This window comes from Suncus etruscus, chromosome 4 (genome assembly GCF_024139225.1).
Source record: "Suncus etruscus isolate mSunEtr1 chromosome 4, mSunEtr1.pri.cur, whole genome shotgun sequence".
Classification (NCBI taxonomy): Eukaryota; Metazoa; Chordata; class Mammalia; order Eulipotyphla; family Soricidae; genus Suncus; species Suncus etruscus.
In genome coordinates this window covers 10,618,106-10,753,859 of record NC_064851.1, presented here as the reverse complement: position 1 = coordinate 10,753,859, position 135,754 = coordinate 10,618,106, and the positions used below count along the sequence as shown (strand labels likewise).

General features: G+C 48.8%; 2 protein-coding genes across 2 annotated transcripts in view; both read right to left on the bottom strand.

Moving 5' to 3' along the window:
• Positions 1–14,282: 14,282 nt before the first annotated feature.
• Positions 14,283–96,451, bottom strand: TEAD4 (TEA domain transcription factor 4). Its single transcript, XM_049772480.1, is given in 19 exon segments — positions 14,283–14,396; positions 14,478–14,633; positions 18,854–18,885; positions 18,888–18,993; positions 32,043–32,105; positions 32,107–32,217; positions 32,921–33,017; positions 33,019–33,049; positions 35,549–35,604; positions 35,940–35,983; positions 37,487–37,549; positions 37,551–37,616; positions 45,137–45,199; positions 45,855–45,919; positions 60,601–60,888; positions 61,263–61,302; positions 62,760–62,866; positions 92,927–93,003; positions 96,345–96,451. Coding segments are annotated over 19 exon segments (1,686 nt in total).
• A 35,279-nt stretch (positions 96,452–131,730) lies between these two features.
• TULP3 (TUB like protein 3) overlaps positions 131,731–135,754 on the bottom strand; it is a 53,169-nt gene continuing 49,145 nt past the window's right edge. Inside the window, 3 exon segments of the mRNA XM_049772479.1 lie at positions 131,731–132,425; positions 132,948–133,119; positions 135,140–135,238. Of these exon segments, the coding sequence (XP_049628436.1) occupies positions 132,292–132,425; positions 132,948–133,119; positions 135,140–135,238 (405 nt within the window). The 3' untranslated portion in view covers positions 131,731–132,291.

The window sequence follows — 135,754 nt, the reverse complement described above, 5'->3', positions numbered from 1 at the left end:
CTCCTGGCAGGCTCAGGGGAACATATGGAATGCTGGGATTCGAACCACCATCCTTCTACAGCTCTACCTCCATGCTATCTCTCTGGCCCGCTGAATCTTGCCTCTTACAAAGCACAAATCCCAGACTTTAATTTAGAGGGAGAGGTTTTTGTTTTGGGGCCACATCTAGTGGTACTGAGGGGACTGTACCTAGCTCTGTGCTCAGGAGTGACTCTTGGCAGGGCTTAGGAGAACCCTATATGGTGATGGGTATTTCACCATATCAGACAAGCACCTTAACCTTGGTGCTCTCTCCAAGCCCGGACCCTCAGACCTGTAGGGTGTGGCTGCAGGGGACAGTGTGTCTGGACATGAGATCTGGCGTGTGATCTCTCCAGCAGCGTGGACTTGGATTTAATTCACTGCTGCATTCCCAGGAGCAATAGTAGGGCTCAGCAAGAGTTTCAGGGATAGGGCCCGAAGAGAATAGCACAGCAGCGTTTGCCTTGCAAGCAGCCGATCCAGGACCAAAGGTGGTTGGTTCGAATCCCGGTGTCCCATATGGTCCCCCGTGCCTGGCAGGAGCTAGTTCTGAGCAGACAGCCAGGAGTAACTCCTGAGCACCGCCGGGTGTGGCCCAAAAACCAAAAAAAAAAAAAAAAAAAAAAGAGTTTCAGGGATAAATGAGGCCGGATCTGGCTCTGGGGAGTGAAGCCAGTCCTGCCAGAATTTCACAACTAGTCCAAGACTTTTTCTTGTTGTTGTTGTTGTTGTTGTTGTTGCTTTGGTTTGGGGGCCACATCCAAAGGCACTCAGAAATCACTCCTGGGGGGCCGGAGCGATAGCATAGCAGTAGGGCTTTTGCTTTGTGCACAGCCAACCCCAGACAGACTTCAGTTCGATTCTCAGCATCCCATATGGTCCCCCAAGCCTACCAGGAGCAACTTCTGAGTGCAGAGCCAGAAGTAACCCCTGAGTGTTGCAGGGTATGACTCAGAGAAGGAAAGGAAAGAAGAAAGAAAGAAGAAAGAAAGAAAGAAGAAAGAAGAAGAAAGAAAGAAAGAAAGAAAGAAAGAAAGAAAGAAAGAGAAGAAACAAAGAAAGAAAGAAAGAAAGAAATAAGAAAGAAAGAAAGAAAGAAAGAAGATAAAGAAAGAAAGAAAGAGAGAAAAAGAAAGAAAGAAGAGAAAGAAAGAAAGAAAGAGAAGAAACAAAGAAAGAAAGAAAGAAAGAAAGAAGAAAGAAAGAAAGAAAGAAAGAAGAGAAAGAAAGAAAGAGAAGAAAGAAAGAAAGAAGAGAAAGAAAGGAGAGAGAAAGAGAGAAAGAAGAAAGAGAGAAAGAGAGAGAGAAAGAAAGAAAGAAAGAAAGAAAAGAAAGAAAGAAAGAAAGAAAGAAAGAAAGAAAGAAAGAAAGAAAGAAAGAAAGAAAGAAAGAAAGAAAGAAAGAAAGAAAGAAAGAAGAAAAGAAAGAAAGAAAGAAAGAAAGAAAGAAAGAAAGAAAAAGAAAGAAAGGGAGAGAAAGAGAGAAAGAAAGAAAGAAGGAAGAAAAGAAAGAAAGAAAGAAAAAAAGAAAGAAAGAAAGAAAGGGAGAGAGAGAAAGAAAGAAAGAAAGAAAGAAAGAAGAAGAAGAAAGAGAAAGAAGAAAGAAAGAAAGAAAGAAAGAAAGAAAGAGAAAGAAAGAAAGAAAGAAGAGAAAGAGAAGAAAGAAAGAAAGAAAGAGAAGAAAGAGAAAGAAAGAGAAGAAGAAAGGGAGAGAAAGAGAGAAAGAGAAAGAAAGAAATTACTTCTCGCTGACTCTGGGGAACATGGGGATGCTGAGAATCGAACTCAGGTCTGTCCCAGGTTGGCCACATGGAAAGAAAACGCCCTACCATTGTACTATCATTCCGGCCCCCATCTTGTTGTCTTATATGCTTATTTTGTTGGGGGGGGAGGCAAACCCAGCATGCTCAGAGGTTACTTCTGGCTTTGCACTGAGGAATTATTCCTGGAAATACTCAGGGATACCCCATACAGGATGCCGGGGATTGAATCCAGGTCTGCCACCATCAAGGTAAAAACACCTTATCTGCTGTCCTATTGCTCCAACTCCACCAGGGATCAAGTTAATTGGTGAAGACAGTGAGCGGGAAGTCTTGATCAGTTTTTTCTGTGATTCTTCTCCCCCGGAAGAGACATGGTGGCAGGGTTTGACTCTGAAGCATTATTTTCGTTTGTTGAACCATACCTGGCAGTACTTCTGGGCTTTTCCCAGCTCAGAGCATGAAAGACCATGTAATTCAAGGGCTCAAACCTGTGATTCCTGGGTGCAACTCCAGGTGTGCTCCACCTTTGAGCCACACCTGACAGTGCTCAGGATTTACTCCAGGCTTTGTGCTCAGGGATTATTCCTGGCACGGGCTGGGGCCTGGAACACCATTTGGAGTGCAGAGGATCAAATAATTTAGGTTTTATGCCTCCAAAATGTCATATGGCATCTCAGGGAGCTACAGAGGGGTTAAAAGGCCAGAGCACGTTTTGCACACGAAGCCCTAGGTTTGATCCCAGTCACCACCAGGAGTAGCCAATGAGCACTGCTTGGAGATACCCCCCAAAACAAAAAGAGAAACAGCAGTATAATGTCCTCCCCATCTCTGGACCCTCCAAAGGTTGTTTTGTTTACTTTTTGGGCTACATCCTGCAGTGCTCAGGGCTGACTCCTGATAGTGTGCTCAGGGATCATTCTCGGTGAGGTTCAGGTTGTTTTGAAGCTCGAACCTGGGCCAGCCAGGTGAAAGGTTAAGAATCCTACCCACTGTTCTGTTTCCCCAGACCCATCCCCTTTTTTGGTTTCTGCAGAGGACACTGGTCAGAAGTCACACAGCGGGGCCGGAGCGGTACGGCATTTGTCTTGCATGTGACCAACCCAGGATGGACCCGGTTTGATCCCTGACATCCTATATGGTCTCCTGAGCCTGTCAGGAGTGATTTCTGAGTGTAGAATGAGGAGTAAGTCCAGGACATTGGGTGTGGTCCAAAAACAATTAATTAATTAATTAAAAAATAAACCACACGGTGCAGAGGACTCCAAAAAAAAAAAAAACAAAAACAACTGGGGCTGGAGTGGTGGAGCAAGTGGTAGGGTATTTGCCTTGCACCTGCTGATGTAGGACAGACCACGGTTTGATCCCCCAGTGTCCCATATGGTCCCCCAAGCCAGGAGCGATTTCTGAGTGCATAGCCAGGAGTAACCCCTGAGCGTCACCGGGTGTGGCCCAAAAACCAAAAAAATAAAATAAAATAAGGGTCCAAATAATGTCAAGGAATATGTGGAAGCAGAGAGAGCAAAAGGGAAGCCCAAAGGCAGGAATCTTGGGCTCCGTGCTAGAAAGTGAAGCAGTGAGCGGATGGTGTGCTTTGGTGGAATTTCAGGAGAGACAGTGAGTGAGGCTCACTTTCATGTGCGCAGGAGTGGGGCTGAGAGAAGGAGCCAGAGAGATAGCACAGCAGTAGGGCATTTGCCTTGTATGCATCCAACTCAGAACAGAAGGTGGTTCGAATCCCGGCTTCCAATATGGTCCCTGAGCCTGCCAGGACCAATATCTGAGTGCAGAACCAAGAGTAACCACAGAAGTACCATTGTATGTGGCCCAAAAACAAAAACAAGGGGCTGGGCGGTGGCGCTAGAGGTAAGGTGCCTGCCTTGCCTGCGCTAGCCTTGGAAGGACCGCGGTTCGATCCCCCGGCGTCCCATATGGTCCCCCAAGCCAGGAGCGACTTCTGAGCGCATAGCCAGGAGTAACCCCTGAGCATCACCGGGTGTGGCCCAAAAACAAAAAAAAAAAACCAAAATAATAAGATTAAAGGGACCCCAGTGGGGTAAACAGAAGGGAATTCTGGGCTTTCTTGGATTAAAGTCAAGGAGGCAGCATGTTGTCTAAGAGGTCACCGAGCTGGCTGGTTACCTCCACCCCTGACCCAGGCACCTGGAGCCCGTCTCCTTCAAGCCAGTTCTTCTCGGTTCACTGTTGGGGAAAAGAGCTGCCTCTGCATCAGGTGGAAATTTGCGTGTATGCAGGGTCACCTTGTGGACAGAGCTTGCCTTGCACATAGCTGATGTGTGGCCGCTTAAAGGCCCCTGAGCCCTGTCAGGACTGATTCTTAAATACAGAGCACAAAGGGGCACCCTTCCTCCAAAAAATAAAAAATCTCACAATGACACATCCCTGGCCACCAATTGTCTGCAGCCAGGTGGAGAAATCAGATAAATTAAGAAAAGCTTTCTTGTTTGTTTTTTGTTTGCTTTTGAGTCACACTAGGCAGCACTCAGGGGTTACTCCTGGCTCTACACTCAGAAATCGCTCCTGGTAGGTTTGGGGAGCCATATGGGATGCCGGGATTTGAACCACCGTCCTTCCACATGCAAGGCAAATGCCTTATCTCCATGCTATCTCTCCAGCCCAATAAAATATTTCTTTTTTTTTTTTTTTTTTTTTTTTTTGGTTTTTGGGTCACACCCGGCGGTGCTCAGGGGTTACTCCTGGCTGTCTGCTCAGAAATAGCTCCTGGCAGGCACAGGGGACCATTTGGGACACCGGGATTCAAACCAACCACCTTTGGTCCTGGATCGGTGGCTGCTTGCGAGGCAAACGCCGCTGTGCTATCTCTCCGGGCCCAATAAAAGATTTCTTAATTTATCGAACCCTCATCCGTCCTGGGTCAGCCCCATGCAAGGCAAATGCTCTGCCGCTGTGCTACCATTTCAGCCCCTGGGATTACTCCTGGCAGGCTCGGGGGACCGTATGGGATGCCAGGAATTGAACCCAGGTCTGTCCTGGGTCAGCCGTGTGCAAAGCAAACGCCCTACCCCTATGCTATCTCTCCGGCCCCAGCACAGGAACTTTGGATACAAACTTAATCCTCATTTTCCCATACTTCTTTCCCCTGAGCCATCGAGAAATCCCATGACCCATCAGTTTTCAAAGACTAGGTATAAAGTCCAAGCCATCTGTTCTCTGACCCTTCACCTCGACCTCTGCAGTAATTTTCCAGATGTTTCCATTCCTGCCTGCCCTTCTTCACACAACAGTCAGGGAGAGGTTTTTTGGTTTGCTTATTTGTTTTATTAAAATTGGGGAGGGAGAAAGAGATAGCATGGGGGTAGGACGTTTGCCTTGCATGCAGAAGGATGGTGGTTCGAATCCCAGCATCCCATATGGTCCCCTGAGCCTGCCAGGAGCAATTTCTGAGCGCAGAGCCAGGAGGAACCCCTGAGTGCTGCTGGGTGTGACCCAAAAACCAAAAAAAAAATTTTTTTTGTTTTTGTGTTTTGGCTATACCTGGAAGTGCTTAGGAGTTCCTCCTGGCTCTGAGCTCAGGAATCACTCCTGGTGGTGCTCAGGAGATCATATGGGATGCTGGGGATTGAATCAGGGTCTGCCACATGCAAGGCAAGTGTCCTCGCCATTTGACTATTCCTCCAGCCCCTAGTGTGAGTACAGCAGGACCAACATGGTAGGGTCCTAGACATCTTCTCTACTCCTTCTTGTAACGCTTCAAAGTACACCATAGGTGACTTTATTTCTTTCCTTATTTTTTGGTTTTGGGGAACCACACCTGGCTGTGATCAGGGCCTACTCCTGGCTCTAAATTCAGGGTTTACTTCTGGGGGGAGGTGGAAGGGAACCACATGCATTGCCAGGGATTGAACCTGGGTTGACTGTGGGCTATCCAGCACCCTGCTTGCTATGCAATCTCTCCAGCCACGAGAGGGTTTTATTTTTGTACATATTGGTGTTACTGGGAATGGAACCCATGGCTTCACACATGCAAGGCAAATGGTCTACCATGAGCCACATTTCTGACTAAGGAGTTTTTGAGGGGTTGGGAAGACATTAGGGTTATACCCAAAGTGCTCAGGGGCTATTCTAGTCTCTGTACTTGGGGCACTGCTAGGTTAACCTGGTTCCATCCTATTCAGGATACGCCTGTGATGCAGTGGTCGGAAGCACCTTTGGACGGAAGCATCCTTTTTTTTGGGGGGGGAGGTCACACCTAGCAGTGCTCAGGGCTTACTCCTGGCTCTACACTCAGAAATTGCTCCTGGCAGGCTCAGGGGACCAAATGGAATACTGGGATCGAACCACCATCTTTCTGCATGCAAGAGAAATGTCTTACCTCCATGCTATCTCTCCCCCCCCCCCCTTTCTTTGAAGCATCCTTAGACCACCTGCTCTCCACTTCCTAATAAAGACCCTGGGTTTCAGGGAGAAGACTGGCAGTTTTGGTTGTCTACCATTGATCTAGCTGCTTCTTAGAAGTGGAAAGCTTGCATGTGTAAGTTCCTAGACCTATTTTATCCCCCCCTTTTTTTTTGGCTTTTGGGCCACACCCAGTGATGCTCAGGGATTACTCCTGGCTATACGCTCAGAAATCGCTCCTAGTTTGGGGGACCATAGGGGACTCCAGGGAATCGAACCTCGGTCCATCCTAGGTTAGCACATGCAAGGCAAGCACCATAATGCCTGCATCACTGCCACTGCTTAGGCCCTATTTTATCCCCTTAACCACGTGGATTATTTCCTGCGTCTGCATTTGCTTCCAGACCCACGTCCTTCCAATGCCCTGGGATTAGGGCATGAGGCTTCTGCTACAGGGCATAGCATATAGTACCAGGAATTAAACCAGGTTGGTGGCATACCCTGGCCATCAAGGGTTTTTATTTTGCCTGAGAAATGTCTCAAAAAGCAGCACTTCTCTGCATATATGTGTGTGTTTAAGGGTCGCAGCGATGTCCAGAGTATTCCAAGGGGTCTATAAGTGAGAATCACATCAGGCTCCACAAGAGCAGGTAAAGAGAAAGTGGACAGGAAAGGTGGGGGCACAGGGAGGAAATAAGTTTAAAAGGAGACCAGCTGGTAAAAGGTTGAGAAAGTTCTAAAGGACAAAGAAGAGAAGAGAAAGTAACTGGAACTCACAAGTTGGGCACCAGTTGATCACCGGCAACTCAGACGAACCCCAAGTTAGAAAAACCCACAAAGGGCTGGAGTGATAGCACAGCGATATGGCATTTGCCTTGCACACAGACGACCTGGGATGGACCCAAGTTCTTTCCCAGCATTCCCCCATGTTCCCCCAAGGCTGCCAGGAGCAATTTCTGAGTGCAGAGCCAGGAGTAACCCCTGAGCATTGGTGGGTGTGGCCCCCAAAACAAAAATAAATAAATAAAAAAAATCTACAAAGACAGCAGCAAAGGCATTTGTCTCACATACAGCAGGCCTGGGCTTGATCCCCAGCACCCCATAAGGGTCCCGAGACCCCAGCAGGAGCGATCTGAGCACAAAACCAGGAGTAAGCCCTGAGTGTTGCTGCGTGTGGCCCAAAAATCATAATTAAAAAGCAAAAACCACAAAAAAACATGATTTATGCCCCCTGAGATCTGCCAAATAAGGAATGGCACCAATATTTCCAGAAGTGAAATTGTGGTAATGATGGGATGGAGATGAGAGGTTACTCAAATTCAGATCAAATTCTGGAAAGTCTAAATTATGTGTAACCAGGAACATAAATGACTGCCTTTCCTTAGGAGCTCCTGGGCTGGGGGAATCTCCCCAGGGGTCTCAAACCCGAGGCCTGTGGGCCGTTTGCGGCCCTCCGTACAACATTTTGTGCCCTGCCCTAGAGGAATCTTTTTTTGCTTTGTTTTGTTTTAGTTGTGTGGGTCACATACACCCCCCAATATTCAAGGCTTACTACTGACTTTGCACTCAAGGATCCCCTAAACTTTGCCTCCTGCGGCTCGAAGGTAAATTGAGTTTGAGGACCCCTGATTTAGACACAGGAGTCCCCACACAGAAGCCAGGGGACTCAACTTGTTATTGGAATGTGGAGGTGTTCTTTGCTTTCCCCATTTTTCTCCCCTCTCAGTTCCCAGAATGCTGCTGGTCAGAGAAGTTCAGGTAAGAAGTTGGAGGCATCTGAACAGGCCAAGAAGAAAAACAAAAGAGGGCCAGAGAGATAGAACAGCGGTAGGGCATTTGCCTTGCACGTGACCAATCTGGGATGGACCCAGGTTTGATTCTCAGCATACCATATGGTCCCTTGAGCCTGCCAAGAGCGAATACTGAGCACAGAGCTAGAGTAACTCATGAGCGCTGAAAGAAATCATTCTTTAAAAAAAAATTATTGGGGGGCCCGGAGAGATAGCACAGCAGCGTTTGCCTTGCAAACAGCCGATCCAGGACCAAAGGATGGTTGGTTCGACTCCTGGTGTCCCATATGGTCCCGCGTGCCTGCCAGGAGCTGTTTCTGAACAGACAGCCAGGAGTAACCCCTGAGCACCGCCCAGGTGTGGCCCAAAAACTAAAAAAAAAAAAAAAAAAAAAAAAATTATTGGGGCCATGTGGTGGCGCTAGAGGTAAGGTGCCTGCCTTGCCTGCACTAGCCTTGGATGGACCAGTGGTTCGATCCCCCAGTGTCCCATATGGTCCCCCAAGCCAGGAGCGACTTCTGAGCGCATAGCCAGGAGTAACCCCTGAGCGTCACCGGGTGTGGCCCCCCCAAAAAATATTTATTTATTTAGGTATTTGGGCCACATCCAGCTGGTGCTAAGGGGTTATGCTACTCCTGGCTCTGTGCTCCTCTTAGAATCCTGTGAGCACTGCTCAGAGTGATTTTTGAGCATGGAGCCAAAAATAGCTTCTGAGTACCACCAGGTGTGACTCAAGAACATGCCTCACCCCAAATGCATTCTTACACCTTGGAGACAGGTCTGGGGTCAGGAGGACCTGAGCTTGATATCTGGCATCACATGAACTTTTCAGCACTGCCAGGTGAAGGCCCAAAAGTACCCAGAAGGTCCAAGCCACATTACTGGCTGAACCCAACCACTGAACTTTCCAGCCCCAATGCCCAATGGCCCAGTACCGGCAGGATAGACCTCTGAGATCTCTGAGCACTGCTTGTAAATACCCCCTTTCCAAAAAGGGGGAAAAGAAACCTCCTTTCTGTTTCCAGGTTGTTTTGTTTTGAGGCCATACTCAGCAGCACTAAGGGGTTTTTCCTGGTTCTTGCTCTCCTGGCAAGACTCAGGGGACCATATGGAATGCTGGAGATTGAACCTGAATCAGCCACATAAACTCGGCCCCATTTTTTTTTTTTTTTTTTTTTTGGTTTTTGGGCCACACCCTGTGACGCTCAGGGGTTTCTCCTGGCTATGCGCTCAGAAGTTGCTCCTGGCTTCTTGGGGGACCATAGGGACGCCGGGGGGATCGAACCGCGGTCCGTCCTAGGCTAGCGCAGGCGAGGCAGGCACCTTACCCTCCAGCGCCACCGCCCGGCCCCTCGGCCCCATTTTTTGGGGTGGTGAGATGGAGGTTTTGGTCATACTTAGTACTCAGGGCTTATTCATGGCTCTGCACTCAGGCAACTCTTCTGGCAAGGCTCGGGTCACCACATGCAGGCTAGAATTGAACCCAGGGGCTGGAGAGATAGCAGAGAGGATAAGGCATTTGCCTTTTATGCAGAAGGTCATCGGTTCGAATCCCGGCGTCCCGAGCCTGCCAGGAGCAATATCTGAGCATGGAGCCAGGAGTAACCCCTGAGCACTACAGGGTGTGATCCAAAAACCTAAATAAATAAATAAATAAATACATAAACACATAAAATAAATAATAAAATACAATATATAAATAAATAAATAAATAAATAAATAATTGAACCCAGGTTGGCTGTGTTCAAAAACAAGTGTCCAATCCACAGGACTATCTCTCTGCTCCACCCCTTACTTTGGACATATGTTTTTTTGAATTTCCCAAACTGGGGCTGGGGTAACTCCTGGAGAACTTGTTTGTTTTTGGGCCACATTTGTTCTATGCTCAGGAATTACTCCTGGTTGTGGTTGGGGAAACCATATGGGATGCGGGGCATCAATCCCTGGTTGACAATGTGCTAGGGAATTCCCTACCCATCATACCTTATTGATCCAGCTCCAATACTGGACAACCTTGATTCCAGACTTTGCTTAGCTTTTCATTTTGGTGTTGGGGCCCACACCCCAGTGGTGCCCTGTTTGGAGTTGGGGGACGAAGTTTTGTCCCTTACACCCATCACTGTGCCAGGGATTGAACCCAAAGGCTTCTATTTTTTAGTTTTTTGGGTCATACCCGGCAGTGCTCAGGGGACCTGAGCCTTGCTCCTGATAGGCTCGAGGGACCATATGGGATGCTGGGGATCAAATCAGGGTCTGTCTAGGATTGGTCATGTGCAAGGCAAAATGCCCTAACCACTGTGTCTATTGCTCTGGCCCCCAACCCAAGGCTTCTTCATCGCAAAGCACACAAGTGTTCCCAGCTCTCTGAGCTAAGCCACTAGCAATGTCTCCTGTTTCTCCCTGAAGGAGAGGCATGAACTGGGTGGCTTCTCTTGGCATCTCTCATTCCTTGCCTGACTGGCCTATTTTTTTCTGTGTGCTGTGGTCTTGGTGCTCAGGGCTTACTCTGGCTCTGCACTCAGGAATCACTCCTGGTGGTGCTCAGGGGACCATCTGGGATGCCGGGGATTGAACACAATGGGGTTGGCCATGATCCAGCTGCATGCAAAGCAAATGCCCTCCCTGCTGTCCTATCATGGGACACCACCACTGTGGACATTTCTGTCCCAATTAACCACTCACACAATGGACCTTGGTGCATGGTGCAGACTTTACTGAGGAGCTGAGAGACAAAAGGGGTTTTACATAGCAAAAAGATACAAAAAATCAACAACTAAGTGTTGAAGATCCATGGATTTAAGAACACCCTGACCTAAATCATTTCCGACTTTTTCAAAGATGCCCGACCAACCCCCTGATGGTTCTGATGGAAATTAACCAATTGCTACTTCAGGGCCAGTTTCTCACCCAGAGTGGGCCAGTCCCCTTTCTCCCCTTCCAGAACTTCCCTAGGACTTTTTTCTCACCCTCAGGAGCCACAAAAATTATCTTCATAATTTGGATCCCTGCTTGGGACAGCATAATGGGGACAGTCACTGTGTTCTGTTCAGATGCTTGTCACCCACCCTTGTTTGCTTGGAGCGATGATGGAATCCAGCACCCTCTCTTGCTCCCCTCCTGGCCCCTGTGCATTTTGGGGTGGGGTCAGAACAGCTTTGGGGAACCTCAATACTTCACTGCACTTCTCTGCACTCAGCTTATCTCATCTTTGTCCCCTCACACCCGCTATCATCTGTCTCCCTCTGTTCCTGGTTTGAAAAGTGAGCTTGAGAAATTTTTCAGGGGGTTAAGGTAGGGGGCGGGGAGATGGCTCAAAGGGCCTGAGTAGCCTGCTTTGCGTGCTGGTTGCCCCTGGGTTCTGTCCTCCGCACAGATCTGCAGAAAGCTGGATCACCTCTTGTGATAACATTTCGCTGCTCTCAACCACCTCTCATCAGCACCCAGACTTACAGAGATGCATGCCCTATACTCCTGCCTTGTCCCCACTCAGGGAGGAGGGCCAAGTGCCTGGACCAAGTGCAGGTGGTGGTGAGGGGAGCTGCAGGATCACCCCAGGGCAGGCTTTGCTCCTGCAATGTGAGAGACTGCTGTTTCTGTACAAGCCCATGTGTGTTGCATCCCCTTAGGCTCTTGGTTAGGTAGGAAGGATCTTCCTCAGTGCAAGGCTGGCCACCCCTGACGGACTCCATGAGACAGAGGACTGTCCTCCAACCCCCATCTGGGCACTGCCTGTAAAATCTTGACAGGACAACCATGAAGGCATGGGGCAACCTGGCTCATGTTCTATGAATCTCATCTCAGTGCTTGGGCTATGGTTGTTTTGTTTTTCTTTTTGGCTATTCTGGGGACTATCCCCAGCGTATGCTCAGGGTTACTCCTGGCTCTGCACTCAGGAATCACTCCTGGCAGGATCTGGGAACTATAAAGGATGCCCAGAATTGATCCAAGTTCGACCAAGTGCAATCAATGCCTAGTGCCCTCTAACTGCTGTACTATTGCTCCAGAAACACACAGGTGGCACCCTTGCAGCAAACCTGTTCTGGACTCCGATTCTCCCTGGGACAAATCTAGTCCTGCTCCCCTCCAAGCTCCCCTAACCCCTCACCCTGATCTCTGGACACAGCACCCTCTGCCTACTGCACTCAAAAGTCTTTCTTCACCCTCTCCAACTGCACTTCCTCAACATCCTCTCATCCTGCTAACTCGTGTTTCTTCCTGGAAACATGACCCCTGCCCATCCCGGCTGACCTGGTGTCCATCAACAGGGCTGTGACCACATGCAGCTTGCATGAAGCAATATCTGAATGGGGACCTTGTGGGGGTCCAGCATGGTTTCTGGGGAGAGCCTTCTCCCCCCCAAAGCACCTGGAGTCTTCTGCATCCAGAAAAGGGGACTCCGAAGAGTGGAATGGCTGCTCTCCGTGGAAGGAAAGGGGGTGCCAAGACTGACTGGAACATGTGATGAGCTTCTAAGCACTCAGGCAGCTTGCCAGACAGTAGAGGCTGTAGGAGGGGACCCCAAGAGTTGGAGGAGAGGGGGACAGAAGTACCTGCATGTGCCTTCTCATTGGCTGACCAAGATTCCGTCAGATTTCAGGAGCACCCTACCTGCCTCACACCTGCCCCACCTACTTCTGCAAGAGAGTTCTGCTCTTCCATCACACAACACATGGAGCCCAATCCAGCCAGGGACTCAGCTCCACATAGGAGCGAGTGGAAGGAGGGTCTGAGTCAGGCTAGAAGGCCAGCCCTGGAGGATTCCCCTGACATGGGTTTATGCCCAGGGAACTGGGGTGAGGAAAGGGAAGAGACAATGGTGGTGAAGGTGCCTGGGGATGTATAGAAAGCCCTGTCCCGCATATCACACCATCTTCTTCTGATCTCAACACGCCCTCCACAGTTGATGACTCAGGGGGGGAAAGGTGTTGGCCGAGGAGGGATGCATGAGGGCTGCCATCCACACCCCAAGGACACTGGCCAGCCCCTCTCCTCCTGCCCGAGTCATCTCCAATTTGCCCACTCTCTCCCCCAACTTCATCCACTTTGAGGACCAACCAACCAACCTTGGAGTTTCCTGCCTACTCTGAGTTCTGAGATGCAAAGTTCCTTTAGTAATAACAATCATATTCATCACATATATATACACACACATAACATATCGACACGTTTATCTGCTCGGCACTCTGCTGGGCATCCTACATACATGAGGTAGGTAACTATTTATTAGACCCACTTTACATATGGGGAAACTGAGGCACGGTGTGCTGACATGAGCTGAGCCCCACCGCTGCCGCCGCCGCCGCCACCACCACCACCACACAGCTTGTGCGGATGGCTGAGCACCTTGACTGCAATTCCAGCTGTCTCCAGAGTCCATGTATCTCCCCCCCTACTCCCGGGCACTTCTTGAGATTCCTGGAAGGAGCTTCAGGAGCCCTGGGGACCAAGAAGAGGTGGAGCCTCGTAGAGAAGGTGGAGCTTTGTTTCCCTTCAGTACCATTGCTGCTCCTGGGGGTGGGATGGGAGGTGGGTTGTCCCCTAGCAGCATGATTGCCACTTCCTGCCAGTAGGTGGTGTCAGAAAACGACAGCCTGAGTTTGGCTAAACCAGATGTTGCACATCTGGACACCTTCTCTAAGCTAAGGCACTGCTGCTTTCCCATCTTCCAGACGAAGGGAGACCACGAGGGCTCAGAGAGGTGAAGGAATCGGCCCAGGGCCAGGTAGCTCAGTAGAAAGCCACCCGGTCACTCTTTACACTGGTTCCCTCTTGGTCTGAAGTGGGTCTTTCTCCTCCTCCTCCTCCTCCTCCAGGCCCAGAAACAGAGTAGAGAAACAACATCTGGAAAGGGCTGGGGATGGCTCAGAGATCATTGCTCACTACACACCTCTGACTCTTTTCCTGGCCCTGACATTGTCACCTACATCTCCCAGTCTCATCTCCAGCTCCTGGGATCCGGAGAGCCTGCCCACCCACCCCAGAATCCAGCAGGGCCATGCATGCCTATTTGCAGGGAGGGCTGGGTGCAATGCAAGTCCCTTCTTTCCCATCTGCAGAGAAACCATCCCATGGAGTGACATTTGTGGCAGCGTCCCCCCCGGGGCCTGGTCATCAGTCCTGCCCGGAAGGAGGCACCCTGGGGCCAGTTTCAGGCCTGTTTCCCAAACTGCCACCCTCTCCCAGTCTCTCCGAGTTTCAGCCAGCTCCTCTGGTTCCTGGGCAGCTGATGGTCTTCACTCTCTGGCACTTCTAAGGGCTGCCCCTCCCTGGGGCAGGTCCCCCTCCCCATATCTCTGCACACACGTCGCATCCCCCCTCCCTGTTCCCTGAGTCTCTTATTCCTTCACCAGCCGGTAGATGTGATGCTGAGCCCCGTGCTCACTGGCCGACACCTCAAAGACATAAGCGATGCAGAGCAGAGTCTCCTGAGTGTCTCTATTGGTGACCACCTGCGGGGGGGACAGCAAAGATCAGCTCAGGCCCTGCCCCAGCAGCCTGGGGGGGGCCCCTGGTCCCTCCCCACCTCTCACCTGCAAGATGGTGAAGTTCTCCAGTACACTGTTCATCATGTATTTCTCGGGCAAGTGTTTCAGCTTGTGGATGAAGTTTATCATGTACTCGCAGAGCGGGGACCGGTGGATGCGGGTAGGAGTAGTGGGCCGTTCTCATTAGCGGGCGTACTCAGTCTGGTGGCCGAGGGACAAGCAGGGACTTGGGTTCTCTTTTTTTTTTTTTTTTTTTTTTTGGGGGGGGTCACACCCAGTGGTACTCAGGGGCTACTCCTGGCTCTGTGCTCAGAAATTGGTTCCTGGCAGGCATGGGGGAACCATATGGGATGCTGGGATTTGAACCACCATCTGTCCTGGATTGGCTTCGTGCAAGGCGAATGCCCTACCTCTGTGCTATCTCTCCAGCCCTATGGTTTGTTATTTTAGAACACACCTAGCAGTGCTCAGAGATCTTTTTTTTCTGTTTGTTGTTGTTGTTTGTTAAATTTTTTTTATTTATTGGTTTTTGGGCCACACCTGGTGATGCTCAGGGGTTACTCCTGACTCTGTGTCAGAAATAGCTCCTAGAGGGGCCGAGGAGAGTAGCATGGAGGGTAGGCATTTGTCTTTCATGCAGAAGGCCATTGGTTCGAATCCTGGGCTTCCAATAGGGCGCCCCCCCCCCCCCGAGCCTGCCAGGAGTGATTTCCGAGCATAGAGCCAGGAGTAACTCCTGAGCGCTGATGGGTTGTGACCCCCCCCCCCCCACAAAAAAAATAAAAATAGCTACTAGCAGGCTTGGAGGGACCATATATGGGATGCCTGGGATCAAATCTGGGTCTGTCCCGGGTTGGCAGTGTGCAAGGCAAAAGCCCTAAATCTGTGCTATCACTCCAGCCCTCAGGGATCTTTTTTTTTTTTTTTTTTTTTTTTTTTTTTTTTTTTGAAGGGCTTGAGAGGCCATATATGGTGCCTGGGATGAAACTAGGATTGACAAATGTCCTACTTTCTGTGTTGTGTCTCCTGGCCAAGTGGGGCTGATTTGGGCCCAACTAATATCCCAGCTTTCCACTCCCTCTCAGAGAACTCAGGGGGGGGTCGGTCCCTGGCTCCTGAAGACAGGCAGAAGCTCATGTGGGAGGAGTTTACAGAGCAGAGGCAGCCCTAGCGGGATGAGATTGACTGGGCCAGAGTCCTGGGCACATCCAGAAACAGAGCAGAGGGCCCGCAACACCACAGGAACTCTCTCAGTCAGCTTCTGAGTGTAAGAATGAGACTCCACATCCTGCAGTGCTCGGGGCTGAAACCTGGCTCTACACTCAAGAATCAACTCTTGGGGAACTTAGGAGACCATATGGGATGCTGGGAATTAAAACTGGGTCAGCCATGTTGAAGGCAAGCTCCCAACCCACTGTGCTATCTTTTTTTGTTGTTGTTTTTTTTTATTTTTGTTTTTGTTTTTGGGCCACACCCGGCAATGCTCAGAGGTTACTCCTGGCTGTCTGCTCAGAAATAGCTCCTGGCAGGCACGGGGGACCATATGGGACACCGGGATTCGAACCAACCACCTTTGGTCCTGGATCGGCTGCTTACAAGGCAAACACCGCTGTGCTATCTCTCCGGGCCCCCACTGTGCTATCTTATCTGCTTCCTGGGCGAAGTTTTGTGTGTGTGTGTGTGTGTGTGTGTTTGGGGATGGTTTGGGCCATACCTGATTAAGCTCAGGGGTTACTCCTGGTTCTGCACTAGAAAATTACTCCTGGCAGGCTTGGAGGACCATATGGGGTACCAGAGATCAAAAGCTGGCCAGCTGAGTTCAAGGCAACCTCCCTACCTGCTGTGCTATCACTCTGTGCTATCTCTGCTCACTATCTGAGGGTTTTTCTTTTGGGGGGGGGGGCATCTAGTGTTGTTAGGGGTAACTCTTGGCTCAGTCTTTTTGTTTGTTTGTTTGTTTGTTTTTGGACCACACCCCGTGATGCTCAGGGGTTCCTCCTGGCTAGTGCACTTCCAGAAATCACTCCTGGCTTAGGGGACCATATGGGACACCAAGGGATCAAACCGCACTCTGCACCGTAGGTTAGCTTACGTGCAAGGCAAATACCCTACTGCTGCATCACTGCTCCAGCCCCCTCGGCTCATGTCATAAAAGGCTGGATTGTTCCAGGTTGGAGCTGGGGGTGGAGAGGAAGAAATTATATGGTACTGAGGAGTGAACCTTCAGTTCTAGCATGTAAAACATGAACCAGCCCTTTGAGACCTGAACTCCCACAGCTTTCTACTCCCTCCCAGAGAACCCAGGGCTTGGTCCCCTGGCTCCTGAGGAGCTGAGGATTCCAACCTGGACAGTGTCGACCATGGAGGGGAGGGAATGAAGGGTGTGACTAAGCATGGGCCCATAATGATATAAGACATTTAATAATATGCTTGGGGGGAGGTGGGAAGTAGAGAAACCAACCATTCAGGGTTAGGGAGGTGTGAGTGTGCCTGTTTTTTTTTGGCCCACATGGCTTCAATCTGTGGCACCCCAAGGATCCCAAGCATCACCAGACTGAACAATGCCATCTCTTTGGGCATTGTGCTGACTGTTGCCCTGTCACCCAAAATAGCAAGAAGGGGCCCTAGATCTCTTGAACAGTGTTTGGGAGACCCACAAACGCCCCAAAGAAGTCACAGGGGCTAGAACAAGAATTTAGACAATACAGACTTTGAATGTGTGTGTGTGTGTGTGTGGGTGTGTGGTGTGTGTGTGTGTGTGTGTGGTGTGTGTGTGTGTGTGTGTAAAACCTTTGAGGCCATCCCCCAGCAATTGCAAGGTTCCTTTGATCACTGCCAAAAACATAGCTAGAGCATTGAGATTAAATAATTCCTGAGCACTGGTTAGTATGACCCTAAAAAACCAAAACAAAACAAAACACAAAAAATGTCACTCAAAGGCTAGAGTGAAAGTACAGCAGGCTCAAGTACTTGCATAGTATGCGCTAACCTGGGTTTGATCTCTGCTACTTTCATTGGTGCTTTGAACATAGAGCTAGAAGTAGGCCTAGAGCTAAATAAATAAATAAAAGAGGGGCCGGAGCGATAGCAGAGCAGTAGGGCATTTGCCTCAAATGAGGCCAACTCAGGAAAGATCCCAGTTAAATTTCCAGCATCCATAAGGTCCCCTGAATCTTCCAGGGAGCGATTTCTGAGCACCAGAGTCAGAATAACACCTGAGCGCTGCCAGGTGTGACCCAAAAACCAAATAATAAATAAATAAATAAATAAATAAATAAAGATTCTCCAGGCCAGGGTCAGCAGTAGAACATTTCCACAAAAAAAAATAAAAAGCCACCTTATAAATTTTGAATAAAGGACTAAGTCAATAGCACAGAAGGTAAGGCATTTGTCTTATACACTTAACCAACTCAGATTCAATCTCCGGCATCCCATATGGTCTCCTAAACCTGACAGGGGTAATTTCTTTTTTGTTTTTTTTTGGGGCTCACATCTGGCAGTGCTCAGGGGTTATTCCTGGCTACATGCTCAGAAATTGCTCCTGGCATGCTCAAGGGACATATGGGATGCCGGGATTCAAACCAATGACCTTCTGCATGAAAGGCAAACGCCTTACCTCCATGCTATCTCTCTGGCCCAGGGGTAATTTCTGAGTGCAGATCAGGAATAACCTCTTAATGCTGCTGAGAGGAAGGAAGGAAGGAAGGAAGGAAGGAGGGAGGGAGGAGGGAGGGAGGGAGGGAGGGAGGGAGGAAGGAAGGAAGGAAGGAAGGAAGGAAGGAAGGAAGGAAGGAAGGAAGGAAGGAAGGAAGGAAGAAGGAAAGAAGGAAGGAAGGAAGGAAGGAAGAAGGAAGGAGGGAAGGTGAAGGAAGGAAGGAAGGAAGAAGGACTTTAAAAAAGCAGATCCAGAGTGATATAGCCACAGTGGGAAGGGCATTTGCTTTGCCTGCTGTCAATCTGGTTTTCGAACCCCAGCATCCCAAAAGGTCCCCCTGAGCCAGACAGGGGTCAGGAGTAGCCCCTGAGCACACCAGGTGTGGTTAAAAAAATAAAGGAAGGGGGCTAGAGTGATAGTCCATCAGGTAGGGCACTTTGCTTACATGTGGTCAACCTGGTCTATGTCTGAGTAACCAGCATAAAGTCCCCTCAGCCCTCCAGGAATAATCCCTGAGCATAGAGTCACAAGAACCCTTGAGCACAGCTTGGTGTGGCCCTCCAAAACAGACTTAAACAATAATTTTTCGGGGCCAGAGTGGAGAACCTCTGAGGTGGGGGATTGTCTCTTTGGGTTCTGTGTGAGTGGAGGTGTGTTTGAGTAAGCAGAGCTTCAGGCCAGAGAACACGAGTAGGCTAGATGAGGCCAGGGAGGAAGAACAGTGGCCCAGTTCATGGAGTACAGGGCGGCTGGAGGGGGTTCCTACCTCCACTTTCTCCACCACCTGCTTGCCGAAGAGCAGACCTTGGTGGAACACGTGATGATCATGTTTTCGGGACTCTCGTACTGGCTGGACACCCCGTAGAAGGAGTTGCCTTCATCCTCAATGTTGGTGTTGAGATCTGCCTGGAAGGAGCGGCAGGGAAGCCCAGAGGTGGGAGAGTACGGTCAGAGTGGCTGAGTGTTGGGGATTGGTTGATAAGTCCAGAACCCCTGGGGGGCCGGGACCATAGAAGCAATCAGAACTTTTCCAGAAAATACCACAGTGGGGCCAGAACAATAGCACAGCAGGGAGGGCATCCGCCTTGCACACGACCAATTGTGGGCTCAATCCCCAGCATCCTTTATAGTCCCGTGAGCACTGCCAGGAGTGATCCTAAGTTCAGAGTTAGGAGTAAGCCCTGAAGACCATCAGGGGTCCCCCAATTAACATTAATACAAAAAAGAAATACACTGCAATGGAAACCATATCTCCCAAGTCCACCTTTGCTATAAGGGCTCCCCCCTCACGTGGCATTCCCCAAATATGAGACTTGTCACCCCACTCCAAACACTCCTTTAAAAAGGGCTGTGCCGCTTCTTGCCTATCAACAATGACAAGGTGTCACCCCCCATCCCTGCTAGCCCCAGTTTATTCCCTAATGACAGCCTCCCCAGAGGCCACACAGCAGGAAAGGAATGGGCCACAGACACCAGATGCTGAGGTGCAGCTGGACCACCAGGAGATAAAAAAGCAGGATGTGGAGCTGGAGAGATAGCACAGCGGGTAGGGCTTTTTGCCTTGCAGGCGGCCCGACCCAAGAACGACAGTGGTTCTGGCATCCCATATGGTCCCCTGTGCCTGCCAGGAGTGATTTCTGAGCACAGAACCAGGAGTAACCCCTGAGCACTGCTGGGTGTGACCCAAGGACCAAAAGAAAAGCAGGATGTGTCCTGGTCACCACCCAGTGAACTACTAAAAACTCATGGTCACCAAGATGCCCTTCAACAGACGAATGGCTAAAGAAACTGTGGTACATATACACAATGGAATATTATGCAGCTGTCAGGAGAGATGAAGTCATGAAATTTTTCCTATGCATGGATGTACACAGAATCTATTATGCTGAGTGAATAAGTCAGAGAGAGAGAAAAAAACGCAGAATGTCTCACTCATCTATGGGTTTTAAGAAAAATGAAAGACATTCTTGCAATATAATTTTCAGACACAAAAGAGAAAAGAGCTGGAAGTTCAGCTCACCTCAGGAAGCTCACACAAAGAGTGATGAGTTTGTTAGAGAAATAACTACATTTTGAACTGTCTAATAATGAGAATGTATGAGGGAAATGGAAAGCCTGTCTAGAGTACAGGCAGGGGTCGGGTGGGGAGGAGGGAGATTTGGGACCATTGGTGATGGAATGTTGCACTGGTGATGGGTGGTGTTCTTTACATGACTGAAACCCAAACACATTCATGTATGTAATCAAGGTGTTTAAATAAAATTTAAAAAAAAAGAAATATTAAAAAAAAGAATAACCCCTGAGCACTGCTAGGTGTGGCCCAAAAACCAATAAATAAATAAAGTTTAAAATTAAAAAAAATAAAATAAAAATAAAAAAACTCCTGTTCCCCAAACATGAAAACCACAGACCTCCATGTTCAAACCAAGAGCAGAGAAAAAAAATCAAAAGAAGAGCAGGGTCTGAGCAATAGCACAGTGGTAGGACATTTTGCCTTGCACGCTACAACCTGGATTCGATCCCCAGTATCCCATTTGGGTCCCCCCGAGCCTGTCAGGAATGATTCAGAGTGCAGAGCCAGGAGTAACCCCTGAGTGCTGCTGCAATGTGCCCCCCCAAAACAAAAATAAATAAATAATTTAAAAGAGAGCAACTTAAGACTGGGGAGGGCAGAGAGAATATCAACAAAGCCTGAGTGTGGCCTCCAGGCAGGGACCCCTGGGGGTTTAGAGAGACAGTATAGTGGGGAGGGCATTTGCTTTGCACAAAGTCGACCTGGGTTCAGTCTCCAACATTGCATATGGCTCCCTCCGAGCATCACCAAGATCTGATTCTGAGCATTGTAGGGTACATTCCCCAAACCAAAATAATATTATGCAGGTGCAGGCTTCAGAACCAGTAATGCCCAGTAGCTCACTTGGTCCCATAGGCACTGAATTAGGAGTAGACACTGAGCATCTCTGGATGAGACTCAGAAAAAAAACGCAAAACGAAACAGGAACAGAGATGGGAGTAATGCTTATTGGACGCATTGAATTAGTTTTTTCTTAGGATGATGGCCTCTACCCCCCCTCTCAGTTCCATGTCACTGATAGGCTGGACCCAAGAGCAACCCTGTAAAACACAGTATGGGAGTCTCTGCACAAGAGGTAAGGGTCTCCAGAGCCCCAGATAAAGGGCTACAAAAGGAGGAGTCCAAGGGTCAAGAAGTCCTGTTACTGAGTCTTAGGAGATGTTCAAGCCAGAAATGGAAAGAGGGAGAGGAGAGGGGGTGGAGGAGGGAGGGAGGGAGGGAGGGAGGGAAGGAGGGGAGGGAGGGAGAGAGAAGGAGGAGGGGCGGAGAGGGGGAGAGAGAGAGAGAGAGAGAGAGAGAGAGAGAGAGAGAGAGAGAGAGAGAGAGAGAGAGAGAGAGAGAGAGAGAGAGAGATTTCACTCTTAAGGCCTGGAAGAAACAGTGCAGGAGACTTAGAGCTCCTGCCTATGAGGGATAGTCACAAGTTCAAATCCCCATCAACTCAATCAAATTCCCAAGTTCAAATCTAGAAGTCCACTATTGGGGCCTGGCAACTCTGTTGCCTATGATTCCTCAGCCTAGAGTGACTCACTGTAGCCAGAGGGTGTGCAAGTACTCCCCCAAAAACAAGAGGTTTGCATCCCCCATCCACCCACCCAGAACTGCTGCTAAAAAGGGTCAGAGTGTGTGGACAGAACAGCGCCCCTGGTGAACACCATAATCATAACCTGCAATCACCAAAAAGAACCCTATTGCTTGAGCAGAGCAGAACAGTGACCCCCGCCTAGAATGGAAGCTCCCCAACTAATGGAAAACTTCCATGATGTGCACTCCCCAACTTCCAACAAGCACCCGAACCTAAGACTGTGAAGACCACAGTCTGGTCACTGCCCACCCCACAGCAGAACAGAGCCAAGTCTGTACCCCAAGAGTTTACCCTTAGCTTACCCCACAGACCCCTGTAAAACCCTGTAGTTAGGGAGTCCCATTCCCCCAACTGTATCACACCTGAAGCTATTCTCCAGGTGCTTCTTTTGTGCCCCTGCACACACCCCCATTCTCAGGACCCCCCACCCCCACTCTCCTGTCCTCTGGATGCCCCTTGGTCCCCTCCCTCCATTCATAGCTCTGCCTGAGGTTGGGGTGGGCAGCACAGGCTGTGCAGAGCAGGTGTGGGGGATCGAGTGACTGAGAGATGAGCTCCAACAGCCGGTGGCCACCGGGCATAGGAGGTGGAGGGGGCTCCCAGGCACCGGTCACATGCTGATATGTGCCTGGGAGAAATGTCAGGCCTGAAGGAGCACAGCGGGGACCAGGATGGGCAATGGGCCCACTTGGCTCATCTCCAGGCCCTTTGTACCATGTGAATGACCATCAACGCCCCAGTCCCAAGGACGGAGGTGGCCTTTGCTAGTTGGGGGTGTCGACCTCTGTAGCCAGATCCTGCAGGAAGAATCCATCGAGCCTGGCCCCAAAACTCCACCCCTCCTGCTCCCGGATTTGCCACTTCCTGCTGGAAAGAACTCACCTGGCAGCAGTTTAGGGAGCCTGTGAATCATTGCCAAAAAACCCACTAAGGATCTGTGTCTTTGGGGTGGGTGGGAGATGGCAGAGTCCATACTGACTTCCAGGGGCAGGACACTTGCCTTGCACATGGCCGATCAATCCCTGGCACCCCAGCTGGTCCCCAGAGTCCTGCCAAGAGTGATTCTTTTTCTTTTCTTTCTTTCTTCTTCTCTTTTTTCTTTCTCTTTCTTTCTTTCTTTTCTTTCTTTCTTTCTCTTCTTCTCTTTCTTTCTTTCTTTCTTTCTTTCTTTCTTTCTTTCTTTCTTTCTTCTTTCTTTCTTCTTTCTCTCTCTTTCTTTCTTTCTTCTTCTCTCTTTCTTTCTTTCTTCTTTCTTTCTCTTTCTCTTTCTTCTCTCTCTCTTTCTTTCTTTCTTTCTTCTTTCTTTCTTTCTTTCTTTCTTTCTTTCTTTCTTTCTTTACTTTCTTTTCATTCGTTCTTTCTTCTCTTTCTTTCTTTCTTTCTTTCTTTCTTTCTTTCTCTCTCTCTTTCTTTCGTTTTGAGGTCACACCCTGTGGCAATCAGGGGTTACTACTGGCTCTGTGCTCAGAAATTGCCCCTGGCAGGCTTGGGGGACCATATGTGATGCCGGGATTCGAACCACCATCCATCCTGGATACCTGGATCACTGCATGCAAGACAAATGCCCTACCGGTGTGCTATCTCTCTGGCCCCAGCCTAGGAGTGATTCTTGTGCTCAGAGCCAGGAGTAAGCCCTGAGCACCACTGAGTGTAGCCCCAAAACAAAACAAAACAAAACAAAAGCCCTCTGACTACCAGATGGGACAGACACAGGAGCCTGGAGGGCCATGGAATGGGGTTGTTGCTCTCCGCAGCACCTCCTTGTGGCCTCACCCCCAGGGGATGTTGGCAGAAGGAGTGATCCAGCTATGGCTCAGAGAGGGGGGTCAGGGATGTCTAGGGAGTTCTGGAGCTGCCTGTGAGGGTCCTCCTGAAGTGTATCCCAAAGTGCCCCACTAGCAGTCATGCATTTCTCCTCTTGACATTAAGCCAAGATGTGAGTTTCCTGGGGCCTCTCCTCTTGCCCTGCGCCAGGAAAGAGCAGATGACAACACCATGTCCTGGACCTGGCTCTTGCTACACCTGAATTTTACCTCTCCAGACTCAGCCAGACCCATAGGAGTTGAGCACACGGTCCCCCTTCACTTGCCAGGGATGCCCCCTCTCTCCCACATGGCCCTGAAAAACAAACGCTGGGGTCTGGAGAGGGCTCAGGGTTTGGGACACAGACCTTGCTTTTTATGCAAAACCCCGAGTTTAATCACCTGGCACCCTTTACCTCCTCCACATTCTCAAGCCCCACTGACTTGGGCACTAACCTGTCCAGCCTGTGGGGCTAAGTGTTGCCAGGAGCGCTGTTTAGGAGCACCTTCTCCTAAAAGGGAGAAAAACTCAAACTATCCAAATGAAGAAAAAGACCCAGAGTGAGGGAATGCAGTGGCTCCAGGGGCTGATCTGGAGGAGAACCAGACCCTAGGCTCTTGGTTTCTGCAACACCAACAAGTCTCTCTGGGGGACGCCCACGATGGTGCTGTTCGCTGCCCCCAAAACCCCCCACATCTGAACAGAAGTGCATAGAACAGCAAGGCCAAGGAATCACAAAGCCTACTTCCTGCTCACAAGGGGGAACCAAAAGGCCTCCAGAGATCCACACCAATTGCCTTGTCCCCCCCACCCCCAATAAAAGGCATCAAAGACAAGGGCCTAGGCAAGGCAGGCAACATTTCCAGAGCCTCCTCCCCACACCTGCCAGAGTGTATTTCCAGGTAACACCAGCCTTCCCAGTTTCTGTTTATTGTTTTATTGTTGTTGGGTTTGTTTTGGACCACACCCAGCAATGCTCAGAGCTTATTCCCTGGCTCTACACACAAGAATCACTCCTGGAGGCGCCTCAGGGGACCCTATGGGGATGCCTGAGATGGAATCTCGATTGGCTGCATGCAAGGCAAGCATTCTCCCTGCTTCTACTACTGCTCGGCCCTTCCCAGTTTCTGAGACCCAGAAAATCCAGAAACCCAACTGGCCCTTGCTCCATGCTTACTAGGAGGTCACCATCTCTCTCAGCACTGCCCACTTGCTCTCTCAGGGACTTGGGGTCCTTTTTTGACCACCCAGAGCCTTCCACAATGTAAATAAGGCGTGTGGAGGTCCCAGGTGAGGGAGGACATGTAATGGTTCTGTGCCCAGACTCTCAGCCCCTGAATGATTGGGTCTGCTCTGGTTTATCACTCTGTTCCTCAGTTTTCCCCTACAAGGAATGAGGCTCTCTGGTGTGGCTACCTGGGGGGCGGGGAATGTGACACAAAAGGAACACACTAATCATATGTGCACAGGGTGCATACCCCAGCCTGGGCCACTGGAGACAGTACAGCAGATAAAAGCATTTGCCTTGCATGTGGTCAACCTCAGTTTAACTAACTGCCTGACACTACATAGGGTCCCCCAAGGCCCGGGCCCTAAGTACAGACCAGGATTAAACCCCAATGACTGCTGAGTGTGTCCTCCCGCCATTTTCATGGTAAAAATAGGGGGCTTCCAGGAGTGGATAGGAAGGGCAAGAGCATGCAGGAGGCAGGACACACCTCCTCCTTGCCACTCACCAGAAGTGACCCTGAGCACAAAGTGGGGACTCTGAGTACCCCCCCAAATACAAATAAAAAAAAACAAAACAAAACAAAACAAAAAACAGAGCACAGGGTTTAAGCATCATATCCTGCATGACAACCAACCATGGTACCCTGAGCATCGCCAAGCTTGGGTGGTCCATGCCAACTCAGCACCATTCCTCAGGCCTCACATTCAACCACTGACCTGGGCAGTTAAGAATCATCGGGTCGGGCCCGGAGAGATAGTACAGCGGCGTTTGCCTTGCAAGCAGCTGGATCCAGGACCCAAAGGTGGTTGGTTCGAATCCCGGTGTCCCATGTGGTCCCCCGTGCCTGCCAGGAGCTATTTCTGAGCAGACAGCCAGGAGTAACCCCTGAGCACCGCCGGGTGTGACCCAAAAAACAAAAAACAAAAACAAAAAAAAAGAATCATGGGTCCCTTACGCACCATTACTTGGGATATGGGGCACACCCAACGGTCCACAGGCCATTTCTGGGTATTACTTGGGGGGGAACCATTGTAGGCCCAGGGACTGATTTCAGGTCAGCTTCTTAGTATCTTATCCACTGGACTGTCTCCAGTTTCCCAAATCTCGCCAGTCCCACCCCCCCAGATAATCTCTAAAAATATTTTAACTTAATAAAAATGGGAAGCCCCTGTATGTACTAAGCTAGGAAATCTGAAACTCACACAGCCTCAGCCATACCCCTGCTGCCAGGAGAATTTAAAAAGGGGACAAGGGGTGGAGTGATAGCACAGTGGTTGGCAAGTTTGCCTTGCACACTACTGACCCAGGACAGACCTGGGTTCAATCCCCGGCATCTCATTTGAGCCTTCCAGGAGCTATTTCTGAGCACAGAACCAGAAGCAATCACTGAGTACTGCTGAGTATAACCCAAAAACAATCAAACAAACAAACAAATAAATGGAGGGGAAGGGGATGGAGAAATAGCATAACAGGCGGGGCATTTGCCTTGTATGTGGCTGACCCAGAGGAAACTGGTTCAATTCCTGGTACCCCATATGGTCCCCCAGCCTGCCAGGGGCAATTTTTGAGTGTAGAGGCAGGAGTGACCCCTGAGTGCCACTGGATGTGGCCCCAAACCAATCAATCAATAAAGTTTTTTAAAAAAATAATGGAGGGTTGGGCCCCGGAGAGATTAGCACAGCGGTGTTTGCCTTGCAAGCAGCCAATCCAGGACTTAAGGTGGTTGGTTCGAATCCCGGTGTCCCATATGGTCCCCCGTGCCTGCCAGGAGCTATTTCTGAGCAGACAGCCAGGAGTAACCCCTGAGCACCGCCGGGTGTGGCCCAAAAACCAAAAAAAAAAAAAAAAAAGTAGAGTGTCTTTGGGCCCAGAGAGATAGCACAGAGGTGTTTGCCTTGCAAGCAAGCTGATCCAGGACCAAAGGTGGTTGGTTCAAATCCCAGTGTCCCATATGGTCCCCCGTGCCTGCCAGGAGCTATTTCTGAGCAGACAGCCAGGAGTAACCCCTGAGCACCGCCGAGTGTGACTCAAAAACCCCAAAAAATAAAAATAAAAAATAATGGAGGGGAAGAGAAAAAGTAAGTTCATCCAGCTCTCTTTCCAGAGAGCCAGGGAGAGTGATGAGCCTCTTAGCAAATTCTAGAAGACTGGAGGCAGAGGGACAGAAACCCCAAACTACCTTGGGAAGAGTCACAGATACAGCTGAAAACTGGACTGAAATCCAGGCAAGGCTTGGGGCTCAGAGGCAGAACAAGGATTCCCTTGGTGAAGTACTAAACAAAACAAAATCCTGGAATGGGTAGGGCACTTGCCTTGCAGGTGGCTGACCCAAGTTCAAGCCCTGACATCCTAAATGGTTTCCTAAACCCTGCAAGAAGTAATCCCTGAACACAGTCAGGAGTAATCCCTGAGCACCTATGGGTGTGGTCAAAGAAACAAAACAGCCCACCATACACACACACACACACACAGACACACACATACAAAACAGAAACAAAACAGCCCACCACACACACACACACACACACACACACACACACACACACACACACACACACACACAGCAGAATGAAAACAAAACTCAAACTAGGTACCACCCACTCAGATTTCTTTGAGCCCTGGGGGTATTGGGTCTAGTGGCCCCCGGGCAGTGAGGGCAAAAGGGAAGGTCACACCTTTAGGTCATCATCTTCTATCTGCCCAGGCAGAGCAGCTTGGAAGGTCCAGACAGGAGAGACCATGAAACTCATTGAGTGCCTGACCTCCATTCCTAGCTGTATTAGTTATGACTCTTCAGCACTGCCAAAAAAAAAAAAATAAAAAATAAAAAAGAATTAAACAGGAGAGGATCAAGTTCTGGGGGTTGGAGGATGTGAGAAGAGGGAATAAAAGTGGGAAACCTGAGGGTAACCTGTTACTAAATTTAAAGAAATCTTCCCTGGGGAAACTGAGTCACTGTAAGGGGGAAAGAGATCCAGACTCAGTAAGCATAGTAAGATTTATTGTTTTTTTCATGGTAACAGCTGCCTCCCCAGTTCTCATCACTTTATTTATTTATTTATTTGTTTGTTTGTTTGTTTGTTTATTATTATTATTATTTGTTTTGGGTTTTGGGCCACACCCAGCAGTAGCAGTGCTCTGGGACTACTCCTGACTCTGTGCTCAGAAGATTCTCCAGCAGGCTCAGGGGACCATGAGATGCCAGGGATCGAACCCAGGTCTGTCCCAGGTTGTCCTCATGCAAAGCAAATGCCCTACCACTGTGCTATTACTCTGAACCCCAATTCCTATCACTTAAAAAAAAAAAAGGGTCAGGGTCAGAGCAATAGCACAGTGGTAGGGCATTTGCCTTGTATGAGGCAGACCTGGGAGGGACTCAGATTTGATCCCCGACATCCCATATGGTTTCCCAAGCCTGCCAGGAGTAATTTCTGAATGCAGAGCTAGGAATAACCCCTGAGCACCACCAGGTGTGGCGAAAGAAAGGAAAGAAAGGAAAAGAAAGAAAAGAAAGAAAGAAAGAAAGAAAGAAAGGAAGGAAGGAAGGAAGAAGGAAGGAAGGAAGGAGGAAGGAAGGAAGGAAGGAAGGAAGGAAGGAAGGAAGGAAGGAAGGAAGGAAGGAAGGAAGGAAGGAAGGAAAGGAAGGAAGGAAGGAAGGAAGGAAGGAAGGAAGGAAGGAAGGAAGGAAGAAGGAAGGAAGGAAGGAAGGAAGGAAGGAAAGAAAGAAAGAAAGAAAGAAAGAAGAAAGAAAGAAAAAAGAAAGAAAGAAAGAAAGAAAGAAAGAAAGAAAGAAAGAAAGAAAGAAAGAAAGAAAGAAAGAAAGAAAGAAAGAAAGAAAGAAAGAAAGAAAGAAAGAAAGAAAGGTCATATCTGGCTAAGGTTTAGGGACCACCTCTGGTAAAACTTGTGGGCCACATGGGTTCTTGAGGATCAAACTCAGGTTGGTGACATGCAAGGCAAGTACCTTTCCAGTTCCCAGGTGGCAAGTCTTCCCATGGGGCAAAGGGCTCCAGCCACTATTAAAATGCGACCAACAACAAACGGAAAAGAACAAACTGAATGGAAAGAACAAAACTGAACGTCATCCAAGTGCCAAGCTTTGTGTTTCAAAGGAGATGATGAAGAATGCATAAGAATGAGAGATGCTATCTGCAAGTTAGAGTGGAGACAGACCTGGCCGGGGCTTTGGGCCTTCTTTCCAGGAGAGAGGAAAAAGTCCTGGCTATGAGCACAGAATATCTGGACACCACTCAAGTGCCCAATAGCAGAGGAATGAATTATGATGAAGTCTATGGACACAGTGGGTTATTGCTTAGTCTCTGGGAAAGATAAACTTTTTTGTTTGTTTGTTTGTTTTGGGGCCACACTCAGCAGTTCTCAGGGGTTATACCTGGCTCTACGCTTAGATATTGCTCCCAGCAGGCTTGGGGGACCATAAGAGATACTGGGGATCAAATCTGGGTCAGCATCGTGCAAGGCAAATGCCCTGCCCATTGTACTAAGGCTCCAGTCCCGGGAAGATGGAATCTCATTTTTGACTGTGACATGAGGGAACTTGGAGGAGGGTATGATAAGCAGTCAGAAGGTAAGAGATAAAGGTTCTTATGCGGTATAAAGAAGCCAAGCAGGGTCCGGAGGGATTCCCAGCATCCCATGTGGTTCCCCAAGCCTACAAGCAGTGATTTTTGAGAGCAGAGCCAGGAATAACCCCTGAGTGCCACCGAGTGTGGCCCCAAAACAAAACAAACATACAAAATAAACCAAACAAAGGAACAAAGTTCAGTGATAACAAATCAGGAGCCACTGGCTACACCACCGAGGTGTTCAAATAGGGGGACAGAGAATGAACAGGGCGGTCATTGTGCTCACACTCTCCCCCTAAATATTTACTCTCTTGCAAGCCAATCTTACTCAAATTAAAAAAATAAACTCAAAGCTATAAATCTTATAAACTGATAAAACAAACTGAAAATGAGGATGGAGTGATAGCACAGTGGGTAGGGTGCTTGTTACTGCAAATGACCAACCTGATTTGATCCTCGCATCCTATAGGGTCCCCAAGTCCCTGAGTAAGCCCTGAGCACAATCGAGTGTTGTCTCCCCACCCCAATAAAAATAAATTAAACCCCAGCTAACACCATGTACCAAGGTAAAATCCAAATGGATTAAAGACCTTGATATCAGACCTGAAACCATAAGGTATATAAAACAACATGTAGGTTAAACACTCCATGACATTGAGACTAAAGCCATCTTTAAAGAGGAAACTGCACTCTCCAAACAAGTGGAAGCACAGATAAGCAGATGGGACTATATTAAGCTGAGAAGCTTCTGCACCTCAAAGGAAATAGTGCCCAGAATACAAGAGCCACCCACTGAGTGGGAGAAACTATAAACTCAATACCAATCAGATAAGGGGCTAATATCCAAAATATATAAGGCACTGATAGAACTTTACAAGAAAAAAACCATCTAATCCCATCAAAAAATGGGGAGAAAAAATGGACAGACACTTTGACAAAAAAGAAATACAAATGGACAAAAGGCACATGAAAAAATGCTCCACATCACTAATCATCAGGGAGATGCAAATCAAAACAACTATGAGGTACCACCTCACACCCCAGAGATTGGCACACATCACAATGAGAACAAGCAGTGTTGGCGTAGATGTGGAGAGAAAGGAACTCTTATCCACTGCTGGTGGGAATGCCGTCTAGGTCAATCTTTATGGAAAGCGATATGGAGATTCCTCCAAAAACTGGAAATCGAGGTCCCATATGATCTAGCTATACCACTCCTAGAAATATACCCTAGGAACACAAAAATACAATACAAAAACCCCTTCCTTACACCTATATTCATTGCAGCACTATTTACCATAGCAAGACTCTGGAAACAACCAAGATGCCCTTCAACAGACGAATGGCTAAAGAAACTGTGGTACATATACACAATGGAATATTATGCAGCTGTCAGGAGAGATGAAGTCATGAAATTTTCCTATACATGGATGTACACGGAATCTATTATGCTGAGTGAAATAAGTCAGAGAGAGAGAAAAACGCAGAATGGTCTCACTCATCTATGGGTTTTAAGAAAAATGAAAGACATTCTTGCAATAATAATTTTCAGACACAAAAGTGAAAAGAGCTGGAAGTTACAGCTCACCTCAGGAAGCTCACCACAAAGAGTGATGAGTTTAGTTAGAGAAATAACTACATTTTGAACTGTCCTAATAATGAGAATGTATAAAGGAAATGGAAAGCCTGTCTAGAGTACAGGCAGGGATCGGGTAGGGAGGAGGGAGATTTGGGACATTGGTGATGGGAATGTTGCACTGGTGATGGGTGGTATTCTTTACATGACTGAAACCCAAACACAATCATGTATGTAATCAAGGTGTTTAAACAAAATATAAAAAAAAAAAGAAAAAGAAAAGACATTTATACAATAATTCCCAGAGACAAAAGAGAGGAGGGCTGGAAGTTTCAGCTCAGGACATGAAGCTCACCACAAAGAATGATGAGTGCAGTTAGAGAAATAACTACATTGAGAACTATCCTAACAATGTGAATGAATGAGGGAAGTGGAAAGCCTGTGTAGAGTACAGGCTAAATGGGGTGGGGAGGAGGGAGATTTGAGACATTGGAGATGGAAATGTTGCACTGGTGAAGGGGGGTGATCTTTACATGACTGAAACCCAACTACCATAATCTTTGTAATTAAGGTGTTTAAATAAAGATATTAAGATATTAATTAAAAAATAAAAATAAAATCAAATATATAAACAATAAATTAAAAAGACATCCCACCAGCATAGTTTACAAGAATTGATACTATTTTCAAAGGTTCACACAATCCAGAGCAACCTTTAGACTCAAAGCAGCCTGAGGGGCGAGAGAGGTTGTACAAGAGATAAGGTTTTTGCCTTGCATGTAGCCAACCCAATTTAATTCTTGGTACCCACTGCCAGGGATCATTCCTGAGCACAGAGCTAGGAGTAAGCCCTGAGCATGCCAGATATGTCTCCAAACCAAAAAAAAAAAAAACAAAAAAAAAAAAAAAACAAAAAAAACCCAACAAAAAGGACTATAGGAACAGTCACACAGCATTGATCAGCCCTGTTCTCTGCCCGCCTTCACCCCTGCTGGATGGCTTTAGGCCCTCCTCCATCCCACCCTCTCCCAGCCAGTCTCTATGTCCAGCCACTCTCCTTCCTCCTCAAGCACTGGGGCAGCAAGAGTTCTCGAGGGGCTTACCCAGAACTTCACAAGGAAAAAGGCGTTGGCGGGCCCCCGCTCAAAGAGCTCCTTGAGCCCCCCCCTTCTTTTCGGGGAACTTGTCGTAGATCTGACGGATGTCTACGGCTTCGAGGTAGGGATCGCTGTAGCTCGGGCTGGACTGGCTGATGTGTACGAATAGGTGCTTGTTATACTGCAAAGAGAACTTTGGTGACTGAGGGTCTGTGGGGGCAGACAGATGGATGGATGGATGGATGGGTGGGTGGGTGGATGGATGGATGGAGTGGATGGATGGATGGATGATGGATGGATGGATGGATGGATGGATGGATGGATGGATGGATGGATGGGATGGGATGGGTGGGTGGATGGATGGATGGGTGGATGGATGGCTGGATGGCTGGCTGGATGGCTGGCTGGTTGGCTGGCTGGCTGGATGGATGGATGGATGGATGGATGGATGGATGGATGGATGGGTGGGTGGGTGGATGGATGGATGGATGGATGGATGGATGGATGGATGGATGGATGGATGGATGGATGGATGGGCCAGAGCTCAGGTCTCAACTATGTGGCTTAGAGCAAGTCCTAGTTTCCCCAAGTCCTCAGTTTCCCCAGTGACCAACCAGAAAAGTCAAACCCACAGAGCAGGCGTGAAGCCCCCAGGGACTATGCCAGGCACCTGGCTGGGGTTGGGTCAGTGGAAGCTATTGCTGTGCTCTGTGGGGTCTTGTGGGGTCTTTGAGGTCTCACCTGTCCTTTGGTTAACATGGGCAGCACCTAGCCCAAGAAAGTGGTCAGATATCCCTCACACAAGAACACACATTCACACATCTTGTCCACCCATGTTCGCCAGTGCTTCTGGGACCCAAGCTGGAGACTCTGGTGGAACCTACCGCATCTGGGTCCTGCTGCTCCAGGAAGGCGGAAAACTCCAACATCCACAGCTTGGAGCTGGCCACGCTGCGGCCCTGCCATGGAGGTGCTGGGGGGGGACGGGGCGGCTCCTGTTGTCGAGTCAAACCCTGCACATAGGTGGGACACATGGGAATTTAACGGGGCCTGTAGTCCACTGTGAGATCCAAGCTGGATGGTGGGGCTGGGGGGGACTTCAGTCTCCCTAGCACAAACCTTTCTTCCCACAGGGATGCAGGATGCCAGAAGGAGGGGGAGTCTGGTATATCAACCCTCTGGGCCCTGCACGGGGCTGACTCGGGAAGACAGTGGCTGGGATTGGGAGCTAGATGCCCACTGGACAGAAGGTTCTCGTGGTAGGCACCCTGGCCCTAGAAGCTTCTGCCTTCCCTCAAAGAGACACAACTTCAACCTAAAAATGCACCTTTCAGGATTCTGAAAGGTAGTCTACTAGGGAGGGCACTTGTCTTGCATGCGATGGACTTGAATTCAATTCCCAGCATCCCATATGATCCCCTTAGCCCAGAAGGAGTAAGCTAAGTACAGAGCCCTGAGTGCAGAGCCAAGAGTGAGCTCTGAGAACCACTGAGAGTGACCCTAAAACTTAAAAACATGCCTGTCAAAGCAAACAAACAAAAACACCAAAAGGGCTGGAGTGATAGCACAGTGGTTGGGCATCTGCCTTGCATGTGGTTGACCCCAGGATGACCTGGTTTTGATTCCCAGCATCCAATATGATCCCCGAGCCTGTCAGGAGCAACTTCTGAGTGCAAAGTCAAGAGAAACCCCTGAGTACTACTGAGTGTGGCCCAAAAATTGAAATGGAAAAAAAAAATAAAAAGAAAATAGATAGGTGTGTGGAAAGAAGCTGAGGACACCACCGGAAGAAAGGTCACAGTGGTGGTGGAACTCGTGTGGAAATGTGGGTTGCCCAAAACTCTATTAATAGCTGTAAGTCAGGAAGATTTAATGAAAATGTAAAACAATGCCAGCAGTGATTTCTGAGCACAGTGCTAGGAGTAACCCCTGAGTGCCACCAGGTGTGACCCCAAAATCCAAAAACAAAACAAAAAACACAAAATGGGGGAGGGGCAGAGAGATAGCACATCGGTAGGGCATTTGCCTTGCATGTGGCCAACCCAGGACAACCCAGGTTCGGTTCCTGGCATCCCATATGGTCCCCCCAAGTCTGTTAGGAGTGACTTCTGAGTTCAGAGCCAGGAGTAACCTCTGAGCACTGCCAAGTGTGGCCCCCAAATTAAAACAAACAAACAAAAAAAGTAAAACAAGAATGCGACATCAGAGGCCAGAGTGATAGTATAGCATAAAGCACTTGGCTTATACACAGCCAACCCAGGTTCGATCCTCAGCCTTCCATATGGTTCCTGAGTCCCACCAGGAGTGATTCCTGCCTGCAGAGCCATCTGAACATCACTGGGTGTGGCCCTCAAATTCAAAACCAAAGCATAGGAAGCAGAGAGATTATATAGTGGGTAAGACGCTTGCCTTGCACAAGGCCCACCAGATTTAACCTTCAGTTCCACATATGGTCATCAGACAGCAACCAGGAGTAAATCCCATGCACAGGGCCAGGATCAGCCCTGGGGACCACCAGCTATGTCCCCAAAACAAAACAAAAAATAATTAGAAACTTATTATCTGACTCACATTGTCTCTCCAGCCTCCAGGACAGTGCCTGGCCCAGAACAGAGAAGGGCTGCAGGCTGCATAGGAAATAATAGGATAGTACACAGGAAGGAGACATAATACAATGGGTAAGGTGCCTTGCACACAGCCAGTCTGGGTTGATCCCTGGCATCCCACATGGTGAGTCTAAACAGTTTCTTGGTTTAAGGGCCACACCCGGTGACGTTCAGGGGCTACTCCTAGCTATGCGCCCAGAAATCGCTTCTGGCTTGGGGGACCCTATGGGACGCCGGGGGATCGAACCACAGTCCGTCCTAGGCTAGCACAGGCAAGGCATATGCCTTATCACTTGCGCCACCGCTCCAGCCCCGGTCTAAATAGTTTCTGATGTGCTGCACATTGGAGGATTTTAAGGTGCAGAAAGGAAGGAACTGATACTGGGTGGGGAAATGGGATGAGGGATGGGAGTGGGAGAGGAGGACCCATAGAGGTAGAGGCAGAGCTGAGGATCTGAAGGAGGCATGGGGCTGGGGATATAGCATAGCGGTAGGGCATTTGCCTTACCAGTACAGACCTGGGTTCGATTCCCAGCATCCCATATAGTCCCCCCAAGCCTGCCAGAAGCAATATCTGAGCACAGATCCAGGAGTAACCCCTGAGCACCGCTCTGTGTGCCCCCCTCCAAAAAAACATTCCTGTGATGGGCTGGCTGGGGCTCTGCCACCAGTGCTCCCTCCCTCCCCATCTGCCTCTGAAAGCTATGTTCTGAGACACGCCCTGCAAGCCAAGCCCAGCAGGGACTGAAACAGGTGACCCCAGCTGTTCGAGCACGCCTGGGGCAGGGGCTGGGGTGCAGGCAGAAAACTGCAGTGCATGGTGTGAGCACAGCCTGGCTGGCACTTGTGAGGAACTGGAACACCAGGGCAGGACTCAAAGGGGTACCAGCCCCAAGACTCACTCACCTGGCAGGGGCAGCGCAGGCTGGATGGCGTAGGTTTGTGGAGAGAAAGGTTTCACACTGCAGACACGGAAAGAAGACGCTGAGTCCCAGTCACCTGGTCACCTGTGGCTTGGTGGGGAGACCTTATCCCCTCCCCCTCCTCTTGCAGTTTATTGTGGGGGAGACCACCTCCATTCCCACTCCTCCTCATAAGATGGGTCCCCTCTCCCTGAGCTCTGCTGTCCTCTGCAGGAGACAAGTGTTCTGGCTAAGGTCTACACTGCAGACTGAGCTAAAGCTCAAAAACAAGTCATCGTCCAATCCCCTAAGGCCACCCCCAAAGGTTCAGCTCAAGATGGGGACCCTCCACACCCCAATGGGTTCAAAGAGTTCCAGTGGCAGACTGTACTCACTCATGGGATGTTCCAGCGTGGCCCTGCAAAGCTCCCTGCCAAAACTGGGGAGGCAGAAGGAGAATCAGTAAGAGTGTAGCCCCAGGGACCAGGGTTGGGGGCACTCAGTGGTAGGGATGCTATGAGCCAGCCCAGGATACAACCCCTGAGGCCAGAGCAATAGTACAGGTGGGTGGGCACCTGCCCACCACATGCCCAACCTGGGTTGGATCCCCGGCATCCTGTATGGTCCTCCAAGCACCGCCAAGAGGAACGCCTGAGTATAGAGCATCGCTGGATATGGCCCAAAATAGCAAAACCAAAGATACTGCCACTGTCTAGCACTGCACCCCAAGTGCATCTCCAGGAGCCATGGGGCTCCAGGGGCTCCTCAGGAAAGATGCGGGAGACATGAGGGAGGCTCAAGCAGTTTGCCAACCCTCTCATCTCATACCCCTCATGTCCTATGTGGGGATCATCCGAGTGAACCAGCCAACTTTGGAACACTTTGTTATGTTTTACTGCTTGGCTTGGTTTCTTTTTGTTTGTGTTTTGTTTTTTTTTGGGGGGGGGGCCACACCTGGCAGTACTCAGGGGTTACTCTTGGCTCTATGCTCAGAAATTGCTCCTGGCAGGCCAGGGGACAATATGGAATTCTGGGGATGGAACCCAGGTCAGTTCTGGGTCAGCAACATACAATGCAAACGCCCTACTTGCTGTGCTATTGCTCCAGCCTTGCTTTTTGTTTTTTGGGCTACAACTGTTGGCACACAGGGGTTACTCCTGGATCTGCACTCAGGAACCACTCCTGGCAGGTTCAAGATACCATATGGGATGCCAGGGATGGAACCTAGGTTGATTGCATGCAAGGCACATGCCCTTCCCTCTGTGCTATCATTCCCTCCCCCAGTGCTTGGTTTCTTTTTGGAGGGCCCACACCCAGTGGCATTCGGAGAACCAAGCAGTGCAGGGGAGGGGCAGGCGATCAAACTTGGGGTCCCACATAGGAAAGCCTGTGCTGCTGCAGTTATGAAAGCTTCTCAGAGAAACACTTTGAGAGCCGCAGCCAAGCTCCTTTTTTCCCCACCCCTACCACAACTCCCTCTGATCCAGCACACACAGGTGTGGGGGGCACGTGCTGAAGAGTCATGTGACCCTCCAACCAAAAGCACCCCCAAGGAGAACTAGCCTCAGGGACGCACTTTCGGAACCTTTCTCAACAAGTGACCAACCCAGCTCTGGCCAGTCCTTCGACTAAGACATTCCCACATTGCACTGGAAGAGCAAGACTGGGCAGAATGGGGGGTCGGGGTGTGTGTGAAGACTTCTTGAACACACACCACATGGCTGCAAAGCCAGGGGACCCCCACTGTACCTCTGTATGCATAGCAGCCAAGAGGACGGCTCTCCCTGAGACAAGGTTCACTGCCAGAGGGGCCCTGATTCTGTGTGGTCCCTCAGTCCTTGTTCCCTCCTCTCCTCCCCAGACTCTCCTAGTCTGAAAGGATCAAGGCAATGTGCTGGGGGTTCCCCAGAGTGGGAGGAGTAAGGAGGAACACCCTACTTACCCCTGAGACTGCTGGATAGCCTGGGCCCCGGGTCAGGGCCATTTTACTGTGGAAGGCTGAGGAAGGAGATGATTTGAGCGGAGGACATGGTGGACATGCTCTGCAGGGCTTTATCCTTAGCTGCCTGATCCTGGTGGGAGACAGCGGGAAGGAGGGCCTCAGTGTGAGGTCAAGGGAGATAGGGTGCTGGCCAGGGAAGCTTACCCACCCCCCTGACATGTGGCCATACCCCTGGTCCCTCAAGGCCCAGAGAGAGAGAGAGAGAGAGAGAGGAGGAGAGAGAGAGAGAGAGAGAGAGAGCTTGGGTACAGATCCCTGCAGTGTTATTACTTGGCTTTGGGATGCCAAGTTGTCACTGAGTTTCTCAGGTTTATGTTCTCCTCTGTCAGGCCTCCCACCACCACACTGGTCTCTTGTTTTTGCTATTATTATTATTATTATGAATTTACTATGCTTGGGGGCCACACTCAGCAATGCTCAGGGCTGAATCCCAGCTCTGTGTCAGGGAATCACTTCTGGTGGTGTTCAAGGACCCATACTGTGGGGGTACTAGAGGTCAGACCCAGGTTGGCCACATGCAAGGCAAGCAGCAAGCACACACACACCCTCATTGCACTAGCTCTCCAGCTCCTCATCTACTGTCTGAGAACTGAGAGAGCCTTTGCAGACCAGCCCTCAGTTGCCCTCTGGATGACACAATACACCCAAATTCTGGCAATTTTTATTTGTTTTGAGACCAGACCCGGAAATGCTCAGGGCTTACTCCTGGACTCTGTATCCAGGAATTACTCCGAGCAGGCTCAGAGACTACCTGGGGTGTCAGGAATTGAACCCAGGTCAGTTACATGCTAGGTAAATGCCCTTTCCACAATACTCTCACTTCAGCCCCAAACTCTGCTAATTTTACCACAAGCGTTTTTTCCTGCCCACACTGGCGTGGAAGAACTGTGTGCCAATAAAGACACTATGAAACATGAAAAAAAATTAATTACTAAGAACTATTTTGCTTCTAGGGATTATTCTAGGCACCTGTCTTCCAAAGCCTTTCATTTATTCCTAACCTTTTTGGTGGGGAAGTTTTTGATGACCAAAACTACTTCAAGTGTGAAAGCCAAGTGTTATGGCTGATCACATCCCACCCTGGAAAATGGGGCCAGACCAGATTCCAGAAAATCTTATCAATGGAGAAATGGAAACAAACCAACAAGAGGTGGCCCTGATCCATTCGAAGAAGGCAGTTTATGAGTTTATTAGTGGGCAAAGGAATCCAGTTTTCTTTCCTTTTCATGGAAAAATGGTCTGAGCACCAGTGAGTTATGTGGCAGAACCTCCTCGAATCTTCTGTGGCCTTCCTTCCCTTGTCCCAGGCTCAGGTAGCTGATACCTGTTTTTTTGTTTGTTTGTTTTGTTTTTGGGCCATACCAGGTGATGCTCAAGAGTTACTCCTTTCTCTGCATTCAGAAATCAGTTCTGGCAGACTCAGGGGACCATGGGATGCCGGAGATCGAACCAGGGTCTGTCCCGGGTCAGCAGCGTGCAAGGCAAACACCCTACCACCATGTTATTGCTCTGGTCCCCTGTGAGTACCTGTTGGGTTTCTTTTCCAATGGGCAGGAGGGGCTGTCCTTGGTCATAATGTAGGTTCAGAGACAAGAAACGGGCATCTGTGGGGCCACTCCACAGTGACACTTCTGTGGATCGCTTCTGGCACTGTGGCCGCAACACAGGACCCTTCACAGATCAGAAAAAAAAATCCCCATAGCCAACTCCATACACTCCAAAGAATGAACTTCCCCCTGCATGGGTTGGGTTGCATGGTTTGTGTGGGTGTCCTTTAAGCATTCAAGAAAACACCAGTTAAAACCAAATACATGGATATATAGCATCAAGAATCTCTGATGAATGTCTGAACAAAGGTCTTCAGAACTGGAGGAATAATAGTCTAGATTTAAAACCCTCTGCCTTGGGGCCAGAGAAATACTACAGCAGTCAAGGGTTCTTGCCTTGCATGTGGCTGACCCAGATGTAATCCTGGGCACCCCTGAGCTCTGCCAGTAGTGATCCCTGAGCATAGAGCCAAGATTAAGTCTTGAGCACTACTAGATTTAGTCCCAAAACAAAACAAGACACTCTAAAATTTCAAATATTCTACATATAAAAAAGCCTCATAGGGCCAGAGAGATAGCATGGAGGTAAGGCGTTTGCCTTTCACGCAGGAGGTCATTGGTTTGAATCCTGGCGTCCCATGTGGTCCCCCGTGCCTGCCAGGAGCAATTTCTGAGCCTGGAGCCAGGAATAACCCCTGAGCACTACCAGGTGTGACCCAAAAACCACACACATACACACAAAAAAAGCCCCATAGGAGAGGCTGGAGCGGTGGTGCAACTGTAGGGCGTTTACCTTGCACACAGCTAACTTGGGATGAACCGTGGTTCAATCTCCCAGCATCCCATATGGTCCCCCAAGCCAGGAACTGTTTCCTTTTTTTTTGTTTGTTTGTTTTTTTTTGTTTTTGGGTCACATCCAGCAGTGCTCAGGGATTACTCCTGGTTCTACGCTCAGAAATTGCTCCTGGCAGGTTTGGGGGACCATATGAGATGCCGAGATTCAAACCACCATCCTGCTGCATGTAAGGCAAACACCTTACTTCCATGCTATCTCTCCAGCCCCACTATTTGTTTGTTTGTTTGTTTTGCTTTCTTTTTGGGTCACACCTGGCAGCGCTCAGGCGTTACTCCTGGCTCTATGCCAGGAGTGGTTTCTGAATGCACAGCCAGGAGTAACCCCGGAGCATCACCGGGTGTGGCCCAAAAACAAAAAACAAAATGCCCATAGGAAATGTGTCTGACCAAATTAAGACCCAATTATCAAACTGGAACAGAGACTATCACTCACCATCAAAGCTTTACTGGGGATAAAAGATTGGATTCAGTAATAGTTTGAGAAAAACTCCCCATTTTTCTTTAGGAAGAATTTTGTTTTTGTTTTCTTGGGGGGGGGCTACAACTGGCAGCACTCAGGTGTTACTCCTGGCTGCACACAGAAATCACTCTTAGCAGACTGGGATGCCAGGGATCAAATCCGGGTCCATCCTGGGTCGGCAGCATGCAAGGCAAAAGCCCTACTGCTGTGCGATCACTCCAACCCATGAAGAAAAAAACAATTTTATGGTCACAACTAGCCAGGCTCAGGGCTTGTACCTGGCTCTGATTTCAGACATCACTCCTGAGTGGGTATGTGAGGTGCTGGGAATCAAATCCAGGTTAGTCATAGGCAAAGCAAGTGCCTTACCCAATGTACTTTCTCACCCGGGGTCCTAGAAATTCTTCATCCATCCATCCATCTATCTATCTATCTATCTATCTATCTATCTATCTATCTATCTATCTATCTATCTATCTTTCTTTCTTTCTCTTTCTTTCTCTCTCTTTCTTTCTCTCTCTTTTCTTTCTTTCTTTCTCTCTTTTTCTTTCTTTCTTTCTCTCTCTCTTTCTTTCTCTCTCCTTTCTTTCTTTCTTTCTTTCTTTCTTTCTTTCTTTCTTTCTTTCTTTCTTTCTTTCTTTCTTTCTTTCTCTCTTTCCTTCCTTCCTTCCTTCCTTCCTTCCTTCCTTCCTTCCTTCCTTCCTTCCTTCCTTCCTTCCTTCCTTCCTTCCTTCCTTCCTTCCTCCTTCCTTCCTTCCTTCCTACCTTTTTTTTTGTTTTTGGGCCACACCCATTTGACACTCAGGGGTTACTCCTGGCTATGTGCTCAGAAATCGCTCCTGGCTTGGGGGGACCATATGGGACGCCGGGGGATCAAACCTCAGTCTGTCCTACGCTAGCACTTGCAAGGCAGACACCTTACCTCTAGCGCCACCTTCCCAGCCCCAATTCTTCGCCATTCTGATGGACTCTTTCATGGGGATAATGAACTGACCAGAATTTGGTAAGGGTTTGGTAGAAGTGGGTCTGTCTGGAGTGGTGGCAAGTTGAGAGTGGACAGAGGTCCTGGCAATTGACCAGAACTGTCTCCCACCCCACATCATCCTAGGAGAAATATCCCTGGCTTGGGAGCCCTGGTGGTTAAAAACAGGCCCTCTCTAGGCCCTCTTGGGGACAATTGGAGCTTGTATTACATCCGTGATACAAGATGGCACAAGTCATAGTCCCCTACTGTCTCTCAGTATCAGTCTCTGTGAGACTGCCTGCACCCCAACTGACAGGGCCCAGAACGATTTATAAATGGGTTTCAAGTGGGGGAGCATAGGACCAGGGGGAAAGAAGCAGGAGGATCCAGGGCACCCTGCCAGCCTGTCAGGATTGTGGAGCTGCTGGTGTGTGCTTGAGTCCATGGAGGTGGTGGGGGACAGGGACACAAGAGGCCACTGAAAGGTGAGTTCCTCCTCCTTTACACATGACCCTTCAGGGTCTAGGCTTCCTCCACAAACCCAAGAGGGAGCTAACACAGGTGCTGTCCAGAAGAGCAAGTTCTGACACCCCAACCAGCCTGTTCGAAGCCCCTCCCTGTAGAGGACAGGGGCAGGGTGGCAGCTGTGCCCCCCACCAAAAAAAAACCGAGTAGGCTCATGCCATTAACAAAAGCCAGGGGCCAGAGAGATAGCACACTGGTAAGGTATTTGCCTTGCACACGGCTGATCCAGGATGGACCCAATTCGATTCCTGGCATTCCCATATGGTCCCCCAGCCTGCCAGGGGCTATTTCTGCGTGCAGAGCCAGGAGCGACCCCTGAGCGCCACTGAGCTGGCCCAAGAACTAATCAATCAATCAATAAAAATAAAAAAGTTAAAAAAAAAAAAAAGAAAGCCAGTAGGCTCCCTCGACCTCAGCCACTCCCCTTCTTCCTTCCATCCCTCCCTCCCCAGACAAGAGAGGGGAACAAATGCAGGCTTGGGAAGCCCCCATTCTCTGTGGGTGGGGAAGGGCTCAGCAGGAAGTGGAAAGAACAGTCTGGACCAGAGTACAGCTGGAGATGACCTCAAGACGGACTCACTATGCAATGAGGCCATGTTGGGTTTTAGTTTTGTGCCACACCCAGCAGTACTTGGGAGCTACTTCTGGTTCAGTGCTCAGGGTGCTCCTGTCATAGTGCTCAAGGACTGCTTTAGGCTCGGTGCTCAGGGGCTTCTCTAGGATCAGTGTTTATGGTTCACTCCTGGCAGTGCTCAGGGGATCCTGTGGTGTCTGGGATCAAACCCTGGCTTCCTACAATCAAAGCCTATGCTCAGTCAACTGAGTCTTCTTCCCAGTCTCAACTTGGCCACTCTATAGAGGACACTAGACTAAGCTAGACTAGACTAGACTAGACTAGACTGGAGGACATTAGTCTAAGCCCCAGGAGGTCCCTAGAAGTTCCCAGGATCTGAGGGCAGAGATGTGTTAGATCCCAGGAGCTGGAGTGGTGGCTCTAGAGGTAAGGCATCTGCCTTGCAAGCACTAGCCTAGGACAGACCGCTGTTTGATCCCCCGGCATACAATATGGTCCCCCCAAGCTAGGAGCAATTTCTGAGTGCAGAGCCAGGAGTAACCCCCAGTATCAACGGGTGTGACCCAAAAAAAAAGATCCCAAATGGGTAGAAGCCCTGAGGTGGTTGATCTGACTGACCCCCTTGCCTTGCCAGGGCACTTAATTATTTGGGTCCTATGGAAAATCCTCTGGCCATTCTCATCAGGAAAGGGCCAGAATGTAACTAGCTGTGACTCTTCTGTCCTCTGTCTGCTGGCACCACTGAGGTCCATTGAAGACTGCACAGAAGACAAGTCAATGAGTTTCCTTAAAGCAGATGTGGGTCCCCAGAGAAATAAAGGTTCTGTTGTCCTCTGCCTTGCCCCCCATCTACTCAGTCACCTGCAGAGGCACAGGAAGCTGAGCAGAGGGGGGACGAGGGGATGCGGGGGGAGTGTGTGTGGATGTGGAACAGTGGGATTCCAGAACCTGGGTGTGTTCAGGGTACATGTGGTGGCCTGAGGGGGTGAGAGCAACAGCTGTGACCCGGCCCGGCTGTCCCAGAGACAAAGGGGCAGCTGTGTGGGCAGAGGACAGCTGAGTGACAGTGAGAAGGAGGGAGCCAAGCAGGCCAGCAGGTGTAACCCACTCATTCTGTGTTCCCCACTCCCTGGGACCGCTGGGATCTACCGGACCTTAGGAGCATCTATTTTGAAGGCTCTGTTTTTCTTTTATTTTTGGGGGGGGGATCATATCCTGTAGTGCTTGAGGGTCACACCCTATAATGCAGGGGTGCAGGATGAAACCTGGGGTTTCAGCATGAAAAGCATATACTCCAGGGATTGGAAATAGAAACAGTGGAGAGAGCATTTGCCCTGCATGCAGCCAATCATTGAACCAGGGTTCAATCTGTGGTATCTCATATGCCCCCCCTAAGCACCACCAGGAGTAATTTCTGAGTGTAGAGCCAAGAGTAAACCCTGAGCATGGCTGGGTATGGCCCAAAACAAAAGAAAAAAAGAAAAAAAGATTAAAAAAAAAAGCTTGAGAAAAAAACAAAACAAAACCAAAAAAAGCTTGAGCTACAGTCTTCATCCCACAGCTTTCCATGGGATTGCCCAACATTATTTAACCAATTGCCTCCTTTTCCAGGCGGAAGAAATCACTCAGGGCTCCCATGAAAATCTACCTCTTATTTTTGGAAAATAGAAAGTACCCCCAAATTGCACCTGAAACAACCTCTTTCCCCCACCCCCATGTCAACTATTTCAGGGCACCCTCACTTTGAGAAAAGCTGGCCGATGCTTTTAAACTGGGTCTAGGGTGGTTTACTCACCTTTCTCTGGAAAGGAGGAAAGGGGGTCTTAAAAGGGGGTCTCTGGACTGTCCCCTTACCAGCCTGATTCTGACCACAATAGCAACTGTCATGATATCTTGGGGTAATTTTTTTGACTTGGGATAAAAGAAAAAGTAGGAACTTCCACTGTTTTAATAAGAGAAAAGTTTGTAAATGTGAGTTTATTTTGGGGGAATTTGGGGGCTATAGTCAGTGGTGCTCAGGGGCTACTCTTGATTTCTGAGAAGCTCAGGGGACATATGGGATGCTGGGGATTGAACCCAGGTCAGCAGAGTGCAAGGCAAATGCCCTCCCCATTATAACTGTGCTATAGCTCCCAACCCAATGTGGGTGTTTCCTTTTATGCCCTGCAGGTTCAGCAAAAGGGCCCAGTAAGAAGGGCCCTTCTTACTCTATGGTACTGCTTTTCCCAGTGTCCAGCTCTCTAACCCCCAACATGCCTCTTTGTCAAGCACCCTACAGACTTCAAGGATGGAATGAACGGGCCAGAGAGACTCATACTCAGAGGAAAAATCACTGAGAAGGAAGTTCTCAAGAAAATGGGGTCTGATGAGCAATGCCCTGGGTAGCCCTCTGAGCCTCATGAGTGGGGGAGCACAACAGGGACAGCTTGGCAGCTCCCCATCAGGCTACAGAACTTGCCCTACACACACACACACACACACACACACACACACACACACACACACACACACACAGTTAAGCACTTAACTCTTCTCTCAACAGGGAGAAGTAGGTCCTTTCCACATAATTAACCAGAACCTAAACCCCAAGGGAAAAGGTCCCCAGGCTCATAGAAGTCCCCTAAGCCAACCCTGGATTCTACTGCCCTCCTCCATTCTATCCTACCTTCAGCTTGGCTTGGATTTCTCGGGCTTTGCGACGAGCCAGCACCTGGATGTGGCTGGACACCTGTGACATTAAAGAAAGTTCTTGTTTCTTCTGTTGTCCCCAACCCTCACCCCACCTTGATCCTTAAATTCACATCTACAGGTGGAAGGGAGCGGATGGATGGATGGATGGATGGATGGATGGATGGATGGATGGATGGATGGATGATGAATGGATGGATGGATGGGTGGATGGATGGGTGGGTGGATGGGTGGATGGATGGGTGGGTGGATGGGTGGGTGGGTGGGTGGGTGGATGGATGATAGGGAGGCCAATGAATTGGTGGATAGATAGATAACAGGTGAATAGGTTGATGAATGGATGAACAAATAGGTGGATGGGGTGAATGATGAAAGGCAGAAAAGGTCTTCTATAGACCAGCAGACCTTCCTTATCTCATTAATCCAGAGTTCAGCAACACATTCAAGAGCAGCATCAGTATTTAGTTCTCTGTTCTGGGGTCCCGGAGCAGGGAAGGGAAAGGACTGCTAAGCAGACTCAGGGATCCATGCCAGATGAGGGCAGAAGGACCACAAGAAACCCAACAGTCTGTGTGGGCAGAGTCCTTCCACCGAGACTGCGATGACCCAAGAGTCCATCCTCTGTCTGACAGAGAGTGGCATCCACCAGAGGAGATGCCTGTCCTGGGGCCTAAAACCCACCACCCTGGACCCACCTGCTTCCTGGTGCGAGTCTTCCCTGTCCGGAGCTTGATGTAGCGGGCAATCAGCTCGTTCCGACCTGTGGAGACACCATCAGGTTCTGAGTGGGGGAAAGGACAAAAGGCTAAAAAGAAGTGAGGTTCAGGTCAAAGTACACCTGCCTGCCTAGAGTACAACAATAAACACTGAATTTTTGTTGTTTTGTTTTAGAGGCCACACCTGGCATTGCTGAGGGGTTACTCCTGATTATGTGTCCAGGAATTCTGGTGGTGCTCAAAGATCCATAGAGGATACCAGGGATCCAACCTGGAGAGGCTGCATTCAAGACAAATGGCCTAGCCAATGTGCTATCGCTCTAACCCCCAGGTTTGTTTTTGTTTTTGTCGGGCCACATCTGGTAGTGCACAGGACTTTTTCCTGGATCTGTATTCAGGGAACACACCTGGCAGTCATGTGGAACTGGAGATCGGGCCAGGGTCAGACACACGAAAGGCAAACATACTGTCCCTGTCCTAACTATTAGTTTTTTTTTTTGTTTGTTTGTTTTTTTTGGGTCACACCTGGTGGCGTTCAGGGATTATTCCTGGCTCTGCACTCAGAAATTGCTCCTGGCAGGCTCGGGGCACCATATGGGATGCTGGGATTCGAACCACCGCTCGTCTTGGGTCAACTGTGTACAAGGCAAACGGCCTACTGTTGTGCGATGGCTCCAGCCCAGGAGTGATTTCTGAGCACAGAGCCAGCAGTAACCCCTGAGCGCCAGCACTGTCAGGTGTGGCCCCAAAAAAAGATCTACGTAAAAATATAAAGCATATTAAGGTATGTGTCCCCTCAACATGTGAGCACCCACATTATCAAATTTAGTAAATATACTTTTTTTTTGTTTGTTTTAGGGCCACACCCAGCAGTGCTCAGGGGTTAGTCCTGGCTCTATGCTCAGAAATCACTCCTGGCATGCTTGGGGGACCATATAGGATGCTGGGGATCAAACTGGGTCATCCAAGGGCAAAGCGAATACCCTACCACTGTGCTATCGCTCTAGCTCCATAAATTTACTTTTTTTTTTTTTTTTATATATAATCTAAGTGGACTAACTTGATTTTCAGTATAAAAGTAAGGACCAGACTTGCTCTTTGGGCCTATATTTCCCTTTAAAACACATATGCTGCTGCTGTCATGACTTCTCATTGCTTCCTTTTTCTAATCTGGAGAAGCCCGTGTTCTCTTTTGAACATGTACTTTCCTTTCTTTCTTCCCCTGCATTTGGAGGGGGGTTGTTTGAGACACAACTCATGACAATTACAGATTACTCCTGGCTCTATGCTCAGAAGTAACTCCTGGCAGGCTCAGGGGACCGTATGAGATGCCAGGGATTGAACCCAGGTCAGCCATTGTGCAAGGCAAATGCCTCTCTGCAGTGCTACCGCTCTGGGTCCCCCTGGCATATTTCTAGTAAAAATTATAACTTTTTTTTGCTTTTTGGGCCACACCCTGTAATGCTCAGGGGTTACTCCTGGCTATGTGCTCAGAAATTGCTCCTGGCTTGGGAGAACCACATGGAACACTGGGGGATCAAACTGCGGTTTGCCCTACGTTCAGAGCGTGCGAGGAAAATGCCCTACCACTTGCACCACCGCTCCATCCCCATTTCTAGTAAGTTTTTTTGTTTGTTTGTTTGTGTCACACCCAGTGATGCTCAGGGGTTACTCCTGGCTATGTGCTCAGAAATTGATCCTGGCTTGGGGGACCATATGGGATGCTGGGGGATCAAACCACAGTCCATCCTAGGTTAGCACATGTAAGGCAAATGCCCTACCACCTGTGGCCACTGCTCCAGGTCCTCTAGTAAGTTTTGTTCAATAAAAACTATCTTGCACATAGCCAGGAGTAACCCCTGAGCATCACTGGGTGTGATCCAAAACAACAACAACAAAAACAGTATCTTGCTTCATGTTAGGCTAGCAACTAGGGCACCTGCTTACATGTGGCCAAACTGGGTTTAATCCCCTGCATCCCATATGGTACCCCGAGCATTATCAAGAGTAAGCCCTGAGCACTAAGGCAGGAGTTGGTCCTGCACATCACTGAGGAGTTGGCCAAAAATTCTCTTGCTTCAGGGCCAGAACAATAGTAGCAATGAGATACTTGCCTTCCACTAGGCTGACCCAGGTTTACTCCCCTAAACCCTGCCAGGGGTCACTCTTTTTTTTTTTTTTTTTTGGTTTTTGGACCACACCCAGTGGTGCTCAGGGGGTTACTCCTGGCTGTCTGCTCAGAAAGCTCCTGACAGGCACAAGGGACCAGATGGGACATGGGACTCGAACCAACCACCTTTGGTCCTGGATCGGATGCTTGCAAGGCAAACACCATTGTGCTATCTCTCCGTGCCCCAGGGGTCATTCTTGAGGCTTTGCTGAGCACTCCAAAACAAACAATCTTGTTCCCCCACCCCCCCCACCCCACAAATGAAATACACTAAGAAAGGTACAAATTGGGGCTGGAGTGATAGCACAGCAGTAAGGCATTTGCCTTGCACATGGCCGACCTGGATACAATTCCTGGCATCCCATATGGTCCCCCAAGAGCCTGCCAGGACCGATTTCTGAGCACAAAGTAGGAGTAACCCCTAAATGCTATGGGTTTGCCCCCCCCCCAAAAAAAGAAAGAAAGGTACAAATTAAGGAGATATGGAGAGGAGGGGAAGCATGTTCAAAAGGAAATCTTTGGAGACCAGTTCACTGCAAAGAAAACATACAAACACACTTTCAGGGCCTGAGAGATAGTACAAACAGGCAGGAGATTTGCCTTGCACTCAGTCTACTGAGTTCAATTCCCGACATCTCTTTTAATCCTCTGAACCTGCCAGGAATAATTCCTGAGGTAGAGCCAGGAGTAATGCTTGGGCATCACTGGGTCTAACCCCAAAATCCAAACCAGAAAACAAAGCAAAGCAAACAACAGCAGCAAAACCCACTAATAACAGAGACTGGCAATGGAGAAATGATGGTGCTGTAAACAGTGGATATTAAATCAATTAGAGGTATTTATACAAAGAGAAAAAAAATAATTGAAGAAGGGAAGTCGCATCCCCACCATTCCAACAAGATTCTCTCTTGACCTCCCTAGATCCCTGGGACTTCCCAACAGCAAGAGGAAATTGAGTCCTCCCTGGAAGATGGGGGGATTCTTGGAACAGGAATTGATAGGGCCATGTGCCCCTACAGGATGCATAACTCGAGGTTCCACTCTGGCCACTTCCTGACCCCTTACCCCACAGCAGTTCTACCCTTTCTCCCACCTTCTGAGTGAGACCCTCAGCACATCTGTAGGAAGAGAGACATGGGAGGAATGAAATCATTTCCTAATGCCACCTCTGAGTTAGTGGACGACACACACACATACACACACACACATACACACACACACACACACACACACACACACACACACACACCAATGTCCCCATGCCTGCAGGGCCTGCAGGGTCTGCTGAGCTGGGCAATCTGGGTGCTCAGGAAGCCAGTGGTGCAGAAGGAGACGAGATGAGCCACCTGACATGTCCCCAGAGGGCACCGCCAGGACACTGCTGGCCCCCCTGCTGACCTTTCACCACTGCCAAGGTGGAATTACGAGGCCTCCGTCGGGAGGTCTTGTCTGCCAAGAAGACACGTTGGCCCCGGAGAGTGGCCAGCGAGGCCCAGGAAAGGAAAGCAGACGATGGAGACACTGCCCAGGGCCTCCTCTGCACCTAAGGCCACTTCCCAGCCTGTGTGTCTGCTCAGAGCTTTCCAGGGAAAGGTGCTCCACTGGGCCATCTGCAACTGGCAACTATGGGGCACAGAACCCCCATTTCCCATCGAGGACTGCAGCTGAGAAACGCCACATTCATAGGCCAGGGGACTCGTAATGAGTGGAGCCCATGACTACTCTAGCTTAGTATTAAGTCACTGCCCATTTTACACCTGCAGCTGGCATCTGCCTGGCACATCGGTCCAGGGATTGGCACTTAAAACTCAGTGATTTCGGGGCCGGAGAGATAGCATGGAGGTAAGGCATTTGCCTTTCATGCAGAAGGTCAGTGGGTTCGATTCCCGGCATCCCATATGATCCCCCGAGCCTGCCAGGAGAGATTTCTGAGCAGAGAGCCAAGAGTATCTCCTGAGCGCTGCCGGATGTGACTTAAAAACCAAAAAAAATAACCAAAAAAAATCCCCAAAAAACCCCAAAAAAACAAAACCAACTCAGTGATTTCCCAGCTTTCGTGTTAATTCTTTACAGAGTAGCTAAGATTGAGTTTCACAACACAAGTGCCCGAGAACAGATGAGTGGCTTAAGAAACTATGATACGGGGGCTGGAGTGATAGCATAGTAGAGACAGCCAACCCAGGTTTGATTTTTGGTATCCCATATGGTCTCCCCAGCACTGCCAGGAGTGATTTCTAAGTGCAGAGCCAGGAGTAATCTCTGAGCATCACTGGGTATGGCCCAAAAAATTAGTGAAAAAGAAAAGAAACTGATATATCTACACAATGGAGCACTACACAGCAGTTAGGAAAAATGAAGTCATGAAATTTGCTTAGACATGGATGGATATGAAGATTATTATGCTGAGTGAAATGAGCCAGAAGGAGAAGAATAGACATAGAATGATCTCACTCATTTGTGGGATATAAGGAGGAGAGCTAGTATAGTAATAGTATCCAGAGACGATAGAAACAAAAGTCAGGAGGACCAGTCACTGGTAGAAAGTTTGCCACAAATAGTGGGGCAGTGCAGTTAGGATAGAGAAAGGACCACTATGACAGTAACAATGATAGTTGAAACTTATCACTCTGGACAAGAACCCAAAGGAGATAAAGTGATATGCAGGGTACCCCTTCATTAACAGTAGTATAAACCACAGTGTCTAAAAAGGAAGAAAGGAAGAAAGAGAAGTAAAATGGCTGCCCCAAAGATCTGCAGGGGAAGGGTGAGAGGAAAACTAGGAATATCAGTGCTGGGAAATATACACTGGTGAAGGGTGTTGTACATTGTATGACTGACTCAATCACAAGCAACTTTTTTTTTTAGTTTTTTTTGGGGGGGGGGGATCACACCCGGTGGTGGCGGTCCTCAGGGGTTACTCCTGGTTCTGCACTCAGAAATCGATCCTGGCAGGCACAGGAGACCAAATGGGATGCCGAGATTAAAACCACCCTGGTGTCCCATATGGTCCCCCAAACCAGAAGCGGTTTCTGAGCACAGAGCCAGGAGTAACCTCTGAGCACCACCGGGTCTGACCCCAAAACAAACAAACAAACAAAAAACAAAAACAAAAAAACAAAAAAAAAGGCTGCTTGGGGCCAGAGCGATAGCATAGTGGGTAGGACATTTGCCTTGTACATGCTGACCCAGGTTTGATCCTTGATATCCTGATGGTCCCCTTAGCCTGCCAGGAATGATTTCTGAGAGCAGAGCCAGGAGTAACCCCTGAGTACCACCAGGGTATGGGCCAGAAACAAATAATGACAACAAAAAATTAAAAATGCTGTTTTGGGGGCCAGAGCAATAGCACAGTGGGTAGGGTGTGTTTGTCTTGCAAGCAGCTGACCTAGGTTCAATCCCCAGAATTCTATATTGGTGCCACATTGGTACCACTCAATCCCTGAGTCTTCCGGAAGTAATTTCTGAACACAAAACCAGGAGTAATCCCTGAGCATCGCTGGATATGGCCCCAAAACAAAACCAAGTGGCACAGGGCCTCGCAGTTAGTGGGAACCCCCTGCCCAGACTGGGTATACACCTCCTGTACTTCTTCAGCACAGTTCACCCCACGGTAGAGACCCTTTCTCCAAAGAGCAGAAGGAAGGAGGGAAAGTCTAAATGAGCTCACAGCAAGAAAAGAAGTGCGCGCATGTGTGTGTGCGTGCGTGTGTGTGTGTGTGTGTGTGTGTGTGTGTGTGTGTGTGTGTGAGTTCCTTGGCCCTCAGGGGCTGGGCTTGCTAGTTGGGGACACAAGTGACCTCAGTGGAAGTCAGCCAGCCAGCTGAGCAAGACAACATGGCAGGTGGTCTTGGCCAAGCCCATAGAGGTACTGGGTGTGGCCGGGAAGGGTGTGCCCCCCCCCCTGCTGTCCATCTGTCAGAAAACATGTGCCAACCATCCCCAGTTCACATTCACAGCCACACCCTGCCATGGGCCCAGGCTGTGCGCAGACAAAGGGCAGTCCTGGTCTTGCCACAAGCTGAAATTTGGCACCCTCATTGTGGGGTTCACACAGCGTCACCCAACTCTCTTTCCAAATCGAAAACATCCTTTCAGTCCCACCCTACCTTGCCTCATCACACACCATCACCCAGGTTCTTTTCTTTTGGGTGTGGAGAGTTAAGGGGAGTCAAGGGGCTACTCCTGGTCTGTGCTCAGAGACGACCATAGATGATGCAGGGGATCAGACCAGGGACAACATCTCAGGCCCTGTCCTCTCTCTCCAGCCCACCACCCAAATTTGAAACCTGGGTGCAGAAGCCCCATGGAGATTAGGGCCTCTTTCTTTTCTTTTCTTTTTTTTTTTTTTTTTTTTGGTTTTTGGGTCACACCCGGCGGTGCTCAGGGGTTACTCCTGGCTGTCTGCTCAAAAATAGCTCCTGGCAGGCACGGGGGACCATATATGGGACGCCGGGATTCGAACCAACCACCCTTGGTCCTGGATCGGCTGTTTGCAAGGCAAACTCCGCTGTGCTATCTCTCCGGGCCCAGGGCCTCTTTCTATCTCGTTTTCTTTGCCTCTGTGGCCTCCTCTTGACTCCAGCCCTCTCCCCAGGGCCAGAAGCCCAATCTACATTCGTGCCTTTTAGTAAGGAAATACCACCTCTCAGCACTGGGCCAGCAAACTCAGCACCTAATTTTTGTTTGTTTGTTTATTTGTTTTGGGGTCACAACTGGTGGTGCTCAGGGGTTACTCCTGGCTTTGTGCTCAGAAATCGCTCTTGGCAGGTTCAGGGGACCATATGGAATGTCAGGAATTGAACCTGGATCCATCCCAGTTCAGCCACGTGCCAGGCAAACACCCTACTGCTGTGCTATCTCTCTGGCCCTCAGCACCTATTATTACTATGTTAAATAACCTCCCCTTACAACCTGCCTGATTAAGTTTCAACATGAAAAGGTGCCAAAAACCTAAGAATTGGAGCTTTGTTGGCCTGGTTGTAGAGCAGCGCCCCAATGCTCCTGTAACAGAGACCCCCCTGCAACAGCTTCCCATGGCAGCCCCCAAAATAGGCTGGGCCCCCCAGAACAAGGCACTGGTCCTACCCACTGCCTCCATTAATGCCTGTTGCTGGACGAAGTGACGGGGAGCAGCAGGGCTGGCAGACAGTTCTGGGGTGATCAGGAATGATCCCACCCAGCCTTGAAGATGATGCCTAAATAGCCGTCCTTAACTCCTTTATTAGAAGACAGCCACTCCTGCCTGAGGTGCTGAGCCCCAAACCTGGGATACATTTTTTTTCTTTTGGTTTTTGGGTCACACCCGGCACGCTCAGGAGCTACTCCTGGCTCTACGCTCAGAAATCGCTCCTGGCAGGCTCGGGGGACCATATGGGATGCTGGGATCCGAACCACCATCCTTCGGCATGCAAGGCAAATGCCCTTCCTCCATGCTATCTCTCCGGCCCATGGGATACATATTTTATTCTGTTTCTCTCTCTTTCTCTCTCTCTCTCTCTCTCTCTCTCTCTCTCTCTCTCTCTCTCTCTCTCTCTCCACACCCAGTGGCGCTCTTACACCTGGCTCTGTGTTCAGAAATCGCTCTTGGCAGGCTTGAGGGACCATATGGGATGCCAGGATTTGAACCACAGTCCATCCTGGATTGGCTGCATGCAAGGCAAGATCCCTATCACTGTGCTATTGCTCTGACCCAATCCCATCTCATTTTGTGGCTAAGACACACACGGTCACTAAAACCGTCAAGGACAGAGGCTCCCTGCCTGCTTCTCATTCGCTGTGTGGCTTCCCTAAAATGAGAGACTCTACACCTCTCTGTCAGGAAGGTTATCTAGCCCATAGTCCCACTGGGATTTCCCAAATCCATGCTGAAAAATCCTATACACCCCAAAACCCAGCCTCTCCCTGGACCGGGACACCCCTCCCCCCTCTACCCAGCTCAAGCTCTTTATGCACCCAGAAACTTCAAGAGATCAGTTCTCTGGTTCCACAGATGGGCTATAAACTGGTCTGGGGCAAGAGTATAGAGATTGGGGGTGGTGGGAAAAGGGGCCACATCCAGAGGTGCTCAGGGGTTACTCCTGGCCCTACACACAGCTATCATCCCTGGTGATTCTCTGGGGAGTCCAGGAATCGAACCTGAGTCAGCAGTGTGCAAGGCAAGTCTCCTACCTGCTGTACTCTGGAGCGATAGCTCCAGCTCCAGAGTGCAAGAATTTTAATTTCCAGAATATTCTCCAGCCTCTGCCCTAACTAAGACCATGAAGTTCTTGAGCTAAGGTTTCTACCAGCCCACCCACCACTGTGAGTGACAATAGTTTTTCACGGCTGGTCTATGGGCATAGCTGGGCACAAGGAGCAAGAGTAGCCATCCTGGAGAAAACAGGGTAGAACTGGGGCCAAACAGAGGCATACCAGGTGAGGCTTCAGCCCCACAGGAACCAAAGGGGGAGAAGCTGGAAAACAACATAGTCGGAGGAGAGATGGGAGAGAAAGACTGGTGGCAGTGGGCAGAGAAAGACAGCCCCGCTCGACAGAGGAGAAAGCACACATCCGATGTTCCCCGCTCTGCCACCAGCCCACAGAGCCAGAGGCCAGGCCGGCTGAAGGAGGTCAGAGTGACCAGCGTGGCTGTGCCAGGACGAGGGTCAGACAGTGACAGGGCAGAAATGACAGCGGCCGGGAGCGGGTCCATGAGCGTAGGTGGCAGGCGCAGAAATAACAGGCGCTAATCTACCCAGCCAGGGGCTGTGTGTGTCACCCATGTGTCTGCTCGGCCCAGCCCAGCCTAGACCATCGTCTGCCAGCACTGGGGCAATTTCACCTCTGCCCTCAGGTCTCCTGAGCCCCTTCTGCTGTGGCTGAGGCCACTGGCTGGGACTCAGCACCACCTGTGCTCCTGGACAAACGCTGAAATTTCCAGATGTGAGAAGTCAGGGGGCATCAAGCCCAGGGCTTGTAGGGGTTTGAAAAATAGTGAAGCTCCAGGGAGGGTGGAGAGGAGGCTGGAGGGGAGTCTGAGTCAATGGGGGGAGCCCGTCTCAGCCTCCTGGGTGCCCCCTGAAAGTGTATGCCCACGTCAAACACATCTCAGACATTCTTATACAAACACAGACACACAGACTCACACACATCTCATATCTATATGCAAACAGCATGCACAAGTCTCCTACATACATATCTCACTTTAACCTCATATATACACATATACAAATACCACACACATCTTAGAGCACACATCTATGCACGTTGGCGGTGAAGCATCTGCTAGGGCCCATCTCTTTCTCTAACACATACACAAAACCACACATTGGTGGTGACATCTCTCCTGGGGCTTCCAGGGGCCCATCACACACACACACACACACACACACACACACACACACACACACACACACACGCACTGAGCTTAGAACTATATATACCACCCCACTGGACAGGTCAGCTCTGCCAAAAAACTCTCACCAACTCCCTGCCGGCCCGGTGGTACAGAGCCAGGCTGGCTAAGAAGAGCCAGGCCACTGTGGTGTCTGGTCTTGGTGGGGTCTGTTCTTGGGGAGCCGGGCCAGGAGCGGGTGTGGATCAGTTACCAGGCCCTACAAGCTCCAGAGCCTCAGCCAAGAGCTTGCCCACCTAGACCTGAGCTGAGCAGAAGGGAGGTGGGGAAAGGGATAGGCAGTGCTCACAAAAGCACGGGGGGCAGAGGCCAGGCAGGGAGTGCAATGTGGGGAGGCAGAACTGGGCTCCAGCGCCCACTTTCCCACAATAGAGGCAAGGTGGGAGAGCAACCCCAGGTTTGCAGAGTGCCTATCACTGCATCTGCAGAGGTGATTGCGCCTCTGTCCCCACGGCAGAAAAGACCGGAGATAACAGGTGAGCAAGATCACTGAGCATTCCAGGTCTTTTATCTGTTGGAGCAGTGCTCAGGGATGGCCCCAGGCTCTCTGTTCAACGGTCACTCCTGGTGGTGCTCCAGAACCATACGTGATGTTCACTGCGTGATGCTGTCCAGAACCACCACTCAGTCCATCAGCCCATTGAGGCATCTCTCTGGCCCTCCAGATCTTATTTCAGCACAAGTACCTTATTTCATCCAACAGTTGTCCCGGTACATAATCGTCACATCTTATTTTTAAGTAACACTCACATGATTTTTTTTAGTTTGGGGGCCACATCTGGTAGCATTCAGGGGTTACTTCTGGTTCTGTGCTCAGAAATCACTCCTGGCAGGCTGAGGAATCATAGGGAATGCCAAAAATCAAACCTGGGTTGGCCACATGCAAGGCAATCACCCTACCCATGTGCTCTGGCTTCAGCTCCTCAAGCAATTTTAGAAGCATCTCATAATGGCTGAACAATGTCTCCCCCCCCCCATTTTTATTTTGTTTTAGGGCCACATCCAGCAGTGCTCAGTGCTGAGTCCTGGCTCTCTGCCCAGGGATCACATCTGATGGAACTTTGGTGACCATATGGGGTGCCAAAGTTTGAGCCTGGGTTGGTTGCATGCAAGACAACTGTCTTACCTACTCCAGTGTTTTTGTTTTGTTTTGTTTTGGTTTGGTTTTTGGGTCACACCCAGCAGTGCTCTAGGGGTTACTCCTGGCTCTACGTTCAGAAATCGCTCCTGGCAGGTTCAAGGGACCATATTGGATGCCAGGATTTGAACCACCATCCTTCTGCATGCAAGGCAAATGCCTTACCTCCATGCTATCTCTCCGGCTCCACCTACTCCAGTCTTACCTACTCCTACCTTACCACTCCAGCCCACTTTTTTGGCAATAAATAAATAAATAAATAAATAAATAATAAAAATCTGTGAGATTACGCAGTAAAATGGAGGAAGTGATGGGGCCGGAGCAATAGCACAGTAGTAGAGTGTTTGCCTTGCACATAGCAGACCTGGGACAGAACTGGGTTTGATCTCTGGCATCCCATATGGTCCCCCGAGCCTGCTAGGAATGATTTCTGAGTGTGGAGCGAGGAGTAACCCTTGAGTGCTGCCAAATGCGCCCCCCCCCAAAGAAAAACAACTTAAAAACAGCAACAACAACAAAAAACAAAATAAAATGCAGGAAGAGGTACCTGGCCTCATCCCCCCTCCTTCTCCAAACCACCCTGCCCCCACCCACCATCACCACTCATCTCCTCACAGGGGAACGAGAACTACATGGCCAACCCCAACATAGCCAGAACCATTTTGCAAGATACCCTGCCACCTCCACACATCAACTCCATTCCTGCTGGTTTGGTCCCGCCCCAGGCAGGTGCCAATCATGGCTTCCCATCTGGGGTCACTGACCACATGCCTGGTAAATGCCACCTTGCACAGGCATCTTGCCTTCATGCTGAAACTTCCAAGCAAAGCACCCATCTACAAGCAGCCTTGCCCCAAGGCCTCTGGGGGTTCAACGTATTGCATCTTCACAGAGCTTCTGTGAGGCCCCAGAATATGAAACAGGCCATCATATCTAAAAATATTTAGAGCAGAAGATAAAGCAGGCAAGACCCAGGACAGGACACCCACATACATGAAAGGGGACTCTGGCATCTGGGGGTGTTGCTATGGACAGATAAGCAGGGGATGCTTATCAAATAAGATAAGGGAGGCTGGAGAGGCTCTGGGGGTACAGCAAGTAGGGTGCTTGCCTTGTGCATAACCAGCCTAGGTCTGATCTCTGGCACTCCTGGTCTCCTTACCACCGCCAGGTGGGATTCCTGAGGATAGAGCCAGGAGTGACCCCTGAGCATCGCTGGGTGTGGGAGAAAATAAAAAGATGTTTTTAAGGGCTGGAGAGATAGCATAGCAGTGGGGAGTTTGCTTTCCATCTGGCAACCCGGGACAGACCCAGGTTCAATCCCCAGCATCCCATATGGTCCCCCGAACCTGTCAGGAACAATTTCTGAGCGCAGAGCCAGGAGTTACCCTTGAGCATCACCGGGTGTGGACCCTCAAAAAATTATTTTAAAATATTTTGTAAGGGCCAGAGCAGTAGTACAGCAGGTAAGGTGCTTGTACATGGTGGACCCTGATTCAATCCCCTGCATCCCATATGGTCCCTTGAGCACCACCAGGAGTAATTCCTGAGGACAGAACCACAAGTAACCCCTGAGCAGGCTCCCTGGCCCTAGTGAGCACTGTGAACCAGCAACCAAGCACCAATTCTCAGTGCCCAGAGAATCTCGATTCCAGTAGCAGAAAGTGAGGAAAGGCTGGAATTAGAATGGGAGGCAGGGGCCAGAGAGATAGCATGGAGGTAAGGTGTTTGCCTTGCATACAGAAGGTCGGTGGTTCAAATCCCAGCATCCCCTATGGTCACCCGAGCCTGCCGGGAGTGATTTCTGAGCGTAGAGCCAGGCAGGAGTAACCCCTGAGCGTTGCCAGTGTAACCCAAAATCCAAAATAAAATAAAATAAAAGGAAAATAACTGGAATGTTCCACAGCAGACTGTTCATCGGGATCTGTTTTATGAAAACAGGGTTCCAGTAGGATTGAACCCTTTTATTTTATTCTTTTCTTTTTTTGCGGGGATGAGGTAGTGATCTCTGTCAAACACAAGCTGAGAAGCTTTGGGCCTGGAGTGGGAAGGGTGTTTGCCTTGTATAGTGGCTGACCTGGGTTAAATCTCTGGCACCATATAAGGTCCTTTAAATTCTGCCAGGAGTAACCCCTGAGCGCTGCCAGGTGTGACCCAAAAACCAAAAACCAAAACCAAAAAAAAAAAAAGAAGACCTGGGGTCTGAGAGATAGCACAGTGGTAGAGCATTTGCTTTGTATGCGGTCAACCCAGGACAGACCCAGGTTTGATCCCGAGCATCCCATATGGTCCCCCGAGCCTGCCAGGAGCGATTTCTGAGCACAGAGCCAGAAATAACCCCGATTGCCGCTGGGTTGGTCCAAAAACAAAACCAAAATATAAAGAGTCAGACCCAAGGGTGGGAAGATGGGAAGGAGAAGGCATATCTCTCTCCTTCACCCCCAGAAACCATGCTGCAGACAGCAGATCCCCACCCCAATACTCTGACACCTGGCTGGGAACTTGGGTCCCTTGAGCTGTGTGAGTGAATTAGATGCAGTGGTTTTAAGCACCCGATAGGAAGCAACAAAGGCCCCAGGAAACAGATGCACTGGATTGCCAGCATCCTACACCGTTTCCCCATTCCCCCAGCCTGAAAGTAGTCGACAAAGCAGGGGACCAAGGAGGCACCCAGAATTGGATGCGATAGCACAGCAGGTAGCGTGTTTGCCTTGCATGTGGCAGACCTAGGTTCAATCCCTGGTACTCAATATGGTCCCCCACGACCGCCAGGAGTGACTCCTGGAACAGAGAGCCATGTAACACCTGAGCTGGGTGTGGCCTAAACAAAGAAATAAAATAAAACAAAAATCTAGAATTGGATGGTGGGGCAAGGCCTGAGCCCACAACTGGAAGTCAAGACAGGTGGTACCAGAAGCTTGTTTGGAGATTGTGGGGGGTGGCCGAGTGGGGGACAGAAGCCAGTGGGGTCTGGTTCTCTCTGGCTTTGCTCACCCAGGTACCCCCATGTCAGCTGCTCTGTGGACCTCTGACTACCTGGCAGTATATTTATGTGGTTCTCACCTGCCCATCTCAGCAGTAGGGTTCCTGCCAGAGTGCAAGATGCCTGGACACTGCTAGCACCCTTGTCTATCTGCTCTGGATCCCAGGGGGTAGGAGGGATACAACCCCACACTAAGGCAGGACAGACTTGCTCCATACACACATAGGGCACATAGGAGAAACTGCCAGCCCCAGCAGGAATGAATGACCTGGAGCATCCAATTGGGGACCAAAGTCCTACCTCCCTTGGCAGGTGAGGGGAGCAGCTAGTTGAAAGACCAGGTTTTAACCGGGATATGACTTAGGGGACTTTCCCACTCTGTAGGGGTGGGGCTGGGAGAAAGAATGTTCAACTTCCATTCCCAGGGGCTAGAGCGATAACACAGCAGATAGGGCTCTTGCCTTGCACGCAACAGCCTGGGTTCAATCCCCGGCATCCCATATGAACCCCTAAGCACTGCCAGGAGTGGTTCTTTGTTTTGTTGTTGTTCATTTTTTGTTTTGTTTTGTTTTTTGTTTTTTGTTTTTTTTTTTTGAATCACACCCTGCGGCGGTGCTTCAGGGGTTACTCCTGGCTCTGCGCTCAGAAATGGTTCCTGGCAGGCTTGGGGGGACCATATGGGATGCTGAGAATCAAACCCAGGTTTGGTCTGGGTTAGCAGCCTGCAAGACAAACTCCCTACGGCTGTGTTATCTCTCTGGCTCCTGGAGTGGTTCTTAAGTGCAGATCCAGGGGTAACCACTGTGCACCACCGGGTATGACCAAACACAAAACACAAAACAAAAACAACCATTCCCAGGTTATGAGCGAAGATGTTCACACTTGACTTCAATTCCTTGGAAACCAGGACAAATGCCAGCAGTGCCCCTTCTATCTGCTGGGGGACACCCTCCTCTTGGCCTGCTCTTGCCTGAACCCTCTTTTCAGCGCTGGACCAGCCGAAGAGCCTGCAGCCCGTATCAGCCCAGCCCAACTTCTTACCGTACATCTTGCCCTCGTCCGACAGGATGATCTTACGACGGCCGCAGGGTGGGTAGATGGCCAAGGCCTCCTGGAAGCTCTGCTCAATGTCGGGGCTCCATACACCCTCCGCGTCATTGTCGATGGGTTTGTCCAAGGCCTGGCTGCCCCCAGAGACGTTGCTCCCCTCGGGGGAGTTGGGAGAGCTCCACTCGTTGGAGGTAATGGTGCCGGCCTTGGCCTCCAAGTCTTGGCTTGGAGTAACGCCTGCTGGATCTGTGTGGGCAGAGACCCAGGCACTGGTGAGACCTAAGCAGAGAGACCAGGGGGAGTAAGGGGGGGCCCAAGTCTGGGGCTTGGCTCTGCTTAGTCATTCATGGGACACAGGGTATGTAGGGGCCGGGGAAGGAGGCCAGGGAAGGAAGACACGAGTGTTGCAGAAAGGAGAGGGGTGGAGGAAATTATACCCTTGCAACACCACACGTTAGACCCCAAGGAGTCGGACACACAAGGACAGATACTGCGTGATGGCTCCACAGCAACCTCCAAAGCACTCAGAGGCATCGATGCAGCAAGTAGAATGATGGTTATCAGGGCCGGAGGGCAGATGACGTGAGGCTTTAAAAAGCCCCGAGTTTGTGGCTTTTTGCAAGATGAAATTTGCTTTCTGGAGTTCCACTTACTGCCCAACAATGCAAAGAGCATGGAAACAGCTGAACTGGGCTGCAGAGAGGAGGGCATCAGGCCTTCAGTTTGATCCCTGGTACCACATAGGGTCCCCCCGTCCCCAGTCCTACCAGGAGGGATCCCTGAGTGTAGGGCCAGGAGTAAGCTCTGAGCATAGCTGGGTGTGGACCCAAAACAAACAAAAAACTAGTGACCTGCCACTTAGTGCTGGTCAGGAGGATACATTCTGTCATGCTTAAAATAATAAATAGAGGCCAGAGCGATAGCACAGTGGTAGGTTGTTTGCCTTACATGCGGCTGACCCAGGACAGGCCTGGGTTTGAGCCCTGTCATCCATATGATCCCCCAAGCCTGCCAGGAGCGATTTCTGAGCACAAAGCCAGGAAGCCAGAAGTAACCCTTGAGCATGGTTGGGTGTGCTCAAAAATGGAAGGAAGGAAGGAAGGAAGGAAGGAAGGAAGGAAGGAAGGAAGGAAGGAAGGAAGGAAGGAAGGAAGGGAGGAAGGGAGGAAGGGAGGAAGGGAGGAAGGGAGGAAGGGAGGAAGGGAGGAAGGGAGGAAGGGAGGAAGGGAGGAAGGGAGGGAGGGAGGAAGGGAGGGAGGAGGGAGGGAAGGAGGGAGGGAAGGAAGGAGGGAAGGAGGAGGAGAGAAAGAAAGAAAGAAAGAAAGAAAGAAAGAAAGAAAGAAAGAAAGAAAGAAAGAAAGAAAGAAAGAAAGAAAGAAAGAAAGAAAGAAAGAAAGAAAGAAAGAAAGAAAGAAAGAAAGAAAGAAAGAAAGAAAGAAAGAAAGAGAAGGAAGAGAAGGAAGAGAAGGAAGAGAAGGAAGAGAAGGAAGAAAGAAAAGGAAGGAAGAAAGAGAAGGAAGGAAAGGAAGAAAGGCTGGAGTGTTAGTATAGTAAAGTATAGTATAGTATAGTGGTTAGTGCAATTTGCCTTGCACACAGTTGACTTGAGTTTGATCCCCGGCATCCCATATGGTTTCCCCAAGTACTGCCAGAAGTAATTCCAGAGTACAAAGCTAGGAATAATCCAAACTGGGAGATACTGCATGGAGAGTAACATTAGGGACATCTAGGGAACACAATAATTTGGCAGGATCCACACCCAGTGGTGTTCAGGGTTTACTCTTGGCTATGCCTTTAGGAATCACTCCTGGCACTGCTTGGGAGACCCAGGAGTCGAACCTGAGTCATCCACATGCAAAGCAATTACCCTTCCCACTGTATCGTTATGCTGAGTGCAGAGCCAGGCGCAACCTCTGAGCATCACGGATGTGGCTCCAAAACAAACAAACAAAAATTGTACAAGCTGTAAAGTGGAAGACATAATTCTTGAAGGTTGGAAAGAGCAGGACATCCTAGCAATTTGCAGGCAGCTCTGACAAAGAGAATCACCGAGTACCCCTATAACTCCCCAAACACCCAGCTGACTCCTTTCCCAGCCACTGAGTACCCCAGCAAATCAGGGCCTCCCCCATTTCTCCTCTCCCACTCACCTTCCCACCAAGGAAGAACAAGTGGCTGCCTGTCCAGCCATCCAGCTCCCTGCACCCAGGATCTGCTGAGAACAGCCATCCCTGAAACTGGTCACCCCCAGCCAGGCCTGTGAGATGGACATGGGGAATTGCGGCCCTGGGAATGAGGTTCCAAGGGGGTTGCCAACATGGTGCCATGGATATGCCATGAGCTGATGGGTATCAAGGAGAAATCAATGGCTAAATAGACCCAATTCCACAGGGGCTGGGTGAGGCTGAAATCATGGGCCTGAGACAACTGTCCCCCCCCCAAAAAAAAACAACAAGATTTTATATTCTCAGCACAGCAAATGCTCTCTCTCTGTGGACAAGTGCTCAAAGAGTGAAAAGGAGCTATTTATTTGGGTTTTTTGTTTGTTTGCTTGTTTGGGTTTTGAGTCATACCTGGTAGCGCTCAGGGGTTCCTCCTGGCTCTATGCTCAGAAATCGCTCCTGGCAGGCTCGGGGACCATATGGGACGGAGGGATTCGAACCACTATTCTTTTGCATGCAAGGTAAATGCCCTACTTTCATGCTATCTCTCTGGCCCAGGTCACCTTATCTTAAATCACACATACTTGAGGAGTTTTTTGTTTTATTTTGGGGGGAGTGTGACCACACACTCATGCTCAGAGACTACTGTCCTTTATGCTCTGTGCTCAGAAGTGACCCCAAGCCTTGCCTAGGGGGGCCATACACAGTGCTGGGGTTGGTTTCCAACCAGGGTATTCAGAAATCAAGGTAAATGCCTTAAGCCCTCTATCTCTCCAGCAATTTCATTGGGGGGGGGGGGGGGGAGGGCCGGGGATTTACTTTCTTTTGAGTCAGCTATTTAAAAATGTATTTATGGGGGCCAGAGCGGTGCGGTAGCGCAAGTGGTAGGATGTCGGCCTTGCATGTGCTAACCTAGGACAAACCGTGGTTCCATCCCTGGAGTCCCATATGGTTCCCCCAAGCCAGGGGTGATTTCTGAACACAGAGCCATGAGTAACCCCTGAGCGCAGCTTGGTGTGGCCCAAAAACCAAAAAGAAAATAAAAAACGTATTTATTGGGGCCGGGATGAAGCTTAGCAATGCTATTGGGAAGCTCAGGTTTGGATTTCTGAGCACAGTGCTGAACTTAGAGGCTGGGGCTGGGAGGAGAGGGGAGGCAGGGAGGAGAGAGAAGGGAGAGAAATGGCTTGCAGGGCTGGAAGCTCATGTTGGAGCCTCAGGTGTGATCCCAATGCTCTTTCCTAATAGGAAAGTTTCAAAATCAGCTACTTGAATTGGCAAACATTGAGCTTGGGGACTTTTCTTTTTAATGTCATAGCCAGCAGTGCTCAGGACTTGCTCCTGGCAGTGCTCTAGGTTTCAGGGATTGAGCCCGGCCCCCAGGCATGCGAAACATGCACTCAAAACTCCAGCCCTTTAGCTATCTTTCTGGCTCACACCATACTCTCATTTATTTATTTATTTATTTTTGGCTTATGGGCCACACCTGATGGTGCTCAGGGCTTACTCCTGGCTCTCTGGGCTCAGGAATTACTTCTGGCAGGCTTGGGAGAAGACATGGGATGCCAGGAATAGACCTGAGGTCTCTCGGGGGTTGGCCTCAAGCCAGGCAAAGGCCCTACCACTGTGCTATCACTCTGGCCTCCTGAGCACTGCTTTTTTGTGGCCCAACTCACTCCTGCCTTGAAATAATTTTTTATTCTAGAAGGTACAGAAATATGTTTCAATGTGCATTGTAGAGTCAAAACCAAATTTATTTTTTCTTTTTGGGATTAGGCACACTCAACAGTGCTCAGGGTTGGTAAACGAACTCAGGTGGGCCGCTTGCAAGGCAAAAGCCCTAATATCCACTGTATTATCTCTTCAGCCATAAAAATTTCTTTCTGTTGTTTCTTTTTACTTCTTTCTTTCTTTTTTTTTTTTTTGTGGTTTTTGGGTCACACCCAGCAGTTATTCCTGGCTCCATGCTCAGAAATTGCTCCTCGCAGGCACGGGGGATCATATGGGACGCCGGGATTCGAACCGATGACCTCCTGCATGAAAAGCAAACACCTTACCTCCATGCTATCTCTCTGGGCCCCTGTTGTTGTTTCTTGACTTTTTAATTTTTTTCAAGCCACATCCAGCCATGCTCAGGGGTTATTCTTGACTCTGCATTAAGGAATCACTCCTGGCCTTACTCAGGGGACCATATGGGATGCCAAGGATCAAACCCAAGTCAGCTTCTGTACTATCTTTTTCTACTCTAGACCAGAATTTCTGATACGGACTAGCTTGTTTTCCAGATAAAGTGATCTCTCCTACACATCCACACACAAACTTTTGTTTTCTTATTGAAGGTTGCACTGTGTCTAGCTTCCTTTGTAGGTAATAAATAGCTTCTCTTGGGGCTGGAGAAATAGCATGGAGGTAGGGCTTTTGTGTTCCATGCAAAACCAACTGATCATGATAAAAAAAATGATAAGGTGACCCAGAAGGAGCTGTTTCTACAGTGGGTTTAGGAGCCAACAATGCATGGAGGGAAGGAGAATGAGAAAGAGAATGAACAAGGGGCCTGTGTACTAGATAGCACAATGGGTAGGGCGTTTGCCTTGCATGCAACCAACCTGGGTTCAATCTCTGGAATCCCATATAGTCTGGTCTCTCAAGCCTAGTAATAGTGATTAATGAGAACCACAAGGTAAAGAGAAAGACAGAGACAGAGAAAATAAATGATGGATGGAAGGAAGGAAGGAAGGAAGGAAGGAAGGAAGGAAGGAAGGAAGGAAGGAAGGAAGGAAGGAAGGAAGGAAGGAAGGAAGGAAGGAAGGAAGGAAGGAAGGAAGGAAGGAAGGAGGGAAGGAGGGAAGGAGGGAAGGAGGGAAGGAGGGAAGGAGGGAGGGAGGGAAGGAAGGAAGGAAGGAAGGAAGGAAGGAAGGAAGGAAGGAAGGAAGGAAGGAAGGAAGGAAGGAAGAAGGGAGGGAGGGAGGGAGGGAGGGAGGGAGGGAGGGAGGGAGGGAGGGAGGGAGGAAGAAGCAAACTGGTCTTTGCCTGTGTTTAGATGAGCTGAGACCTGTGTGCAGGGAGGTTAGAAAGAGTAATGAACCTCAGTCCTCAAAGGAAAATACTGACATAATAGTCTTGGTCTAGATCCTACAAAAGTTAAATTAAGTAAATAGAAGGTCAAAGTGATAGCAGAGCAGGGTATTTGCCTTGTACGCAAAAGATCTTTGTTTGATATCCCGCATCCCATATGGTCCCCTGAGACTGCCAGGACTGATTTTGAGCACAGAGCCAGGAGTAGCCCCTGAGTACCACTGGGTATAGCCCAATAAACAATAAAATAAAATAAACTCTTTCCTGGGGCTAGAGCAATAGTATATATAACTATCTATATAGCTCTGGCCCCTGGAACTTCTTAATTTACAGAAGTAAATTAATTTATAAAAATAAAAGATTGTGTGGGGCCGGGAAGGTGGCGCTAGAGGTAAGGTGTCTGCCTTGCAAGCGCTAGCGTAGGACGGACTGTGGTTCGATCCCCCGGGCGTCCCATATGGTCTCCCCAAGCCAGGGGTGATTTCTGAGTGCATAGCCAGGAGTAACCCCTGAGCGTCAAATGGGTGTGGCCCCAAAACCAAAAATAAATAAATAAATAAATAAATAAAAATAAAAATAAAAATAAAAGATTGTGGAACCAGGGCCCGGAGAGATAGCACAGTGGCATTTGCCTTGCAAGCAGCCGATCCAGGACCAAAGGTGGTTAGTTCGAATCCCGGTGTCCCATATGGGCCCCCGTGCCTGCCAGGAGTTATTTCTGAGCAAGACAGCCAGGAGTAACCCCTGAGCAATGCCGGGTGTGGCCCAAAAAAAAAAAAAAAGATTGTGGAACCAGAGAGATAGCATAGAGGTAGGGCATTCGCCTTGCATGTAGAGGGATGGTGGTTCGAATCCCAACATCCCATATGGTCCCCTGAGTCTGCCAGGAGTGATTTCTGAGTGTAGAACCAGGAGTAAGCCCTGAGGGCTGCTGGGTGTAACCAAACAAACAAACAAACAAACAAAAAAGATAAAAGGTTGTCTTCCCAAACGTTTAATAACTAAGTAATAGAAGCTGCATTAGAGATAATCCATGGATTATGGCACTTGTTTCATTTGCAGAGGACCTCGATTTAACCCCAAGCACTATTTCCTAAGCACATCTGGGAGCGACCCCTGAGGACATCAGGAAAAGTATCTCTCGGGGCCCGGAAAGATAGCACAACGGTGTTTGCCTTGCAAGCAGCAGATCCAGGACCAAAGGTGGTTGGTTCGAATCCTGGTGTCCCATATGGTCCCCCGTGCCTGCCAGGAGCTATTTCTGAGCAGACAGCCAGGAGTAACCCCTGAGCAATGCTGGGTGTGGCCCAAAAACAAAAAAAAAAAAAAAGGAAAAGTATCTCTTTCCCTGTACTACCAGTCCCCCCAAAAATGTAATAAATAAATGCTAGAGTGTTACCTTTCAAATTAGGAGTAAAATTTTTTTCTTTTTTTGTTTTTTGGGTCATATTTGAGGACTCCTGGCTCTAATCTCAGGAATCACTCCTTAGTGGTGCTCAGAGGACCACATGGGATGCCAGAGATCAAACCCAGATCAGCCTTGTGCTGGACCATCACCTTGAACCCTAGATCTGTTATTTAAATGTTTATCCCCATAGAAATCAGAGCCAAACAAGACAGACAAGTGACAGGTAGAAAGGAAGCAGGAAAGCTGTCAGTTTTCAACGATATTCCATATCAAAAGCTGATAATGATCTATAAATTACAAGCACTTCTAATGTATCAAAATCTTTTTTTAGCCCCCCCCCCAAATCTTTAATACCAGAAAGGCATTAAACAATTAAACTCATTTTTGGGGTGGCACACCCAGTGATGCTCAGACTTACTCTTGGCTCAGCACTCAGAAATCGCTCCTGGCTTGGAGGGCCACATGGGACGCTGGGGGAGTTGAACTGCAGTCCGTCCTAGGTTAGCGCGTGCAAGGCAAACACCCTACTGCTTGCACCACCACTCCAGCCCCTTTACATCCTACTTAATAGACACCAAATCCATCATTTATCTAGTGACAAATATAACATTAGTAAGATCTTTACAGAAAAAAAAATCAAAACGTTTTGGGGAGGCTTGATCATACCTGGCAATGCTGTGGGGTTACTCCTAGATCTGCACTCAGAAATTACTGCTGGCAATGCTCAGGGACCATATGGGATGCCGGGGCTTGAACCCAGGTCAGGTGCCTGCAAAGCAAATGCCCTACCTGCTGTATTATCTCTCCAGCCCTTAAAAACTTTTATTTGTTTGTTTTTAGTGTTGTTTGTTTAATTTTGGTGTTTGGACTAAAATTAAGTGGTGCTCAGGGGTTACTCCTGGCTCTGCCCTCAGAAATTATTCCTGACAGACCCAAGGACCATATGGGATGCTGGGGATCGAACCTGGGTTGACTGTGTGCAAGGCAAACACCCTACCACTGTGCTACCACTCCAGACCCAAGATTTGTGTTTTGTTTTAGTCCTTTTTTTTGGGGGGGGCATTGGGGGTTAATCCTAGCTCTGCACTCAGAGACACTTGGGGGACCATATGGGATGCTGAGGATCGAACCTGGCTTGGCTGCATGCAAGGCAAGTGCCTGACCCACGGTGCTATTGCTCTAGCCTGACTATCCACTCCTAATAGGAATGCCTACTCCTTATGGAATTGACTCTGCCCGAATTTCTCCTCATGGCTGACACTAAACCAACCCCTGCTTGGAGCCCAAATGCAGAGAGGGCTGCGACAAGCATGATAAAAGCAAAGGAAGCCCTGGGGATCTGTGTTCTCCAGGCCTGCCTCCCGCCAAGTCCAGCATGAAGGCGAGGAAAACCAGAGACACATGACAGATGCTGTCTCATGAGTAAGGTTTTCTGAGAATCCGCACTCCATGTCCCCAAGCCTGGGTTGGGTCCAGGGAAAGCGGGGCAGCGGGTCACTCAAGGCCCTGGCCCACGGGATAGATTCATTACACATAAGTGGCTCCCAGCCCAGGAGGACTCTAACTCTCAGGGCATACCTCTCCCCGCCAGGCTTGCCCACCCTCTTGTGGCACCAGGCCTGGCACTGCCCCTTCACTAGATGGGGTCCCCGCCCCCCACTGTGTAGTCTTGGTTCTGTGGTGAGTGCCCTGGGCCGCCTTTTTCTTTTTTCCATCTCCTGTACTTCCTAAATTCAGCAGAATCCCTTGATGCCTGCTGGGGCATAGGACCAGGGGTGATAGCACAATAGTAGGGAGTTTGCTTTGCACACAACCAACTCGAGATGGACCTGGGTTTGATCCCCGGCATCCCATATGTTCCCTCGAGCCTGCCAGGAGTAATTTCTGAGTGCAGAGCCACCACAAGATGTGGCCAAAACAAAACAAAACAAAGATGGGGCCAGAGAGATAACACAGAGGTAGGGCATTTCTTTACCTTGCACGCAGCCGACTCGGGAAAGACCTAGGTTCCATCTCCGGCATCCTATATGGTCCCCTGAGCCTGCCAGGGGCAATTTCTGAGCATAGAGCCAGGAGGAACCCCTGAGCACTGCCAGGTGTGGCCCCCCAAAAAATGAAACAAAATAAAAATAATTATGACTATCTCTCCTCCCCTGCACTCAGCTTCAGCTCCAGGCAGCATTTGCTCCATAAGACATATCTTGGGGAGATATTTTCTGTATTTTTTGTACCATAAGATGCAACTCCCCAAGATGCATCTTATGGTATGAAAAATATGGAAAATAGAATAAAGAAAAAATATGGTAATTCTGGGGACTTTATAGAAGAGCATAACCATGAAGAAGATTCAGTTGCAAAACTGGGGTGTGATCCTATCAGAGAGCATGTACCTTGTCTGGGTATAGTCCTGGGTTACAATGAAAGAGAAGGAGAAATGGGAAGATGGAAGGAAAGGGAGCGGGGGGCGGGGGGGGGGAGACAGAGAGAGACAGAGATAGAGACCAATTGCACTTAAGGAAAGCAGCAAGTTAAACCATTATAGGTAGACTTATGGGGCAGAGAGAGACTGGGGGGATTTTTATCAGTCATTTCTCTCAAGGGACTGAGATCTGAGAGAAACATCAAAAGGTGCCAGAAAGGCAGAGTATAGCAAATAGGGCTTTGTCTTGGTTTGACCTTGGTTCAATCCCCAGTACCACACCTTGAGTCCCACCAGGTTCCATACCTGAGCTCAAAGTCAGGAAAAACTTTGAGCTCAACTGGATGTGGCCAAATAAAGAAACAAAAAACTTAACAACAACAACAACAACAACAAAAAAGCTTAACAAAGGGGCCTGAGCAATAGCGCAGCAATAGGGTGTTTGCCTTGCACATAGCTGATCCAGGACAGATGGTGGATCGATCCCCCCATATGATCCCCCAAACCAGGAGCGATTTCTGGGTTCAATCCCCAGCATTTCATATGGTCCTCTGAGCCTGCCAGGAGTGATTTCTGAGCACAGATCCAGGAGTAACCCCTAAATTATGCCGTACATAGCTAAACAAGGTTCAATCCCCAGCACCCCATATGGTCCTTTGAGCACTGCTAGGACTGATTCCTGAGTACAAAGCCAGTAGTAAGCCCTGAGACTGCTGGTGTGACCCCAAAACAGAACCAAAAAAAAAAAAATGCCAGGGGCTGGAGAGATAGCATAGTGGTAGGGGCGTTTGCCTTGCACACAGCCAACCCATGACATTTGGTGGTTCAATTCGATCCCCGGCATCTCACATGGTCCCCCAAGCTTGCCAGGAGTGATTTCTGAGCACAGAGCCAGGAGTAACCCCTGAGTGCCGCCAGGTGGGACCCCCCCCCAAAAAAAGTTTTGTGCAAATAAACACAAAAAATGTGTCATATCCTTAGCAGAGCAGGCCATTTGCTTTCCATGCAACAGATCCCTAGCATCCCATGTGGTCCCCCAAGTCTGCCACTAGCAATTTCTGAGTGCAAAGCCAGGAGTAACCCCTTAGTGCCACCGGGTGTGGCTGAAAAACATACAAACAAATAAACAAAATAAAATCCAGATTCCAGAGAGCTATGTATGTTATGAAAACTTCAAACAAATCTATCAGTGAGCTAGCAGACTAGTGGAGTAAATCCGTGTAAGGAAATACCATCCTATTTGTGTGTGTGTGTGTGTGTGTGTGTGTGTGTGGTTTTTGGGCCACACCCGGCAGTGCTCGGGGGTTACTCCTGGCTCCTGGCAGGCATGGGGGGCCATATGGGATGCCGGGATTCTTGAACCGATGACTTTCTGTATGAAAGGCCTTACCTCCATGCTATCTCTCCGGCCCCTACCATCCTGTTTTTTTAACTGAATGGAAAGCCAAGGAGAGAGTGCAGGGAAACAGAGCACATGTTTCATACTCAGGAGACTAGAATTTGATCCTTTTACTCTCCAAAGCACCACAGAGCGTGGCCCCAAAGCCATAAATAAATAGATACGTAAATAAGGAAATGAGATCATGTTAGGTGAACTAAGTCTGACACAAAAGAACAAGCTGGCTGGTTCTTTAAGCCCAAGTTCTCCCTTGAATATGTATTTTGCTTGTTTGTCTCTTAGCTTATTTTTCTTTGTGTTATTTCTCAAACACCAATTTCTTCTTTTTCTTTCCTCTCACTTCTTTCTAGGAAAATTTATTTTTTGGTCATAATACATTTTTATTTAGTTTCTACTCTTAAAAAATATGTATTAGGTTGGGCTCTGGAGCACAAATGGTAGGGCGTTTGCCTTTGCATGAGCTAACCTAGGACAGACCATGGTTTAACCCCCCTGTGTCCCATATGATCCCCCCAAGCCAGGAGTGATTTCTGAATGCATAGCCAGGAGTAACCCCTAAGCATCACCAGGTGTGGCCCAAAAACCAAAATATATATATAAATATATATGTATGTATGTATGAGGGCCTTGCACGTGGCTGACCCTGGATGAACCTGGGTTTAATCCCCAGCATCCCATATGGTCCCCCATGCCAAGAGCTATTTCTGAGCAAATAGCCAGGAGTAATCCCTAATATGTATGGGGGTTGGAGCAATAGCACAAAGTTAGGGCATTTGCCTTGCATGCTGCCAACCTGGGATGGACCGGGTTCAATTTTTCAGCATCCCATATGGTCCTGAGCCTGACAGGAGTGATTTCTGAGCACAGAGCCACAAATAACCCCTGAGAACAGCCAGGTGTAGCCTAAAAACCAAATAAATAAAAAAAATAAAAATTATGTATGACTGATTTTAATAACAATGACTAAAATAGATAAGCAATTTTCACATAAAGATATGTGAACACCCCGGAGAGATAGCACAGCGGTGTTTGCCCTGCAAGCAGCCAATCCAGGACCAAAGGTGGTTGGTTCGAATCCCGGTGTCCCATATGGTCCCCTGTGCCTGCCAGGAGCTATTTCTGAGCAGACAGCCAGGAGTAACCCCTGAGCACCGCCGGGTGTGGCCCAAAAACCAAAAAAAAAAAAAAAAAAAAGAAAAAAGATATGTGAACACGTGGGCCTGGAGAGATAGCACAGCGGTGTTTGCCTTGCAAGCAGCCAATCCAGGACCAAAGGTGGTTGGTTCGAATCCCGGTGTCCCATATGGTCCCCCTGTGCCTGCCAGGAGCTATTTCTGAGCAGACAGCCAGGAGTAACTCCTGAGCACCGCTAGGTGTGGCCCAAAAACCAAAAAAAAAAAAGATATGTGAACACACATATCTCACCAGGAAATATTCAGTAGCAGATCGTTTTTTAGTTGCTCTGTAAATTTCCAGGGAAGTTCCCATTCAATACCAACTTATCTTGCCCCACTAAAATCAAAAAGACAAATCGTGCGTGACTGTCCTGTACTCATCTGAATTAACTAACACAGGCAATTTTACAGAACCAAACAAAATATAGAGGATAGAGGCAGACAGAGAATGATAATCAGTGGTTAGGGGACACATGAAATAGGTTCATGGGATGATGAAAAGGTTCTGAATATTAATGGCGAGATTAGCACTGGTTTTCATGGTTAAAATCGTTAACTAGGGGCTGCAGAGATAGCATAAAGTTAGGGCATTTGCCTTGAATGCAGAGGACGGTGGTTTGAACCCCAGCATTCAATATGGTCCCTCGTGCCTGCCAGGAGCGATTTCTGAGCATAAAGCCAGGAGGAAACCCTGAGCACTGCCGGGTGTGACCCCAAAACCAAAAACAAAAAACAAAAAAAACTCCACAAAAATAGTCAAATTAAAAAAAAAAAAGTCAAGGGGCTAGAGAGACAGCATGAAGGCAGTGTATTTGCCTTGCATGCAGAAGAACGATGGTTCGAATCCCGGCAACCCATATGGTCCCCTGAGCCTGCCAGGAGCAATTTCTGAGCATAGAACCAGGAGTAACCCCTGAGTACTGCCAGGTGTGACCCCACACACACACACAAAATGTCTATTTATGGGGGCTGGAGTGATAACTCAGTGGGTAGGGCATTGATCTGGCACACAGCTGATCCAGGTTTGATCTATGGCATCCCATATGGTTCCCCAATCCTCCCAGGAGTAATTTCTGAAAAGAGCCAGGAGTAACTCCTGAGTATATCTGGATGTGGCCCACAAACAAAATATAAAATGATGGGGCCGGGCGGTGGCGCTGGAGGTAAGGTGCCTGCCTTACCTGCGCTAGCCTAGGAGACGGACCGCGGTTCGATCCCCCAGCGTCCCATATGGTCCCCCAAGCCAGGAGCGACTTCTGAGCGCATAGCCAGGAGTAACCCCTGAGCGTTACCGGGTGTGGCCCAAAAACCAAAAAAAAAAAAAAAAATATATATATATATATATAAAATGGTCAGTTTATGGGACTGGAGTACAGCAGATAAGGTGCTTGTTCTGCATGTTGCTGATCTGGATTTGGTTCCCAGCATTTCTTATGGTCCTCCAGAGCACAGCCAGGATGATTGCTGAGCATAGAATCTGGAGTAATCCCAGAGCATCATTGGATATGGCCCAAAAACAAAACAAAACAGAGGCTGGAGAGATAACATGGAAGTGGTGAGTTTGCCTTGCATGCAGAAGGACAGTGGTTTGAATCCCGGCATCTCATATGGTTCTCTGTGCCTCCAGGAGTGATTTCTGAGCCTAAAGCCAGGAGTAACCCCTGAATGCTGCTGGGTGTGACCCAAAAACAAAAACAAAAACAAAAGTCAAGTTGGGTACAAAAAGGTACTACAGTTGGTAAGGCACTTGCCTTGCATGGTGCCAACCTGCATCTGATCCCCCGGCACCGTTTATGATCCCTTGAGCCTTGAGGAATCACTCTAAGTACAGAGCTAGGGAAAAACCCTGAGCATCACTAGGTGTGGGCCCCAAACAAACAGACAAAGAAAAAGCAAATCCTGCTTCTTTGCTGCTCTGTGACCAATGACCTACTGATTTAACCTTCTTAACAATTTGTCTTGTGGAGGGGGGACGGAGAGATAGCACAGCGGTAAGGCATTGCATTTGCCTTGCCTGTGGAAGGTCACTGGTTCAAATCCCGGCATCCCATATGGTTCTGGGGCCCCCCCCCCCCCCCCCGAGCCTGCCAGAGACGAGAGCCAGGAAGAACCCCTGAGCATTGCCTGGTGTGACAACAAGCAAACAATTTGTCTTGGGGAGGGAGTAAAAAAAAATGTTTTTGTCTTGCTCTTAGGGGTGAGAAGATGTTTTTTAAAAAAAATAAGGTGAGGCCAAAGTGGTGGCGCAAGTGGTAAGGCATCTACCTTGCACACGCTAGCCTGGGACGGACCACAGTTCGATCCCTCAGCATCCCATATGGTCCCCCAAGCCAGGAGCGATTTCTGAGTGCATAGCCAGGAGTAACCCTTGAGCATCACTGGGTGTGCCCCCCAAAAACAAATAGCAAAAAAAAAAAAAAAAAATGGTACTGAGGGCCAAAGCAAGAGCATAGTGGGGAGGGCAATTGCCTTCCACTTGGCCTATCCAGGTTCAATCCCTGACATCCCATGTAGTCCATGAGCACCACTTGGAATGACCTGAGTACAGAGCCAGGAGTAACTCTACCAGGTATGACCCAAAAACAAAACAAAAACAAACAGTTGGGGTCGCATCTGGCGGTGTTCGAGGGTTACTCCTGGCTCTGCGCTCAGAAATCATTCCTGGCAGACTCCGGGGACCATATGGGATGCCAGGGATGGGACCCGGGTCAGTTACCTCTATGTTATCACTCCAGCCTGAGAAACAAGGTCTTAAGAAGAGGGTGAAAGGGGCAGGAGCGGTGGCGCAACAGTAGGGTGTTTGCTTTGCAGATGGCTAACCTAGGAAAGACTGCGGTTCGTTCCCCAGGCGTCCCATATGGTTCCCCAAGCCAGGAGCAATTTCTGAACTCATAGCCAGGAGTAACACCTGAGAGTCACCGGGTGTGGCCCCCAAACAAAAACAAACAAACAAAAACCCAAAAAGAAGGGGGTGAGAGGAAATGAGCAGGAAGAATCCAGGTCAGCAAGCTCAGCCCAGCAGCAGGGAGAGAAAGACCCAGCCTGTGCTCCCAGGCCTGTGCTCAGACCTGCCAGGCCTTCCCCCCCCCCCCCCCCAAGCCTTGCATTACTGGGCCAGTGACTCATGCTCTCAGGCTTGTGCCTTCCAGAGATAACGGGGTCTCTCCTCCAGGACTGCAGAAAGGCTGTGCTAAGTGGGATCCATAAAACTGATGGGACTCCTGCGAGGTGTGTGGCTGGTGAGTGGAGGAGGAGGCAGATAAGGGCCAGCAGGCCAGGGCTGTGCAGGACCTAGGGCCAAGGAAACGTGTACAAGAGGAGCAAGAGCGACAGGAGACAGGGACCAGGAGCTCCATCCAGGCATCCGTAGGCGGAGAGGTGCGGCCAGGGAGGAGTGGCAGAGATGGAGGGAGATAAGATTAGGCAGCATTTAGGCAGTGGGAGGAACCAGGCAGCAGTCTCCGCCCACCCCACCCCTAAGCCCTGATGGCCCCAGGTTTCAGCCCCCACCCTCCTGAGGCTCCAATGTGGGGGGTGGTGGGACAGTCCTGGCCACACCTCCCAAAGTGGCAGTTACTGGTGCAGCACATCTAGGAAGTGGGTCACAGCAGGTGGGTGTCCAGGGTCCTCCCCAGCCTCCTCCTGGTGCAGAGCTATTCCAGGGGGTGAAGGATCTGGGATGCTACTACCCCGGCCTGCCACAGAAGCAACTCCATCAAGTTCTCAGGCAGAAGACACGGGTGGCACAGGGTCAGCCTGGTTCCCTGTGCCTCCCGCACCAAACAACCACTCCAGACCTCATCGCCCCTCACCACTTCCAAGAGAGTGGAATTCAGTGATAAGAAATGAGTTGGTCTGGATGGGTGGGAGGGGGTGTTGTTCAACAGGAGAGCTCTTATCTTGCCTGAGTGAAGCCCCGGATTCTAGCCCCAGCACCCTCAAAACTATGCACCCCTCAAAAAATTAGGGAGAAAAAAAAAAAGAGACTTAAGCAAAAGTACAGGACGTAGGGCTCCTGAGCTCATTCCCAGTATCCCATATGGTCCCCAATCCCTACCGGGAATGCAGAGCCAGAAGTAAGACTTGACCTGCATGGTGTGGCCCCAAACCCCCCCTCCAAAACTATAATATAAAATAAAAGCATTTTAGCAGTGGCCTTTTTCTCTGAATCTGTCTTGAAAACTTTGAAACACAGCAAAGGTTGGTCTGGACAAAGAATGCAAGGATGGGGCCGGAGCAATAGCACAGCAGTAAGGTGTTTGTTTGCCTTGCACATGGCCAAACCAGGACGGACCCCGATTCGAATCCCCCTGAGCCTGCCAGAAGTGACCCAAAAATCAAATTTAAAAAAATGCAAGGAAGTTAAGGAGCTTGCCTATCATGTGGCTGGATTCCAATTTAATTTCGGCACTGCATGATCCCCTCCACCAGGAAAAGCTGGGAGTAACCCAGAACACAGCCAGGTGTGGCCCCAAACAAACAAAAATTATTTTAAGGTAAAGTTATAGGGGACCGAGCAATAGCAACCGTGGGTAGGGTGTTTTGCCTTGCACATGGCCAACCTGGGTTCTATCTCTGACATTCTATATGGGCTCCCAAGCCTACCAGGACTGATTTCTGAGTGCAGAGCCAGAAGTAACCCCTGAGCACTGCTTGGTGTGGCCCAAAAACAAAAAAAATGAAACAAAATAAAGTAATGGGGACCCTGGAGACATCTAAGTACTACAACTCCAGCTGATCTGACTCCTGTCCTAGGCCTGTCGGTCATAATTCACATTTCACAACTGTGCCGCTGGTCCCCTAGTGTCCCCAAATCCCATAAACTGAAACCTTTTCTCTGAGACAGTGCCCTGGGCTGCCCAACAAATGCCCATTTTAACAAGGGGGGGCGGGTGAAGCTTCTCTCTAATCTGTAATTTATCCATAGAAAGATGTGGCTGATGGCCAAAGAGATAGCATAGAGGTAAGGTGTTTGCCTTGCATGCAGAAGGATGGTGGTTCGAATCCCAGCATCCCATATGGTCCTCCGAGCCTGCCAGAAGCGATTTCTGAGCATAGAGCCAGGAGGAACCCCTGAGCGCTGCCGGGTGTGACCCAAAAACAAAAAGAAGAAGGAGGAGGAGGAGGAGGAGGAAGAAGAAGGAGGAGGAGAAGGAGAAGGAGAAGGAGAAGAGAAGAGAAGAGAAGAGAAGAGAAGAGAAGAGAAGAAGAAGAAAAAGAAGGAGGAGAAAGAGAAGAGAAGAAGGAGAAGGAGAAGAGAAGAAAAGAAGAAGGAGAAGAAGGAGAAGAGAAGAAGAAGAAGAAGGAGAAGGAGAAGGAGAAGAAAAGAACAGAAGAAGAATAAAAAGAAAAAGAAGAAGGAGGAGGAGGAGGAAGAGAAGAAGAAGAAGAAGAAGAAGATGATGATGATGATGATGATGATGATGATGTGGCTGAGGGCCAGAGAGAGAGATGGCACAACAGGGGGGAAGTTAGTCTTGCACACCACCAGCCCAGGTTCGATCCCCTACATCCCATATGGCCCCCTCACACTCTCCAAGAGTCATTTCTGAGTGCAGAGCCAGGAGTAAACCCTGAGCATGCTGGGAATGCCCCCCAAACAAACAAGCAAACAAAACCAGAATGACTGAGCAAGCCCCCTTCCAGCAGGCCCAGATGTCAGGTCAGTCAGGCACTGGGCAGTGAGGACTCATGATCTGGGGTGTAGATAAGCTCCAGGGCCCACAGACCTCAGTTCCAGGAGAAGGTACAGGGTAGAGGGCAGGAGGCTACTCCAATTCTCAAATTTGTCTCCTGCTTGGCCCCACCTAGACCACACAGCCTGAGAAGATGATCAACATCCTAGAGCCCTCCTCAGACCCTAGGCTGAGCTTGCTAGCAAAGGGGACCCCACCCTGACCTAGAAATCCACCCCTCTGACTCCTTCTTGCACCAGCCACCCACAAACCCAGAGCCTCACGTGCTGGCTAATTTCCCCACCTCCCATTCCAGAGAGACCTGGTCAGCCGCTTGGGAAACCTGGTCATGTGGGAACCGGGAGTCCAGGCTGGGTCAGGCTTATTTGGGGTTCTAAATGGGACTGATCCGGCCTGACCAGCCAGCCAAGAGCAGTGGGCTAGGCATGGTCAGTAATCTAGGGAGGATGCCCAGCACCCAGACACCCACCTGGGCCACTCTGATGAAACTGTTCTTGGCAGGTACTAAGCCAAGACAGAGCTTGATGGGAGGGTCTGAGTGATAAGACAGCGAGGAGGGCATTTGCCTTGAAAGCAGCCCACCTGGGTTTGAGCATGGGCATCCCATATGAACCTGAGCACCCCTCCAAGAGTGATTCCTGGGTGCAGAGCAGCCAAGAGTCAACCCTGAGCATCGTTGGGTGTGGCCCCCAAACAAACAAACAAACAAACAAAAATACTTCATAGAAGGTCCTATCTCCTTCCCTATATTTTCTGTAGATGATTTTTTTTGGAGGGGAAGAGGGGGTTTGAGGCCACATCCAGTGACACTCAGGATAACTCCTAGCCATGCAATCATAAATCACTCCTGGGCTTGGGGAACCATATGGGGCGCCGGGGGATCGAATCGAGGTCTAACATAGGCTACCATGGGCAAGACAGACAGACGCCTTACTGCTTGCACCACCACTCTGGCCCCCATAGATGATTTTTTAAATGTCCCCACTTCCTCCTTCATCTTGTCTCAGTTCCACCTTGGACAATGAAGAAAGAATGAGGCAGAGGACTACACACTTTGTTTTGTTTTGAGTCTCACACTGTGCAGGCTATTCCTGACTCTGTTGTGCTCAGGGGACCATGATCCATATGATCATGGATCAAACCAGGATGGATCACAGCAAGACAAATACTTGACCTCCTTCACTATTTCTCCAGTCTCAGGACTACAAACTCTATTTATAAATGTTTTAATCTAATAATTTTAATGGGATCACCCTGAGATGCATTTACAAAGTCAAGATAGAGTTTCAGTTATACAATGTTCCAACATCCATCCCTTCACCAGCCCTACCAGTGTCCTCAGTTTCCCTCAAGCTACAAGCCCCACTTTTCTCTCTCCTTTCTCTCTTTCTCCCCTTTCTCTATATTTCTCTCTCTCTCTCTCTCTCTCTCATCTCTCTCTCTCTCTCTCTCTCTCTCTCTCTCTCTCTCTCTCTCTCCATCCTTTTAGGCACTGTGGTTTGCAATATTGTTACTGAAGGGGGTATCATGCCTATCACCTCCTTTTAGCACCCAGTTCTTTTTTTTTTTTTTTTTTTTTTTTTTTTGGTTTTTGGGCCATACCTGGCTATGCTCAGGGGTTATCCTGGCTGTCTGCTCAGAAATAGCTCCTGGCAGGCACGGGGGACCATATGGGATACCGGGATTCGAACCAACCAGCACCCAGTTCTTGTCCAGAGTAAACGCTTCTAAAGGCCTACAAACTCTTACGTCCAGCTCCAATTCTCTCACAATCTGCAACTTCTTGGAGATTTTCTTCTTAAATGGGTCTAATGAAAAAAATGTTCAGGGGCTGGAGTGATAGCACAGAGGTAGGGCATTTGCCTTACATGCTGCTCACCGAGGACGGACCTGGGTTCATTCGCTGGTGTCCCATATGGTCCCCCGAGCCAGGAGCGATTTCTGAACACATAGCCAGGAGTAACCCCTGAGTGCAGCTGAGTGTGACCCAAAAAAACAAAACAACACAAAAAATGTTCAACTTACACACACATCTGACTTCAGGTCAGAAAACTGAAGAATTCCCCAAACAGAACAATCTAAATACAGGCAAAAAGATTGGGAATGACACTTGACCGAAAAAGCTTTCTATGCAAAAAAAAAAAAAAAAAAAAAAAGGCCGGAGAGTTAGCACAGCGGCAAGGCATTTGCCTTGCAAGCAGAAGGACGGTGGTTCGAATTCCGGCATCCCATATGACCCCCAAGTCTACTGGGTGTGATTTCTGAGCCTAGAGCCAGGAGTAACCCCTGAACCCTGCTGGGTGTGACTGAAAAACAAAACAAAACAAAAAAAAAAGGTTTTGTGTAAACAGAGTTTGTGCTATGCTTGCTCTTCAAGCCCACATTCCCTCTTGAATACATATCTCACTTGTTTTTGCCTGTTTCTACTCTGGTAAAGAGTATTTTCTCTCTTGAACACGTACTTCTTTTTCTCTCCCCTCACATCTTAATAATAAAACTATCTCCCTTCACCAAAAAGAAGTTTGTGGAGTGAGAATGATAACACAGCAGGGAGGGTGTTTGCTTTGCATGTGGCTAACCTGGATTCGATCCCCGGCATCCCATATGGTCTCCCAAGCCTGCCAGGAGTAATTCCTGAGCACAGAGCCAGGAATTACTACTGAGAGATGCAGGGCATGCATCCCCAATTAAAAAAAAAAAGTTTGTGCAAAAAATGTCTTGTACAGGAGCCGGAGAGATAGCATAGCAATAGGGTGTTTTGCCTTGCACGCAGCAGATCCAGGTGGTTTGAATCCTGGCATCACATATGGTCCCTGAGCCTACCAGGAGGGGATTTCTGACTGAAGACCCAGAAGTAACCCCAGAGTATCGCTGGGTGTGACCCAAAGCCAAAAAAAAAAAAAAAAGTTTTGTGCAAATAAACACAAAAAATGTCCTTAGTCATATCCTTAGTCATCAGGGGAAATACAAATGCAAATTGAAGAGTCAGAGAGAGAGAATCCAGCAGTTGAAGTACATGTTCGCACACAGGAGGCTGATGTTTCCAAACAGCACAGAGTGAACAAACACACACAATGCCAGGGTCGCCTGAGAGCATCCCTGCAAAGTGCAAAAAGGGAGGGGTGATAAAAATGCAATGAACCTTCCCTCCACTCTTCTCATTATGGCAAGAGAAAAACAAAAACAGTGGACAAGAAACTTTGTACAGCAGGAAAAATGCTTGCCTTGGGGCTGCAGGTAGATCCCCAGACTGCATATGGTCCCCTGAGCACAGAGCCAGGAGTGACCTCTGAGGACAGAGCCAGGGTAAGCCCTGAGCACAGCTGGGTGTTGCACACTAGGACCCCCCAATACCAACTGATTCAAGAAGAGATAATAAGTATTCTAGTCACACCCAAAACTGTTGATTACAACCTTATATTCATGACCCACTGCGTCTGGACACATACCTGGCCCTTCAACCAGTGAAAGGATCTGCGCATGCATCAATAGACTAAGATGAACAAGTTACAAGAAGAAGATACACACAGAGCTCTGGGGCTTAAGTCAGTTTTCTTTTAAGCTTTTTCTTGTGGGGTAGGAGGATGGAACTATAGCCATCAGTCCTCAGGGCTTACTCCTGACTCTGAGTTCAAGGATCCTCCTGGTGGTCTTGGGGGAAATCAGATGGAGGAACCCCAGTTGCCATCGTGTAAGGCAATGGCCTAACCACTGTGCTATCTATCATCCAACCCCTTGTTTCTTTTTATTGTTTGTTTTGTTTTGTTTTTGAGGGGGTCACACTGGCAGTGCTCAGGAATTCCTCCTGGCTCTATGCTCAGAAATTGCTCCTGTAAGGCTCGGGGGACCATATGGGATGTTGGGATTCGACCCACCATCCTTTTGCTTGGAAGACAAACGCCTTGGAAGACAAATAGCCTCCATGCTAATCTCTCCAGCCAATAACCCCTGGTTTCTTAAGTTCATCCTTGAGCTATGCAATATGTTCATGCATCCAAAAACAACTCAGATTAAATACACACACACACACACACACACACATGCACACACATACAAACACACACCTCAAATTCTCATGCTTGCATTTGTCAAGGTTTGCTCTGTTGCATTTGAACAGGTTTGTTATGTTCAGAAGCTATTCACTGCACTCAAACTTATCACATATTTCTAGGACATGCCCCATACCCCCGCCCAGCTGAAAGAAGCAAGAGCTTAGCTGTGAGTTCCATCCACTTAGGTGACATCGCATGTGCCAAGTGCAATCCTGGCAGCTCTGTAGTCTGTGCTCCTGGCACTGCCAAGCCATTTCTGGCTGCCAGGTGTATGTGAGCACCACAAAGGAAAGGGGGTGTGACCCTGAGTGAGCACCACAGCCAAAAGAGCCATGATCTCCATGACCCGGCATTTCAAGCCCCCCAATCCCTGCATAACCGGAAGCACAACCCCAATGCCCAGAACGCTGGCCCCTGGAAGCACACTACAACCAACATGTGTGTGAGCTCCAATGAGTACATGTGTAAACAATGCTTAAGGAGAGCAAGCCTTGGCAACAACCCCTACTGGAACCTGTGTGAACACAGTAAGACTTATGTTGTGTGTGTGTGTGTGTGTGTGTGTGTGTGTGTGTGTGTGTGTAAGAGAGAGAGAGAGAGAGGGAGGGAGGGAGGAGGAAGGGAGGGAGGGAGGGAGGGAGGGAGGGAGGGAGGGAGGGAGGGAAGGAGAGAGAGAGAGACCCAGCCACTCAATCACAACAAAGGAAAAACAATGGTGGGAAATGATGAAAGTGAGAGGCATCCAAAAGCCAAGCACTGTATGAGTCTATGCAATACTGATGAAAGGAGCAGTTACAGAGGGGAAGAACAAACTTGTGATCTCAGAATAGGCAAAAGGGAACCAACCATAGGTTTTGGCCCCAGAAGCTGTTCTGTATTTTACAAGGTTGGAAAAAAAAAATAAAACATTGTCTCTGAATTTTTTCAAAAACCCATAGAACCACATAAGGTGGAGTACATTCTACTGTATGTCCACAAAATTATAAACCACAAAAATATAAACTATCAGAGATAGTACAGTGGTTAGGGTGCTTGCTTTGCATGCAGCTCATTTCAGTTTTATCCTCAGCATCTCAATATGCTTTCCCAGGAGAGGTCCCTGATGTGCAGAGCCAGGAGTAAACCATGCACATCACTGGGTATGACTCCAAAAACAAACTCAAAAGAACCATGGCAGGTATTGGTGGCTTTCCTTGCAATGTGGCTAACCCAGTTTGATCCCTGGTACCACACACAGTCCCCCTAGGCCCTGCCAGGAATTGCAGTGCAATGCTAGGACTGTCCTGAGCATCACCCAAATATAGCCCCCAAACGAGCAAACAAAAAATTTAGGAGAAGGAGAAATAGTATAGCCAAAGGGTGGTTTGCCATGCATGGAACAACCCCTAGTTCAATCCTAGCAATACATATAGTTCCTTGAGCACAGTCAAGAGTGATCCCTGAGGCCGGAGAGATAGCATGGAGGTAAGGCGTTTACCTTTCATGCAGAAGGTCATCGGTTCGAATCCCCGAGTCCCATATGGTCCCCCGTGCCTGCCAGGAGCAATTTCTGAGCACGGAGCCAGGAAAAACCCCTGAGCACTGCCGGGTGTGACCCAAAAAAAATACCACCAAAAAAAAAAAAAAAGAGTGATCCCTGAGCACAGAGCCAGAACTAACTTCCGAGTATCACTAGATATGGCCCAAAAGAACAACAACAACAACAACAACAAAATTAGTCTTAGAGAGTACAGTGGATAGGGTATTTATGCCTTGTACACGGCTGACCCAAGTTTAATCCCCATTATCCCATATAATCCTCTTGAGCACCAAACAGGTATGGTCCAAATAAAGTCAGAAAATAAAATTAAGGGGCTGGAGAGATAGCACAGCTGTAGGGCATTTGCCTTACTCTGAGCTGGCCTGGGACTGACCTGAGTTCGATTCCCAGCATTACATATGGTCCCCCGAATCTGCCAGAGTGATTTCTGAGCATAGAGCCAGGAGTAACCCCTGAGCGCTGCCAAATGTGACCCAAAAACCAAAATGAAAGAAAAGAAGTAATCACTCCTGGCAGGCTCAGGAGACCATAAGGGATACTGAGAATTGAAGCACCGTCAGTCCTGGGTCGGCCTCGTGCAAGGCAAATGCCCTACCACATTGCTCTTTTGGCCCCAAGTGGATTTTTTTTCACTCTGCACTATTTCATGAGAGCCGAGACCCATTTCCTTTTTTTTGTTTTGTTTGTTTGTTTTTGTTTGGGGGCCACACCCAGCAGCACTCAGGGGTTACTCCTGGCTCTGTACTCAGAAATCGCTCCTGGCAGGCTTGAGGGAACCATATGGAATGGTAGGAATCAAATCCAGGTCCCTTCTGGGTCGGCTGTGTGCAAGGCAAATGCCCTGCCACTGTGCTATCTCTCCAGCCCCTCATTTACTTTTTGTATTCTCACAGCTAGCACCTTCTCCAAAAACCCAAATTACACACCAAAGAAAGCACAGATGTTGCCTCTTCTAAGAAGCCTTCTTTCTCCTCTCCAAACCCAATCAGAATGAACCCCTTTTATCAGACAGTCCCCCTTGGCTCTCCCCCTTGGTGCCTTAAATAGCCCTAATTTCACCTGGGAAGTCACTAGGCCTGCATCCCCTAGAAAGCAAACTGCCACAGGAAAAATTATTCCACATGCATTCCATTTCCCAAACTGATCACATTCGTAAAACATGCCACGACTGCAGGGGGGTGCTGTGGAGCCTTGGTGGATTGGCAAAGGGAGGGCTCTGGTGGTGATGGGGGGCACGAAAAGCCACTGATAAGTGTTCTGCTTCTCTGGTACACACAGTCCAACATTGCCTCACCCACCCACCCAGGAAGCTGGAAATGCCCTCCCTCCCACTCCAAGATGAAGTCATGCAATTTGCGACAGAACTTTAGGAAGCTGCTTTTTAACTTCCTCATGCCACCAGCATGGAAGGATGAGCCACGCCTGTCAGGGATGCAACCTGTCATCAGGGGACTGTCCTTTCCCACTTCCAGGGACTTCTCTGCTGCAATGGCCAGCAGGTGCCAGTCAACTCAGGTCAATTTTATGATGCAGAACTTGCAAGCGATGAGAAGACAGTGCCAACAGGTTGGGACACAGTTTGCAAGTAGGAGACCCAGTCTCAATCTCCAATATCACATGATCTCCCAAACAATATCAGAACCCCCTTCCCCAAATGCACACACACAAAAGTTAGCTGGAAATTTGTCCCAGGCATCACTTTGTGTGGCAAAAACAACAATAACAAGACATAATCTGAGGCCAGAGCAATAGTACAGTGGGGATGGCATTTGCCTTGCATGTACCTGACCATATTCAATCCCCAGCATCCTATATGTCCCTGAGCCAGCCAGATGTAATTTCTGAGTGCAGAGGCAGGAGTAACCCCTGAGCACAAGTAGGTGTGGTCCCAAAACAAAAATGCAAGAGGATTGGAGTACAGTAGATAAGGGTGTTTGCTTGCATGTGACTAACCAGGATTTGGTCTCTAAGACTGCCAGGGGTTACTCCTGAGAACAAACCCATGAGTATAATCCTGAGCACCGTGGGGGTATGACACCCCCCAAAATAAAAGTGCACTCCTAATCTAAAGTCACTCTACAATTAGATTTCTAAGCAACTCACCTTCTTCCTGTTAGAACTCTAGTGCACCAGGAGTTTTAAGATTATCTATCAAAAAAAAATCATCTATCAATTATTTGTTTGATAAAGTGTCTCATCCATGCCATGTGAAAATGAAACACTTTCCAAATATCATCCTTCTTTTTTAAGTTTCACGCCAACCATATAAGGTTGGTTCTATGAATATCATTGGTCTGCATTTTGCAGAGGAGAAAAATAAGACAAGTTGCAGTTAGATCACCTGCCCAAAGGACAAGAGGCAGAAAGAGAGATTTAGGGGGCCGGAGAGATAGCATGGAGGTAAGGCATTTGCCTTTCATGCAGAAGGATGGTGGTTCGAATCCCTGCATCCCATATGGTCCCCCGAGCCTGCCAGGAGCAATTTCTGAGCATAGAGTCAGGAGTAATACCTAAGCGCTGCCAGGTGTGACCCAAAAACCAAAAACCAAAAAGAGAGAGAGAGAGAGAGAGAGAGAGAGAGAGAGAGAGAGAGAGAGATTTAGATGCAGGCAGATATACTATAAATGAGACAGTCCAAATCTCAGTCACTACTAAGCACTTAAAAAGTGCTCCTAAAGGGCCCGGAGAGATAGCACAGCGGCGTTTGCCTTGCAAGCAGCCGATCCAGGACCAAAGGTGGTTGGTTCGAATCCCGGTGTCCCATATGGTCCCCCGTGCCTGCCAGGAGCTATTTCTGAGCAGACAGCCAGGAGTCACCCCTGAGCACCGCCGGGTGAGGCCCAAAAACCAAAAAAAAAAAAAAAAAAAGTGCTCCTGAAGGGCCGAAGTGGTGTGGCGCAAGTGGCACAAGTTTACTTGCATGAGCTAACCTAGGACAGACCAAGGTTCGATCCATGGCGTCCCATATGGTCCTCCAAGCCAGGAATAATTTCTGAACCTCCTGGGAGTACTTTCTGAGAACAGAGCCATGAGTAACTCCTGAGTACTGCCAGGTGTGGCCTCAAAGCAAAAAAATGCTCCTGGGCCGGAGTGGTAGGCACAAGCCGTAAGGCGTCTGCCTTGCAAGTGCTAGCCTAGGATGGACCACGGTTTGCTCCCATATGGTTCCCCAAGCCAGAAGCGATTTCTGAGTGCATAGCCAGGAGTAACCCCTGAGCATCACTGGGTGTGACCCCCCCCCCCAAAATGCTCCTGAACCAAACAATGCAGGGTTTAAGGCACTTGCCTTGTATGCAGCTGACCCCAGCCCAAATCCCTGGCACTCCTGAGCACAGCACAGGGCTTACTTGAACCCAGAGGCAGGAAAAGCCCAAAGCACCAATGAGTAGAACTCAAAAACCAAATAAAGAAAAAGCAGGGGCCGGAGAGATAGCATGGAGCTAAGGCGTTTGCCTTGTATACAGAAGGTCAGTGGTTCGAACCCAGCATCCCATATAGTCCCCTGAGCCTGCCAGGAGTGATTTCTGAGCATAGAGCCAGGAGTGACCCCTGAGCGCTGGCGGGGTATGACCCAAAAGCCAAAAAAAAAAAGGAAATTTCAACAGTAAAGCATATACCTTACAAATTATGATGTTTCATATAAAATGCAAGTTGAGTTTCCAATACTTTCTATAAAAAAAAGGGGGGGGTTCATTGTTTCACATGATTTTTTGTGTGCGTGTTTTTGGTTTTTGGACCAGACCTACTGGCACTTGGGGGTTACTCCTGGCACTGCACTCAGAAATTACTCCTGTAGGCTTGTGGGACCACATAGGATACTGGGCCATATGGAAGGCCAACCTGCTGTGCTATTGCTCTCTCCCCATATTATTATTATTATTATTATTATTATTATTATTATTATTATTATTATTGGTTTTTTGGCCACACCCGGCAGGTGCTCAGGGGTTACTCCTGGCTGTCTGCTCAGAAATAGCTCCTGGCAGGCACGGGGGACCATATGGGACACCGGGATTCAAACCAACCACCTTAGGTCCTGGATCAGCTGCTTGCAAGGCAAAGCGCTGCTGTGCTATCTCTCTGGGCCCCCTCCCCATATTATTTTACTGTATGTTTAAATGTTAATATCTTAGGGATAGTAGTTTTATTTATTTATTTATTCATTTAGGGTTTCTTGGGGAGGGGGCCTACAGCCACTCTTGACTCTGCATTCAGACTTCACACCGGTGGAGTTCAGGGAACCATAACGGGTTCCAGAGAACCTGTTAGCCACATGTAAGGTAAATACCTCACCCGCTAAACTATCTTTTCAGTCCTTATATAAGACATATAAAATGTAGCTTATGAAGCAGAAACATAGTACAGGGGTAAAGGCACTTTTATTGCATGTGGCTGACCCTCAGTTTTTGTTTTGTTTTTTAGTTTTTGGGTCACACCCGGCGGTGCTCAGGGGTTCCTCCTGGCTGTCTGCTCAGAAATAGCTCCTGGCAGGCACGGGGGACCATATGGGACACCGGGATTCGAACCAACCACCTTTGGTCCTGGATCGGGCTGCTTGCAAGGCAAACGCCGCTGTGCTATCTCTCCGGGCCCTGACCCCAGTTCTAATTCCTAGAATCATATATAGTCCCCTAAGCTACCAGACCTAAAATAAGATAAGATAAAATAAGATACTCTTTTTTTTTTTATATTTGGAGTGGGTCACACCTAAAATAGAATAAAATAAAAAGCCAAAATAAAACACTTTAGGGCATAGTCCTGGCTGTGTATTCAGGAATGACCCAAGGTGGTGCCAGGGATTAAGTTTAGGGCTAGCTATATCCAAGGCAAGCATTTAGCCCCATTCTATCTCACTGGTCACCTCTTCTTACTTCTTTTATTTTTTAAATTTTTGTTTATGGGGTCACACCAGAGGAGCTCAGGGTCACTCCCAGTAGTGCTCAGGAGATGATACAGGGGTGAGGCTTAAACCTGGGCCTCCAGCATGCAAAGTATATGCACCAGCCCTATGCTGGCTCCCCTTGGCCTACCTCTTCCCTCCTTTGGTGGGCTTGGGGACCAAATGGGATGTGGGGATCGAACCCAGGTTGGCTGCATGAAAGGCAAGTATCCTATCAGCTAACCCTTGTCTGTTTGCTTCTTTAAAATGACTCCTAAGATCTAGATATGTGGCTTAGTGTTAGAGTGCCTGCCTTGCGTAGTTTTCATCTGGGTTTCATCCTTGTAACACAATTGAAAAAGACGGAAGTAAAGAAATGAAAACAAAACAAAACTTGGAGTTGGAGGGTAAGCAAAGGGGCTACGGCACTATACCAATTCAATCCCTGAGCACTACCTTGGGTCCCCAAAGTCCTCTAAACATCACCAGGGAATGATCCCTGAGCAGAGCCAAGAGTAAGTTGAGTCCCTCTAAGTATGGCCTTGATACTATACAGTTATATTCATGAGATTACATTTACAAGAGATTGGAGCCAAAGCACGTGGCTAACCTAGGACGGACCACAGTTCTATCCTCGGTATCCCATATGGTCCCCCAAGCCAGGAGCGGTTTCTGAGCGCATAGCCAGGAGTAACCCCTGAGCGTCACCAGGTGTGCACCAAAAACAAAAACAAAAACAAACAAAAAAGGACAACTTTGGATGGCTTCTAGCTACCACTCAATAATGGGGTTACCATCTCCTGCCCCAGCCTCAGAGGTAACAGCCTCTCCCTCACCCTGGATCACTCTGCAAAGACTGGGTTGGGAGCCAGGTGAGAGGAAACAGAAGGTCTCTCTGCCACCTCGAGTGGGCCACCCCTCTCTTCTCTACAGTCTCAGCAGGGCCTCTGCCTTGGAGACAGCTGAGCTGGCCTTGAGCTCCAGCAGGAATCTTAGAATAGTGTGTGGGTTTAGGACAGTGCTTCTCAAATAGTGGGGGCGCGCCCCCCAGGGGAGGCACCATGCTCCATAAAGGGGGGCACGTTTGACCTCGGCAAAACACTGTCCTAACAAGCTAAGCCCCGTGTTTATGTCTCTGTATGTCTCTGGAGCTGAGAGTTGCTGTGTCCTGCTTCAAAACGTGCTTCGAAAAGCTCTGCATTGCAAAACGTGCTCATGTAGCCATTAACCCAGACATCACCTCTGATGAAAAATCAGCTCAAATTATTTTATATATTTTTTGTTTTGCAGGTTAAAGTTTGTTTTAATAAAGATACTATTTACAGTCGCGTGTGGGGGTGCGAAAAATGTTTTCTTCTTCCTAGAAAATAATTGAGAAGCACTGGTCTAGGAGGACATTAATCCTTAAAATGCCCTTCTTTTTCTTTTTCCTTTCGCAGGGGGAGGCACATCTAATGATGTTCAGAGTTTACTCCTGGCTCTGCACTCAGGAATCACTCCTGGTGGGCCATGTGTGTGTGTGTGTGTGTGTGTTGTATACATACATATGTATATATACATATATGGTATAGGATGCTGAGAATCAAACCTAGGTCAGTTGCATACGAGGCAAATGACCTCCCTGCTGTACTGTCACTCCGGCTCTTCTTCTTTTTGGTTATCTGGGTCACAGCCAGCGGGGCTTAGGGCTTCCTCCTGGCTCTGTACTAAAGAATTAATCCTAGCCAGGCTCAGGAACCATATGGGATGCTGGGGCTCAAACCCAGGTTGGCCAAATGAAAGGCCAGTGCCTAACCCAGTGTAGTCTTTCTCTGGCCTCTCAATCCCCATCTTCTACCTGTGTAGCAGGCAGGAAACAGAATTTCTAGAAACATCTGGTTCATCTTCCACTCAGTGCAGAGAGATACCACTTTCCTGCCCCACCTCCAAATTCTACCTATTACCCTGGGCTTCCGTGGAATGTGATGAGGGAGATCGGAAAAGCCTGCCAAGTCTGCCACTTCCAGAACCTTCTGGCCTATCACTTCCAGAATCTCCTGGAAGAAATGAATCAAAAGTTCTTGTTTCCTTCCACTCTCAGGCTTCTTCTTATACCTCCAAGGGTTTTGCTTCTGTTCCTACAGCTTCTCTCTGGACCTCCAAACCCACTATATCAGCCAAGAAATAACATGCTTCACATGTGACAGATTCAGGTTCAATCCCTGGTACCGTAGGGGCTGGCTACGCTGACCAAGTGTCACAGGAAGTGACCTCTGGTCCTCCTGAGCATGCTTGGGAGATTCCCCCAAACAAAGAAACGTAGCCACCTACACTCAGGAAACCAACTCAGCATGAGTTGATTCCTTCCTCCCTAGCACATCTTCACCAGCTCATAGTCTGTTATCCAAAGATGCAGGGGTGATAAGAGTGTTCTGCCTCCCAGAATATTCCAGTACCCTGCTTACAAGAAGAATTCTTCCCCATGCTTGTCCTGGAGTCTTCTTGCACTGATTTGTGGCTTTAAAAAAAAGGAACTTCCTGCGATCCAGCTGACCTAAGCCTGACGAATCCACCCTGAGCTTGGCCAGAGCAGCGGTCAGTCGCCTCCCACCTGGTCCAACTCACCCAGTCTTACTACTCAGCACTAGGACAGAGATCATCCAGGAAGAAACAAACTGAGGCCTTGATCCCAGCTTGGATGATTCTCAGGGACTCCAGGCAGGACCGACCCACATCAGGCTGGAGGGGAGGGGAGATAGATACCTTAGTTCAAAAAGCTACAAATGGGGCCCGGAGAGATAGCACTGTGGCGTTTGCCTTGCAAGCAGCCGATCCAGGACCAAAGGTGGTTGGTTCGAATCCCGGTATCCCATATGTCCCCCCCCCCCCCCCCCCGTGGCCTGCCAGGAGCTATTTCTGAGCAGACAGCCAGGAGTAACCCCTGAGCACCGCTGGGTGTGGTCCAAAAAAAAACAAAACAAAACAAAAAAAGCTACAAATGGGGCCGGAATGACAGTCCAGTGGGTAGGGAGATGGCCTTGCTCACAGCTGACCCAAATTCAGTCCCCAGCATCCCAACACCACCAGGAGTGATCCCAGAATTCAGGGGCAGGAGTACTACCTGTGGATCACCGAGTGTGACCCACAAACCAATTTTTTGAAAAAGACCTAGAACCCCCAAAATAAAGGTCTTTCTAAGCAGCTTAGGTTTCAGGGAGCCAACAGGCACCCTGGGGCAGTCACCTCTGTCACCTGCCCTCCCCTCCCCAGTGCCCTTTGCACTGCCCAACACCCTGCCCTTCCTCTGAGCAGGATACACTTCCCCTCCCCCAGCAGGACCTCCCCCCACCAGAGGCAGCTCCGTTTCCGGCCCCTGGGAAGTCCTCTGAAGCCTATTGTTTCCCCTGAAGTTTGGGTCAAAGGAAGCTGTGTCCCCACCCAAGGGGGCCCGCCTACCCTCCAGACACCTTCACCTCAGGGAACTCCCAAGGCTGACTTCCACCTCCCGGGAGCTTGAAGGAGTAGATAGGGGTTGTAGGGTCTGAGAGCAGCTTGTAGGGTGTAGGGTACTTACTTTATACCTGGGTTTCTATCTCCGACATCTCCATAGAGTCCCCAGAACACCAGCAGGAGTGATTTCTGAGTTCAGAGCCAGGAGTAAACCCTGAGCATCACCAAGTGTAGCCCAAAATCCAAACCAAAAGTAGGCTGGAGGGAAGGGGAAGGGTTTGGGTTGCACTTTCCCCCCCAAGATTCAGTGGCTAAGAAAGGCTGCAGACTATACCTCATAGGGAGTGAATAGAATCCACAGGGCATGACTGAAATTCAACCAGCAACCACTTTTTCTCTTTTTTTCTTATTACTTGATTAAAACACCGTGGTTAGAAGATAGTTGATAATATAGAGTTGTTTTTTATTTTTACAAATGCAAAGTTATTCATGGTTGAGTTTCAGTCATACAGTGTACAACACCCTTCATCGGTGTGAACACACAACACACACACACACACACACACACACACACATCCATTAGTGTCCCCAGTTTCCCTTCCACCCTCCTCACTAGCAACCTGCTTCTGGGGCAGACATTTGACATTTAACATTCTCTCTCTTTTTCTTCCTTTTTTTTGTTCTGTTTAGATACTTGTGCTTGGCAATATATCAACAACTCCTTAACTCTGAACCTCACAGTGATCCATAAGAAAAAATAATAAAATACAATAAAAAATGTTTATCTACCCACGAAAATCTCAGTAGAAGCATGGGAAGAACTCACTGTGGAAGAGGTAAGAACCAAGCAGGCAGGAGAACATGGGGAATTAAAAGACTGGGCTTCCCCAGAGATAAGGCCCTGCCCCCCCAGCTGGTTAAACACCCCCCAGGGGAGGGAGGGCCTAGGGAGCAGCTGTTGGGCTCCAATTTCAGAGCTTTAAACGGTGTAGCAGTGCCAGCTCTGCCACAAAGGGTCACGAGGGGGCAAAGGGAGACAGGCACGGCAAAGGCGCCCTCACTCGCGGGCTGCCTCCCACTGACCTCCGGTGACCATCTTCCCCGGGAAAGCAGGCCTCATGGGCTGGCCATAGGGATTGACTGCCCAGTACCAGCAGGGACTCCAGAATGGGGCCCCCAATGAGAGCATGGGGGAAGAGTCTGGGGGCTAGGAGAAAGCTAGAGCATAGGCTCTGTGGGTTAGAGACCTGGAGTGACTCTTGGGCACACGGTCCCCTGAACACCTTTAGGAAAGACCCCACCAGAAGCAGTACCAGAAGTCTCTATGTGCCCCCCTCAGACACTCAACAACCCCTGTTCCAGGTCCCAATATAAGAGTCTATTCATACTCAGCAACTTTGCCCTGCAGTCAACGCTAAAACTGTAGTTAACACATAGGGTTTAGGGGCCAGAGTGATAGTACAGTGGTGTAGATGGCACTTGCCTTGCATATGGCTGACACAGGGTTTAAAGCCCAGCATCCCATTTCCTCATCCCCAAACGATGCCAGGAGTTAAGTCCTGAGCACTGCAGGGCGCCCACAAGCCAAAAAACAACAACAAAAACTTAGGGTTAGAGACCTACACTCTGCTTGAGAGGAGGAGCCACCCACCACCTAGGGGGTGGCTTTGATTCCAAAACTAGAAGAATCCCAGAATGGGTCAATGCTCCGAGAACTGGGCAGGGTTGCCCCAAGGGCATTCAGGAAAAGTTTAGGAATTGTGGCTATGAATGTGCCAGACATTTGGCGAAATTTCTTTGCAAACATTGAATTTTCTGCCACAAACTCTCTGAACAGGTGTCACCTCCTCCCTGTTCTTCATCAGCAAAATGGACTGAGAAGCTTAAGGGTAAACTAATTCTAACAATTCCAAGCCTTTCCCAGAGACTGAGAACAGCCAGCAGGGTACTTGTCTTGCCTGTGGACAGACAACCTGGGTTCTGTCCTGAGCCCACCAAAAGTGAAATCTGAGTGCAGAGGCAGGCTTTGAGCACCTTCAGAGATGGAGGGAGGGAGAGAGGGAGGGAGGGAGGGAGGCAAGGGAGGAGGAAGGGAAGGAAGGAAGGAAGGAAGGAGAGGAAGGAAGGAAGGAATGGAAGGAAGGAAGGAAGGAAGGAAGGAAGAAGGAAGGAAGGAAGGAAGGAAGGAAGGGAAGGAGAGGGAGGGAGGGAGGAGGAGGGGGGAGGGAGGGGATGGGAGGGAGAAAAAGGGAGGGAGGAAGAAAAAGAGAAAGGGGAGGGGGGAAGGAGGGAGGAAGGGAGGGAGGGAGGAAAAGAGGGAGACCGACTCCCCCTCAGCTGCTGAGTATCACCCATGACAGAACACGTGCATCTAGAACAGTGCTTCTCAATTATTTTCTGTCATATCCCCCTAGGAAGAAGAAAACATTTTTCATGTCCCCTCATGCAACTGTAAATAGTATCTTTATTAAAAAAAAACTTTAACCTGCAAAACAAAAATATGTAAAATAATTTGAGCTGATTTTTTTCATCAGAGTGATGTCTGGATGAATGGCTACCATGAGCACGTTTTGCAGTGCATAGCTTTTCGAAGCGGGGTTGGAAGCAGGACACAGCAATTCTTAGCTCCAGAGACATAAAGAGACATAAACACGGGGCTTAGCTTGTTAGTGACAGTGTTTGCCGAGGTCAAAACGTGCCCTCATTTTACAGAGCCTCGCGCCCCCCCCAGGGCCCCCCACTATTTGAGACCCACTGGTCTAGAGATATGGGGATGCAGTTAAAGTCTTCCTTTCCAGAAAAGTGACTTGTTGCTTCCTTTCTCCAAGCCCCAAATTTTTGGACCAGCACACCCCACTATTCATGGGGGTAAAGTTCTGGGGGCATGTCGGGCTGTGCCTCACCCCCTACCTTCCTGTGCTAAGGCCCTGCCCATTACGTGGGGGGGGGGACTCGCTCCCTAATTCACCCCTCTAAAACGTTTCCTACTGGAAACCTCAGAGAAAGCAGAGAAGGGGACAGGGTGGGGAGCCAAAGATAAACCTCCCCCAAATAGTCCACGACATCAGTGGGCTGTGTTGCCTCCTGCTGGGCACCAAGATGCCTGCCCCAACCACTGCTAGGGTGGCACTGATCTTTATCAACTGTGGGCTTCGAGTCGCATTTGGGGTCACATCACCAAATGTAAGGATTATGGAAAGTTTGAAAAATTTGTTTTCAGGGGCGGAAGTGATAGGACAGCAGGTAGGGTGTCTCCCTCTAGCATGATGTCAACTCCATCTATTTGCTTTCCCATAAGGTCCCCCCCACACCCCAGGAATAATCCCCCGAGCACAGAGCCAGGAGTAAACCTGGAGCGCTGCCGGAGAGGGACCCAACCCCTACCAGAGGCAATTTTTGTTTTCTCATCCATTTCCTTGGAATTCACGATCAGTAAATGTTGATTTTTGTATGACCAATAAATACATGATTTGCACATCTCTTTGATGGTACCCATACACTCGGATCACAAACACATTTTTCAGGTGAAAGGGGGTCGGGAGCAGAGAATGCTTAACTTTTCTGGAAACTAACAGGGTCCGAACAAACACACACTCCCCACCTCTCCACGACAGACAGCTGCTCGCTGAGACTAGTGTGATCATCATCTTTCCTGCTCTGCCCTGTCCAGGCCTGGAGACCCGCATACCCACTCCTACCTAGAGCCTAGAGGGGGGATCACCTGAACGTGGACCTGAGGAAAGCACAGTGGGCGCTGAAATCTCTGCAAGCCCCACCAGCCAAACCATTTCACATGGGCCCAGACACTCACCCTCAGAAAGACAGCACTCTGTCCCCCAAGTGGAAATAGCAAACCTCCACCTACCGAAGTCTCCAGCAGTCATCTGGGAGCAGAGACACCCAAAGGGGAAGGCGACCGGAACAGCCCCGTGGGTACCCTGGCAACTCTGCCGAACCCCTCTGGGACAGGCTGGAAACTCCTTCCAACAGGTGCGCGCACAGAGGCCAGCTAGGTCCGTGCGCTCTGGGTTGGGGAAGTTTTATCCTGGCTTCTCACATCACTCCCAGAATTTTGCAGAAATTCAAATCCTCGATCCTCAAGTGCCCCGGGAGGGGACAGTTTTTAGCTGAGCTTTCCCAAGACCCCCCTAGGCCCTGGACAGGGACCCAAAACGCTTCTCCGAAGAGCGGGGAGCCGGTCCCTTTGCCCATCATCATCCAGGTCCTTGATTTTTTTTCCCCCACTTGCAGCAGCTCTGCTAAAAATTTCGCCCTGCTCTGGGGTTCTCACCCCTTCGTGAAAGTCGAGTTTGTCTCCTGTCCTTTCCAGCAGCAGCAGAGGGGGAACTCCCCTCATCACCTCCAAGACAGGGGGTCCCCCTCAGCTCGGGGGGGAGTCCACGCACCCACTTTCCAAGTGCGGCCCTGCGGCTAGGAGAGACTGAGGCCCGCCCTTGGACTGGCGCAAAAAAATCTGGGTGTCCCCAGCATACAGCCTTACCGGTCCTGAGGTGCCAGGGGAGAGAGAAGGGAGGACACGAGGGCGCACACCTCGGGTGGGGGGTCCTCTCCAAGAGCCAGAAATCCGGGGAGACGGGCGATGCGCATCGGGGGACAAAGTGGGGAGATAGGGTTCACGAACCGACTGGGTTCCTCCAGGGGCTGGATGGAAGGGCGGGAGCGCAAGACGTTTTGGGGGGCCTACCTCTCCAAGGCCACCGGCTTCTCGGGAGTTTCCACGGGGCGCGCGGAGGGGAGGGAGGAGCCTTTCCGCGAATGGGCCAACACCGGAGGAGGACTCCTATTCCTGGAGCGGTGAGTCAACCAACCCCCGGAGGAAGGGAGCTAGCGGGGGCGCGGCGGGGGACACCCGAGTTCGCGGTGGGCGTCGGGTGGATTGCGCGCAGGGAACAGCGGTGGCGCGGGGTCCGCGGGTTCCCCCAGGGGCGCACGGCGGGTGCCACTCACCTGCGGGGCTGACGGGGCGCTTGGTGGGGCTGCGGGAGTGCTGTTGGGGTGCTGCGGGGGTCTCAGCCACCCCAGGCCGGGGAGTTTTGGAAGGAGCGAGGCTGGAATGCGCGGAATGAGGGCTGGAGCGCTGGAGCAGCGCGCAGCTGAGGGTGGACGCCGGCAGGAGGGGCGGGCCTAGCCCGGCCCGGCCCTGCCAAGGGGCCTGGGGAGGGAGGAGACTGAGCTGGAGGGGGGCGGGCCCGGGACCTCCCTTTCTTGCCTGGACAACCCCCACACTCCTCCTGGGCCGTCTGTGCCTTTGATCTTTGGGCGTCCGTCCACTCCAAGCTCGCCCAGTTCCTTTCTTTTTCCAAACTCTTGGTGCCAAGCCCAGCTCCTAATCCAGAGGTTGTTGAGCCCAGCTAGGGGGTGTGGGATGCAAGAGAGAGGGGTTCAGTAGGGATTCAGCATTGGAGGATGTGGGACCCATTGCAAGCACGGCTTTTTGCACCCTGGCCTCGCAGTGAGTCCCCCCCCCCCACAATGGCCCGGGAAGGGGAAAGGGTGGGCGCGCAAGGCAGGAAGGGTCCCTTTCCGGAGAGATTCCACCCAAAGGAACACTATAGCTCCTGGGAACCACCTAGGAGGAACCGGATCATGGGGACACCGGCCCCCCCCCCCAAAAAAAAAACCCCAGGGTTCACCCACCACATATCTCTATTAGGCTGTGCGCCCAAAGGGACACAAGGTGGCCATCGATGGCCGAGGAACTCCTAAGGCTGGGAGTTCAGAGCCCCACCACTCCTAGAGTGGCTGGCATGGAAGAGGGACCTCAGAGGCAGAGGCCCCCAAATTGGGACCCCCCCCAATGGGCAAGTTTCTCCATGGACGCATTCCTGTTTGCCAGACTTCAGAGCGCTCTGGCTTAAAATCGTTCCTGAGTCCTCCATCCTCACCCACTTTCTTGGAAAGCTGCAAGGCAAGGACTTTCGATTACTCCCCCCCAAATCAAACCCACCCTCAGTGAGGCCTTATCACTGAACCTTGCATATCTGTGACTGTTTATATCTTATCTCCTTGACCAAACCGAAACTTCCTTGAAGACAGGCAGATTTATCTTATCTTTTCGCTCAGCACTAGTTGGAGCTGGGGGTAGTCGTGCCTATGCCTTTTAATTAAATGAAAGAAAGCTGCAGCGCTGATGATGTTGAGGGGAGTAGAAAAGGAAATTACTATACGTGTCCAGGCTTTTGCCACCACAGGAGTTAGCAATGTGCTTCCCCTAGGCAGTACTCTAATATTATTATTGCTATTATTTATATTATTATTAGTTATTATTATTTTGCGGGGAGGACACACCAGGCGATGCTCAAGGTGACTTCTGTGCTCAGGGATGAACCTGGTGGGCATGGGGGGGGGACCATATGGAGAGCCACGGGGGTTGGATCCTGGTCAGCTGTGTGCAAAGCAAGTGCCTTACGCACTGCAATATGGCCTCTAATGCATTTGATATCGGGGACCAAATACCCAGGTCACATGCGGTAACACCTTAAAAGGAAGCAGATCTCATTTGGATATATAATTTCTGGTAATACTTGTTAAATTATGAGTCACATCAGGCTGTGTCACACCTGACACAGGAGGGGGGGATGAAATTGCAATAGAGGTCAGTAAACGCACACGCAACAGATGGAGGGGCTGAAGGTCCTAAAATGTGACAACGGTCTTGATTGTCTAGGGTTGGTGTGGCAGAAAACACAAGGCAGAAAAGGCATCTGCACTCCTCTGTCATTGCAGAGCTAGTTACAAGGGCCAAATTCTGGGAAACAACCCAAGTGCCTGAGAACAGATAGTGGCTAAAGAAACTATGGTACAAGGGACTGAGGTGATAGCAGAGAGGATAGGGTGCTTGCCTTGCATGCAGCTGAGCAGGGTTCAATCCCCGATATGGTCTCCTGAGCCTGCCTGAGTAATAAACCCTGAGCACAGCCAGATGTGGCCCAAAAATAAAAAAAATAAAACAAAAAACTATTGTAAATCTACACACAGAATCCTCTTCTGTTAGGAAAAATGAAGTCATGTAATTTAACTTATACATGGAACGGACATGGAGAGTACCATCCTGAGTGAGATGCATCAGGGAGATAGGGACAGATAATAGAATATAAAAAATACATAGGTATGAGAAAAATACCCAAAGACACTAGAAACAAGGGTCAGGAGACTCCATGGTAGGAAGCTTGCCATATGGGGACGTAGGGGTGAAGTGCAGTTAGGACAGAGAAGGAACTATTGTGACAATGATAATGGGGAAAGGATCAATTTTAGACCAAGAATCGGGTGCTGAGAGGAAGGAAGGAAGGAAGGAAGGAAGGAAGGAAAGGAAGGAAGGAAGGAAGGAAGGAAGGAAGGGAGGGAGGGATGGAAGGAAGGAGGAAGGAAGAAGGAAGGAAGGAAGGAAGGAAGGAAGGAAGGAAGGAAGGAAGGAAAGGAAGGAAAGGAAGGGAGGAAAGAGGAAAGGAAGGGAGGGAAGGGAAGGGAGAAGGAAGGAAGGGGAAGGAAGGAAAGAAGGAAGGAAAGAAATGAAGGAAGGGAAAGGAAGGAAGAAGGTGGGAAGGAAGGAAAGGAAAGGAAGGAAGGAAGGAAAGAAAAGGAAGGAAGGAAGGTGGGAAGGAAGGAAGGGAAGGAAGGAAAGGGGAGGAAGGAAGGAGGGAAGGAAGGAAGGAAGGAGGGAAGGAAGGAAGGAAAGGAAGAAGGAAGGAGGGAAGGAAGGCAACAGAGGTAGACTAGGGGTAGGGACAGGAGGGGAAACTAGGGACATTAGTGGCAGGAAATGTACATTGATGAAAAGATGGGTGTTGAAATTGTAGGAGTGGTAGTTTCATTGTAGGGACTTTGTAACTGCAAGTTCATGGATTGTCGTTTGTTTTCGGTTTTGTTTTTTGTTTTTGTTTTGTTTGGAAACACACCCTTAGTATTTAGCGAACAACTTGTGGGCACTCTGCTCAGGACCTGAACCTGGCTGTGCTTGGTGGAGCAATCTATAGGACAGGGGATTAGAATCTGGGCTTTAGAGAGAAGCAAGGGCTGAGTGTCTTGTTAATTTGCATCTATCTACAAGCTCAGTCCCGCCCACCAGAGACAGTTACCCAAAGTTTCCAGGGGGAAACCCAAGGAAAGAAACTGGAATCCAAGTTACTGCGGTGACGTTTGATCATTGGGTTTGGGGGGTTGGGGGGGAGGAGTAGGGCCACACCCAGTGATGCTCTGGGCTATTTTAGTGCTGTGCTTCAGGGGGTGAACCCAGGCGGTTGTAGAGGACCATATTCGCTGCCAGGGATCCAAAAGGAGCCAGTCACAATCACATGCATGTCAAATGTCTCACCTCCTATGCTACTATCTCTCTGGTTTCTTAGTTGCTTTTCTTTGTTTTTGTTTTGGGGCCACACCCAGCACCACCCAAGGGGTTACTCCTGCCTCTGCGCTCAGAAATAGCTCCTAGCAGCTCAGGGTACCTTAGGGAGTGCTGGGGATCAAACCCGGGTCTGTCCCAGGTCAGTTGCATGCAAGGCAAACACATACACTCTGCTCTTGCTACCGGCCCCGGTTGTTGGATTTTTTTAGGGGGGGGGGGGGGTTGCTTTGGTTTGGTTTGGGGAACCAACCCAGCATTTCTCATTGCTGACTTCTGCCTCTGCACTCAGAAATTATTCCCTGGAGGTGTTCCTGGGAACCATATGGGTGTGTGGGGATCAAATATGGGTCAGCCACATTGCCCAGGCTTACCTGCTGTATTGTCTCTCTGGCACCAAGGCCGCTTTTAGTTGGGTTTTGGTTTCGGTTGGGTTTGGTCACAGGGACATAGTTCTGTGCCTGGAACAAGGTGGGGGGGGCTCCTGCAGTGTTTGGGGAATCATGCAGCGTCTGGAACTGAACCCCGAGTACAAAGTATTCATTAGGTGCTTTGAAGCCTCTTTCCTGCCAAGTGACTTTGATCTTGTTGATGAAGGGTAGAGGAAAGACAGGACACCTCACCAAAGGCCTGGGGGCCAATGCATGTGGGAGATTTGAAGGAAAATCATGTAAACTGGTGTGGTAGGAGACAGAGAGAGTCTAGGTAAGTGGGCCAGGTAGAAAAGAGCAACAGTCTTGCATGCTGTTAAATTTAGTGCCTATTGCCACCAACAAAAAGACTGGTGAGATTCAGACAGAAAGTAAGTTACTTGCTTCGCCTGCACCAGATCTAGGTCTTATCCACAACACCACAATATGGTCCCCCAAGCACCATCAGGAGTAATTTCTCTAAAATTTTAATGGTCATACAACAGAAGGTTCCATTCATGGAGATACAAATTCCCACAACCTTGGGATAGGTGCGAACTGGCTTAGTGATCACAGCAGAGGCGTTCATGGGCATGAGGCCCTGGGCTCCATTCACACCTCAGGGATGAAATAGGAAATTCCAAAGCAAAGGAGGTATAAGGGAATTTTGGTGATGAGGGTTTCGGATTCAGTAGATTGAGAGGCAGGCAAGACAAAATTTCTAGCAGACTTGAAAACAATCTTTTTTGGGGGGGCCACTCCCGGCGCCCCTAGTCTGATAGCTTCTTCTTCTTTCTTTTTTCTTTTGGTTTTTGGACCACAGCCAGCAATGCTCAGAGGTTACTCCTATTTTTTCTGCACTCAGAAATCACTCCTGGCAGACTCGGGGGACTATATGGGATGCCAGGGATTGAACCCTGATCGGCCACATGCTAGGCAAACATTCTACCCACTATGCTGTCACTCTCGTTCCCCTGGTCTGATTTCTTTTTCTTTTTTTTTTTCTTTTTCTTTTTTTTTTTTTTTTTTTTTTGGTTTTTGGGCCTCACACCCGGTGGTGCTCAGGGGTTACTCTGGCTGTTCTGCCTCAGAACTAGCCCCTGGCAGGCAACGGGGGACCATATGGGACACCGGGATTCGAACCAACCACCTTTGGTCCTGGATCAGCTGCTTGCAAGGCAAACACCGTTGTGCTATCTCTCCGGGCCCCTGGTCTGATTTCTTACTGTGCAAACTATGCCCATGTGCACTGTGGAGCAAGAATAAGTGTGAAGAAGGAAATGCAATTTCTGCTGTGGGAATTCCTCCAGGAAAGAGTAAGCAAAGAAAGCAAGAGCTTGAGTATATAATCTTCTCAGGTATACTGGGTAGGAAATTAAACATACGTTTTGTTTTGCATGAAGAATAACCAGGAGGAGAAACCCAAAATGATTAACTCTCTGAGTAGAATGAGATAAGGGGGGCCCAAAGGATAAGGGACACCATGAGGACAGTGCTAGCATGTAGCACTATCTCATCTAGAAAGTTTATAAGTTAGGAAGCCCTGTTACCCCCAAAAGGGGATTTGTTCCTGAGCTCAGGAGTTCTTGAAAGATTTGCACACAAAACCTAGATGCTTAAGAAGTTAAAGTTTAGGGGCCCGGGCGGGTGGCGCTGGAGGTAAGGTGCCTGCCTTACAAGCGCTAGCCAAGGGAAACGGACATGCGGTTCGATCCCCCGGGCGTCCCATATGGTTCCCCCAAGCCAGGGGCGATTTCTGAGGCACATAGCCAGGAGTAACCCTGAGCGTCAAACGGGTGTGGCCCAAAAACCAGAAAAAAAAAAAAAAAAGAAGTTAAAGTTTAGGGCCCGGAGAGATAGCACAGCGGTGTTTGCCTTGCAAGCAGCCGATCCAGGACCTAAGTGGTTGGTTCGAATCCGGTGGTCCCATATGGTCCCCCGTGCCTGCCAGGAGCTATTTCTGAGCAGACAGCCAGGAGTAACCCTGAGCACCGCTGGGGTGTGGGCCCAAAAACCAAAAACCAAAAACCAAAAAAAAAAAAAAAGAAAGTTAAAATTTATTTATTTATTTATTTATTTTGGCTTTGGGACACACCCAGCCCTGCGCTCAGGAGTTAGTCTAGCTCTGTGCTCAGAAATCACTCCTGGCCGGCGAGGTGTGCGCTAGAGGTAAGGTGTCTTGCCTTGCAAGCACTAGCCAAGGAAGGACTGCGGTTTGATCTCCCGGGTGTCCCATATGGTCCCCCAAGCCAAGGGGCAATTTCTGAGTGCTTAGGCCAGGAGTACCCCTGAGCATCAAAAGGGTGTGGCCCGAAAAACCAAAAAAAAAAAAAAAGAAAAAAAAGAAATCACTCCTGGCAGGCTGGGGGACCATGTGGTGATGCTGGGAATCCAATCAGGGTCTGTCCCCAGTTGGCCCGCGTGCAAGGCAATGCCTTACCTTTGTGCTATCTCTCTGGCCCCAGAAGTTCAAGTTTATTGAACAGTTTCAGTAAATGGGGTCCAGGTCCTCTCCATGGGGGACTGGGGGGACCGATTCTAGTCCTCAGCATGCAGTGACTATAAGAACAGTACTGGGTGAAATTCAAAAGCACCTTGTGTAGGTAATTGGGTAAAATCTACTTGGGCAGTTCTTTTCCAGGATATGTGTCATGGTCTCCAGGATATGTGTACCACTGAGTCATTTGAGAGGCAGGGGGTGGGGGGTGTTGAGCAGATTTCACAACACTTTGTATTTTTGTTTTGTTTGGTCACACCCACAGTGCTCTGGGTTTACTCTTTTTTTTTTAAAGACTTTTTTTTTTTTTTTTTTTGTTTTTGGGCCACACCCAGCGGTGCTCAGGGGTTACTCCTGGCTGTCTGCTCAGAAATAGCTCCTGGCAGGCACAGGGGACCATATGGGACACCGGGGATTCAAACCAACCACCTTTGGTCCTAGATCGGCTGCTTGCAAAGCAAACACCGCTGTGCTATCTCTCCAGGGCCCTTTTTTTTTTTTTGGTTTTGGTTTTTTGAGTCACACCCGGCTGCACTCAGGGGGTTACTCCTGACTCTACACTCAGAAATCGCTCCTGTCAGGATCAGGGAACTATATGAGATGCCGGAATTCAAACCACCAACCTTCCTGCACGCAAGGCAAACACTCTACCTCCATGCTATCTCTCCAGCTCCCTGGATTTACTCTTGATCTGTACTCAGGGATCCCTCCTAGGCAGGAGCCAGGGGACCATCTGGGGAAAGTCAAGTATCCAATCTGGATCTGCTGCATGCAAGGGCAAGTGCCCTTCACACTGTACAATCTTCCCAGCCTCGTAGATTTCAACGATTCTTGACTTCTCTCCATTCTAAAGTCTTAGATGATCCTTTTCCAGTTAAAACTGAAATGTTTGAGGAGTTGAAGTTCCTGTCTCTTGAAATGACAGAAGCTACTTGATTGGGATTGCGTGGAGATACTGGCATAAATGTTGAATATTATTCTCCGTTACTCCATCCTTCTTTTTTAAAATTTTTTCCACATCCAGCAGGTTTTATTCCCAGCTCTACCACTCAGCGATCACTCCCGGAAGGCTTTGGGGTAGGAGGGGCCATATAAAGTTGTCAGGGATCAAACCTAGGCAGGGCCCTGTGCAAGGCAAGTGTTCTCCCCACTGTCCTATTGCTCTGGCTGCATCCATTTTTCTTCATATCTTCTGGCTGAAGCCCAGGATGTTCTTCCTCTGTGTAGGTTCCCCCAGGATCTTGTTGAGGTGCTAAGGCTATGGACTGTGTCAGCTGATTGTGACATTTTAGTTGCCCTTTTGGCTTCCTGAATCTCCACTCTTTTTTCTTAATGTCACATCACTGTTGACTCATTAGTGGCCTCTGCAAAAACATGCCTTCCAACCTAGTACACAACGAAAGAATCTCTTTTTTTTCTTTTTTTTGGTTTTTTGGGTCACACCCAGCAGCACTCAGGGGTTACTCCTGGCTCTAAGCTCAAAAATCACTCCGGGCAGGCTCAGGGGACCATATGGGATGCCAGATTCGAACCACCATCCTTCTGCATTGCAAGCAAATGCTCTACCTTCATGCTATCTCTCCGGCCCCAGAGAGATAATCTCTTAAGTTGGTTAAGTATCTGAGTACCCTACTTAACGGGACCATCCTTTTAGCTCATCATAAATCAATCCCTTTCCTTCCCAATGGCTACATGGACATTCAGTTCCAAGGGAATCTACTTGGAGTCTCTGTACATATTAAGTAATTTCCCTCATTTCGCTCTAGGCTCTGGTTAGAACAATGAGTTATGGGGCCAGAGTTGGTGGCGTGAGCCGTAAGGTGTCTGCCTTGTGTTGTGCTAGCCTAGGATGAACTAGCCTAGGTTCTATCCCGGCGTCCCATATGGTCCCCCAAGCCAGAGCGATTTCTGATCACAAAGCCAGGAGAAAACCCCTGAGCATCACTGGGTGTGGCTTGAAAAAAAAAAACAAAAACAAAAAAAGGGGGCCCGAAGAGATGGCATGGAGATAGAGCGTTTGCCTTTGCATGCAGAAGGATGGTGGTTTGAATTCCAGCATCCCATATGGTCCCCTGAGCCTGCCAGGACAATTTCCCTGAGCACATAGCTACGAGTAACCCCTGAGCGCTGCCAGGTTGTGGCCCCAAAACAAAAAATAAACAAACTACAAAACTAAAAACAAAAACAAACAAACACTAAAGAACAATGAGTTGTGCTGAATAGTAGATCAGGCAGACCAGCATTACTTGATACTACACTACTGCTGTGGAGGTCACTACAGCTTATCCAAACTTACCAGTGAAAAGGAAATGCCAAGTACAAAATAAAGATGGAACTAGAGAGCCCGATGAAATAGTACAGCAGGGGGGCCGGAGAGATGGCATGGAGGTAAGGTGTTTGCCTTTCATGCAGAGGTCATCAGTTCGAATCCCGGTGTCCCATATGGTACCCCGTGCCTGCCAGGAGCAATTTCTGAGCGTGAAGCCAGGAATAACCCTGAGCACTGCCGGGTGTGACCCAAAAACCCACAAAAAAAAAAAAAAAAAAAAAAAAAAGAATAGGTACAGCAGGAGAGCATTTGCCTTGCACATGGCTGACCCAGGTTCTGTCCCCCGCATCCCTTATTGGTCCCCTGAGCACCACCAGAAATAATTCCTGAGTACAAGGCCAGGAGTAACCTCTGGGCATCTCCAGGTGTGGACCCAAAACATATGCACACAAAAAAATGAGAGCTGGATTTTCTAAAGCATTAGTAAAACAAGGGCAGGCCTGCCAGTGTGTGGTGTGTGGTGTGTGTGTGTGTGTGTGTGTGGTGTGTGTGTATGAAGGTATGAAGACAGAAAGTGCTACTAAAAGGGCCCTGGGTGGGCCGGAGAGATAACATGAAGGAAGGGGCATTTGCCTTGCATGCAGATGGATGATGGTTCAAATCTCAGCATCCCATACGTCTCCCAAGCCTGCCAGGAGCGATTTCTGAGCGTTGGAGCCAGGAGGCAATCCCTGAGTCTGCCAGGTGTGACCCAAAAAACTAAAAAGGGAGGGGGCCTGGGCTAGCAATGAAGTCACAACTAGTCTGATTAACCATCAGTTATATTAAATTAAATAAGAATTAATTATCAGGCTGGAGTGATAGCACAGTGGTAGAGCATTCTCCTTTTACGGGGACAACCTGGGATAGACCCGGGTTCAATTCCCTGCATCCCTTATGGTCCCCCAAGCCTGCCAGGAGTGACTTCTGAGCACAGAGTCAGGGATAAGCCCTGAGTATGGCCAGGTGTGGCCCAAAAACAAAACAAAACAAAAATTAATTCTTGGGGCCAGAGAGATACCATGAAGGTAAGGCGTTTGCCTTTCATACAGAAAGGTTGGTGGTTCGAATCCCAGCATCCCATATGGTACCCCAAGCATGCCAGGAGCGATTTCTGAGCATAGAGGCCAGAAGTAAACCCTGAGTGCTGCTGGGATGGTGACCCCCCCAAAAAAAAATTAATTCTTCACCATCCTTCTTCATTCACAAATAGTTTTTTTTTAATTGCCCTAATGGGGAGTTACCTGGAATTCACAAGAATTTAAAAGAATTTAAAATGAAGCCCTATCCCTCATATAAAATTCAGTTATGGGTGAATACACTTGTCTGGAGCTATTTCAGAACACAATCTTCTGTCCAGTGGTTCCGAGTGTGCTGTGGGTTGCCAGAGTGGAGCCTTAACAACCCACCCACTACCTGTATCTATCTTGAGATGGAAGAAACCAAAAGTCCTCTCCTGGGGCCGAGAGAGATAGCACAGCAGTAGGGCATTGCCTTGCAAATGGCCAACCCAGGACCAATGGTAAATCCCGGGCATCCCATATGCCCACCTCCTTGCCTGCCAGGGAGCAAGTTCTGAGCGCAGAGCCGGGAGTAATCCCTGAGCATCAACGGGGGTATGACCCAGAAAAAAAAAAAGCCCTCTCTGGGGACATTTCACTCACGAGCACATGTTTCTGTCTGAATGTCCTGTATATGTTGGGTCAACGTGAGATGCCCTCAAGCACTAAGGGCAACATTACCAGATGCAGTAGACCGGTTCACAGGAATGAAGGGGACCCCAACTCCCTCCCTTGAGTCATTTGACAAAGCAATTTTCTCTCCTGGCACTCTGCACTGGGTCAGCCTGAAGGAAGCTATCCCCAACACCGACCACCAGAATTATCCCACCTGTGGGATAATTTTGTGGAGCTCAGGGAAACATTGGGATGGCCAAGGATCAAATCCAGGTTCAGTGGCAAGCAAGGCAAATGCCTACCCACTGTAGCATCCCTCTGACCTCAACACAGGTTTTTTTTGTTTGGATTTCGTTTTTTGTTTGTTTTTTGGGCCACACCCGTTTGACACTCAGGGGGTTACTCCTGGCTATGTGCTCAGAAATCGCCCTTGGCTTGGGAGACCATATGGGACTCTGCAGGATCGAACCATAGTTCGTCCTAGGCTAGCACTTGCAAGGTAGATGCCTTACCTCTAGCACCACCTCTCTGGCCCCCTGAACACAGTTTTAAAACCTATTTTGAAGACCTGAACTTTAAAATTGATTGTATTGATTTGAAGTTGTTGTACTGAAGTGAAAAATTGAAAGAATGCTAAACAAATTGTCCATCTTTGTTGTTATTAATAAATATTTATTCATTCATGGGTTGTTTATTTTTTCCTTTAGCCACTCTCAGCTGAGCTCAGGGTTTACCTCTAGCTCTGCACTTGGGGTCAGTCCTGGCAGAGATCTGGACCCATATAAGGTTGTCTGGAACTGGCACACAGCAGGTAGAGTGTTTGCCTTGCAAACCCAGGGTTTGATCCCTGGGTTCCCATTGGTCTCAAGCACCACCAGAGTAATTCCTGAGTAAAGAACCAGGAATAACCTCTGAGCACCACTGAGTACTGCCCCCACTGCCAACAAAACAAACAAACAAAAAGTAGGTTGGTTAAATTATCCCAACATGGCTCTCCAATAAGTATTTATCCCAGTACATATTTATTTTACAGGTCATAGTGCTATATGACATATAGCCATAATTACAGTTCAGATTAAATAGGGCCAATATCAGAAATTAAAATCTCAAATTTATTGGGGCCGGAGAGATAGCACAGTGGTAGAGCATTTACCTTGCACATGGCAAATTTTAGATGGACCCAAGTTCGATATCCGGCATCCCAATACGGTCCTCTGAGGTCTGCCAGGAGTGATTTCTGAGCACAGAGCCAGTAGTAACCCCTGAGCAACCATCAAGTGTGGCCTAAAAACCTAAATAAATAAAATCTCAAGTATGGTTTCTTGCTCTTGAAGCTCTTAAACACATATCTCGCTTGCTTGTCTTTGTGTTGCTTTGCTTGTACCTTTTTGCAATCTGAAGAATTCCATAGAGTCTCTCTCTTCTTTTTTTCATTTTCTGGATTTTGAGCCACACAGGAATTACTCCTAACTCCTACTCCTAACTCTGCACTCAGAAATTACTTCTGAAGGGAGGGACTGGGAGCAATAGCACACTTGGGTAGGGGCATTTGCCTTGCATGTAGCTGGCCTGGGGTTCAATCCCAGCAACCCATATGTCCCTGAGCCTACCAGGAGCCGATTTCTGAGTGGCAAAGTCAGGAGTAACCCCTGAGTGCAGCTGAATGTGGTCCAAAAGAATAAAAAAGAAGAAAGAAAAGAAAAGAAGGAAGGAAGGAAGGAAGGAAGGAAGGAAGGAAGAAGAAAGAAAGAAAGAAAGAAAGAAAGAAAGAAAGAAAGAAAGAAAGAAAGAAAGAAAGAAAGAAGAAAGAAAGAAAGAAAGAAAGAAAGAAGAAAGAAAGAAAGAAAGAAAGAAAGAAAGAAAGAAAGAAAAAAGGAAGGAAGAAGAAAGGAAGGAAGGAAGGAAGGAAGGAAAGAAGAAAGAAGAAAGAAAGAAAGAAAGAAAGAAAGAAAGAAAGAAGAAAAGAAAGAAAGAAAAAAGAAAAGAAAGAAAGAAAGAAAAGAAAAGAAAGAAAGAAGAAAGAAGAAAGAAAAGAAAGAAAGAAAGAAGAAAGAAAAAAGAAAGAAAGAAAGAAAGAAAGAAAGAAAGAAAAGAAAGAAAGAAAAAAGAAAAAAGAAAAAAAGAAAAAGAAAAAAAAAGAAAAGAACTTTTGGAAGGCTCAGGGGACCATATGGGATGCCAGAAATCAAACCTGGGTCGACTATGTGCAGGTAAACACACAACTCATTGTGCTATCGCTCTGGCCCTCTATAACTCATGGTTTTTAAATTATAAACAAACAAACAATAAAAGAAGGCAGCAGGAAGGGAAGACTCCTGGAAGGCCGTCAAGGGAGGATGAGCGGAAAGTGGAGCACAGAACTACAGGGGGCTGTGGCCAGAAAGCTGGGAACAGGAAGGGGTGCACCTGGGGGTGCAAAGGAAGTGAGAAGGTAGTGGGGAGGTTTTTCTCTGATTGCTCTGGCTAACCTGGAGACCAGCTGAAGCAGGACCTCTGTGAGGAGGAGCTCCCTCTCAGGCAGCAGCAGAGAAAGGAGAGAGAGAAGCCAAGAGTCCAACCTCTGCCAAAGACCAAGAGTTAGGAATAAAGGCCTGAGTTAAGAGGAAAGCACTAGGGAAAGAGAAGCAGAAGGAAGGCCAAAAAAAAAAAAAAAAAAAAAAAACCCTTTTCAAATATCAGAATGAGGGGCTGGAGTGATATAGCACAGCGGTAGGGCAATTTGCCTTGCAAGCAGCCAACCTGGGACTGACTCAGGTTCAATTCCCAGCATCCCACATATATGGTCTCCCAATGCCAGGAGCGATTTCTGAGCCTACAGCCAGGAGTAACCCTGAGCACTGCTGGGTGTGGCCCAAAAACAAACCAACAAAAATCAGAATGAGTTGAATTTGGCCATTTAGAATGAATGAGAACTGGATTATGTCAAAAAAAATTATGTCGGGCCTCGAGAGATAGCACAGTGGTGTTTGCCTTGCAAGCAGCCGATCCAGGACCAAAGGTGGTTGGTTTGAATCCCGGTGTCCCATATGGTCCCCCGTGCCTGCCAGGAGCTATTTCTGAGCAGACAGCCAAGAGTAACCCCTGAGCACCGCCGGGTGGGGCCCAAAAACCAAAACAAATAAATAAATAAAAAGAGGGCAGGCTGAGAGAGGTGAGGGAGGGATGGGGATGGATTCTGGGTGGAAAGGAGGTTGACACTGGTGATGGGATTGGTGCTGAGACAACTGCATGTCTAAAACTAAACTAGGGAATAACTGTAAAACAAGGTGCTTTAAATAAATAAAAAATAAAAGGCAGCCTGGGGCAGGAAGATTCCCAGAGGATTCCTGAAGACCCCCAAGGCCAGAGACGCAGCACCAAATGGGTTGACACCAAGGTCATAAATGGCATGCTTGGTCCTCATGATGGTTGGTTTTCTATTGTTTTTGTTGGTTTGTTTGTTTTGGTTTTGATTATTTGGGCCACCTCCCCAGCAACGCTCAGGGGTTACTTCTGGCTCTGTGCTCAGATATTTGCTCCTAACAGGCTTGGGGGGACCCTATGGGATGTCAGGAAACGAACCCAGGTCTGTGCTGGGTTCATCCTCGAGCAAGGCAAATGCCTACCACTGTGCTATCACCTCCTGGTGCCCAAATGAGGTTGGATCTAGAATCGAGAGAATGAGTCATCAGATGATTTTGGATTTTTGACAATAGAAGCACTTAGAGAAGCAGTATAGGAGGGATGCCTCGATGATGCTCATTGTCTACCTGATGACAATACAAAATGTTTTTCTTTTTTTTTTTTTTTTTTTTTTTTTTTTTTTTTTGGTTTTTTGGCGTCACACCTGGCAGTGCTCAGGGGTTACTCCTGGCTCCACGCTCAGAAATCGCTCCTGGCAGGCTCGGGGGACCATATGGGATGCCGGGAGTTTAACCAGATGACCTTCTGCATGAAAGGCTAACACCTTACCTCCATGCTCTCTCTGGCCCCCACAAAATGTTTTCCAAATTAAGCTACCCCGTATTTAGGTATGAAGTTAGAATTGTTGAGACTAGATAGTCTGCTTCTGTATTCTTCTACATTTCTTTTTTTTTTTTTTTTTTCGGGCCACACCCATTTTGATGCTCAGAGGGTTACTCCTGGTTAAGCACTCAGAAATTGCCCCTTTGCTTGGAGAGACCATATGGGACACTGGGGGGATCGAACCGAGGTCCCTTTCTTGGCTAGCACTTATCTCTAGCGCCACCTCGCCGGCTCCTCTTCTACATTTCTAACTCCTAGTCCCCAGCACACATTCTTTCTCTTTTCCACAATGAAATAAAAAATAGTCAAAGGAGTACACAGTAACCCCACTTCTACCCAAAAGAGGAATGAAGGAGAAAGTAAGCATTCAAATATTTCCTTCCAAGATTTCTTTTGGGAGGGGGCACACCAAGCAATGCTACAGAACTTACTCCTGGCTCTGTGCTCAGGGATTACTCCTAGTAACTAACCCCTGAGTGCCACTGGGGTATGGCCCAAAACAAAACAAAAAAATGTATCATTCATTTGGGGCTGGTGCTCTAGTATAGTGGGGTAGGGTGCTTGCCTTAGCCTTGCATGTGGCCCAGCCAGGTTCAATTCCCCATGTTCCATCTAGTCCCAATTCCACCAGGAGTGATTCCTGAGTGCAGAGCCAAGAGTAAGTTCTTAGTGGCTGTGGCTCCAAATCAAACAAAAAATATAAAACTCTTTTTTTTATTTTTCTTATTTTTATTTTTTTGGTTTTTGGGTCACACCTGGCAGTGTTCAGGGTTACTCCTGGCTCTATTCTGAAAAATCACTCCTAGAAGGCTTGGGGGACCATATGGGATACTGGGATTCAAACCACCGTCCTTCTGCATAAAAGACAAATGCCTACCTCCATGCCATCTCTCTGGCCCCAGATATAAAACTCTTGAAATGGCAGTATGATATAGATATCTTCACTAGTCCTATGTTTTCAAATGCAATTTAATTTTGTTGTTGTTATTATTATTAACTTAAATCATAATATTTAATTTTTTTTTTTTTGGTTTTCGGGCCACACCCAGCAGCACTCAGGGGTTACTCCTGGCTATCCGCTCAGAAATAGCTCCTGGCAGGCATGGGGGACCATATGGGGCACTGGGATTTGAACCAACCACCTTAGGTCCTGGATCAGCTGCTTACAAGACAAACACCACTGTGCTATCTCTCTGGCCCTTATGTTTTTTTATTCAATTTGTTTATTTATTTTTTGGTTTTTGGGCCACACCCGATGATGCTCAGGGGTTACTCCTGGCTATGCACTCAGAAATCGCTCCTGGCAGGCTTGGAGGACCATATAGGATGCCGGGATTCGAACCACCATCCTTTTGCATGCAAGGCAAATGCCCTACCTTTCATGCTATCTCTCTGGACCCCAATAAGATATTCCTAAAAGGGGGATCAACAAACAATTTCCCAGGGCCTTATAGTTGCCTTACAAGTCTAACGGATACAAGTTCCAATATCCCCAACATGCATCAAGTAGATGTTCCTGGGGGGGGGGCCAGAGTGGTGGTGCTAGAGGGTTAAGGCATTTTCCTTGCAAGCACTAGACTAGGACGGGACCACAGTTCGATCCCCAGAATCCCATCTGGTCACATCCTAGCCAGCAGCGATATCTGAGTATATAGCCAGAGTAACTTCTGAGCATCAACGGTGTGCCCCCCCCAAAAATAAAATAAAATTAAACAAAAGTATGTTCCTGGAAGGCTCTACTATCTGTGGTCCTTTGTACCACACGGCATACATGGACACAACAGCAGTGTTGTGTGTAAAATCACCCACGTACCATATCTCCAACACCCAGATGAACAAGGTCTAAAGCAAGGTCGCGCATGAAATAATCCAAACCAGACTAAGGGTGAAACACATGTCATCTGGCAGTCTTCTTCAGCAGATGGAGCCCAAGCTACCTGCCAGAACTGCCATTTTTATTGAGTACAGATGACCACCCTTAGGTGGGGGGGGAGTAAGGGCAGATAGCTCAAGCTATCCTGAGTCAGTCCACCCAGGTTTACAAGCAAGACAATCTCTGTTTTGGGGTAAGTCCAAGTTGTAAACAAACTGAAAAGGAACCAGGGATGATCTTTGTTTTAGGTAAAATAAGGTAAAATCCAACAGTGTGTGTGTGTGTGTATGTTTTTGTTCTGTTTTTTTATTTTTGGGGGTCACACCGCGGCGGCACTCAAAGATTACTCCTGGCTTTGTGCTCAGAAATCACTCCTGGCCGGCTCAGTGGACCATATTGGATGCTGGGATTCCAACCACCATCTATCCTGGATCGGCTGTGTGCAAGGCAAAAGCTCTACCACTGTACTATGTTCTCTGCCTCCACCAACAGTTGTGTTTGAGTACCAAAAGGTTTGTGACTCCGTGAGCATCTCTGCCATGTGTGAGTACCACAACCTGCATAAAACATGCAAGCACCATGGCTAGGTGCAAGGTGTGTGTGTGTGTGTGTGTGTGTGTGTGTGTGTGTGTGTGTGTGTAAACACAGGGTCATTAAAACAACAACAGGGGCCAGAGCAATAGCACAGCGGTAGGGCATTTGCCTTGCAGGTGGCTGACCTAAGATAGACTGCGGGTCGATTCCCCATGCCCCATATAATCCCCCCAGCCAGGAGCAATTTCTGAGCGTAGAGCCAGGAGTAACCCCTGAGCATCATTGGGTATGGCCCCAAAACCAATAAATAAATAAATAAAAGGGAGAGAGAGCAGCAAAGCAATGATCCCACACTTGTAGAGCACGCAATGGGAACCACTTGAAGGCTATAATCTGCTAATCTGACACTTCTGAGATCTTAATCAAGAAGCACTTAATGGGCGTTAAGAGTCAAGATGCCACATGCAGAGCTCGGAAAGGCATGAACGCATGTGGCACCAGAAGAAGGTACTCACTCGGAGAATAAACACGCCAGTCACTTAATAGGACCAAGGACAAAGATACAGATTTCTATTTATAGCAGAGGATTATGAAACTCAGCTCAGAAGCAGGGTGCAGTAGATCTAGCTACTGTACTTCAGTGCCATGGCCTAGGCTGACCAGCTGGTAGTGAAGTTGAAAATTCTCTTTGCAGGGACCAGAGAGATAGCATGGAGATAGGGTGCTTACCTTGCATGCAGAAGGATGGTGGTTCAAATCTCGGCAGCCCATATGGTCCTCTGAGCCTGCCAGGAGCGATTTCTGAGTGTAGAGCCAGGAGGAACCCCTGAGCATTGCCGGGTGCGACCCAAAACAAAACAAAACAAAAAAGAAAGTTTTCTTTGCTGCTTCTTCCTATCTGTCCAGACACATCTTTCACTGGTGTCGGCGTAACAATAAATGTGGTGGTGAAATTAACAGGGAATCTTGTCCTTAGAGATGGGGAAACTGAGGCAGAGAACAGTCCTTTCCCAGCCACGTGTGGCAGAGTGAAGACTCTAAAGCCAAGCTCGTTGATCCCAGAGCTCAAGCATTTGTGTGACCAGCCCTGGCCACCCCCGTAGGCTGCTGCTCTCTCGTGTTTCAGGCGCCGTCTGAGACTTTGCCAAGGATGTTCTTTTGCCCGGGCTTGTTGGCTAGGTAGCAGTTAAGATCTAGGACAAATTAGTTACTTAGCTTCATTGATCTTTTTTTTTTTTTTTTTTTTTTTTTTTGGTTTTTGGGCCACACCCGGCGTTGCTCAGGGGTTACTCCTGGCTGTCTGCTCAGAAATAGCTCCTGGCAGGCACGGGGGGGACCATATGGGACACCGGGATTTGAACCAACCACCTTAGGGTCTGGTTCGGCTGCTTGCAAGGCAAACACCGCTGTGCTATCTCTCCGGGCCCGGTTTTTGGTTTTTACTCCTAGCTATGTGCTCAGAAATTGTTCCTGGCTTGGGATGCCAGGGGATCAAACCATGGTCTGTCCTTGGTTAGGGCATGCAAGGCAAACATCCTACCGCTTGCACCACCACTCCCGCCCCTACTTAGCCTCTTTGAGAATGAATTATCTGGGCTGGAGAGATAGCATGGAGACAGGGTGTTTGCCTTGCATGCAGAAGGGCGGTGGTTTGAATCCCGTCATCCCATATGGTCCTCCGAGCCTGCCAGGAGCGATTTCTGAGTGTAGAGCCAGGAGGAACCCCTGAGCATTGCCGGGTGTGACCCCAAAATCAAAAACCAAAAAAAAAAAAAAAAGGAGAGAAAGAGAATGAATGATCTTTTTTTTTTTTTTTTTGATTTTTGGGCCACACCCGGTAATGCTCAGGGGTTACTCCTGGCTATGTGCTCAGAAGTTGCTCCTGGCTTGGGGGACCATATGGGACACCAGGGGGATCAAACCGCGGTCCGTCCAAGGCTAGCACAGGCAAGGCAGGCACCTTACCTTTAGCGCCACCGCCCGGCCCTGAGAATGAATGATCTTATCTGCCAAAATGAGAAAAAGCAATAGGTATACAAACCCTTCATTGTTCTGATAGCAAACATCAGTGAGTTCATAGATGCCAGAGGAGTTGGCCACTCAAATAAGGTCAGTCTCCAGCTGCTTCCACAGCTGGCAAGTCCCGTACATCCTTGCAGACTCAGCCTCATAGCCACGGACTCCCTTCTGACCCTTTCACACGGTCCGGCAATGTACTCCTGTTTCCTCCCTGGTTACTGTCACAGATGCCACATTAGAACCTAACTCAGGTCATCAGGCAACCCATCTCCTGGTTAGTTTTCTGCTTCCAGACTTGCTCCTCTATAATTATTTGTTTTATTTTTGGTTTTTGGGTCACACCCAACAGTGCTCAGGTGTTCAGGGGTTACTCCTGGCTTTGTGCTCAGAAATGGCTCCTGGCAGCCAGAGAGATAGCATGAAGGTAGAGCATTTGCCTTGCATGCAGAAGGATGGTGATTTGAATCCCGGCATGCCCTGAGCCCACCAGGAGTGATTTCAGAGTGTAGAGCCAGGAGTAACCCCTGAGCACTTCCAGGTGTGATCCCCCGCCCAAAAGAGGGAAAGAAATGGCTCCTGGCAGGCACAGGAGACCATATGAGATGCCAGGAATTAATCCCAGGTCCATCCTGGATTGGCTGCATGCAAGGCAAATGCCCCTGACCACTAGCCTCTGAGTTATCTTATGCCTTCTGCCTTATTAATAATAATTATTTTGGGGGCTGGAGAGATAGCATGGAGGTAAGGTGTTTGCCTTGCATGCAGAAGGACGGTGGTTTGAATCCCAGCATCCCATATGGTCCCCGAGCCTGCCAGGAGTGATTTCTGAGCATAGAGCCAGGAGGATGGTTCAAAGAACCGGAAACAGCCCTGAGTTCCATGCCCAGCTCCCTGGGTACCTCTGGGAATGACTTCCTAGTTCCAGTCTAGGACCATACCTCGCAGCTCAGCTGGGCATAGCTGGATGTGGTCCAGAATCCAAAAATACAAACATTCCTCAGGTGGGCATGAAACTTCCATTACCTTCTCCTGGGAACAGGGAGCCGCTCTACTTCTTATCTGAGAGCCCTGGATTCAATCCCAGTACCACACAGTCCATGACCCCCTGAAATCCCAACACACACACACACACACACTCTAAAACTTTGTTTATTTTATTTTATTTTTTTGTTTTCGTTTTTGGGTCACACTCGGCAGTGCTCAGGGGTTACTCCTGGCTCTACGCTCAGAAATTGCTCCTGGCAGGCTTGGGGGACCATATGGGATGCCAGGATTTGAACCACTGACCTTCTGCATGCAAGGCAAACGCTTTACCTCCATGCTATCTCTCCTGCCCCCAAAACTTTGTTTATTTTAAACAATCTTCCACCGATTAGACCACTATGTCTGTTCTAACTCAAACTTGATTTTTGAACTCCTGAGGGTGCATGATAAATGATGTTAGGGTGTGAGTTGACCCCAGTGCTGAGAATCAAAGACCACTTTCAATAATGCAAGGTGCAAAAGGGAGTTTATTTGGTTAACCAAGGCCCACGTCTCATCTTACTAGGGGAGTCTTGGTAAGGACCCCAAGTCTAATCTTCAAGCAGTTTATATAGAAATCCCAAGCAGTAATTTCATTTCATTTCATTTCATTGTTTAAATGTCTTAATTAAGGACCAGAGTGGTGGCGCTAGAGGTAAGGCGTCTGCCTTACAAGCGCTAGCCTAGGATGGACCACAGTTTGTTCCCCGGTGTCCCATATGGTCCCCCAAGCCAGGGCTATTTCTGAGCGCATAGCCAGGAGTAACCCCTGAGAGTCAACAGGTGGCCCCTCGAAAATAAAACAACAACAACAAAATGTCTTAATTAATCACTGATGTCTTTGATTGTCCTCTAAGGATATTTCTGGTTATTGGGGGAGATCTCTAAATCAAACCTTGGTTGTCAAGGGATATTCTAATACAGAACATGGTTGTTTTGGGCTTGGGAGGGAGATACTCTGATTTAGACCCTGTCTGTCAAGGGTTACTCGCTCTGATTCAAATTTTTGGTTGTTAAGGCAGCCTTTTTTCCAAGCTCACTCAACCCCTAGTTTTTATTCCTGGAGGGCACCAACTTTGGTTTTATTTCTGAGTTCACTCTTTCTCTGCCTTCAGCCAGGAGTGGAAAAGTACACTTTAATAGGGTTTGGGCTCGTTTTAGTCTAGAGTTTCTTATCATGGGCATAGGGGGAGAATCTTAGTTCTTACAATGATACTCACTGTCTGCCTCAGACAAGTTTTCTTCCTTCTCTCTTGCAGTGAGAAAACTTCACTACCTGTAGGAAGGGCTGTCGCCTAGGTCCATCCCGGGCAGGATGACAACTTGGTGAAAAGTATGAGCTTTCACCAAAGGCATTTTGCTCCTTCCCACCTCTTAGCTTTTTGTGTTTTGTTTTTGTTTGTTTATTTTTGAACCACACTCAGGGGTTATTCCTGGCTCTGCACTCAGAAATCACTCCTGGGGCCAGAGTGGTCCCATATGGTCCCCCAAACCAGGAATGATTTCTGAGCATATAGCTAGGAGTAACCCTTGAGCGTCGCTGGGTGTGGCCCAAAAACCGAAAAAAAAAAAAAATCACTCCTGACAGGTTCAGGGGACCTTATGGGATGTCCAGGATCGAACTCAGGTCAGCCGTGTGCAAGGCAAATGTTCTATTCACTGTGCTATCGCTCTGACCCCTAAAGATCATCTTTTTTTTTTGGGGGGGGGCCACATCCGGCAGTGCTCAGGGGTTACTCCTGGCTGTCTGCTCAGAAATAGCTCCTGGCAGGCATGGAGGACCATATGGGACACCGGGATTCGAACCAACCACCTTTGGTCCTGGATCGGCTGTTTGCTAGGCAAACGCCGCTGTGCTATCTCTCCGGGCCCAAGATCATCTTTAATGCCTGATGCCTTTCTAGACTAACTGAGATCATGGTTTAAGCTGAGTGAAAAGAGAAACAATGTGGATCATTATTTTCAAAGCAGAAGCACACATTTAAAATGTAGACACAGTGGGGAGGGCGGAAGGAAACTGGGGACATCGATAGCAGGAAATGGACTATGGTGAAGGGTGCTCCACTGAAGGGTATGACTGAAGCTCAGTCATACCCTTTGTGACTATGGGGAAAAAACAACTTTGTAATGAACTACCTTGTAACCATGGTATTTACATAAAGTAATTAAATAAAAAATAAAATAAAGGGGCTGGAGCAATAGCACAGGGAGGGAGGGAGAAAAAGAAAAAGAAAAGAAAAGGGGCTGGAGAGATAGCATAGAGGTAAGGCATTTGCCTTGCATGCAGAAGGATGGTGGTTTGAATCCCAGCATCCCATATGGTCCCCCGAGCCTGCCAGGAGCAATTTCTGAGCATAGAGCCAGGAGTAACCCCTGAGCGCTGCCAGGTGTGACCCCCCCCCAACAAAAAAGAAAAGAAAAGAAAAGAAAAGAAGAAAAGAAAAGAAAAGAAAAGAAAAGAAAAGAAAAGAAAAGAAAAGAAAAGAAAAGAAAAGGGCTGAAGAGATAGCACAGCGGTAGGGCATTTGCCTTGCACGCTACCAACTTGGGACGGACCTGGGTCAATCCCTGGCATCCCATATGATCCCCTGAGCCTGCCAGGAGCGATTTCTGAGCGCAGAGCCAGGAGTAAGCCCTGAGCGCTGCCAGGGAGGGCACACACACACACACACACACACACACACACACACACAAAAGAAGAACCTATTTTATTTGTCTCTTGGGCAAAAGTCATCTATTGCCTTTTTTCCCTATTGATGCTGCTTTTTTTTTTTTTTTTTTTTTTTTTTTTTTTGGTTTTTGGGCCACACCCGGTAACGCTCAGGGGTTACTCCTGGCTATGCAGCTCAGAAGTCGCTCCTGGCTTGGGGGACCATATGGGACGCAGGGGGATCGAACCGCGGTCCGTCTCCTTAGGCTAGCGCAGGTAAGGCAGGCACCTTACCTCCAGCGCCACCGCCCGGCCCCCTGATGCTGCTTTTGAAATGTGTCTACCGCCTGGCTTTCAAGCCCAAGGTTTGACACGGCCGTGTCCCACATACTAAGGGCAAAATCTTGTCTTCACAACAACAAAGAATGTAAGTGTATGTAAGTTTGGGTTGCCTGACCCATAGGCACTACGTGTACTGTCACCATTGGCCACCAGGTGGCATCAACGTTCCTTACCTAATGTACAAATCGCCTTTGGCTCCCCAAAATCTGGAGTCAGCTAAGATACCTCCAAACCCTGACCATATGAATACACTGGTGGAAATGGCACAAACAAAAGCAGAAGCTACTTAATGGGAAGCAAAGATATTTTTCAGTTGGTGTTATTATTACTTTATTTTGGGGGGGCTGGGGGTCACACCCGGCAGTGCTCAGGAATTACTCCTGGCTCTGCACACAGAAATTGCTCCTGGCAGGCTCGGGGGACCATATGGGATGCCAGGATTTGAACCACCATCTGTCCTGGGTTGGCGTGCAAGGCAAACACCTACCACTGTGCTATATCTCTCCAGCCCCATGGTGTTGTTTTGTTGTTGTTGTTGTTTTTTAAATTGGGGTGGTAGGAAGTTGGGGCAGGCACTGCCCAACTGGAGGTCCCAGCAAAGCTTACCAGGGGTCCTCAAACATTTAAACAGGGGGTCAGTTTACTATCCCTTGACCATTGGAGGGCTGAACTATAGTTTTAAAAAAATATGAACAAATTCCCTTGCATACTGCACATATCTTATTTTTGAAGTCAAAATCCAAAACAGGAACACATACAAGATTTAAAATGAAGAACGAGTTAAATCAACAAATTTGCCAGTATTTAAAGGGGGACTATGGACCTGTTTTGGTTTGTCTGTAGTTTGAGGACCCCCTACCCGAGACCGAGAAAAGGAGTCTAGAAACAGAGATTAGGAGAGAGTCAAAAAATGCACCGCACATCCCACACATGTTGCACTGCAGGCTGGGCAGAGTCAGCTGCTAAGCAGAAAGAAAGCTGCAAAAAACACCCATCAGGGGTCCAAAGTGGTGGCACAAGCAATAGGGTGTTAGCTTTGCATGTGCTAATTTAGGACGGACCTCGGTTCAATACCCAGGCGTCCAATATAGTCGCCCAAGACAGGAGCAATTTCTGAGCACATAACCAGGAGTAACCCCTGGGCATTACAGGGTGTGGCCCAAAACCCAAAACCAACCAGCCAAACAAACACCCATTGGGCTGGATCAACCTCCTCAGTGTGCTGTAGTTTGAGGACCCAGGGGAGGACAATGAGCTAGTTTACAGCAAGAGACTAAGGACGTGGTGTTCCTTGGCTCCTTCAGTACCAGGGACCGTGATGTCCAGCCCAGCACACCTCCAGGACCATAGCTAGGGGGACCATAGCTCTGGGGACCATGTGATGCTGGGATCAAACCGAGATTGAGACATGCTAGGCAGGTAGCCTAACCCAGGTACTATTTCCCAGCCAAGAATGGCTTTCAGGGGCCAGAGAGATAGCATGGAGGTAAGGCGTTTGCCTTTCATACAGGAGGATGGTGGATCGAATACCGGCATCCCATATAGTCCCGGAGCCTGCCAGGAGCTATTTCTGAGTGTAGAGCCAGGAGTAACCCCTGAGCCCTGCTGGGTGTGACTCCTCCCCCCAAAAAAAGAATGGCTTTCAAAATGGCTTTCAAATGCAGGGATAGTTAAATAGCAAGCCACATATAAAAGAATAAAATTGAAACCACAGTGATAACAGAACAGTAGGGCATCTAGAGTTTCTCGGGCCAGGGAGCACTTATGCCTAACATATCTGAGGCCCTAGAATCCTCCAGAATTGCCTGGGCTCCTAAGCAGCACCTAAAATTGTTTAATGGAATATTTTACTTGCTTGTTTTTGTTTTGGGGCCACATACAAGTCTTGGCTCTGTGCACAGAAACTATTCCTGGCAGGCTCAAGGAACTCTATGGGATGCCAAGGATTGAACCTGGATTAGTTGCATGCAAGGCAAACATCCTACATGCTGTGCTATCACTTGGGCCCTAATGAAATATTTTATTTTATTTTATTTTGGCTTTTGGGTCACATCCAGCAACACTCAGGGGTTATTACTGGCTCTGCACTCAGAAATCGCCCCTGGCAGGCTCAGGGGACTATATGGGATGCTGGGAATCAAACCACCATCTGTCCTGAATCGGCTGCGTGCAAGGCAAATGCCCTACCACTATGCTATCTCTTCTGCTCCTTAATGAAATATTTTAAAAGATGGGACCAGAACGATAGCACAGAGATAGAGCATTTACTTTGCACACAGTCAATCTGGGACAGATCTGGTTCAATCTCTGGCATCCTCATATAGTCCCCACAGCCTGCCAGGAATAATTCTGAGTGCAGAGCCAGAAATAACCCCTGAGTGCCGCCAAGTGTGGCCCAAACCCTCCCCAAATTTATTTTAAAGAATAAACCTTTCAAAAACCAGTCTGGGGGCCAGAGAGTTTTCACAATGGTTAGGGCATGTACTTTACATGTGCTTAATATGGTGTTCAAAACCTAGCATCTCATATGGTCCCCTGAGCAACAGTAGGAATGATCCTTGAGCACAGAGCCAGGAGTAAGCTCTGAGTACAGCCAGGTTTTGCTCAAAAACAAACAAAGCAAAAACAGTGAGGTACTTCCTGAAGTGACAATGTTACTTCACAATCTGCTCCTCAATGTAAACAAGTCTATACTGTGCATGTCTCTACTCAGGCATTTTACCCACATGGAATTAAATTTTCTTTTCTTTTCTTTTTTTTTTTCTTTTTTTTTTTTTTGGGTTTTTGGGCCACATCCGGCGGTGCTCAGGGGTTACTCCTGGCTGTCTGCTCAGAAATAGCTCCTGGCAGGCACGGGGGACCATATGGGACACCGGGATTCGAACCAACCACCTTTGGTCCTGGATCGGCTGCTTGCAAGGCAAACACCGCTGTGCTATCTCTCTGGGTCCCAAAGGTAAATCATAGGAGTCCCAAGTCTTGCTGGGCCCTGTCAGCTTTTTGTTCCTCTACTGAGCCAATTCTGCAGTCTGACTCTGGGTCCATAAATATTAACTGTTCTTGGGTCTCAGGAGAGCATCCTGGCACTAGCACTTGTAAAGTCATGTGGATTGGATTTTCCCCATATTTTGCCTATGCAAACAACAATTGCCATTATCACACCGTTATTACTGTATTTTTTTTAACTCTTATCCTTTAAAAAAAAAAAAAGAAGAGCTGTGCTGGAGAGATAGCATGGAGACAGGGTGTTTGCATTGCATGCAGAAGGATGGTGGTTCGAATCCCGGCATCCCATATGGTCCCCCAAGCCTGCCAGGAGCGATTTCTGAGCGTAGAGCCAGGAATAACCCCTGAGCTGCCAGGTGTGACCCAAAAAAATAAAATAAAAAAAAAAGAAGAGCTTACTAAACTTTCTTTTGGTGGTTTATTGAATTCATTATAATTCAATAATTTTCAAAAAATATACTTGCTACTGAACTTTTTCTTCCTTTCTCTTCCATCTCTTTAGTTTTTCTTTCAATTTTCTACTTTTTTAAATAATGTTGCTTTTGGTCTTTCTAAAAATAATGTATCATGGGGGCCGGAGAGATAGCAAGGAAGTAAGGCGTTTGTTTGCCTTGCATGCAGAAGGTCATCGGTTTGAATCCCATATAGTCCCCCATGCCTGCCAGGAGCAATTTCTGAGCATGAAGCCAGGAGTAACCCCTGAGCACTGCCGGGTGTGACCCAAAAACCACAAAAAATGTATTATGATCAGTTATGTCAACTCTGTAAATCATTTTCTTTAAATAAATTAAAATGAAAAAAAAATCATGTGGATTGGGGTCACACTGGGCCTAGCTAGGTGAGTCCTTTCAAGTCTCTTTAATGCATTGCATAGAGCCTTTGCGGGCCAGTAGGGGGCGCCACAAGTCCATGTATGGCTTAGTGCGGGCTTAGAGCAAGTTGTGCAATCGCCTCAATGGCAAAACATTTAGTGACTGTTGCCCACCTGTAGAGTTTTGTCCCTGAGGACACTGTCTGTGCGGGTTGATAAAGACTGCAGGCTTTGCTGTCCCCCACTTTGCTTCCCTTTTGTGGTTGTGTTGCAGTGAAGGGGCAGTTCTGCATGTTTCTTGTGCTCACACATTCCAGTATGGTGCTCCACAAGGGGCCCCCCCACGTCTGGGGTGGTGATCACTGGGGGTCACACTTGGTAATAAGGAGACACCAAGGCCCAGAAAAATGAACATTATTGCTGACCCAGGGTTATGGAGTTTGGGGATGGGCTTTCTTTTTAAGCATACAAACACATCGCTAGACACACACACACTATTGCTGACCCATGGTTATGGAGTTTGGGGGTGGGCTTTCTTTTTAGGCATATACACACACACATCTAGACACACACACACACACACACACACACACACACCACTAGAAAATCTGTGTGCTAACTGCAAATATTAGCTTTTGTTGGTTGAGTTTTGTTTTTGTCTGTTTTGTTTTCAGGTTTTTGGGGGGTTGTTTGTTTTGTTTGCTTGTTTGTTTTTGGTTTTTGGGTCACACCCGGTGGCACTCAGGGATTACTCCAGGCTCTGCACTCAGAAATTGCTCCTGGCAGGCTCAGGGGGACCATAGGGGATGCCAGGAATCAAACCCAGGTCTGTCCTGGATCGGCTGCATACAAGGCAAATGCCCTACCACTGTGCTATCTCTCTGGCCCCAAATATTAGCTTTTGCCAATTATTTCTTGCTTTATTGCTGCAGAGGTCAGCTCCTGTCCAGACTTGCTTGTTTTACTGTAGGAACTCCCTTCACCAGTTTGGCCTAGAGATAGAGCCACCTTCTGAAATGACAGGGATTCCCTTAATTAGCCAGGTCCAAAGGCCTTCTGAGAATAATCACCTGTTGAAGTTTTACTGAGAACTAGACACTTATTGATCTTGTAACTGTTAACTACCTGTTACTGTGACCCCGCTTACCTACTTGTGCAGATCTGCTCTGGGAGGATGCACCCCACACTTTTTTTTTTTTTTCTGAGCTATGTGCTCAGAAATCGCCCCTGGCGTGGGGGAACCATATGGGACGCCGGGGGATCGAACCGCTGTCCGTTCCTTGGCTAGCACTTGTAAGGCAGGCACCTTACCTCCAGCACCACTGCCCGGCCCCCGCACCCCACACTTTTATTGTCACACCCGGCAGTGCATGGGTAACTCCTGACTCTGTGCTCAAGAAATCACTACTGGGGCCGGAGAGGTGGCCCTAGAGGTAAGGTGTCTGCCTTGCAAGCTCTAGCCAAGGAAGGACCGAGGTTCGATCTCCGGTGTCCCATATGGTTCCCCCAAGCCAGGGGCAATTTCTGAGCACTTAGCCAGGAGTAACCACTGAGCATCAAACGGGTGTGGCCCAACCCCCCCCCCCAAAAAAAAGAAAATCACTCCTGGCTCGCTCAGGAGACCATATGGAATGCCAGGGTCCGTTGTGGGTCATTTGCATGCAAGGAGAGCACCCTACCACTGTGCTATCACTCTGGCCCCAACACCTCACACTTTAAAGTGACAAGAAGAACTGCTTTCGGGTTGCACTTCGCCTTCCTTTGGGTGAAGCTCAGTGGTCGCACAGCTAATAAAGAATGTCTGGGGGCCCGGAGAGATAGCACAGTGGCGTTTGCCTTGCAAGCAGCCGATCCAGGACCAAAGGTGGTTGGTTCGAATCCCGGTGTCCCATATGGTCCCCTATGCCTGTCAGGAGCTATTTCTGAGCAGACAGCCAGGAGTAACCCCTGAGCACCGCCGGGTGTGGCCCAAAAAACCAAAAAAAAAAAAAAAGAATGTCTGACTGAGGCTTTGCCGAGTATTTCCATCCTTGCCAATCTGGAATAGAACAGGGCTCGTGCTTAGTTACACCCGCCCAAACTTTCGTGCTCTTTGAGTTGTGTTCCAACAACAAATGCTGTGGCGTCCGCCAGGCTCTATACTCTGAAGCGATGAAGTTTGCTCAAGACTGGATGGGGCTGGAGAGATAGCATGGAGGTAAGGCCTTCTGCCTTTCATGCAGAAGGTCATCGGTTCGAATCCCGGTATCCCATATGGTCCCCCGGGGCCTGCCAGGAGCGATTTCTGAGCATAGAGCCAGGAGTAACTCCTGACCAATGCCGGAAACCCCCCCCAAAAAAAGACAGGTTAAGAGGTTGCACCCCTGTGCTATCATTCCAGTCTTCCCTGTGTCCTTGGGATCTGCTGGGCCAGTCATGCACATCAGCTAAGAGGAATTACTTGTAAAAGGAAAACTCTACCCCTAAGCATTAAGACCGGTCTCCAGAAGTCACACTTAACTTCCTCATTCCTACAAGGTGTTTCAACGACTCAGTCCATGAAAACTAGGAGCAGAAAGGCGCAGTGAAGGTCTGTGAAAGCACACACTTCAGAACATGCTCTTAAAGCTGCTTTTAAAGTGGGAACACTCTCGAGGAGCTGGAGCAATAGTACAATGGGTAGGACACTTGCCTTGTACACGACAGACCCAAGTTTGGTCCCCAGAATCCCATCTGGGTTCCCCAACCCAGCTGGGAGGAATCCCTGAACAGACAGCAGGTGTGGCCCAACAACAACAAAAAAAAGTGAACATTTTAGAGACACAAGATACCTTTGCTGTTAAATATTAATTGGTTCTACTGTTGAATATGTAAAAAATATCCACAGAGAGCCGAGCGATAGCACAACGGGTAGGGTGTTTTCCTTGCATGTGGCCAACCTGGGTTTCATCCCCAGGTTTGAGCCTCTGAGTCTGACAGGAGTAATTTCTTTTTTTAAAGGCTTTTTGTTTTTTTTGGGCCACACCCATGACGCTCAGGGGTTACTCCTGGCTACGCGCTCAGAAATTGCTCCTGGTTTGGGGGACCATATGGGACGCCGGGGGAATCGAACTGTGGTCTGTCTTAGGCCTGCACCGACATGCCTTACTGCTCTGTGCCACTGCTCCGGCCCCTGACAAGAGTAATTTCTGAGTGCAGAGCCAGGAATAGCCAGGAGTACTGTCGGGTGTGCCTTCCCCAAAAAACAAACAAAAACAAGATAGAAGGTTGATCAGTACAACTGTCACAAAACACAAATTCTGCCCTTCTTCTATCTCAAGGGCCTTAAGATTCCCGAATCTCCACAATAGACTCAGTCCACCAGTCTTGCTCTACCCTGGGAAAAAAATGAACAGTGATAGGACAGAGTGATAGTACAGTGGTTTAGAACACTTGCCTTGCAAACAGTCAAAAGGATTCCAATATGGTCCATTGAGCACTGCCAGGAATAATTCCTGAGTGCAGAGCTGGGAGTAACCAGAGCATCGCCAAGTATGACCAAAGCTAAAACAAAACAAAAAAGGGGCCGGAGTGGTGGCGCAGCAGTAAGGCATTTGCCTTGCACGCGTCTGATCTAGTACAGACTGTGGTTCGATCCCCCAGCGTCCCATATGGTCCCCAAGGCAGGGGTGATTTCTGAGCGCAAGGCCAGGAGTAACCCCTGAGCGTCATTGGGTGTGGCTCAAAATTAAAAAAAATAAGATAAAAAAAATAGAAAGCTAACTCAGAGAGACCATAGCTGGCTGAGCATAAGCTTAGCACATGGGAGGCCCAGGTTCCGTCTCTGGTACTGCAGGGCATCCCAGCAGAGAACTGAAATAGCCATCAAGCACCCCCCAAAAAAAAAAAACTCACAAAGCTAATGGGGAAACTTACTTAGCATCAAAGCAAAAGTATTTTACTGTCAGCAATAACAACTATTGTTACAGAAAAGGACAAGAAGAAAAAGGACATTCGTAGGCTTCTATAAATTAACTTTTATTTCTAGTAGCATACAAAAGGTATAAATATGTCAGATATGTAAAACCAATCCCCTGCACGCGTAACTAAATCCTGAATGTGAAGCTAGAATCAGGAGGTAACCCCCGGGGAGGCTGCGTGCTGTGGGCACTTCTGTGAATGAGGCACTTGATGGCAGGTCTTGAGGGTGAGGCAGAAACCAGCACACCAAGTTGGAAAGCTGGGGAGCTCGTCTGCTGGGTTTGGGGGGTGAGATACGGAGTCACTTGGGCCCAGGAACAGGAGCCCAGATGCCGAGGACCTCCACTGTAATCCATTGTACCCATTCTTCCTGAATTTTCACTCTGCCAACTGCTCTGCCCCCCACCCTGCAAGGAGGCTGGGGAGGGGTACAACACAGAATGGGGCAACTCATGGACTTGTCCCCTGTGCTGGGAGGGGGACCTGCCTGGTGGCCTGTTCTGCGCCGAAGCAATCATGAGCTTTGTGGGAGTCGCATGTTTCAAGCCACCAGAGCAGGTGCAAAGGGCCGTTGGTCTTGGGGAAAGGCAGGGACCTTGGAGGTGCTTCTGCCAACAGAGCTGGGACAGGTTCAGCTGACCACAGCTTTTCTACTGTGGGAAGGTGAAGGCAGGCCCCAAAAGCCACCACCACCTCTAATCTTGGTCCCCTCTTCTGCTTCGAGGTCCCCGAGCCTGATAACATGTAATGGAGACCACGGACAGAGGTTGGAGAGGGAGAGAGGTCAGCTTCTTCCCTTTTTAGTAAACGTATTGATCAAATAAGAAAGAAATCAAGGGGGCCGGGCGGTGGCGCTAAAGGTAAGGTGCCTGCCTTGCCTGTGCTAGCCTTGGACGGACCGTGGTTCGATCCCCCGGTGTCCCATATGGTCCCCCAAGCCAGGAGCAACTTCTGAGCACATAGCCAGGAGTAACCCCTGAGCATTACCGGGTGTGGCCCAAAAACCAAAAAAAAAAAAGAAAGAAAGAAATCAAGTCAGCCACATAGAAGGAAGCTCTTCCCAGGAAGGTGCCCACAGGGCTCCAGAGTTCGAGAGCTGGTCCTCAGCCACTTGTGGCAGGACAGACATGTCTGACCTCTCAGTGGGGTCCATCTTGTGTGTCCATGAACACTAACACTCCATGGAAATACTGTGACACTGTGAGGGGGATGCACTCAGGTTAAAAACAAAAGCAAGGGGGCTGGAGCGATAGCACAGTAGGTAGGAGGTTTGCCTTTGCATGCAGCTCACCCAGATCTGATCCCATATGAGATCATATATGGTCCTCTATATATGATCGGAATCCCATATGGCCCCCGAGTGACTTTTGCATGCTGAGCTAGAAGTAACCCCTGAGGGCCACTTAGTGCTGCTGGTTATGGCCCCCAAAGAACCAAAGCCACCTGTCAAGGATCCCTTTCACTGTGGTGGTGGGTATGTGCAGTCTGACAGAGAATTAGGGCAATTCTTTTTTTGGGGGGAGGGGTCACACCCGGCAGCACTCAGGGGACCATATGGGATGACGGGATTTGAACCACCTTCCTTCTGCATGCAAGGCAAACAAACGCCTTACCCCCATGCTCTCTCTCTGGCCCCGAATTAGGGCAATGCTCTTTAGACTAAGAACTCACCAGAGTTAGGCGGAGATGGGGGCGGGCACTGAGCTTTAAGTGCAGAGAGGGGAGGTGGGCACAGTCTCTCCTGTGAGCCCATCTGAAAGGCACACCAACCCCCGGAGTATATTTTGTGCACTCCCCCCCACACACACAAAAAACAAACCACCCACACAATCCTAGACCTGTTTCCTGGGGACACATGGCCAGCCCTGCCTTCCCTCCTATGGAGAGTAGAAGGAAATCAGTCACCTGCATCAAGGATCAGCCACCAAAATGGACGCAGACTTTGGGTTTTGCCAAAATCCCAAGTGAGGGGGGCCGGAGAGATAGCATGGAGGTAAGGCGTTTGCCTTACCATCGGATCGAATCCCGGCGCCCCATATGGTCCCCCGTGCCTGCCAGTAGCAATTTCTGAGCCTGGAGCCAGGAATAACCCCTGAGCACTGCCGGGTGTGACCCAAACCAAAAAAAAAAAAAAAAAAAAAAATCCCAAGTGAGGCTAATAAATCCCCCAGACTGTCTTCAGGTCCTAGCTCTAGACCAGGGGTCCCCAAACTACAGCCTGGAGGCCACATGCAGCCCACCGAGGACTTTTATCCAGCCCATCGGGTATTTTTTTGCCACTGCTGCCAGTCCTGCTTAGTAGCCGGCTCATTCTGGGCCTGCAGTGTGCATGGATGGGTTGTGGGGCACACTCTCCGAACCCCTTCCTTCTGTCTGTCCACTCCTTCTCTCAGACCTAATTTCTATGCATCTCTCTGCTCTGAGACATCTGCTCATCTCAGGAACCTTGCATTCAGGTTAGCAGCCATCTTTGTCTTGGAAGACTTTTTCCTGAATGAAACGTGTGAAATCTCCAACCAGACCTAGACTAACTAATGCACGCTCGCATCACTTGTTATGATTAGCAGTGACAAATATGGAACTAGACACTGACTATCTCATTAGCCAAAAGTAGGCCCTGAGTTCCCATGGAAATACTGGTAAGTTTGTTGATGTGTACTTATTTTTCATTTTAAATATTGTATTTGTTTCCATTTTTTTTTGTGGTTTTTTTTTTGGGGGGGGAGGAGGGTCACACCCCGCAGCGCTCAGGGACTACTTCTGGCTCTATGGTCAGAAATCGCCCCTGGCAGGCTCGGGGGACCATATGGGATGCCGGGATTCGAACCACCGTCCTTCTGCATGCAAGGCAAACACCTTATCTACGTGCTATTTCTCCGTCTCCCCATTTTTTTTTTTAGTTCAAAGTATGTGCAGTGTGCATAGGAATTTGTTCAGTTTTTTTTTTTTTAAACTATAGTCTGGCCCTCCAACTGTCTGAAGGACAGTGAATTGGCACCCTGTGTAAAGTTTGAGGATCCCCTGCTCTAGACAGCTGCTCACATCTCTCTCCAGTGCTCTTCTGATCACCAGTCAGAAGACTGAAGGGGACTATGGAACCCTCCTCTTTTAAAAATCTAAAAATAAATAAATATGGGGCTGGAGTGATAGCACAGTGGTAGGACGTTTGCCTTGTACATGGCTGCCCAGGACAAACCTGGGTTCAATCCCTGGCGTCCAATATGGTCCCCTGAGCCAGGAGCAATTTCTGAGCGCAAAGCCAGGAGTAACCTCTGAGCATCACCAGGTGTGACCCAAAAACACAAAATAAATAAAATAAATTAAAAAAAAATCAATACTAGAGTATTTAACCATTGGACCTGATTTTAACTTCTTGTTTCTAAGAATAAGAAATTTTAAAAAAGGGGGGCCAGAGAGATAGCATGGAGGTAAAGCATTTGCCTTTCATGCAGAAGGTCATCGGTTTGAATCCCGGCATCCTATATGGTCCCCTGAGCCTGTCAGGAGCGATTTCTGAGCGTGGAGCCAGGAGTAACTCCTGAGCGATGCCGGGTGTGACCCCAAAACCAAAAAAAAAAAAAAAAAAAGAAATTTTAAAAAAGGGGCTAGAGGGGCCAGAGAGATAGCACAGCGGGGTTTGCCTTGCAAGCAGCCGATCTAGGACCTAAAGTGATTGGTTCAAATCCCGGAGTCCCATATGGTCCCTCGTGCCTGCTAGGAGCTATTTCTGAGCAGATAGACAGGAGTAACCCCTGAGCACCACCGGGTGTAGCCCAAAAACCAAAAAAAAAAGGGGGAGGCTGGAGAGATAGCACAATGGTAGCAGTCTTGCACGTAGCAGACCCAGGTCCAACAGAGGTCCCATTCCTGGCATCCCATATGGTCCCCCGAGCCTGCCAGGAGCAATTTCTGAGCACAGAGCCAGGAGTAACCCCTAAGCGCCTCCGGGTGTGACCCAAAAACAAAAACGCTCAGAGGTTACTCCTGGCTATTCGCTCAGAAAATGCTCCTGGCTCAGGGAACCATATGGTACGCCAGGGGTGGAACCCAGGTTTGTCCTGGGCAGCCATGTACAAGGCAAGTGCTCAGGGATCACTCCTGATGGGGTTGAGGGTTACATATTGTGCTGAGGATTGAACGTGGGTCAATTACGTGCCTTATGCAAGGCAAAAAGCTCTACTGGCTGTGCTATTTATTTCTTCAGCCCCAGAAAATAAAAAATCAAAACTTTTTTGGCCATACCAGGTGATGCTCAGGAGTTATCTCTTGGCTCTGCACTCAGGAATCACTCCGACAGGCTCAGGGACCATATGGGGTGGGGGATGAACCTGAGCCTGCCATATGCAAAGCAAACACCTTCCCTGTTGGACTATTGCTCTGGTCCCTGAAGTCAAACTCTTTTCCTTTTCTGTGAGGGAGGTGGGGGTTTGGGCCATACCCGGTGATGCTCAGTGGTTATTCCTGGCTCTGCACTCAGAAATTACCCCTGGCTTGGGGGACCATATCGGATGCCAGGAGATAGAACCGAGAGATGGAACCGCAGTCTGTCCTAGGTTAGCGCACGCAAGGCAGATAGACACCTTACATCCTGCGCCACTGCTCCAGCCCCAGAAGTTGAACTCTTAAGGCACAAAATAAGTTGGGCAATGCCTTCCAGAATCACTCAGGGGCTTCTGAACAAAACAAACCTATTATCCGTGACTTCAACTGTGTCTCTGCTATGGCAAGCTGTGATCCCCAACCTTGCCTGAGAAATCCGGGGAAAAAAAAAACATGGGTGAGCTTGTGCTTGTACACATGTCTCTATGTAGAGACACATGTATGTGTCTGCCCTAACTCAGAGATGTGTCTGCACCCAGACAGACGTGCATTTGGGAGTTATTCCAAAAGGGGCAAATTGTGCTGCGCTGGGGCGAGAGCAAAAGTGGCCACTCTGTTCTGCAAAGGTCTGCCATGCGTTGGGGGGGACCCTGCTTGGCAGCGGCCTCCGCCCTCACTCGCAAGCCAACTTGCTGTCGAAGCTGGAGAGGCCGATGGCAAAGGCCTGAAGAGCGCAGAGAGGGTAGTTGTAGTCCAGCGTGAACTCGTCCTCGGCCACGCGCCCAAACTGCATGACGATGTAAGAAGCTGGAAGCACAAAAGGACGAGGGTGTGAGAAGATATGGCAGAGCTGCTTTCGAGAAGCCTCTCAAAGACCCAGAAACAAATTCTTTCTAGACCGTTCAACCTGTTAAGTCTATCTGAACTGGGAAACTTCCAGAAGAAGGAAAGAGGCAGGAAGGAGCAATGCCCACTCCCCACGAGCCATGTTTCTGCTGCACTTCCTACCACTGTGGAGAATGGGAGGGATGTTCCTGATTGTGGCTAAAGGACAGAATCCAGAGCTGCAGGGAGGCTGGGTTTGGGGGGGCCAGCTGCCAAGGAAGCTTCACCCAAGATATATTATATCTCTGTGGGCTCCTGGAAATCTCTTAGAATTCAAAGCAGGCCTGAATGCAAGGGTTCGTTCAGATGCTTTGCTATAGAACGCTATTGCTCCATCTTTCTTCCAACAACACCAAAACTTGCTCTCCTGAATAGATTCCCCCCACTCAGGGAAGTCTACTCTCCTTCCGTCCCTGCCCATCCTGTCCACTGATGGGGACTCACGCTCATTTTCATGGACTATCTGGAAGTTCTTCACAGATGCCTGTGTGACTCGGCCACGGAAGTTGAGGACGTAGGACTGGGTGTCGTGGTTCCAGACCGGGGCCTTGTTGTGTAACTCGATCAGGTTGTCCATGGCCTTGTTCTTCCATTTTGAAAGCAAGCTCTCCTGCTCCTGTGTGAAGGCGAGATCGTGACTTTGTGCTGGGAACCAGAAGAAAGTATTTCTTTTGTAGATGGCAGAGGAGGGGAATGTTTGCTCTTCCTATCAGAATGGGTCAAACAGACACAGAGCTGGCAATTACACCAGATTGTTTTTCTTGATTTTCTTTTCTTTTCTTTTCTTTTCTTTTTTTGTTTTTTGGGCCACATCTGGTGATGCTCAGGGCCTGACTCTGTGCTCAGAAATCACTCATGGCTTGGAGGACCATATGGGAAGCCAGGGAATCAAACAGCAGTTAGGTTAGCACATGCAAGGCAGATGCCCTACTGCTTGCGCCACCACTCCAGCCCCTTTTCTTTTCTTTTTATTTTTAATTATAGTTTATCTGGTATTTGTCTCTGCAGACTCAATGGTTTAAAATCAACCTTTGGAGCTGGAGAGATGACGTAGGGGTAGGGCATTTGCCTTGCATGCCGAAGGACGGTGGTTCAAATCCTGGCATCCCACATGGTCCCCTAAGCCTGCCAGGAGCGATTTCTGAGCATAGAGCCAGGAGGAACCCCTGAGTTGCTGGGTGTGACCCCAAAGCACAAAATAAAATAAAATAAAATAAAATAAATTACTTTAACACCTGTTAGGTGTGATGGCTGTTCTTGGGGGGAAGGATAAGCCATATTCTAATTGAGGTTCTGGATAGAATGATGCTTCTTTTGTTTAGGATCAGGTACAACAACCAAACATGGCTGGAGTACATGTTTTTCATGAAGGACCCCAGTCTGATCTCTGGCACATAGTCCCTTAACCACTGTCCCAAAAAGAAAACAAAAACTTGAAAATATTTGGTGGAGTGATGTGAGATAACTATACATTGAGATCAGAAATGTCAATGCCGGGCTCGGAGAGATAGCACAGCGGCGTTTGCCTTGCAAGCAGCTGATCTAGGACCTAAAGTGGTTGTTTCAAATCCCGGAGTCCCATATAGTCCCTCGTGCCTGCCAGGAGCTATTTCTGAGCAGATAGCCAGGAGTAACCCCTGAGCACCGCGGGTGTGGCCCAAAAACCAAAACCAAAAAAAAAAAAAAAAAAAAAAAAGAAATGTCAATGCTGGGGCCGGGAAGGTGGCGCTAGAGGTAAAGTCTCTGCCTTGCAAGCACTAGCGTAGGACGGTTCGATCCCCCGGCATCCCATATGGTTCCCCAAGCCAGGAGCAATTTCTGAGTGCATAGCCAGGAGTAATCCCTGAAAGTCAAACGGGTGTAGCTCAAAAAAAAACAAAAAAAAAATTTGGGGCCGGGAAGGTGGCGCTAGAGATAAGGTGTCTGCCTTGCAAGCGCTAGCATAGGACTGACCTCGATTCGATCCCCCGGTGTCCCATATGGTTCCCCCAAGCCAGGGGCGATTTCTGAGCGCATAGCCAGGAGTAACCCTGAGCGTCAAATGGGTGTGGCCCAAAAACCAAAAAAAAAAAGAAATGTCAATGCTACTGGAAACATATTACCACATTGCTTTCGTTATAATACTGTGTTTTTTGTGCCACACTCAGTGTCGCTCAGGGATTACTCCTGGCTCTGAGCTCAGAAATCGCTCCTGGCAGGCTTGGGGGACCATATGGGACACCGGGGAATCGAACTGCAGTCTGTCCTAGGTTAGCACATGCAAGGCAAATGTCCTACCAACTTGCGCCACCGCTCCAGCACTGTCATAACACTTTTGGTTTTTTTTGTTTGTTTGTTTTTGGGTCACATCTGGCAGTTCTCAGGGGTTACTCCTGGTTCTATGCTCAGAAATCGCTCCTGGCAGACTTGGGGGACCATATGGGATGCCGGGATTCGAACCACTTAACTTCTGCATGCAAGGCAAACACCTGACCTTCATGCTATCTCTCCGGCTATCATATTATATTTTTAAAGCATGTGCGCACACACACATGCACACACACACATACACACAGAGTCTTTTTTTGTTTGTTTGTTTTGGTATCAATCTGTTCTGTATCTTTGGTCCTCTGATGGTTAAGTGTGTTCATACTTACATTTCGTGGCTGAACTGGGATTCGCTCATGATTCATAGTTAGTCCTGGAATGATCACAGACATTTTTCTAGGACCTTTAAATCCAAGTACATTTGTTTCCTAGATATAAAAATAAGGGAGACATTTGAAACACTAGGGAAAAAAACATCTTTCTAAACACAAGGCATACTTGGGCACGTAAATTAAAAGCACACAATTATTTTTTTTTTTTTTTTTTTTTTGGTTTTTGGGCCACACCCGTTTGACGCTCAGGGGTTACTCCTGGCTATGTGCTCAGAAATCGCCCCTGGCTTGGGTGGACCATATGGGGACGCCGGGGGATCGAACCGAGGTCCTTCCTTGGCTAGCGCTTGCAAGGCAGACACCTTACCTCCAGCGCCACCTACCCGGCCCCAGCACACAATTATTTTATCATGGGGCTGAGGTACAGCACACCAGGCAGGGCGTTTGTCTTGAACGAGGCCAACCTGGGTTCTATCCTCAGCATCCATATGCTCCTCCAAGCACCATCAGGAATGATTCCTGTATGAAGAGTCAGGATCAAACTCTGAGCACTGCTAGGTGTAACCAAAAAAACAAACAAAAAACACATAATTGTTCTATTTGTAATACTTA